Source organism: Brassica napus, chromosome C5 (assembly GCF_020379485.1).
Source record: "Brassica napus cultivar Da-Ae chromosome C5, Da-Ae, whole genome shotgun sequence".
Classification (NCBI taxonomy): domain Eukaryota; kingdom Viridiplantae; phylum Streptophyta; class Magnoliopsida; order Brassicales; family Brassicaceae; genus Brassica; species Brassica napus.
The window spans coordinates 34,123,310-34,267,488 of NC_063448.1; the positions used below are offsets into that span (position 1 = coordinate 34,123,310).

The 144,179-nt window shown below is 37.5% G+C and overlaps 7 protein-coding genes and 1 long non-coding RNA gene across 16 annotated transcripts; 6 read left to right on the plus strand and 2 right to left on the minus strand.

Moving 5' to 3' along the window:
* The first annotated feature begins 14,552 nt into the window (after nt 1-14,552).
* LOC106451833 (alkaline/neutral invertase CINV1-like) lies at nt 14,553-17,206 on the plus strand. The gene is made up of 6 exons (XM_048758679.1): nt 14,553-14,722; nt 14,981-15,350; nt 15,431-15,862; nt 15,945-16,135; nt 16,210-16,577; nt 16,703-17,206. Exons 2-6 carry the CDS (start codon nt 15,009-15,011, stop codon nt 16,999-17,001), a joined length of 1,632 nt encoding a protein of 543 aa, XP_048614636.1. The 5' UTR covers nt 14,553-14,722; nt 14,981-15,008; the 3' UTR covers nt 17,002-17,206.
* Nucleotides 17,207-17,371: 165 nt separating this feature from the next.
* LOC125587696 (zinc finger MYM-type protein 1-like) lies at nt 17,372-23,923 on the plus strand. Its single transcript, XM_048758680.1, has one exon. The coding sequence runs from the start codon at nt 20,721-20,723 to the stop codon at nt 21,810-21,812; it is 1,092 nt and encodes a 363-aa protein (XP_048614637.1). The 5' UTR covers nt 17,372-20,720; the 3' UTR covers nt 21,813-23,923.
* Nucleotides 23,924-36,370: 12,447 nt separating this feature from the next.
* LOC106423789 (DEAD-box ATP-dependent RNA helicase FANCM) lies at nt 36,371-43,215 on the plus strand. Its single transcript, XM_013864549.3, has 23 exons — nt 36,371-36,599; nt 36,675-36,933; nt 37,012-37,155; nt 37,217-37,299; nt 37,375-37,489; nt 37,571-37,662; nt 37,752-37,806; nt 37,878-37,999; nt 38,090-38,203; nt 38,282-38,475; nt 38,540-38,670; nt 38,758-38,818; nt 38,904-38,974; nt 39,044-39,093; nt 39,181-39,346; nt 39,430-39,557; nt 39,672-40,004; nt 40,086-40,152; nt 40,588-41,145; nt 41,513-41,932; nt 42,129-42,186; nt 42,310-42,456; nt 42,546-43,215. Exons 1-23 carry the CDS (start codon nt 36,555-36,557, stop codon nt 43,108-43,110), a joined length of 3,978 nt encoding a protein of 1,325 aa, XP_013720003.1. The 5' UTR covers nt 36,371-36,554; the 3' UTR covers nt 43,111-43,215.
* A 9,256-nt stretch (nt 43,216-52,471) lies between these two features.
* LOC106423837 (probable sucrose-phosphate synthase 2) lies at nt 52,472-54,125 on the minus strand. Its single transcript, XM_013864594.3, has 3 exons — nt 52,961-54,125; nt 52,812-52,875; nt 52,472-52,731 (listed from the first exon to the last, which is right to left on the minus strand). The coding sequence occupies exons 1-3, from the start codon at nt 53,053-53,055 to the stop codon at nt 52,660-52,662; spliced, it is 231 nt and encodes a 76-aa protein (XP_013720048.1). The 5' UTR covers nt 53,056-54,125; the 3' UTR covers nt 52,472-52,659.
* Nucleotides 54,126-54,894: 769 nt separating this feature from the next.
* Nucleotides 54,895-55,923, plus strand: LOC106423836. Its single transcript, XR_001284731.3, has 2 exons — nt 54,895-55,426; nt 55,587-55,923. It is a non-coding gene; the product is annotated as an uncharacterized LOC106423836 (long non-coding RNA).
* A 24,161-nt stretch (nt 55,924-80,084) lies between these two features.
* On the plus strand, nt 80,085-83,718 carry LOC106404957. 2 transcript variants are annotated; one of them, XM_022703860.2, is made up of 5 exons: nt 80,085-81,681; nt 81,794-82,231; nt 82,331-82,591; nt 82,704-83,116; nt 83,264-83,718. In XM_022703860.2, exons 2-4 carry the CDS (start codon nt 82,000-82,002, stop codon nt 83,075-83,077), a joined length of 867 nt encoding a protein of 288 aa, XP_022559581.1. In that variant the 5' UTR covers nt 80,085-81,681; nt 81,794-81,999; the 3' UTR covers nt 83,078-83,116; nt 83,264-83,718. The 2 variants fall into 2 exon arrangements, with proteins under 2 accessions (XP_022559581.1, XP_013701043.1); XM_013845589.3 differs by having other exon boundaries at nt 80,085-81,677.
* Nucleotides 83,719-84,341: 623 nt separating this feature from the next.
* On the minus strand, nt 84,342-88,525 carry LOC106402760. 8 transcript variants are annotated; one of them, XM_048758683.1, is made up of 7 exons: nt 87,274-88,525; nt 86,607-87,143; nt 86,007-86,118; nt 85,622-85,920; nt 85,438-85,519; nt 85,099-85,190; nt 84,342-84,990 (listed from the first exon to the last, which is right to left on the minus strand). In XM_048758683.1, the coding sequence occupies exons 4-7, from the start codon at nt 85,849-85,851 to the stop codon at nt 84,576-84,578; spliced, it is 819 nt and encodes a 272-aa protein (XP_048614640.1). In that variant the 5' UTR covers nt 85,852-85,920; nt 86,007-86,118; nt 86,607-87,143; nt 87,274-88,525; the 3' UTR covers nt 84,342-84,575. The 8 variants fall into 8 exon arrangements, 5 of the variants coding, with proteins under 5 accessions (XP_048614640.1, XP_013698998.1, XP_048614641.1 ...); XR_007323992.1 differs by having other exon boundaries at nt 84,769-84,990; nt 85,593-85,920; XM_013843544.3 differs by having other exon boundaries at nt 84,342-85,190.
* A 241-nt stretch (nt 88,526-88,766) lies between these two features.
* On the plus strand, nt 88,767-101,871 carry LOC106405702 (probable LRR receptor-like serine/threonine-protein kinase At1g29720). Its single transcript, XM_048758685.1, is given in 26 exon segments — nt 88,767-88,932; nt 89,040-89,217; nt 89,288-89,359; nt 96,311-96,382; nt 96,458-96,529; nt 96,617-96,688; nt 96,766-96,837; nt 97,069-97,140; nt 97,225-97,296; nt 97,385-97,450; nt 97,529-97,600; nt 98,275-98,337; nt 98,453-98,521; nt 98,625-98,675; nt 98,778-98,819; nt 98,921-98,964; nt 99,080-99,450; nt 99,544-99,742; nt 99,879-99,899; nt 99,989-100,123; nt 100,213-100,331; nt 100,406-100,621; nt 100,749-100,975; nt 101,060-101,210; nt 101,324-101,543; nt 101,546-101,871. Coding segments are annotated over 26 exon segments (3,009 nt in total). The 5' UTR covers nt 88,767-88,847; the 3' UTR covers nt 101,722-101,871.
* Nucleotides 101,872-144,179: the final 42,308 nt, after the last annotated feature.

Sequence of the window (144,179 nt, forward strand, 5' to 3'; positions counted from 1 at the left end):
TTTCTGCCAAATTGTATGTCCCCATCAAAAAAGTAAATATAATTAATCAGAATCGTGAAGCTTGCTACTTGAGAATTGATAATATATTTAACATCTATTGTAAATTTAAATGTTCACGAAATTGAATACTGTTTTGGAAAGAGAAATTCTATTTTAGATACTGAATTACATGAGAAGAGTGCAAAAAGTTATATCCAAAATATTTTTATTACTTCTCGAAAACACTATCCATCTCTCTCTATATGTATATTATCTTCTTTTTTGCATCATCAACTGGTAGGGCTAGATAAAATATCCGTTAATTTTGATTCGATTTGTTATTTGTTTTGATTTGAACCGATAAATCTGGATATCCGTAACTCTACGAAGCAAAGCAAATACTAATATGCAATATCCGTAAAAACGATACAAATCACAAATACTAATATTTTGAGGAACGGATATCCGATCCGCTATATGCATATATATACATATATTTAAATAGCTATATATCTAAGTTATACAAATATTATATTTTATATAAGTTTATAGTATTTTTTATTCATTAAATTTGTTATAGTAGTTATTTAGATTTTAAAAAGTAAATAACTTTTGTTTTCGTTATAAAATATTATTATTTTATCTTATTTTTAGATTTTAATCATTTTTATATTTATTTATTTTTACGGAACAAATAAGATATCCGGTCAAAAATCTAAAAAGTTTCGGAAATCTGGTGTCCGACTGGTGTCCTACGGATCAAATCAAACTGATTCGATAATTGATTATTCGGATGAAACGGATATCCGATTCTTGCCCACCCTTAGGGCTGGGCATTTTATCCGATATCTGAATCCAAATCCGAACCCATTCCAAAAAATCAGAACCTGAATCTGAACCGAAGTAGCAAAATATCCAAAAATGGTTTTTTTATTGAACAATTTTGGATATCCGAACCTGATCGGATATATCTGAAACCCAAAGTAATATCCGAATTCATCTGAACATGTGTATACTTTAACCCAAACTATCTACATCTTTCATCCAATATGTAATGACTGGTTTCTCTTAACTGATTTTGGTTTAATTGATATTATATAAAATCAATACCAATTCACTATTTTCCTAACCTAAACGTGTGTGCGCGCGCACATATATATATATATATATATATATATATATATATATATATATATGTGTGTATCTCCTTCTTAAACCTGAGAGAACAAGGCACCATCTATATATATATATATATATATATGTGTGTGTGTATCTCCTTCTTAAACCTGAGAGAATAAGGCACCATCTGCATCTCCCATCTCTCATCTTCTCTCCCTACAAGATTTTTTTTCCTAAAATATTGTTCTTCTCACGATGTATGTAAGGTTTTTCGGAGACATTGGTTGTTGCCGTCATCAACGATAACCACCATAAACGTCACTGTAACAACCAGAGCACCTCAAACCATCTTGTCGTTCTTCATACGGAAGGGTAGTTTCCATCCATGGAGCTTCCCTTGTTACTCTTCATCGTGTTACGTAACGAAAGCAAGAAAATAAACAGTTTGTTTTTGCAAGAATTATGTAGTTTTGAATTATTTTTTATCAGTAGTTCAAAAAAAAAAATTATCAAATGCTTTGTTTTTTTTCTGGTTGTATCCGAAATATTCGAATCCGAACTTAAAATACTCGAATCTGACCCGAAGTGTAGAAATACGTGAACGGATTTTATACTTCTATACCAAAATACCCGAATATCTTAAATACCCGACCCAAACCCGAACGGGTATCTCAACGTTCACCCCTACCCACCCCTACCAACTGGTCACTAATCTATTTTCTCGACTGCAAAGAAATCCAATTTATGCAATTATATCAAATATTTAATTATGGACTTAGAAGGAAAATGTTTTCTAAAGCTAGATATAATTTCCTTTTAATGGTTCCATCCGGTTTTCTCTTTGCTCCGAGTTATTCCCTTGACTATGCTATAAGTTGATGATATTTTGACAATGGGGAAAAGGAACATGTCGAACATATGCTTTCGTTTGTAACGTTATGGGGTATAAAGGAACATGTCGAACATCGACTTGTATTGCATTTTTGGTAGCTTTTCACCTTAACATGCTATATTTCCATACCCTATCCACCTTATGAATTTATATGAGTTTTCAACAAGATAACCATTTATATGAACATCATTCATATTCTACGGATGCGCAATCAGACTTCTGATTTTTTAACTAAGACTGCTAGATATTTCCATACGGAGTTACATTTTATTGGTTGTTTTGTTCTGGTTTGGTTACCCACTTCAAGTATTAGTAATAGAATGACCTTTTGACGTTAAAAGAAAAGAAAAAACCAATCTAATAATAGAATAGTCTTTAAAAAACAAGCAATTGTACCATCTAATTACATGCACAGAGTAAATAAAATTTACAAATGTTGCTGACTTTTTACAAATGTTGCGGACTTCCAATTTTTTCCAGTAATTTGTTACTTTCACTACTTTTTATTACTGAATATTAAAAAAAATGTAACTCGACAAATTCTCTGCTAATAAATTTTTAGTTTTGGTTTATCAAAAGATAGTTAAATAAAAAGATAGAAATGGTTAATTATCACCAACAGAGATGACAAACCATAACATGAAGGACATATCATCACATAATTACACATTTAGATATAATTAATATATTTTTAAAATTACATGGATTATATGAATTACAAAAAGACCTCCGAATATATGTTATGTTGATAATATCATCAACATAATATTTATAATTAAAAAGTATTTCTAAATGAAATTTGACAACTTTTGATGATGTTTTGACATGTTTTTATATGTTAATGGTTGTTTAACATTTCACTTGAATGTTTGCTCTATGTACTATTTTTTAGTTGTGTTTTATGATCCTTTTTTCATGGATTTATCTGATTATGGTTTCTCTTTCTAAAGCTCCACAAATTTTACATTTCCAATTGATTTATGGTGTACAAATAGGATTTTTAAAAACTTATTACTCTAGATTCAACCAACTAACAATTCCCTTTGTTAAATATGAACCACGACTAATTTTAGAACGAAATCTAAACACAGACGGTCATGTTTAATGTCTGTTTTGTATACCTCATAAAGTAGATATATGGTCAAGAGTTGGCGACTTAAGCTGGAAAAATAGGTAGTGTTTTGAACACTTAAAACATGTGTCAATTTTTTTTATCTATACTATTAAAACAGAAACACTAAAAAATCTACTTACAAAAAAATCATAGTTGGACCATTACATTATATAACTTCCTATTATTTCTCATAAAATTAACTTAGTCAATAATATATACCCTAATATATTATATTATTTCAATATTTATAATATAAGATATCTAAAAGATATTTAATGGTTTTTATTTAAATATAAAGATATATTTCTTTCTGATATTTACTTTTAATAAAATTTGTAATTAATGTTAAATATTATTATAAATGAATATTAATTAGAATCTTCGGAGGATTCGTTTCTTTTTGGGGACTGTTATAGGAGGAACTCAAGAGGAATCATCAGAAACTTTGAGATACAGACTGGTAATTCCTAATTTTAGTGGACTTCCATGTCCTAGATATCAAGCTTCACTGGAATTCTTCTCTACTACTTGGGAGAGCTTTCATGGCTACTATAGGAGCAGTTTGTAAGATGCAGAAAAACCAGTTGGGCCTGACACTCATAGACCTGAATGTCTACTATGATCCAGTGAGAATTGTCAAGTCACAAACGTCTTACATAGAGATCGGAGATGATCCAGGATTCATAGAAGTATGTTACTCCGATTCTGGAGCTGAACGCGAATCAGATGGTGAGATATTGATCGACACTCAACCTGAGCCGTCTATCGACCGTCGTTTTGAATCCACGATCGACATAGCCTTAGAGGCACCGGTCGACAGTGATCCTGCGAATGAGATAGATGATTTTTTAGAAGGATCGATCGACAATTGGAAGAATGATTACTACCAACCGAGCTTTGCGATTCACATTGCTATCCCTTCAAGGAGGAAGATTTGTGTCATACAGCCAGATGAGTATGGAGTACACAGAGATGAATAAGGCAATTCACAAGCACTTGATGAAAGAATCATCAATGTTTCTAAGAAGGATATAAAAGCAATATTAGAGATGGCTGATAAATCAGGAGGGAAGTATCTGCGTGTACCACAGTATGAGGAATGTTTTTAGCTACCTGGTGATTATGTCTCACAACCCTAATAGCCTGCTCATTCATACAGAAAAGACAACATAGAAGAACTCCTCAATGACATCGTGGCATCGATAGATAAGGTGTTTGATGAGTTTTATAGACAAATAGATGATGTATATTTCCCTCTTGTCAACCTTGTTGCAGCATTGGAAGGACAGATGGAGGCATTGAAGTTGAAAGTAAATTCTTCTCATAAGACTATTCAGAGGCAGCAAGATCACAGAACCCGAGGTGAAGAAGCAATCAAAAGCTTTGTTGTTACCTGGCTTGAGATGAACAAAGAATGTGTAGACACTTTTTTTCCAAAAAGTAGTCACCTACCTCCATACTAGCCAAACGACCTCCAAATAGCAAGCTAAATGACTATAAAAATGCTTAATGGGAGGTAACCCATTGGTAAGTTTTATTTAAGTTTTAAATGTCAATTTTACTTAATTTTGGTCATTGCCTTGTTTCAGAAAAAAAAAGATCTGAGGAAACGATTTCTCTAAGAATCGGCCGATGAGACCAGTCGATATTGATCGACAGTACACCACCGCCAATGATCGATTGCCACTGAATTTTTTTGATCGACACTGACATCCGCGAGCAAGTATATCATTTTCCTTGTTAAATTGAGTATTTTTTATTTATGTTCTAACCAAACTTTGACTGAATAAACAATGGGATAGTGTTGTTTAAGTATGAAAGAGGTTTACTGATATTAAGTTTATTTTGAGTCTTATTAAATAAATGTTTTCACGTATGTTTTATTAAGTCAAGAAGGGGATTATGATCATATACAATTTAATTTCTACTCTAACTACTCTCTAGCACCATCTAAATTTATTGACTGCGGGATGTATTAGATGGAAACACCACAGTGTATCATGTATTACTCACATCCACACTTACTGAGAATGTGTGGAAAAACCGAAGCTGACATCCAACCTTAATCTACTCTACACAATTCTTTTGGGGCTTGGTACACATTGGACATGAGTCCTCCTGCGAGTCTGGAAGGTATTAGACTCAGTTTCCATGGTTTTCCTTCCATCTCTCTTTGGCATCCATATTTACAAAAGATTGAAATGATTTCTTGCGGTTTAGTGGGGTAGGACTGTTTCCTGCGACCCCATTATTCTACTATGATAGAATGATCACACATTGATTGGAAATGAGGAGTAGATACATTATCGATGATCCCACAATTCGCCTACAACTTTTCCCAGTAATACTATATATACTATCTAAAACTAAAAAAAAAATTGGATTCAGAGAAGAGAGAAAAGAGAGGGAAAACAAGAAAGGTTACGTGTAGATCCATATAATTGCTTGAGTTGATTCCATGTGTCCCTTGATCGATGCTCCCAATATGTAACATACACATTTACTTTATGCAGAAATAAGGTCAATAGAGGGGTATGTCAGGCTCTATCAGTGGAGTTGTGTGATGTATGGTAATGATGACTGATATACCATGAATTTTATCCATTTTTAGCCATGGTATATGAGTGTTTTAGAGTATATTATATGGGGCTGGAGTATGTTTTAGAGTGTTTTTAGGTTCAAGTACGTTTTGAAGAACTTTGGTGATTTTGGAGCTTTTTGAGGTGCAGAACTGCACAGACGCGTCAAACGTTTAGCTATGGATGGAGACCTTTCCACGGTGCGATTGATTCCATATTTTGACACAAGATATATATTTGAGTTAGCTTTCCAATTCCACCAGGGTGAGGTCAATCAGCATCATGTATAAGAAGTTATGTTTGTTTTACTGAAGGGTGGTACGTCTACCTCGCGAGAGGAAGTTGTCGAGGAAATGAAGGAATGTCGATCGACGACACAGCCTTGGTATCGATCGACGGTAATCCCAGAAGATTGGCCGAGCCTATTTCATAATCAACTAAAGCCCAGAAGTCTCCAATTATTGCCATACCCCTGGACGACCTAAAACCATATTTATGTGTTTTCTAAGCCAATGTTGACGGCTAAGCTTTCTTTACTTAGTTTTGTCCATAGGTTTAGGGTTGGAGAGAAGAGAGGAACTTCTTCAGAGTCCTCTTGGAACTCCTGTGGTTTTATTATTGATTTCTATTCATCTATGGTTTTATGTGACAACTATAATGCTTGAATAGATCCACCTGTTAGATTTAGGGTTTATTATGGTTATGAGGGATTAGCCTTAACTATAGAATTGCTAAGGTTATAGATATCCTTCAAGGAATTGATTGCAATGCATGTGTTCCAGAGTAGCTAACTAGAACCTTGATTTAAGTATTGTGGACAACTACGGCGGTGGGTTCTGCACCATAATAGATTCCCTTGAGCTAGAATTGCTAGAAACAAGCGACATATGATTTAGTTAAGACTAGTGAACCTATCGATCAACTCGTTAAGGTCTGTCTAAGGAAACATCGATCGACGTTCGATCCATATCAACAAGCGGAAGCTGAGATATTGGACTTAGTCAATACATAAGACTCGCATGCAGAAGATGGATATCTTTACAGTAGAATTCGAGTTCTAGGATTGATAACCTTAGCATCTATATCACCATAATCATGATTACCTGAAAACCTAAGTCTAGAAACCATCTCTTCATATATATTAGCTTAACTTAATCGCGACTTGCTCGAGTCTATTGTGTGTCCACGCTCCCTGTGAATTTGTTCCTTAAGTACTACAACTGAACCTCTTATTTAAGAGAGTAAAAGTCACTCCTTAGTGTAATTTGAGTGATATCAGTGACTAAACTAGAGTGTAGTACACTGAATCATCCTAGGTTAGTAATGTTTCACTTCCACTTATCATATTTGCAAAAGTGAGAGTGGTGATTTTAAATATGGGAGTCTTTGCAATTTTCAAAAACCTCTTTCATTAGGACTACTCTTGTTTTGCTTGAGGGCAAACAAAATGATAAGTTTGGGGGAATTGATATAAAAGTGTTTTAGAACCTATTTATTATGTTTTGGAATCTTTTAGAGTATTTACAGGTTCATGAGTATTTTGGAACAATGTTGTCATTTTGGAGCATTTTGGAGCATTTTAGAGATAAAGTTAGAAAAAACTCGTAGCTATCCATCGAATCAATCTAGAGTCGACATTCAGTGTCAAACGTTGATTAACTAACACCATGTGTTGTCGATCGACAAGGAAGCGAACAAGGCCCAACTTGGTCCCCAGCTGACTTATAGCCCAAGTTCCATAGCAATTACAGAAATACCCCTGGCCAACTTTAACGTACTCTGCCATTGTCATGGGCAACACACGCTTTTCATACTTTCATATTTTCACAGCAAACATATTTAGGGTTTTTAGTAGCTTGGAGAGAAGATCCAAGACTCCTTCAAAGCTTTGTATTGGAACTCCAGTTTTTCAACTATATTCTATTTATGCATCTTATTCAGACTACTGCTATGATTTGCTTTGTTATGTCTGAGTAATTTCACTTGTTAGATTTAAGGTTTAAGTAAGTTTATGAAGGATTAGCCCAAACAATAGAACTGCTAAGGTGATAGACATCCTTCAAGGAATTGCTTGTAATGCTTGTGTTCTAGAGTAGCTAACTAGAACCCCGATTTTAAGATCGTGGACAACTACGAAGGTAGGTTTTGTATCAGAATAAATTCCCTTGAGTTAGGATTGCTAAAAACAAGCGACCGCTGATTTAGTTAAGACTAGTGAACCTATCGATCAACTCGCTAAAGCTTGCCTAAGGAAACATCTATCGACGCTAATCTCATAGCATCGATCGATGTTCGATCCGTATCAACAAGAAGAAGCTGAGATATTGGACTTAGTCAATATGATTGATTGACATGTAGAAGCTGGAATACTTTCTCATCATAATTTAAGTTCTAAGATTGACAAACCAAGCATTTTATATCATTATAATTTTGATTACTTGAAACCCTAGATCTAATTGCTTTCTCATAACTGGTTACAACCCTAATCAATCAATCAACTGAACAACTACCTTGTTCACCTCTGCAATTTATTGATTTACTATGTTTGCCTAGCTTAATCATAAATTGATTTGGATCTATTGTGTGCCCTAGTTCCTTGTATATTCGATCCCTAAGTACTACGACAGAATCTCTTATTTGAGAGAGTAAAAGTCACTCCTTGCAGTTATTAAGTGATATCAGCTTTCCAACGAGAATTTTGGCTATCCTCCATGTTCAATTCTCACTTCCCAAACTCTCTCCCAAAATTTTTCTTTTGCCATGATTTCTCTCTAAGAATCATTTTTGAGTTGTGAGAGAAATGAGAACCAAGATCCCTATTATATGATTCATGGACATGCTCACTCCAGGCACTCAATGTGAGTTTCCTATTTGTCTTGATCAAAGATTATCATCAGTGGTCTAATTCATTCTCTACAATATTTTTTACTTGATTCTCACAGAACCAACTTTTCTTTCGTATAATCATGTAAGGATAGTTAGTCAAACTTTCTTACTTGAAATCTGCATTGTCTGGTAGACAAACTTTCCTTTATTGGCTTTGTGATTCCGTTCTTTCTTTGCATAGATCTCAATTGTTTCATGGTCGTTTTATCATCATTGAGCCTAATCCAGAATTGTTTCAAGTGCTCACTGAACATCTGCCCACTTAGTCAAAATCTAGATTATTCATCCCAACCCTCACACACACTTGGAAAAATAAGCTCCATGCAAAATGAAAATTCTCATGATCTATCTTAATGAATCGTCATTCTTTGTCGCTGCTTTCTTCTTCTTCGTACTGGAGCCAGAGAACTAACAAGGTAATTTTCTCAGATGTGTTCTTGGTGTTTATCAGAAAAGGTTCACATCAAGATTTGGAGGAACTAACAAGGTAATTTTCTCAGATGTGTTCTTGGTGTTTATCAGAAAAGGTTCACATCAAGATTTGGAGATTACTAGAGAAAGAAAAATTTGCATCATGAAGTATTTTCCAAATCAAGATGAAAGGAGAGAGGTTAACATTGAATATTCTAATTTTTCTTTAAGCTTGGAAGATTTTGGTAGTGTTGATGCCATCCATGATAGATTTATCTTAGAACCTTTAAGATGGTGGGCAGTTCATGGATCTTCAGCTCCAAAGCTTCAAGCCTTAGCATTTAGTTGCTTAGACAGCCTTTTTCATCCTCATGTTGTGAAAGGAACTGGAGCACTTACAAGTTCATCCATTCTGCAACAAGAAACAAGATTATGCAACAAAGAGCTGAAGATTTGGTATTTGTGCATACTAATCTTCGTCTCCTATCTAGAAGGAGTTAGGCTTACAAAGAAGGTCCTAACAAGATGTGGGATGTTGGATGTGACCAATTTGATTATTTGGATGATCTTAATATTGGAAGACTTGTGTTTGAAGATCCTTCACTTTGATGAACCAGAGCTAGAGTTGTGTTTGATGGAGAAGATGAAAATGAGTGAAACAATTGATCTTTGACATTGAATGTTTTTATTTTCAGTTGAGTTGTTTAATATTGAAGACTTCGTTGGATTTGTATGTTTTAGACATTTTTTTTTAATTTTCAGATTTATTTTATATGTGAGTTTTTATTTATATATATATATATATATATATATATATAATTATATACGCTTCCAATCGGATGCGCTTCCTATTTTTTTTAAAAAAACTCGTTTCTACGCGCCCATACGATTCCGCTTCCACGTTTCCGCTTCCGTTTCTGTTTCCATGTAACGTAGGTTCGTACTACAATCTATACGAGCAAATTAACATGTTCGACTAATATATGATTCTGGTTATATTCACAATCACGATATTTTGTGTATGTTGCCGTGATGAGCAATATTTTGTGTATGTTGCCGTGATGAGATATAATTTTGTATTTCATCAAAGTTTCATTTGTAACAAATATTATAATTTGCTTCCTCAGTATAAAATCTTCTCACTGAGTAACATTAAAAATAATAATAAATTGAACTATAAAAATTTGTAAAATCTGTACGTGAACATATAAATCTTTTGGGCATGTGAATTTAAAGATGTAGGTGGTTCCAGTTTCAAAATTATTAGTTGACGATTGGTGAGACTTGAGATTACTTGGTTTATCGGTTCGACTTCTGGTAATCATTTTAAATATATAGTAATAGAAAAAAAAATATTGTTATTTAATATAAGTTTAAAACCTATATTAAAATACGTAAATTAATCTCATGTCTCACCAATTTAACAAATGTAATTATTATAAATGCACACAAATAATAATGAGAAATAGAATAATCATGGCCATAGAATCTTTGCGTTGGTACATATCGGTTCATTTCGAGTTTGAGTCCTTCAGATCCTATACATTTGAACTTAATTAGGTATTTGAAATTCTTTTGTTTTGGTTTAGGTTGGTCCTTTTTTATAGGTGTATATCCATAATTCAAATACATATAAAATACCTGTAATTTTGAATACATAATAGGTCCGGATCAGTTCGAATATTTAAGACTCGAAAAATATTTAAAATACCCAAAAAACTGAAAAATACTCGAAAACTCGAAAATTCCTGACACAAAAACATACCCGAAAACACAAACGAATACCCAAAAATATTTCATATCATTCACTTTGTAATATAATAACGTACAACAATCACAAAATATTATTTCCTATCAAAATTTATATATAATACAAAATAACCCGCGCTTTTGAAGCGCGGGTCAAAATCTAGTAAATTATATTAAAGTTGTTGAAAGTACCTTTTGTTTCTGGATATTTTTTCTCCAGTTTAGTTTTGTAAGTTGTGTGTATTAAGTAATAATTTTTATTATGCTTATTATGTTTGTTATATGTTTTTATTTTATTTTTAAACTTGTTGGTCTTAGCGGACCTTTAAAACAAATACATGAAGACTTGTAGAAATAACTATAAAATGATTGATAGTTCTGAGTATTTGGGCTTTAATGAGTTTTAAACGAATTTATATATTTATCATAAGAAGACAATAGCATTGGCATATTGACATTAGGCATGTAAGCTATTTTTATAAGACAAGAGGAGTAAGCAGATGGAGATGTTTTTGCCGCCTTTGTGTCTGTCGAGATTTTCTCTTGTGTTTTCTGTTGTGGTTGTGTTTGTTTATCTTTTATTTGATGGGTAATATGTAAGCAAAAATCATTGTTAGTTGTATTTATCAGAGTTCATAACTTGTCTGCTTTTTGTTCAGGTAATTTCACTAATCTTGGTTGTCGTCTTCGTCTTCTTCGTTGCGAAAGTAAGTTTGTAAATTGTTAAATAGCTGGTCGTGTAGTTTGTATTTGTTTAGCTGACTCGATGTATGTGTCGTTGCGAAAGTAAGTTTGTAAATTGTTAAATAGTTGGCTGTGTAGTTTGTATTTGTTTAGCTGACTCGATTTATGTGTCGTTGAGTTTTAGTTGAGGTGATTGGTTTTGTATATTTGTTTGGAAGTTTATTTCTAATATTAGACCAAAAAAGAGAGGTGATCATTAATGATTTGTCTTTTTTGGAATTCTAGTTTTTGGTGTTTTGATTGTTTGGGTTATTGTGGTTTCTTTTAAGCTGAAAAATAAAGGTTTGCGTAAAATTAGTTTGATAAGTAAGGGAGATAAGTAGACGACCACATGTTTCATCTCTTCACCCAACGAGATATCCATAATCAAACAAATACAGGTTCAAATAAAGTATATTTTTGATTATTGATGTTAGCACAATATAGATAATAATATAAATGGAATTGTGTGTTGGTTGTTTCTTACGGATCAATGAGGAGACGGATAACGACTCGAGTTGTTTCTTTGCTAAGGTCAGAGCCTTGGACATACGGATTTTTCCAACCACATCTGTAAGTTTAAATATCAGTTATGATAACAAAACATATTATAAACCCATATGCAATATGATAATATACATGGGAGTTCTATGTTTGTGTTCGCAATCACTTGGAAATTGTCAAACAGTCTAATAATGATTGGAGATTGATCTGAGGAGCACCCGTGATGACTTCATCAATAATAGTTGGTGATATGAAACAAATGAGGAATTGATGATCGATTATCTTGTACATGCTTGAGCACCTAGCAACATCAAAACGATCGACTTTCACAATGGAACCGGCTTTCAAAGATGGCATGTAATGATTAGCACGTCCCATGAATCACATAATCTGCAAATAATATTATTTAACAAAGAATCATGAAATCAATTAAAAAAATTATACTAAATAAATGTGATAAATAGAAGATTAACGTGATGAACCTTATTTAAAAATGAAACTCATAATACACTTATAGACCCGACCCACAGAGAAAACCGAAGAAGCAAAGGTTTCCGACCTTCATAAATATATATTAGTTTCGGCCGTCAATCTACAAAGTATCCTTTAGTTTAGTGGTATAAATGTTGGTGTTTATAGCTCAATAACCCGGATTTGAGCCACAGGCTTGACACTTTTTCACACTTTTTAAAAATGAGACCCACCAAAATGCTGACGGGCTCAGGAATGAGGCAATTGCCTCATTACATTATAGATTTATTATTATTGTTATTAGTAAAATTCCGTTAGATAATCATTTTTTTTTATTTTCACAAAAATATACTCTCATGGAAAAAAATGATCAATTTTTTTATATTAAAAAGTAAATATGCATTTATACCATTAGGATTAACTAATCTAAAACTTAGGGTTTAAAGTTAAAGAGTTGGGTTTTGCAGATGAATAAATTTTTTTTTTTTAAATATTAAAATTTTCAAAATAAAAAGACTATTTTGGTCATTTTATTTTTGAGAGTTATTTTTGTGACAAAAACTTAAAAATGACTATTTGAGAGAATTGCCATTATTATTATTATCATTATTATTATTATTATTATTATTATTATTATTATTATTATTATTATTATTATTATTATGCTTATTCACTAATGACATAATCATAATCAAATAGCCTTTTTCTTTAAAACATATTTTGAATTCTCTGCAATTTCCTCCATAGGTATCATCCCATATATTTTTTTTGACAGCAAAAAAACATTTACAGACTCATATTGACTCTGTAAACCAATTGTAACTCTGCATCCATGTGAACGACGAAAGACAGTTTTTTTCACCCGTATTAGTCATAAGTAATTGTAATTTTGCCCTTTTATTGCTGTTTCTTCATCAAATATGTTGATTTAATCTCTAATATTCTATTTCAATCACTAAAAATCTAGAAAATGAATTACTTTTATGAAAATGATTTATTAACTGAGAGTCCGAATGACAACATAAAAAACAAATGTGCAACAATTGTGATGTGATTATATATGTGTGTGTAAAAAAAATTGTTATTATTAACTGCAGTGCGATACTATGCGATTAGAAATATTCAAAGCCGGAATACAGTGAAAGTGTTACTCACTGTAGAGTAGGCCTGGGCGTTCGGAGGTCTCGTCGATTTCGGTTCAGTTGATTGGGATTTTTGGATTTTTGGTAACGTTCACAAGTCTCGTTTGGATTTTACTAATTATCGGATCGGGTTCGGCTATGTTCCTTCCGGGTTCAGTTCGGATCGGATTGTAACCAATATTTGAAACCGTCCAAATTATTTTTTTAAAACCTCCAAAATTAACAAAAAAAAAATCAAAATTTAGAAATTATTCACAAATCTAATTAAAATTAGTTAAATTATCTAAATTAACTAAAAATATTCAAAACAATAGATAAAACAAACTACAAAAATATTTTGAATACTCTAAAATATCTTAATCACATTACATATTTAACTAATTTTAGGTATTATCGGATCTTAGTTTGGATTTTGGTTAGGTTTCAGTTATAACCAAACTCCAAAATACTAAGCTCATAAGTCATGTTCGAATATTTTTCTATAACAGTTCGGATCTAATTTTGGTTTTTCCAGTTCGTGTTGAGATAGGTACTTTGGGTTGGGGTAAAAACTTCCAGGCTCCGCAGAGCGTTCTGTTTCCGTGGAATCACTCACAACGGCTGCGTTTTAGAAGGTGGGTCTGACCTATAGTGTCGAGCATATGGACATTGGAAGTTGGAAGACATCGAATAACCCTAAAAAGTTGGAAAGACAAAAATATTTAGAGGCTGTCAATTTCTCTATATAATAAAAACCTAATAGTATTTTAATGCCTAGTAAATGTACCGTCCACCTAACTTTGTTTGGTGGTGTATCAGTCACAAAAAAAAAAAGACGGGAACCGATAAACCAAGTATTGCATTAGAAAAAAGAAATGCCAAATCAGACAAAGCAAGTCAGAACGCCGTCGTTTAGTCCACGTAGAGTAGATTTGTCCTACTATTGACCGATTATAACCGGTAAACATAAATTCGTTGAAAAAACTCCGTTTAAAGTCCGTCTCGGTCCGTTTGTCCGCACTATAAATAAGAAGCTTCTTCGCCCAATCCTCTCTTTTCTTCCTCTTCCCTCTCCCTATAAATCTCCCCTTTGTCTCCTCCTCCTCTTCTCACATTTCAGCTCCGAGGAATTTTTCCTTTTATCATCTCCGTTCTCCCATCTTCTTCGCCGGAGGTTCGATTTACTTTCTCTCTTAGGAACAAACACACTCTGCTTGTATCCCAGTTTGATTCTTAGATCTGGTTTATATCACTCATCAAAGTTGACTCTGTCGGATCTTGATCTGTTTTTGTTTCATTTGATGGAGCAATGAGAGTTCAATTTCAAAATGATTTGACAAGTGGATAAGCTAATCTCGCGCGATCCAACAGTAGTTACATTAGGTTCGAGTCAACTGATGTTCTGTGTAATAATCTTGTTTTATGATTTCAGATCTTGGTCTAGCCAGACTGTAAGCGAGATGGAATCACTTGGACTAAGAGCTGTAGGTTCGCACTGTTCTCTATCGGAGATGGACGATCTTGATCTGAATCGAGCATTAGACCGACCGAGGTTGAAGATCGAACGGAAGAGATCTTTCGACGAGAGGTCAATGAGTGAACTATCTAGGCACGATTCTCCAAGAGGCAGGTCGGTTCTGGACACGCCTCTCTCTTCTGCTAGAAACTCCTTTGAGCCTCATCCTATGATGGCTGAGGCTTGGGAGGCTCTACGGAGGTCTATGGTCTTCTTCCGTGGCCTTCCTGTTGGTACTCTCGCTGCCGTCGATAATACTACCGACGAGGTCTTAAACTACGACCAGGTACCAAACAAATATTATCTATCAGTGGGTTGGCTCGTAGCTCTATATATTAATTTGAATGCTGTCTTCTGTTCCTGTAGGTGTTTGTGCGTGATTTTGTACCCAGTGCGCTGGCGTTTCTGATGAATGGTGAATCGGACATAGTGAAACACTTTTTGCTCAAGACCCTTCAGCTTCAAGATTCCGAGAAGCGTGTTGACCGTTTCAAGCTTGGAAAAGGTGTGATGCCTGCGAGCTTCAAGGTGAGTCACGATCCCATCCGAGAGACGGACCACCTCGTTGCAGATTTTGGTGAAACCGCCATTGGACGAGTGGCCCCTGTAGATTCAGGCTTCTGGTGGATCATCCTTCTCCGTGCTTACACCAAGTCTACCGGAGATTTGACTCTCTCGGAGACACCAGAGTGTCAAAAGGGAATGAAACTCATCCTCTCTTTGTGCTTGGCTGAAGGGTTCGATACCTTCCCCACGCTGCTTTGTGCTGATGGATGTTCCATGATTGATCGTAGAATGGTAAGTTATTAAGGTCATCCTCTTGGCTGTAAACTAGTTATTGTTTCTTGAATTGATTGGTTGTTTGCTCTTGAATGTGAAGGGTGTTTATGGGTATCCAATTGAGATCCAAGCGTTGTTCTATATGGCTCTGAGATGTGCCTTGTCAATGCTAAAGCCTGATGGAGATGGCAGAGAGTGCATTGAGAAGATCACTAAGCGACTTCACGCCTTGAGCTTCCATATGCGTAACTACTTCTGGCTTGATTACCAGCAGCTCAATGACATTTACAGGTATTAATTAATTATACTGTTTTTGGGTGAGATGATAATTCTAAACTTGAAACTGATACATCTTTTATCTGAAGGTACAAGACTGAGGAATACTCACACACGGCGGTGAACAAGTTCAATGTGATGCCAGACTCAATACCAGATTGGGTTTTTGACTTCATGCCTCTCCGGGGAGGCTACTTTGTGGGTAATGTAGGACCTGCCCATATGGACTTCCGGTGGTTTGCACTCGGCAATTGCGTCTCCATAATGTCTTCGTTGGCCACTCCTGATCAGTCCATGGCCATTATGGACCTTCTTGAGCACAGGTGGGATGAGCTTGTAGGCGAGATGCCCCTCAAGATTTGTTATCCTTGCCTCGAGGGCCACGAGTGGCGCATCGTCACTGGCTGTGACCCCAAGAACACACGGTGGAGTTACCACAACGGTGGTTCTTGGCCAGGTCTGTTTTCTTCCCCTTAAGCCTGATTTCATAACTGAGATAGATTGAATTGTGTCAACCACGTATCAAAGAATTGATTTGATTCTGACCATGCCGTTTTCTGTTGTTTCTGCTCCAATGTACAGTTCTGTTGTGGCAGCTAACTGCAGCGTGCATTAAGACAGGAAGACCGCAGATCGCGAGACGTGCGGTTGACCTGATAGAATCGCGTCTTCACAGAGACTGTTGGCCAGAGTATTACGACGGTAAGCTTGGACGGTACGTGGGGAAACAGGCTAGGAAATATCAGACATGGTCGATAGCAGGTTACTTAGTGGCTAAAATGTTGCTGGAAGATCCTTCACACATCGGTATGATCTCTCTCGAAGAAGACAAACTTATGAAGCCAGTTATCAAGCGATCTGCGTCTTGGCCGCAACTTTGAAAAACCGATCTCGTTTCTGGTCTGCTCAGTACTTGTCACGTTATAATTTTTCTTGTTTTTGTTTTGTTTTGCTTGGCTGTTTGTATGATAATGATGATATTCAAAACTTCTCCGGAAGATGGGGTCACAGACTTTATTGATTGCTTCTTTCTTGCCTTGCAAGTAAGAAGAAAAGAAATGGAAAAAGCTCGTTTGCCGTTTTTTATTTCAACATTACACCTTTTTCTTTGTTGCCGTTTCAATCGATAGTTTGTCTTCTTTTTTTTCTAATAAATGTTAAATTTTATTCGTCCAAAAAAAACTGTTTTACATTTGAGATAGAATGTTTAAAGAAAAGATTAATCTTCTATATCATATTATCTTGTGCCAAACCAAATTCTAACTTTCCTCCAATTTTGTGATCTCCTTGTCGTCTTATAATTTGAGAGTCAAACGAACATTTTGACATCTCGGTTGATATCCGACCAGTCTGTCCACTGCAGCTTTATCTAGCAATTTAGAGAGGACATTCATACAAATGACAAACAGAGAAAGTGATAACGTGCAACCTTGTCTCCAACCTTGTCTCAGCCCTCTTCTACTGTTGAAGTAACCAACTAATTTTCCATTTACTTGGACTTATAATGATGCTGTAGATACACATAGATGAATCCAGTGTATATACTTTGCAGGAAATCCCAAAGCTTCCAATGTTGTTAATAGAAATGACCATTGTACTGAATCGAAGACCTTGGAGATATCAATCTTCACGGCACATCTAGGAGAAATCTCTGTCTTGTGGTAATCTTTTACAAGTTCAGTTGCTAAAAGAAGGTTCTCCATCAACAACCTATCTTTTACAAATGTGGATTGATTTAAAGAGTTAAACTTTGGCATAATACCCTTCAGACAATTTGCTACCAACTTTTGATATCACCTTATACAGGACATTGCAACACGAGATTGGTCTATAATATTTCATCTCCGTAGCTCTTTCCTTTTTTGGTATCAAGGCAAGAATAGCTGAGTTGATACCTTTTGGAAGGAAGCCTTTCAGAAAGAAAGATTGTATCGCCTTAACAACATCATTTCCTACTATCGACCTAGCAAACTTGAAATGTTTTGTAGTGTATCCATCTCGACCAGGTGATTTGTTGGATGGCATATTAAATACTACTGCTCTTATCTCCTCTTCTGAAACCCCACTTATCAACATCCTTTGATCTTCCTCAGTGAATCTAAACTGGAGTAGATTCTGAAGAATCTCAACTGCTGGTGTTTCATACTCATGTGATATATAGGCAGGGGCGGACCCACGTTGAAGTTGGTGGGATCAGCTGACACCACAAAAAAAATTCCTTATTAATAGCATGAATAAAATAAATTGAACCCACAAACTTTTGATTCTCTGAACCCACAAAACAATGTTTGGACCCACAGGCGAAAGCCCAACATATTTGGCGATGGATCTAACAATTAGAAAAATAAATTTTAAAAAATTTTGTTTCCTAAACCCTTTTAACATATTTAACCTATTTTTTTCTCTGTTTCTAGAATAGATTTTTTATTGTCTTTTCAACTTCCTTCTCTTCTCTTCTCCAAATCCATAGTGCATTCTATGTAAACTCAGATTTTACAATTAAGCTTTTATATTATTGTCTTTTACTAACGTTAATCAATTACTAGGTGATAACCCGCGCTCTGCGTGGGGTGAGTAGATTTAAAAATATTATCTTTCAATTTGTAGACATAATAAAGGTTAAAGTCATAGTAAGAAAAATATATGTAAGAAAGTACGGGTTATAGCTAAGAATTTTAGTATGTCAATATAAATTTATATGTGATCGACTTTAAAATTAAATTGTATATTTGTTTGCATAAAGGTAAATTATAAATATAAGATTAAATGAAACATAAGCAATAGTTTAATAAAATATAAAAGGAACAATGTATCAGAAAACAAAAGAAAATAAAAAAAATAGAGACAAAATAACTGCTGTCAATAATGTCTTTAGAAGTCTTCATTTGCAATCCTATTATGAGCAATAAAAAAAGATCATCTTGCGAAATTAAACATATTATTTAAAAAAATCTTCCCTTAGTTTTTTGTGTTTGCTAGAAATATAATGCTAAAGGAGTTTAGAGAAGGAGGAAATGGTGAGGAGATGTAAACGAACATGTCTACTATTTATATATGAACGGAGCCTAGGTCTTTCCTCACCACGCCAAAGTTAATGAGGAAGCCGATATTTCAGTCTTGAAATTAATACTGTATATACTACTTGCCTTGTTGTACAAAATTGTGAAATGTTTGGATGTCAAATAGATAACAAAATGAAGTTCTAGTCACGCAAATTTAATTTCACAAATATTCTCCGGTCGATTAAGGTAAGTGTAAATCAAAGATGGACAATTTGAAATTCGTAATAACTTTGAAATGGTATAATTTGATTCAAATAACATCTATGGTACTTAAGTTAAATCCGTGATATAGAAATTTTTTTTTTTAATTCAATTTTTTTCCTTGAATACGCTAACATTCTAAACTTTTTTTGTATAATATATTCGATCCCGTGATCAATTCAATTTGAAATAACCTTTAAAATTTGAAGCATTAATTTTTGGGAATAATCCATTAATTGTGTTGCTTTGAATATAAAAGATCATAAAACGATTTGGCATATTATACTTTGACTAAATTAAATCTAAGAAATGGTCATGGTACTTTCATATGGTCATGGCATATTACCTCTTCGTACCATGACTAATTAGCATTACAATTGAAGTGATAATTATGGAACCAGAACAATTATGGTTAACATGCAATGAAGGAGATTTGAAGCTCATATTAGATTTTCAAAACATTATGATAAACATGGTTAACTTGTTGCAGGATGAGATATGAACTGCAATCATGGTTATGATATTTTCTTACAAATGGGCGTATCAAGCTTAAAGAACCAATTCGAAGTGCAAAGAACTTAATATAAAGAAGTTTAATAGATTAAAGAACCAATCGTTTACTTAAGCTTAAAGAATTATCACCACACATATACTTGGATATATTGTCAAGGTTCTTCACCGAGGAACATAATTATAACAATAAAGACTCTCTTTGAATGGTAATAAAATGTTTCCTTATTTAAAGATCCGATTTTTTTAAAGATCCAAATGTAATGTTGTGAAGATAATTTTGCTCGAAAATCTTATAATATAATGTAATGACCAGTGACATTTGTTTGTAATTAGTCTAGTTGAGGAAGGGCTTTTAAAAAAATGAGGTGAGAGAGCTTGTGGTGATGACACCTAGGAAACGACACACATGTAATAAACACATGAAGCCAATGTTATTTTTTATCAATGCTCCTCAAATAATAAAAAAGGGATATATGTATGTTACAACAATTTAGTTTTACGTAGTTGTTAATTTTTTAACAAACTCAATTGAACTTTTTTTTGTTCTTAGTCTACAGATGAGAAATTGTCGCTTTTGTTTTGTTTCTATGTATATTATATCTTTTAATAATATATTTTATAGTTTTTCAGCAGAATCAATGGAAAAGTTTGTGAATTTAAAAAAGAAAAGAGCCATCCTCGTCTTGTGATTTAGATGATTTACCATGGGATCCTGCTGATCGGAAAAAATATCTGAATACCCTTCAAATCAAAGAGATGGGGTAATTCGTAGATATTTGATTAGAGGTCCTTGCCAACCTCATGGTCATATCTTTAAACAGAAAATGATATCAGGTGCAATGAGACGATTTAATCATGCTTGGTTTGATCAGTATAAGAACTGGTTAGAGTATAGTATTAAGAAAGACGCTGCGTATTGCCTATGTTGTTACTTGTTTAGAGATAGTAATGGAAAAGGTGGAAAAACTGATGCATTGAGTAACAAAGGTTTTTCAAGCTGGAATAAGTTTAGTAGGCTTGCAGAGCATGTGGGACAAGCTAATAGCTTTCATAATAATGCAGTTATGAAATGTGAAAACTTGATGAGACAAGGTCAGTCTATTAAGCATGCTTTGCATAAGCAGGATGATATTACCAAGAATGAGTGTCGAATTCGGTTAAATGCTTCAATTGATGTTTCTAGATATTTGTTGCGACAAGGTCTTCCTTTTCGTGGTCATGATGAGTCAGAAACATCTGCTAATAAAAGAAATTTTATGGAGCTTCGGAAATACACTGCTGAGCAAAATGAAGCTGTGAGTAAGGTTGTCTTACAAAATGCTCCAGGAAATAATCAGATGGTGTCTTCGAAGATTCAAAAATATATTGTGCATTGCTTTGCAGAAGAGGTAATCAAATCTATTTTTGAAGAAATTGATCATGACGTTTTTTGTTTGCTGGTTGATGAATCTGCTGACGTTTCCGATAAAGAACAAATGGCAGTAGTATTTTGGTTTGTTGATAAAAGTGGAAATGTCAAAGAAAGATTCATTAGCATTATACATGTGGCTGAGACATCTTCAGCATATCTGAAATCTGCTATTGATTCGTTGTTTGCTAAGCTTGGGTTGAGCATAAAAATGTTGAGAGGACAAGGTTACGATAGCGCAAGTAATATGAAATGTGAATACAAGGGACTAAGGTCACCGATTTTACGGGAAAACACCTCAGCTTATTGTGTCCATTGTTTTGCTCATCAACTTCAATTGGTTGTTGTGGCTGTTGCAAAAAAACATTTTGAGGTTGGAGGATTCTTTGATATGATTTCTCTATTGTTGAATGTGGTTGGAGCTTCATGTAAGAGAAAGTATAAGATTAAAGAAGATCATAGAAAAATGATTGAGGAAGATATTCTTGATGGTAAAATCAACACATGAAAAGGGTTGAATCAAGAGGTTGCTATTCAGAGACCAGGGCAGACACGTTGGGGTTCTCACTACAGAACTTTGTTGCGTTTGATTGAGTTATTTTCTCCCATCATCAATGTGCTTAAACATATTCAGAATGAGAGCTTGGAAGACTCGAAAAGGCGACAAGCATATGGTCTTCTTGTATACTTCCAGGATTTTGATTTTGTGTTTTATCTGCAAATGATGGTTCACCTTTTAGGACTTACAGATAGCTTATCCAAAGCTTTGCAACAAAGGGATCAAGATATTTTGAATGCTATGTCACTGGTGAAGTTAACAAAGAGATAACTCCAAGATTTCAGAGATAATGGGTGGCATTCTTTGATGGATAAGGTCCTTTCTTTTTGTGAGAAGTATGAAATTGAGAAGGTTCATATGGAAGATGAATTTATTCACCCAAAGAGACCAAGGAAAAAAACAGGAATACAAAACATGCATCACTACAAGGTCAATTGTTTATATGCTGTTTTGGATTTGCAACTTCAAGAATTTAATGATCGATTTACTGAGGTAAACACCGAGTTGCTTACATGTGTTGCTTCTTTATCTCCTATTGGTTCATTTTCTGAGTTTGACCAATCAAAGTTGATGAAATTAGCCAAATTATATCCATTGCTTTCGATCCCGTAATACCTTGCTTTCCCATTTTTGATGTATCCCAAAGATCCTGATCGTCCACCATTGACTCCGGGAGATTCCGATCTGCCATCGGAACCCTGGAGCCAGCTCTGGTACAGAGCCTCAGTGCATATGTCGTACGAAACCCCAAATCGGCTCAGAATCATCAAAATCGCATGCTTACCAAAACGGTGCAAATGTCATAGTGTAGCTTTTATGCTATTTACGTTTGCATGAGAGATATCTATGAGACTATTTCTTAATGTTTCAAGGGTTTAGAGATTTGAATTGGTTTTTCATTATGCAATATTAGTAAGAGCTCTGACCCCTAATTTTAAGCCTTCACTGTGTCTTTTTTTTTGTTGCTTAAATGTGACTACAAATCTAGGCTTTACTGATACGTTTCATGTTTGATAATGTTATGTGTTCAGTTTTAATTGATGTTATGGTTAGACAACATTTTTACTAGCAACTCAAATGTTTCACACCAAAACCATTAGAATGTTTGAGGATCTTGAGGATATTGATTATATATTGTCTCTGATTAAAAAAAGTATTGAAACGGGAGTGAACCTGATGAGGATTGAGATGGATATGTTTGAACTTGAAATTGGCTATTTGTCATGACTCATGATGTTTATGAAGATGATGATCTGATAGTCAGAGCTTGAGAACAGAATAATACAAGAAGATGAGATGGGTTATTAAAACTGTAATTAAGTGCTTTATAAAGATATTGCATTTTAAGTAGGTTGTGCTAGACTACTTTTTGAGAAACAATTCTCAATAAAATCTAATATATCTATAAGTAGCCTTGTCTTTGGTTCAGTTTTCCCACTCTACCAAAATATGGGATAATTTGGTCTCTTTCCAAGGCGAATCCATGATCAAAGTATTAGCGAGCTTCTACCAAATCCTAAGAACATCTTGAACAGTTTTTGAACCGAGTTTGGTCAGGACTCATACGATAAGACCAAAATCGTCGGTGGGATAGTTCGAACACATTTTCTATTGATCGGAAAGTGTTCGGTTTACAAATGAGGAAATAAACTGAAAAGTAAGCTGGTGTTCGGAGAGCTGGCCGGAAAAGTACAAGTCAACAAGAATATAATGTGTAAACCCTAGTTTCTAGTTGCCAAGTATGTGTGTGAATGTTCGGATCCCCCTTCTCCGTCAGTTTCCTCCTCTCTTTATAGATTAGTCTTTCCTTCATGTATCTTAGGTCATCTTTAACCTAATAGGCTCTGGTCCTTCTCGGGCCGAGCAACTGGACCGACAAATCGAGCTTTAAGCCGAGCTGGTTCGCCTATCTTGTGGAGCCAAGCAAAGTATTTTCAAGCCGAGCCCACACCTTTGGTCGAGAGTCGGTAAACCGAAGTGATGTATCTATTCAGCTTAGCGGGTCGGATCTTCTATTTTATCGAACTTGTAAAGGGATAAAATTCATCTCCTACAATAAGCTTCATGATTGCTATTAACAAGTTTTAATTGAGAAACTAGAGATTGCCCTGTGCACCCGCGCGGGTATTGGTTCTTACATTTTTATACATTGATATTTTTTTTTCATAATTAGTGTTATACATTTTAGATGTATCGTAATATATCTAATTGTATTCAAAAGACTTGTACCGAATCAGATAATATGGTTATTTTTAGTACAAATATTTAAACCCGTTTCAGGTAATATTGTAATAGGCTCTGGTCCTTCTCGGGCCGAGCAACTGGACCGAAAAATCGAGATTTAAGCCGAGATTGTTTGCCTATCTTGTGGAGCCAAGCAAAGTATTTTCAAGTCGAGCCCACACCTTTGGTCGGGAGTCGGTAAGCCGAAGTGATGTTTCTATTCGGCTTAGCGGGCCGGATCTTCTATTTTATCAAACTTGTAGAGGGATAAAATTCATCTCCTACAATAAGCTTCATGATTGCTATTAACAAGTTTTAATTGAGAAACTAGAGATTGCCCCATGCACCCGCACATGTATTGGTTCTTACATTTTTATACATTGATATTTTTTTTCATAATTAGTGTTATACATTTTAGATGTGTCATAATATAACTAACTGTATTCAAAAGACTTGGACCGAATCAGGTAATATGGTTATTTTTGGTACAAATATTCGAACCCGTTTCAGGTAATATTCAGGTAATATGGTAATAGGCTCTGGTCCTTCTCGGGCCGAGCAACTGGACCGACAAATCAAGCTTTAAGCCGAGCTGGTTCGCCTATCTTGTGGAGCCAAGCAAATTATTTTCAAACCGAGCCCACACCTTTGGTCGGGAGTCGGTAAGCCAAAGTTATGTTTCTATTCAGCTTAGCGGGCCGGATCTTCTATTTTATCGAACTTGTAGAGGAATAAAATTCATCTCCTACAATAAGCTTCATGATTGCTATTAACAAATTTTAATTGAGAAACTAGAGATTGCCCCGTACACCCGCGCATGTTTTGGGTCTTACATTTTTATACATTGATATTTTTTTTTCATAATTAGTGTTATACATTTTAGATTTGTCATAATATAAATAATTGTATTCAAAAGACTTGGACCAAATCAGGTAATATAGTTATTTTTGGTACAAATATTCGAACCCGTTTCAAATAAATTTGTTATTTGAAAATTTTAAGTTCTATACATCAGGACCGAACTCATCCAGACCCAGAAAGACCTAACTCAAAACCCACATTATAATATTCAAGCGGGGCCTTCTTTCCAAACAAAAAAAAACGATACCCGAAAAAAACAACAGATACCTACATGGATAGCCAATGTTTACGCCTAAATGATTTTATAAACTAATAAAAAGAATCTTTCTATTGTTTGGCAAAATTAAGTGAAATAGAAAGAGTTTTTTATTTAGTAAAATAATTATATGGAGTGAAAAATTAAGTGACAATAAATGTAATACATTTTTATTATTTTGATTTAAGTTATTATTTTATTCACAAAACATGTCTTTGAATTATGTTTTTGGCTACATAATTTTCCATCGATTGAAACAAAAAAAATAGTAAAAAAACAAAACCGAATGTTTAACCATATGCAAAACCCATTTACTTTACATTTTTGATTTTATAATTGGAACATAGTTTATGTTGATTAACTAATAAATAAAAAAATTGTCTTATTATTATTATGGTAATATAATTAATGATGTGATGTATTGTTACAGTAACAATTATTGAAATTGTTTAACTGAATGAAATATGAAAAAATAATTAATATAATTATATTAATAAAATTACTAAAATGACACTATACTTCTTTTTTATACTGTTATTCATGTTTCGAAACAATTTTCATTTATACTGATATCTATGTTTTCAAACAATTCTAATGTGTACTTCAATTTTAATAATATAGATATATATAGACGTGGAAAATGAAATGAATTCTTGATGAACCTGGCAACGCCAATTAATAATTTATGGGACTTAGTTTCTTAAAAAACGTTGCTGAACAGACTATACGATGATGCCTTCAAGAAACCAGATAACCTTCATATACCTCGATGATTCAATTTCTTATACAGTATCGGTTCTAACTAATCGAAAATTGAGAAAGCTGGTTTAAGATGTATTGACCATTGTAACAGAGAAGAAGACAAAGATCAAAAACAAATCCTCTTGGTGCTTAGAGCCTTCGAGGTTACACAAGTGCTAGATATCTATCTATATTATTAAAATTGAAATATTTTTTAAAAATAATTTTACTTTACCTTAATATTTACTAATATATGCCATTGAATTACTAACTATTAATTAATTAATTAATAATTTTTTAGACTCTTCTTTATCCAAACTTACTATACTTAAATATTATCACTAACCAAACTTACCAAAATTAGAATTATACTTTAGCCGATTATTTTCTAACTAACTTTAACAGTAAATTAAACAAATTTGTTTAAAATATGACTACAAAATTTATATTTTACATATTCATATACAATATTATTTCATTTAACATACAAAATATAAGTATTTTTTGTTAAAACAAGTAAAGTTGTTTTTCAAATATATGTTAAATAATTTGATGATTAATATAATTCACACACACACACACACATATATATATATATATATATATATATATATATATATATATATGTATGAATTATAAGAATACAACAAATAAATTTTAATTTAATATTTTCCTAAAAAGAACATAGAAATAGAATTTATTTGGCATATAAAAAACTTAGGGACATATCTGTCTATCTTCTATATTATTAAATTAAAGTATCTTTCAAAATAACTTTGATTTCACCTTAATATTTACCAACTTGTACCACTGAATTAATAACTGTTAATTAATTAATTGTTTTGTTAGTTTTTTCTCTATCCAAACTTACCAAACTTAATTAATTAACCAAAATGATTTATTTTATTATATTATTCTCTAACCAAACTTACAAAAATTTAAATTAAAGTATAGAAATATATAAATAAATACTTATATATATATATATATATATATACTTAAAAATAAAAATATGTAGTTTCAAAATTAATTTTTCGATTTTCAAAAATAAATTTTGAAAAATAAATTCTAAAAAAATTCAAAAAAAATTATAAGAAGTTCGAATTTGAAATACTATAATTCGAAAACATAAAAAAATATTTTTTATTATTATTTATTATTTATTATATTTATATATAGAACAATGATATAAATGTCTTTTGCCTCTTAATGGAAAATATGTTTTTGAAAATGTCTTTTTAGTGGTGGTAAACATGAATAATTATACCAAGAAAATGGTAAACATGAAAATTCTCCTTGTAATTTATATTTTTGTGTAATATTTGATTAATTAATGCTGTTATAATATTTTATATATGTTCTAATTACTTATAATTTTTTTATGAATTTAAATTAATTATACACAAATATAAAGACCATAGTGTAAAATATAGATAATTTTAAAGTTAAGTTTGAAATGTTGCTTTTTGGAAAAGAACACCTAAAAACTTCAAATATAAAGTTTTGCAAACTTTAAAATAAAAGTTCTTTTTTTCTGGAGATGCTCTTATTATCTACTATTTAGTCTTTTTCCTCTTTTGTATTGACGTAGTTATGAAGTATGTGTTTTCATTCGTCTATATATCATGAACTTATTTCTCTTTTAATAAAATGAAAAATTAAAAGCAATTAAGATTATGAGAAACCTTCAAGGTTTGAAAAATCGTCTTCACTTTTTTGTAAGTATATACCCAAAAATGTGAAGGATGCAATCAAAACCTCAACATGAATAGCAAGTGAAGGAAAAATGAATTCTTTTTTTTATGTCAATTTTTCTTGTCAGGCGGAGGGATGGATTCTTATCTTGGAATCCCAATGGATATCAGTGGCTCTAAACAAAAATTATTTGCTTTCGTAAAAGAAAGGCTACAAAATCAGGTTAGTGGTTGGACAGGATGATGGTTATCAAGGAGAGGAAAATATGTTCTGATAAATCTATCTTACTGGTTGTACCTACGTATGTAATGTCGACCCTGCTACTACCCGTAAAGACTTGTGAGAATTTAGTTAGTTCCATTGCGCAGTTCTTGTGGAGCTTAAACCCACTTAAAAGAGGTATACATTGGCAAAATGGGAAAAGCTATACAGATCGAGAGAAGAAGGAGGGATTGTATTCAAGATGATCCATGAGTTCAATCTTGCCCTACTAAAAAACAGCTGGGGAGACTAGTGCAGTTACCAAATTCCTTATTAGCAAGGATTTTGAGGAAAAAATATTTGAGATGTAGTTCACCTTTTTGACTAAACAAGATTGACAATCCATCATATGAATGGACAAGTATAATAGCAATGAAACCATTAATATCATTGGGGATCAAACAAAAGATACACTTAGGAAATGAGATCAGAATTTGGGAAGACCTTTGGATACCAATGATACCGGCATGACCAGGCCTATTGCACATGTGGTTCATCCAATGATGCCAGTAAGTGAGTTCTTAATAGGGTGCCCAAAAAGGTAGAATTCTGGCTACTAGAAAACTACGTCAGTCCATAAGATATCCCGCTGATTCAATCTTTGGGAATAAGTCAAGGAAATCATCGGGATGAGTATTAATGGAGTTATATAAATAACGTTTAGTACTGTAAAATCTGGCTACTGGGTAGCAACAAACTTTCTCAACAAAGAAACGTTGGAGCCACTTCCAGAACCTAGTATCGCAAAACTACAAGCCTTTGCTTCTCCACCAAAAATTCATCATTTTATATGGCAAATAATCTAAATACAACTATATGTGACAAATAACTTAACACATCATCATATGTGACGCAACAATCATTGTCCAAGATGTGGAGCAGAGAATGAAACTATTAACCGCACTATCTTTGAATGTCCGGCAAATTTAAAAACATGGTCTCTAGCAGCAACTCATCTCCACTATTGGTGTTCCCCAATACAAAACTGTGGATTATCTATTCTGGATAATCTATTCTGGCCAAAGAATGTATTGAAGATCCTGAGCTGGATAAAGACTAATACCCTTAGATAATATGCTATATTTGGAAAGCATGAATTATAAGTTATCCAGAGGGATACACATGGACCCATTGGAAACTGTCAGACACGCTGAATCAAAATGTCATGCTTAGTTTGAAGCTAATAGTAAATATGAAGAAATACCAGTGGTGCAACAATCTCCTGAATATGTCTCAACAACAGAGAGATGTATGATAGATGGATCATGGACACATGACACACTCTTTAATGGTTATGGATGGACATGGAAAAATTCTAAAGAAGTAATTCAACTTTTGGAAGAAAAATCAATGCAGAAGAATCTCACACCTACATTCGGAACTTGAAGCTTTCTCATGGGCAATGGAGTGCATGCTGTAGCTATCGATGTGTCAGGCTTTTGGCACCAATTGTAAGGATTTAATCTCGATGATTCAAGATCCACAAGCATGGCTGAACTTTTCCACTGAACTGAAGGAGTTGTCAAGACTGAAGAATAGATTTTCTGATTCCTCGATTGTTTTTATTCCTTGTTCTGGAAATGTATCATTTGATTCATTAACTAAGATAGCAAAAAAAATTTCATATGGATCTATATTACATTGGTTGTTTTGGTCTTTAGACAATTTCAAAATCTTTATAAATAAAATAGAATTGTCTCTCTCTACAGGCTGCCACATCATCAGGAAGCATGGGGCATTTTTGGACACATGTCGTCTCACTAAACCAAATGTAAATTCTGTGTAATCGGTTATCTCATTCCCCTTTTTGAACTGAGCTTTTATTACAGTTTTGTATTAAGCCCAATCCTTTGAAAAAAATCATCAGAACCCACATAACATTAGGTTTCTTGTTCCTCTTACTATTGCGACCTCCCACACGAAATTTTCAAAAACTTTAATCGCCGTTCCATCTCTGTATTTTGTCCTAGCACCGACAGCATTGACCTCACCACGAAACCTGATCTGGAAGATGAAGGAGCCTCGCGCAACGAAGAGTTCATTGAGGAAAACAATGCTGAATTTGTGGAGCAGGCGATGGTTGAGAAGATGAGAGTCTGCGTTTTGTCCAGAGGATCGTGGGTTAAGGATGACGACGAGTATCCTTTGTATCAGCCTGGATCGTGTCATTAGATTGACGAAGCTTCTGATTTCCAGAGGAACATAATGCGCGATTCAGACGATCTCAATTGGAGATGGAAGCCTGATGGTTGCGACCTTCCATGGTATGTTGCTTCTCCAGTTTTATCTCCTCCATTGTCAATCATTTGATCAGCATTTCACTTTCTACGTCGTATAGCTGTGTTATTGTGTTGGCTGTGATCATTAGTTATATCCATTGGAGACTTTGGAGTAATCAAAATAAAAGCATTGTTCTTCAGGCTGTTGAAGGGGTTCCAAAATAAAAGCAATGTGGATGCTTGACGTCACTACTCCTTCAATGGAGTCACAAATGAGTGTAGACTTTGCTCAACTATTCACCAACTCTTCTCTTTATCGGTATGTCAAAGATAAACATTACTGTTAGTATTAGACCAGAGTGTTACTTACAAACATTGATGTCTGCTTCAGGAGAAACCATGATTTCATCAAAAAGCTCAGTATTCCACCACCGGAATTGAAATATCTCTACTTCCGAACTAAGTACTCGCAGCCATTTTTTACTCAAACCAAAGCTTGCTTCTTGAAACAGTATTGGTCTAACTGGAGACATCCTCAGTACAATGCCATCCGGTTTCTCATGAAAATATTAGCGTCATGTTGGGTTTGGTTTTCTGCCAAACATGAATGGATGTAAGCTTGCTTCTATATTCATTTTATTAAATTGTCATCTTATCTAACAGTGATTGATTCATCCCAAAACCACAACAGATAGGAGAAAGACATGAATAATTTCTTTGGAGCCATGTACGCTGCGATACTGTTTCTCGGTGCCACAAACGCTGCAACAGTTGAACTGCTATCGCCATTGAGCGTACTTTTTTCTACCGTGAAAAAGTTGCTGGAATGTACTTAGCCATCCCTTATGCAATCTCTCAGGTTAACCATTCTGAATAATCTTCTTATTTCATATTTTAAAGACTTAAACAATGGTTAGACCATAATAAGAACATGTCCTTGAAATGACGCAGGTGGCCGTGGAAATCATGAACAACATGGTACAACGGGAGTTTACGTGCTGATCCTTTACTCAATGATTGGATACGACTGGACTGTGGCTAAGTTCTTATGGTTCTACTACTCAATGCTAACAAGCTTCATATTTCACGCTATACGGTATGATGATTGTGGCCTTGACACCAAACTATCAGATCGATGGGATCTGCATGTCCTTCTTCCTTAGTCTCTGGAATCACTTCTCCGGTTTACTCAGACCAAGACCGGTGACATTCTTAATCAACTTACATAATCAATAATTTAAAAGAGTGTATCTAAACTAACTTATAAGTTTAGGTACGTCGCAAATAAAGATATGGTGGAGATGGTACTACTGGGCATACACCAGTGTCTAGGACGTTAGTGCAGATCGCTGGTGTTGGAGACATGTGCCTTAAAACTTTGCTGAAATATGGGTTCGGGTTCGAACATGACTTCTTACCAGTTGTAGCTGATGTCCACATAGGATATATACTACTGCTCTTTGTCTTTGGCTATGTCTTTGCTTATGGTATCAAGTTCCTCAACTTTCAAAAGAACGTGAAGGAGAAATAGTACCTTTGTAGCATAGTGTTTGGAAGTTGTTGGATTCCTGTAATTTTTCTTTTGTTATATATATTGTTTTTATTTGGTTAGAAACAACAATAATAACAGTTTATGTTATCAAATTATACTTTTGATATAAAATAGAGTTCTCTTTAAAAAATACATATATGTATGATTGGTATCTATATGTAAAGTTATACATTCTCAGACGACATGAGCACGACACATCAAATTAGGTAACATCTTTATTCATCTATTTATTAATTTTTCTTCTTATTTTTTTACACCAAATATTTTAAAACACGTTAAATACAGTATATCTTAATTATACATAAATTATAAAAATAAAAAAATATAAGAAAAGAGGGAAATCTATTTACGATTTTGATTTTTTAAGTTTCATCATTCTCAAGCAACTTAAAATGAAATGACTGAATCTAATTGAAGTATTCCCATTTTTGATAACTAAATTCAAATTTATAGAAATTAAAAATTTGATAGTAGAGCAGAAAAAATAATAATAATCAAAACAAAAAAATTAATATATAAAAGAAAAAGAAAAATAAAACAATTTGAATTTGGTGAAATACATAATAATAAATAGAATTTTTTACTACCTTTTGTTTTCGGCCTTATCTTTATAATTTCTTAATATAAGCTTTATACTTTATAATTTCAGACCAAACTTCAGCAGAGTTCTGAATATTAGAACAATGTTCAAGTGATTTAAGATTATAGGCTTACGTAAAAAAAATGTTCAAGTTTAAATCCCTTTTTCTGTTTCAGTTCTCAAAATTCCATAACCAACTTAATCTATCTTGCTTTGTCTACTCGTCATCTCCATTAATTTATTTCATATCATTATACATCTTTAGTTTGTGTTTTGTTTGTCAATCTTCACTTTGTATATGCTCAGTTATATTATTTTAATGACTGGTTATTCCATATTCTTATGTATATAATCGTAAACAATAAAGTTTCATCATATATATAACTTGAATTATTAGTATTCATTTATCAGTCACTATGATTTATTTCTCTATAATTTTTAATACTTTTGACTGATCACTAGTTTGGTTTGAGAAATAGCCGCTTTAAACCGATCATCAATTCAAACAAAAATCATGTTCACCAAACTTATGTTTTCTTAATTCTGCAAAGATTTGATCATAACCATCTTCTTAACTATTTTCTGCGCAACAATATATCTTAAAATTTGATTTTCTTTTGTTTAGACCAAGATCGCATAAATATAGTTAAATCAATGAATCTATTTTATCACTAAACAAAAAAGAATCGATTTTTATATTGGTTTGTAATATGATAGTTCAATTATTTTAAAGCTAATAAAAATAAAAATCAGTTGTAAATTAATTTTTTTTTTCCATAAAAACATGAATGAACAAGATAAAATACTATTTTGCTCATATCTAAAGTTTAATTAACTTTCTTAAATACAATTCCCAGTTAACAAAATGCAAAAATATGAGTATAAATAATTTTTGTTCGTTCATCATGAATAAATAAACATCTCATTTTCATTTATCTACCATTATATATTTGTATAACCAATATCACTGTATATTTAAATACAAAATCAAACATAAAAATATAATTTAAAATTATATAAAATAGGCCAACCCCTAGTTGACTGATAAAATAATTGTTTAATGAAAAGAGAAAAATAAAATGCATGATTTGGTGTTAAAAAAAAAAAAAAAATGAGTGAGTTACCTTATAAGTAACTTTTGTCACTTTCTTTACATCATAAGACACATTGTGCCTGAAGAGCACTTTCTCTTTTTCCTAGGCGATTTATGGACTCTTTTGCCCTCCCAAGCAGAATAAACTAGTTGGACTTGTGGTTGTGATAATAAAGTAAATTAACTAGGACCTGAGTTAATGCTTGTGTCAGTGGATGATATTTTTCTTTTAAAACTTTTTTTGGTTATTTATTTTATTACTGTTTATACCACTTAATGTTTTTAATTGATTTTATTTTCAATTGTAAGATAAATAAAATAAATAGAATTATTATAGTAATCTATTTATAAGATTTTCTATCTTTTAACATCCATTTCATATATATTTATTAACATTTACATAAAACAAATATGTGGACATGGACATAGTAAATGAATATGTGGACATGGACATGGATTAAATTTGTGGACATGGATGGAATCTGTTGATAAAAATTTGTAGACGAAAACATTTTCATTACTTAAGAGAAAGAACAAAGGTCTTGAGGCAACGACTCAAACCAAACTAAAGGACAAAATATGAAAGACAAACACCACTAGGTGTCAGCATCAACTCTCGAGCTTTATGACCTCTTAGACTCTCCTCAAGGATCCTGTCATGTAGCCAACAAAAACTTTCAGAAGTTATACGATTGGTAACATTGTTGGTAGGTGACACTGTCTGCAATTTCTTTGCCATACCACACATACATGATACCACAAACGAGACACAAAACACACAAACACAGTAAAATACAGTGACATAGAAACACAAAGACGGTGACATATACAAAGACGAAACAATAACCGAACATCAAATTAGACAAAACAAAAACAAAGAAATCATCCACGCGTGTTTCAATACCAAACACTACAATACAATGATATCAACCAAAAGATAGTTCATATTTTCATGGAGAAAATGCACACAACACATCAAACAAACTAAACTCAAACCCGTTTTCCTCAAATTTTCAGAACATCAATTTCTCAGAACACAAAATCACGAGTGAAGAAAACAAAAAAGAATCTTACCTCGATTTCGAGAAACAGAGACAATCAACGAACTCAGTCCACCTTTTGTTTGTCTCGAACTCTCAAATCCTTCTTGATTTCCTCCCCACTTCTCAACTTCCTTCATGATTTCATCTCAAACTTTTCGTTTATGGTTTGTGTTATTGAACGGAATTTCCAAAAACAAAACAAAACAAAACAAATCAATTTGGAGTGTATTTGAGGAGAGAACTTCGATAATTACGCGCCGTATATCAAATTAATGTTTACCTTTGCTGTGGAGATTGGTTTCATCAGTAGGAACTAAGCTGAATCCAATCAAGACACATCACAATAGAGAGATTCGTCCAAGGGAGAACCACAGAACCAGACTGTCGTACATATATATTTCGGTGGAGGATTCTCGAGAGTTCCCAAGTCGTGTAGATGAGATTACACAATCAAACTCGTGGCGGACCTCTGGTTTCACGGTGTTCTATGGAGAAATTGAAGATGAAGAAGAAGAAAGTTCACGGAATTAGGGTTAGTAAACGAAGGGACCGTCAAATTGAGGAAAGTAAATCTGAATCTGAAAAAGTAAAGTTGGAAAGAGAATACAGGTTGGTTTTTGAAAACTCAAAAATCATAAACTGATTAATCGATTTTTTTTTAAAGAAGGGAAAGTGACAGCTTAGTTAAGAAGGGTTGTGGTTAAGAGAAAGCGTAGTTAGTTAGATTGAGGACATATAGAACATTGCACAAAGAGAAAGTGTGCCTCCAGCAACAAGTGACTTATTGTGTAATTTGAAAGATAAAAAGTGTCTTAAATAGTAAAAAAATAAAAGAAAATTTGGTTTTGGAACACCAAAAAAAAAGAAAGAAAAAAGAGTTGATTACACTAAGAGACACTTTTTGACTTTCTATTACATCTAAAGGCAATTCTTACATGTGACACACTTTGTTGTGGGCCAGCAATAGATTGTGGACAATTTTGCCCTTAATGAAAAGGACAGTTGTGGATGAGTGATTTGTGGACGAGTGATGTGTGGTTGTGTGATTTGTGGACGGGTGATGTGTGGATGAGTGATGAATAATGTGTGGATATGTGATGTTAATGTGTTTATAGTAGATAACGTGGACAAACTCTCTGTTTTGATTCCATAAAACTATACAACAATACGTTGACATGAACTTATATTACTAAAATTATACCATAAAACGTGGACACAGATTCTGTTATCTCCAATACAAACACTTAGCTTCTTCAGCTCAATTGATAAATTATCTGCAGTTAAACTTCAATCAAGATGAGAAAGAGATGATATTGTGAGTATGAGCGGAGAGAAAAATCAAAGAAGCGTTTACCTTTTGTCGGAGAGTAATAGATCTTGAATGTCAGAGATTTCTGATCTAAGGAATTTGCGTTTTGTCATGATGTGGATGAATGTAATTTTGATTGGAGTTGAATTTAGATCCTGAGATGATAAATGAAATCGAATGAATATTGTCCACGTCCACAACTAGTTTTTAATTATATTAAGATGTTCATGTCCACAACTAATTTATAATTATGTTATTTAAGCTTTCGTGTCCATGTCCACATTTTGTTTACACATTAATATATATATATATATATATATAATATATGAAAATAGATCTTAAAAGATAGACAATTTTATAAATAGTTTATTATGAAAATTATTTTTGTTTAATATATTTTAGAACTTGAGATAAAAGTAAATAACTGCATAAAGTAGAATAAGAAAAATAATAAAATGAAATAAGAAGATGAGAGATAATCTTTTTAGTTTATGGTCATAAGAGTCTTTTTGATAAGTGATAAGTGTCTTGTTGTTGTGTAATTTGAATGTGCGAAAGTGTGATGTAAAAAAATTAGTAAAAAATTACCACAAATATCTTCGGATTTTGACTATTGTAAATCTCATTTACGTATTTGAATTTTGAGAGAATTTGGATTAACATTACACAGCAAATCTTCCTTTTGCTCCTTCCCTTGTCCAAAATTGGTTTTGCCCGCCAATGTGGCTTCGGCGAGGGTTTCTTCCACAAAACCCCCACTCAACCTAAAATCTGATTTGGCGAGAAACGCTGTCTACTTATCTCACGCGAAAAGAAAGGCGTAGATCCTCCCTAAACTAAAACAGAGCATCAAGTGAAATGGGACCCGAGTTTCCGATCGAACTCGTTGAAGAAGAAGATGGAGTGAGTTACCACCGAGTCTCTTTCTGGCTGGGTCAATTCAGATTTCCTTATTTAAAATTATTTTTGTTTTTGCAGTTCGATTGGGAAGCAGCAGTCAGAGAAATCGACTTGGCTTGCCTCAAATCCTTAAACCCTTCTTCTTCTTCTTCGACCCATTTCACCAACGACAATGGCACTAAACCTGCTAAAAGACAATCTACTCTCGATCGATTCATCGATCGATCTACTCCGGATCCTCCTGTTGTTTCCGACCCGAGTTTCGAGTGTGGTACTAACGACAACACTCCCAGCGTCGGGATTGATCCTGAGACAGCTAAAACTTGGATTTATCCAGGTTTGTAGACTTTATCATGATTCTCTCTTTTATAAAACTGACATTAACTTTTTTTTTTTTTTTTTTTTTTAATTTCAGTAAACGTTCCTCTAAGAGATTATCAGTTTGCTATAACCAAGACTGCTTTGTTTTCAAACACATTAGTTGCTTTACCAACAGGCCTTGGTAAAACGCTCATAGCTGCAGTTGTAATGTATAATTACTTCAGATGGTTTCCACAAGGTAGAACAAACCCACTTTTGTCTCCATGATTAGAATCTGCGCTTATCCTTTGTTTTGCCAGGTAAAATTGTCTTTGCCGCACCTTCTAGGCCTCTTGTGATGCAGCAGATTGAGGCCTGCCATAATATCGTGGGGATACCACAAGTATGTCATTTGATTCTCTTCCACAAACAGTGATTTTTGATTGAGCATCTGTTCTGGGTTTTAAACTGACTGCAGGAATGGACGATTGACTTGACGGGTCAGACTTGCCCTTCCAAAAGAGCTTCCTTGTGGAAAACCAAAAGGGTTTTCTTCGTCACTCCACAAGTTCTTGAGAAGGATATACAGTCAGGTGATGCTCTGATTCAAAACATCCCCTGCTGAAACCTCGTAATGTGGTTCATATACTTATAACAAAAACCGTCCCTTTCAGGAACGTGTGTTACCAACTGCTTGGTTTGCTTGGTGATCGACGAGGCACATCGAGCTTTAGGGAATTATTCTTATTGTGTTGTAGTTCGTGAGGTTTGTTTGCCTACGCTTTTATCTTGTACCATCTCTATGTGTTGATCAAGATAAAGGGACCAAATTAATTCCCTGTTTTAAACTTTTAGTTGATGGCAGTACCAGTGCAGTTGAGAATATTGGCTCTTACTGCAACTCCTGGATGTAAGTGATTGATTTTTTTGGTTATTATATGAATCTCCTCACTCATTAACTTGTTGGATGCCATTTTTCAGCAAAGACACAGGCCATACAGGGTATCCTTGATAATTTGCAGATATCAACACTTGAATATCGAAACGAGAGTGACCATGATGTCTGCCCTTATGTCCACGACAGAAAAGTAGAACTAATCGAGGTTCAAGCTCGTTTCCGGTTTTTCTTTTTCTTTCCAAAATGTGTTCCAAATTCATTTTTAATAATTGTAGCCGTCTTTGTGGCAGAGCAGGTTCCCTTGGGTAAAGATGCAGATGAGGTATCTAAACGCCTATTAGATGTTATACGTCCATATGCAGTCAGGCTTAAAAATTTCGGGGTCATTCTAAGCAGGGATTATCAAACTGTAAGTGCCTCGACTGAATCCTTATATCTCTCTTTTCACCACTAGCGTCAATGCTCATGTCATCTAAGGTTTTGACAGTTGAGTCCACACGAATTACTTATGGCAAGGGATAAGTTTCGTGAAGCACCTGTACCAGGCATTCCCCATATAAGTCACGGAGATGTAGAATCTTGCTTTGCAGCTCTTATCACGCTTTATCACATTCGCAAGCTTCTTTCTAGTCATGGAATAAGGCCAGCGTATGAGATGCTTGAAGAAAAACTCCAGGAAGGGTATGCTTTTACTTTCAATAAACTAAGAAGTTGCCTCTAAGACTAAGACTATCACTCTCCGCAGGCCATTTGCTAGGTTGATGAGTAAGAATGCAGATATTAGGATGACGAAGCTTTTGATGCAGCAAAGGTTGTCGAACGGAGCACCAAGCCCGAAATTGTCCAAGATGTTGGAGATTCTAGTTGATCACTACAGTATGTTTTCTTTTTAGATCTTGATCAGGGCGTGTTGATAGTTCTCAGCTAATTGAATATTCATATGATTTTATTCTATGGTTGCAGAAATAAAAGATCCGAGGACATCACGGGTCATTATTTTCTCGAATTTCAGAGGAAGCGTAAGGTCTGTATAATCGTTGTTTTTGTTCCCTTGTTTTACTATCTATCACGTTTCTTCTCTTGCATTTACGTAACTTCATTCATTTCAGAGACATAATGGACGCATTAAGTAATATTGGAGATGTTGTCAAAGCAACTGAGTTTATTGGTCAAAGTTCAGGTTTGTTACTTTCATCTTCAGTTACTCAGAAGTATCATTTATAATTTTCACAGTGAATGTTTATTGCAGGTAAGACACTGAAGGGACAGTCGCAAAAAGTTCAGCAGGCTGTTCTGGAGGTATTCATGTTCCCCTTGATCTGATTTATTGAAAAAGTTTCAACCTTGATTTGTTTTTAAACCATCCCTTGCGTGATATACATACAGAAATTTAGATCTGGTGGGTTTAATGTTATTGTTGCAACATCTATCGGCGAAGAAGGCTTGGATATCATGGAAGTCGACTTAGTTATATGTTTTGATGCTAATGTATCCCCTCTGAGGATGATCCAACGCATGGGAAGAACTGGAAGGAAAAATAATGGCCGAGTTGATATCCTTAAGCTTGACCCTTTCATTACATATATTTCCAGTGCCACTTTTATCGGATTATGTCATTCCTTGACAAGCCTTTACTAGTTCTTGCTTGTGAAGGATCTGAAAAGAATAGCTATATGCGAAAGAAAGCAAATGGCCAAGCCATTAAAAAACACATGCGGAATGGAGGAATGAATAGTTTTAATTTTCATCCTAGTCCAAGGATGGTAAGAGCTGTTAAAAACTCTTTCTTTCTTCATCAAATTTGTTTTCCTTACTTTTTTTTTTTTTTTTTGCTTCAGTGTTCAACTTTCATATACTCTTGTCATGTGTTATTATAGATTCCCCATGTTTATAAGCCAGAAGTTCAGCATGTTAAGTTTTCGATCGAGCAATTCATTCCACGTGGAAAGAAGCTACAAGATGAGCCTGCCGCTGAGACTCCAGCTTTCAAGAAAAAGCTTACACCGGAAGAGATGGATATGCTCGCCAAGTATTTCAAACCCAACGAGGAAAAGTGGAGAGTTTCCTTGATTGCTTTCCCTCACTTCCAAACATTGCCATCCAAAGTGCACAAAGTAATGCATTCACGCCAAACAAGCATATTAATTGATGCTATGCAGCATCTGCAAGAGACAACTTTGACAGAGCAAAGTAAAAGCTTCTTCATTAAGGTGTGGATCGTAATATTGGTATATAAAATTGGTCTTTCCTTGCTTTCATTTTTACTTACGTGGAATCACTTGCTCTGATAGTATGGAGCTCCTTTGGCTGAAAGAGATGAGCTTGACGCAGGTCTGAGGGTTGGTGATGATCCGAAAGGTAAATTTAGTCTCATTCAATCTTATTCTAACAGTCGCATGGATATGATTTACCCTTAGCTAGTAGGAGGTCTATAGACGCCATGGTCGAAAGAGCCTATTTAGGGATGTACTCTCTGCTCTGTTTAGGTCCATGTCACTTCTCACAAACCCAAATAAATTGTCACTAAATTATAGGATGTAGATGTTTATAGACTCTAATAGGTTATTATGGTCTTTGTTTATGTGGGACTAATAACAGCACTCTTACGCGTGAAGCTGCAGGATGAATCGTAAAAAGTTCCAAACTTATATCCTGAAATCAATCTTTAGATGTTTTTCTATCGTACGTAATGCTAGAGTTCACTGCATCGAAGAACTACAAATTGCTACTGTCATGTATCTTCTGCATCTCATACATCTGAAAGGCAGGCCGTTCAATTGTATTAATGTGCAGATTTACCCTCTTTCGATGATTTGGATGTCAACACATCACAGAGAAAGGCAAAACAAGTTGTAGAATCTCCCACAAGCACATTAGAGACTACAGAGAAGGAATTCGAAGCATCTTCACCAACACACTGTTATCTTTTCAATTCGGAATGTGCGTCCGTTAATACTCTGGGGAAGGTCTTTATATTGCCGGTTCCTCTTTCATTATCTTCTAATGTACCAGGGTCAGACTATGTGGGAAGAGAAAAAGAACTTTCTTCCCCGAATAAATCCCACATTGACGTTGTTCCGATGGATAGTTCCTCAAAACATCGGCAAGATAGTATTCCATGCAAGTTAAAGCAAGGATTCTTGCCAGATTGTGCCAACGAGACTTTGGAGTCCCAAAGCCTTTTGAAATGGCACTCCACCGATGTAGGTAAAGGAGATATAGAGAATTGTTCTGGAGAAATTATGATATCATCGGATGAAGAAGACGACTGTGAGGATTTGGAGCTTAGTCCAAGGCTCACTAACTTCATCAAGAGTGGCGTTGTTCCAGATTCACCTGTCTATGACCAAGGTTAGTGTTATATCCTGAACATTTACTATCGGTTAGAATGGGAAATATAACTAGATAGTTTTAAATGACTAGCATATCTGCTTGAATGTATTTTTGCATCTGCCATTGATTCAAACAGACGGAATGCATCAATCACAGTGTTTGGGGTTGCGGTTGCAACTTGCAACTGACTGCAACCACATAGCTTTGGTATTAGATAAGTTGTACATATACATTCTTCAATGAGAACATCTGGAATTTGAGCCCGTAATAGAAATAAAACTCAGAAACATGTTTACTTCGACACATCTATATAACTTTTCTATTCCATTTGTGCAAACAAAGACTTGGAACTTATTATATTCTGATAACATCTTTAACGCTGCAGGAGTTGCATACGAAGCAAACAGAGAAGAAGACCTTGATCTTCCACCCACGAGTTTAAGTAATGAATTGGAAGAAGAGCCATCGACACCTGAGAAAAAGGTTCACATTGCTTCCACGGCCAATGAATTCAGAACTCCTCAGAAGGAAGAAGATTTAGCCAACGAAACAGAAAGCTTCGCTGTTTCTCCAATGCCTGAGGAGTGGAGAACTCCCTTGGCGAATATCACGAACGCAAGCAGCAGCGCTAGCAAAGATTGGCGCGTGAGTTCGGGAGAAAAGTCAGAAACTCTTCGACAGCCTCGCAAGTTGAAGAGACTTCGTAGACTTGGAGATTGCTCGAGTGCTGTGAAGGAGAATAATCCTGGTACTGCAAAGACAGACCATATCAGATCTCGTTCTCGCAGTGAAAAGAACATAAGAGGTAATATGATTCTGTATTTCCTTGTTCAAATAACTTGACATCACCAGAATCTACTTTCATTAATGTGGAAGATTTAAGTCGAATTTTACACTTTGTGCATTAGCGACAGTAATTTTTTTTTTATTCAACGTAAAATGAAACACTTGTTACATTGACCTGTTTGAGTAATTGGCTAATTAGTTGCTCTGTGTTCAAGGCAAGAAGAAGATACGCGCAGATAATAATGCTAGAATCTTCATTGATGCGGAAGCTGAGTAAGTTATCATCTAATCCAAAAACAACCATCTGATTATCTTTCTTACTTTCACAGATCAATTTGTAGTTTTCCTTGATACAGAGTTTGACATTTACTTGCTTAAACCTGTCTTATTGATTAGGGTGTCTTCGGAATCAGAAATGTCGGTTGATGAGAACGTAGATTTGACCAGCGATTCATTTGAAGATAGCTTCATAGATGACGGTACAATGCCTACAGCAAATACTCAAGCCGAGTGTGCTAAAGTTGACATGATGGCCGTTTACAGGTATATATCGAATCAAAACAAGTCTTTCTTCTACTATGAGTAAAATGGTCTATGAGTTTACTAAGAATCATAAGCTATGGTTTCCACAGACGTTCTCTACTCAGCCAATCACCATTACCGGGAAGATTTCGTGATGTAGTTGCATCAAGTCCGAGTCCTTATTCTTCTGGTCTCTTGAAGACAATAAATGAGAGCAGAAGCGACTCAGATAAATCATTGTCCTCTCTTAGAACCCCACAAACAACGAACAACGAGTCAAACAAGGATGCAATGGCCACAGGAGACTTTTCGGTAGCACAAATCTCAACAGACAGCCGGAAAAGGAAATTCAGCTTATGCAACTCAGCGAATGTCCCAGTGATTAACTTGGAAAACAAGTTTGAAGCTCATGCACAAGCCACCGAGAAGGAAAGCCATGCAGGTCCGAGAAGCAATGCAGGTGCATCACAGTACAAAGATGAGGATGAAGATGATGATGCATTCTACGCGACACTAGACTTTGATGCCATGGAAGCGCATGCGACATTGCTATTGTCGAAACAAAGGTCAGAAACGAAAACAAAAGAAGATGCATCGGTGAAACCTCATCTGGGCAATCAGAGGAATGATGGTTTGCCGAATGATGGGCCATCTTTTGATCTTGGTTTGTGGTGATTATTCTCCTATTAAATTGAAGTGTATATAGGTTGACATTTGGATGTATGTTTTGTGTATTTAGTTTGTGTCATATTTATCTTAATGAGAACAATCCATTAATTATTAAGCCCATGCCTAAATCTCAAAATGCCCCTCTAGATGAAATGAAATCCACTATACCCATAAAATATGTATATCATTGTTCTAATTTTTTTTTTTTTTTTAAATTTCATTTCGTTAAAATGAGGCTATTATGTTACAGTTGTATCAAATTTAATAAAGCCCACCAAAGATATCTCTTTTAGCAGTGTTTTTAAAACCGGACCGGAAGCTGAACCATAATTATTTTGGGTCACGGTTCAATATGGTTCGACCGGGTCAAACATGGTTTAATAATATGGTTTAATATTTTTTTAGTATGTAAATATAAAAGGTAATATTAGTAAACATGATGCATAGTTAAAATATAAATCAATTTTGAACATAAAATATTATAAATATAAATTAGTTTCGTGTTTATATGGATGGTTTATAGATTTTTGATAGTTTTAGTGGTTTTTATTGGTTTAATAACTTTGAAATATAATCCGGCTATGTGGCCGGTTCATGGTCGAACCAATTACTAGACCAACCCGGCTATATAACCGGTTCATGGTCGAACCCGGTCCAACCATCGGGTCGGTCCGGTTTTAAAAACACTGCTTTTAGCTTAGCAGATTTAGCGTCTTGTTAAATTTCTAGATTCATTAGTGGCGATAGTTCTTCAGAGAAAATACTATCACCTGAGTTCGTTTTTGCAAATTGGCGCAGTGGATAATCCATCTTATGTATGGACGAGTATTATAGCGATAAGGAAACTATTATTTTTGGGTATTAGAAATAAAGTACACTCAGGATATGAAATTAATGTTTGGTAGGATCCATGGATTCTCTCAACGCCAACAATGCCAACTCGCCTTAGGGCCCCAGTAGTACATCCAAAGATGACCGTCAGTAGTCTTATTAATTTTGAATCAAAGGAGTGGGACACTCGACTGCTGGAACAGTATGTAGACCAAGAGGACATACCGATGATTTCAGAGTCTGGCAATAAGCCCTACATCGACGTGATACCTTTTGCTGGAGCTGTACCAAAAATGGTCAATATACATTCAAGTCTGGATATTGGGTAACTACAAATATACTGACAGATGACGAGGAAAAATAAGTTCTAGAGCGCAGTATAACCAAACTCCAAGCCTTTGCTTGGAAAATGAATGCACCACAAAAGATTTGTCATTTTATATGGCAATTAACCTCAGGGCAGGTATCGGTCACAAGGAATCTGGTACGTCGCAATATGCGATGTGATAACTACTGCCCAAGATGTGGAGAGCCAGAAGAAACTGTTACTCATGCGATCTTGCCCACCGGCCTTACAAGCATGGGCATTATCATCAACACCGTCAAGCTCTCAAAATTTCCCGATCTCGATTATCTAAGCCAACATGGACTATCTATTTTGGAGGACGAATAGTATTATGGAGCCAGAAGATGATAGAGATACTTATCCTTGGATAATCAGGTATATTTGGAAGACTAGGAATGATAGACAATTTAGAGGTATAGACATGGACCCATTGAAACTAGTCAGATATGCAGTGAGTGAGTGTCAGGCTTGGTACAATGCAAATGATACTATACAGGTTCCTCCACAAGCATAAATTGTTGAAAAAACACAAGCCTTAAGCTTGAGTAATATTTGCATGTTGGATGATTCATGGACCTCCACAGATCAATACAGTGGAATTGGATGGATTTGGAAGGATAGCTTGGGAAAGATTCAATTAATGGGGACACAGAACCTAAGTAGGCATGAGACAGCACTACACTCGGAACTGGAAGCGCTAAGATGGGCAATGGAGAGCATGCTAAAACATTAGACCTGTCAGGGATTTGAGACAGATTGCAAGGACCTGATTGCAATGATAACAGACCCACAAGCTTGGCCAAACTTCTCAACTGAGCTGGAGGTCATTCAAATTCTCCAGATGTGTTTTTCCGACTTCAAGACCAGCTACTTCCCAAGGGCGCAAAGTGAAATTGATGATTCGCTAGCTAGGAATGCCCGTTCTTTTCATAGATCTCTTTGTTTTATTGGTTGTTCTATTCCGGTCTGCTTACCCAGACCATCTCAAGTTTGAGTAATAAAATAGCCGTTTGTTGCCAAAAAATAAATAAAAATAAAAATAAAAAAAACAAAAAAAACTAAACAACATAGAGAAGCCCATTTTAAAGCGGCTTTGATCTTATCAACTTATACACATGTAAGAACCAAGAAGCCCAATGAAACACGTGTTGACACTTTGTTGAAACACTCCTCTTTATGAGGAGCTACAACTCTACTGGTTCTTCCAACTGATTCCCAAGCCCAATCGATCGACTCAAAGAACTAATCCGATTAGATACTCTGCTCATAAGCCTTTCAGCTAATACTCTTTAAAGGGTAAAGATTGATTCTTCCTGAAACTAGTTGATGAAAACCTCCTGAGGAGTCTGCACTCTAAGTTGGTAAAAGGGATAAGCCTTGCTGCTATGAAACCTTAAAGCTTCAAAGACAAGGGATGTGGAGTGAATGGTCGCATGAAGGATGCAAAAGACCTTCGATATTCCAACTCAATGCCCTAGGATATGACGCACCTAAACGACAATGAGGATGATTCCTTGGATATGACGCACCAGGACGAATCGGTTTGATCCCTTGGATATGACGCACCAAGACGGATCGAAAAGATCAATGGATATTACACACCATTGAAAGAAAACTGAGAATCACTCTCAAGGTTCCAAAAATAATCACTCAAAGCTTATTTTATTCCATTAGAGATTACAACTTATTTATAGGAAACTAAATTTCTTGAAAAAGTTAGATAATTAATACATCGGAAATCACAAAACAGTGCATGGAGGAGAGAGAAGGTTCTTGGAAGAATCAATCCTTGCATGCAGGACAGAGAAGCTTTCCATGCTATTTAGTTTATGTTTTTCATCACTTTTCTTGGACAGCAAAGAAACCACTTGATTTTGATTTTTCTTGGGCTTGTAACTCCATAAAATGGGCTGGACATGTTAGCTAACATCATGGGTTGATTTCTAAATATTTTTCATGTCCAGAACTTATAAATCAGCCCAAGATCACATCATACTCCTCCTCTTCAAAAAGATTTGTCATCAAATCTTGCTCTCTGGAGAAAGAAAACTTGAACACACACTTCCAAAAGATCCAGCAGATTTGTAGAACATAAATGTATAAAACTCTTTTTTTGTAGAAGATGGATAGATGAGAATGATGGATATAGAAGTGAATACCAAACTCAAAGTGTTGCTTTGATACCAAATTACCAAAACCTCCTGAGGAGTCGGCACTCTAAGTTGGTAAAGGGGATAAGCCTTGCTGCTATGAAACCGTAAAGCTTCAAAGGCAAGAGATGTGGAGTGAATGGTCACACGAAGGATGCAGAAGGCCTTCAATATTCTAACTCAATGCCCTAGGATATGACGCACTAAGACGGATCAAAAAGATCAATGGATATTACAGACCATTGAAAGAAAATGGAGAATCACTCTAAAGATTCCAAAAATAATCACTCAAAAGCTTATTTTATTCCATTAGAGATTACAACTTATTTAGAGGAAATTAAACTTGTTGAGAAAGCTAGATAATTAATACATAGGAAATCACAAAACAGTGCATGGAGGAGAGAGAAGGTTCTTGGAAGAAGCAATCCTTGCATGCAGGAGATAGAAGCTTTCCATGCAATTTAGTTTCTGATTTTCGTCACTTTTCTTGGACAGCAAAGAAACCACTTGATTTTGATTTTTCATGGGTTTGTAACTCCATAAAATGGGCTGGACATGTTACCTAACATCATGGGTTGAATTCTAAATATTTTCCTTGTCCATAACTTCATAAATCAGCCCAAGATCACGTCATACTCCTCCTCTTCAAAAACATTTGTCCTCAAATTTTGCTCTATGGAGAAAGAAAACCTGAACACACACTTCCAAAAGATCCAACAGATTTGTAGAACATAAATGTATAAAACTCTTTTTTTTGTAGAAGATGGATAAATGAGAATGATTGATATAGAAGTGAATACCAAACTCAGAGTGTTGCTCTAATACCAAATGATGAAAACTTCCCGAGGAGTCGCACTCTAAGTTGGTAAAAGGGATAAGCCTTGCTGATATGAATCCGTAAAGCTTCAAAGACAAGGGATGCGGTGTGAATAATCGCACGAAAGATGCAGAAGGCCTTCAATATTCCAACTCAATGCCCTAGGATATGACGCACCTATACGACAATGAGGATGATTCCCTGGATATGACGCACCAAGACGGATCGAAAAGATCAATGGATATTACACACTATTGAAAGAAAAATGAGAATCACTCCCAAAGTTCCAAAAATAATCACTCAAAAGCTTATTTTATTCCATTAGAGATTACAACTTATTTATAGGAAACTTAACTTGTTGAGAAAGCAAGATAATTAATACATAGGAAATCACAAAACAGTGCATGGAGGAGAGAGAAGGTTCTTGGAAGAAGCAATCCTTGCATGCAGGAGACAGTACCTTTCCATGCAATTTAGTTTCTGATTTTCGTCACTTTTCTTGGACAGCAAAGAAACCACTTGATTTTGATTTTTCTTGGGCTTGTAACTCCATAAAATGGGTTGGACATGTTACCTAACATCATGGGTTGATTTCTAAATATTTTCCATGTCCTGAACTTTATAAATCAGCCCAAGATCAGATCATACTTCTCATCTTCAAAAAGATTTGTCATCAAATCTTGCTCTCTGGAGAAAGAAAAATTGAACACACACTTCCAAAAGATCCAGCAGATTTGTAGAACATAAATGTATAAAACTCTTTTTTTTTTGTAGAAGATGGATAGATGAGAATGATGGATATAGAAGTGAATACCAAACTCAAAGTGTTGCTTTGATACCAAATTACCAAAACCTCCTGAGGAGTCGGCACTCTAAGTTGGTAAAGGGGATAAGCCTTGCTGCTATGAAACCGTAAAGCTTCAAAGGCAAGGGATGTGAAGTGAATGGTCGCACGAAGGATGCAAAAGGCCTTCAATATTTCAACTCAATGTCCTAGGATATGACGCACCAAGACGGATCAAAAATATCAATGGATATTACACACCATTGAAAGAAAAGGGAGAATCACTCTAAAGGTTCCAAAAATAATCACTCAAAAGCTTATTTTATTCCATTAGAGATTACAAATTATTTATAGGAAACTAAACTTGTTGAGAAAGCTAGATAATTAATACATACGAAATCACAAAATAGTGCATGGAGGAGAGAGAAGGTTCTTGGAAGAAGCAATCCTTGCATGCAGGAGATAGAAGCCTTCCATACAATTTAGTTTCTGACTTTTGTCACTTTTCTTGGACAGCAAAGAAACCACTTGATTTTGATTTTTCTTGGGCTTGTAACTCCATAAAATGGGCTGGACATGTTACCTAACATCATGGGTTGATTTCTAAATATTTTCCTTGTCCATAACTTCATAAATCAGCCCAAGATCACATCATACTCTTCCTCTTCAAAAATATTTGTCCTCAAATCTTGCTCTATGGAGAAAGAAAACTTGAACACACACTTCCAAAAGATCCAGCAGATTTGTAGAACATAAATGTATAAAATTATTTTTTTTTGTAGAAGATTGATAGATGAGAATGATGGATATATAAGTCAATACCAACCTCAGAGTGTGCTCTGATACCAAATGATGAAAACCTCCCGAGGAGTCGGCACTCTAAGTTGGTAAAGGGGATAAGCCTTGTTGATATGAAACCGTAAAGCTTCAAAGACAAGGGATGTGGAGTGAATAGTCGCACGAAGGATGCAAAAGGCCTTCAATATTCCAACTCAATGCCCTAGGATATGACGCACCTATACGACAATGAGGATGATTCCCTGGATATGACGCACCAAGACGGATCGAAAAGATCAATGGATATTACACACTATTGAAAGAAAAATGAGAATCACTCCCACTGTTCCAAAAATAATCACTCAAAAGCTTATTTTATTCCATTAGAGATTACAACTTATTTATAGGAAACTTAACTTGTTGAGAAAGCTAGATAATTAATACATAGGAAATCACAAAACAGTGCATGGAGGGGGAGAGAAGGTTCTTGGAAGAAGCAATCCTTGCATGCAGGAGAGAGTACATTTCCATGCAATTTAGTTTCTGATTTTCGTCACTTTTCTTGGACAGCAAAGAAACCACTTGATTTTGATTTTTCTTGGGCTTGTAACTCCATAAATCGGCTGGCCATGTTACCAAACATCATGGGTTGATTTCTAAATATTTTCCATGTCCTGAACTTTATAAATCAACCCAAGATCACATCATACTCCTCATCTTCAAAAAGATTTGTCCTCAAATCTTGCTCCGTGGAGAAAGAAAATTTCAACGCACACTTCCAAAAGATCCAGCAGATTTGTAGAACATAAATGTATAAAACTCTTTTTTTTTTTGTAGAAGATGGATAGATGAGAATGATGGATATAGAAGTCAATACCAAACTCAGAGTGTTTCTTTGATACCAAATGATCAAAACCTCCCGAGGAGTCGGCACTCTAAGTTGGTAAAGGGGATAAGCCTTGCTGCTATGAAACCGTAAAGCTTCAAAGACAAGGGATGTGGAGTGATTGGCCGCACGAAGGATGCAGAAGGCCTTCAATATTCCAACTCAATGCCCTAGGATATGACGCATCTAGACGATAATGAGGATGATTCCCTGGATATCACGCACCAAGACGGATCGAAAAGATCAATGGATATCACACCATTGAAAGAAAAGTGAGAATCACTTTCAAAGTTCCAAAAATAATCACTCAAAAGCTTATTTTGTTCCAGTAGAGATTACAACTTATTTATAGGAAACTAAACTTGTTGAGAAAGCTATATAATTAATACATAGGAAATCAAAACATTGCATGGAGAAAAGAGAAGGTTCTTGGAAGAAGCAATCATTGCATGCAGGAGGAGAAGTTTTCCATGCAATTTAGTTTCTGATTTTCGTCACTTTTCTTGGACAGAAAAGAAACCACTTGATTTTGATTTTTCTTGGGCTTGTAATTCCATAAAATGGGCTGGACATGTTAGCTAACATCATGGGTTGATTTCGAAATATTTTTCATGTCCATAACTTCATAAATCAGCCCAAGATCACATCATACTCCTTCTCTTCAAAAAGATTTGTCCTCAAATCTTGCTCTCTCAAGAAATAAAACTTGAACACACACTTCAAAAAGATCCAGCAGATTTGTAGAACATAAATAATAAAACTCTTTTTTTTGTTGACGATGGATAGATGAGAATGGTGGATAATAGAAGTGAATACCAAACTCAGAGTGTTGCTCTGATACCAAATGATGAAAAACTCCCGAGGAGTCGACACTCTAAGTTGGTAAAGGGGATAATCCTTGCTGCTATGAAACCGTAAAGCTTCAAAGACAAGGGATGTGGAGTGAATGGTCGCACGAAGGATGCGGAAGGCCTTCGATATTCCAACTAAATGCCATAGGATATGACGCACCTAGACGACAATGAGGATGATTCCCTGGATATGACGCACCAGGATTAATCGGTTTGATCCCTTGGATATGACGCACCAAGACAGATCGAACATATCAATGGATATTACACATCATTGAAAGAAAACCGAGAATCACCCTCAAGGTTCCAAAACTAATCACTCAAATCTTAGTTTATTTCATTAGAGATTACACCTTATTTATAAGAAACTAAACTTGTTGAGAAAGCTAGATAATTAATACATAGGAAATCACAAAACAATGCATGGAGGAGAGAGAAGGTTCTTGGAAGAAGCAATCCTTGCATGCAAGAGAAAGAAGCTTTCCATGCAATTTAGTTTTTGATTTTCGTCACTTTTCTTGGACAGCAAAGAAACCACTTGATTTTGATTCTTCTTGGGCTTGTAACTCCAGGGATGGACATGTTACCTAACATCATGGGTTTATTTCTAAATATTTTTCATGTCCAGAACTTCATAAATCAGCCCAAGATCACATCATACTTCTCCTCTTCAAAAAGATTTGTCCTCAAATCTTGCTCTCTGAAAAAGAAAACTTGAACACACACTTCCAAAAGATCCAGCAAATTTGTAGAACATAAATAATAAAACTCTTTTTTTTTTGTAGAAGATGGATAGATGAGAATGGTGGATAATAGAAGTGAATACCAAACTCAGAGTGTTGCTCTGATACCAAATGATGAAAGCCTCCCGAGGAGTCGACACTCTAAGCTGGTAAAGGAGATAAGCCTTGCTGCTATGAAACAGTAAATCTTCAAAGACAAGAGATGTGGTGTGAATGGTCGCACGAAGGATGCAGAAGGCCTTCGATATTCCAACTCAATGCCTTAGGATATGACGCACCTAGACGACAATGAGGATGATTCTCTGGATATGACGCACCAAGACGAATTGGTTTGAACCCTTGGATATGACGCACCAAGACGAATTGGTTTGAATCCTCTCTTATTACCAATCAAAATACCACATAGATTAATAATAAAATATATTATTTAAAAAAAAAACTAAAATAATCCAAAAAAATAATGACGTTCATTTTAATGACGCTAACGCCACTAAATAAACCCTAAATCTTAAATCTAAACCCTAAATTCTAAACCCAAACTCTAAACCCTAAACCCAAACCTTATATCTTAAACTCAAATCCTAAACCCTAAACCCAAACCGTAAACTCTAAACCCAAACCCTACACCTTAAACTCAAACCCTAGATCCTAAACCCAAACCTAGACTCTAAACCCAAATCTTAAACCTTAAAGAAACAACATCAACATTAACCCAAACCTTTAGGATATAGGATTTGGGTTCAAGGTTTACGATTTGAGTTTAGGGTGTAAGGATTAAGTTTGGATATATGGTTTGAGTTTAGAGTCTATGATTTGGGTTTGGGTTTAGGGTTTACGGTTTCGGTTTAGAGTTTAGGATTTGGGTTTAGGATATAGGATTTGGGTTTAGGGTTTACGGTTTGGGTTTAGGGTTTAAGATTTGGGTTTAGGGCATAGATTTAAAGTTTAGGATTTAGTTAGTGGTATTAGTATCATTAAAATTGGCGTTATTATTTTTTTTCGATTATTTCAGATTTTTTTAAATAGAATTAATCTATTTTATTATTAATCTTGGTGGCATTTTAATCTAGGGTGAACCTAAGTCTTGTTCAATATATAACTGATATTTCTCTGTTGCAAGCTTTTCCCCATCTTTGCCTCTTCTTGCTGAAAAACAGTGTGTGTCGGTTTCTCATTGACTCATTGCTGAAGAAGGCTTTCGTATAAAGTAGAATCACATTATATATCTTGTTCCAAGCTAAGATAAAATTCCATTTAAGCTCCACTATTATCTCCATGCTCCTGCTCTATGCTGTCTGTGTCCAAAGGATTTAGCATTTCATTCGTTTCAGAGTCGCTGCTATCTCATTCTTGTGCGGATATCTTTCTGGTCAACACAAATCGACACGATAGACTCTAGGCATTGAGCCCAATGTCCGTGCAAATTCCACAACATACTGCACCTAAGAAACCATTTGAAACAGTGTGAATTGAGCAACCAAAACTGGAATGAAAAAGTGCTAGCAGGAAAAAGAGTACGTACGTGTCCACCAATATCAGAATCCGGACCAAACTCCATGTTTTCACCACGTATCAAACCATGAAGACTACAAGAAAATTTCAGAACAACTACAACTTAAAACTCACACGTACAGAACACCCTTACCTTCCATTAAGAGTAGCATCATATACCTTATCAAGACGATGTAAAGATTTATTCGAGACAAATCTATTCTCAAAGACGTCAACATAGCTGTTCCGAGACATTCTTCCCTTGGTGTTTCCATCACTATAAAGTATTCTTACTTTCTAAAAGGAACATGGTGAAAAAGTTTAGTTATCTCAACAGAAAAACACTCAACTGAATATCCCATAATCAATAACAAGGCTACATTTTTTGCCAAAAAAAAAATGACGACTACATTGAGTCTGTGAGAGGATGGAAGCAGGCTGACGACTAGGCTCGTAGAGGTGGAAGAGGGATTGAGGATTAGCGAGGTAAAGAAGAAAAGCTGAAATCCTCAGATACGAGCTCGTCGGTGGCAATAGAAGGGATAAAGAGTGGTGGCTCAGTGGGGAGGAAAGAGCAAGAGGTGGGGTTGATGTGGATAAGAGAGTGGTGGTCCAATGAGGAAGAGAGAGAAGAGGATGTGATGTGGGAAAGAGAGCGGTGGCTGGGTGAGAAGTATAGCAAAACGAGAACACAAAGCAAGTCTCAAATCTTATGTATTTATACATATATTCAGAATGTATTAATTAATATATTTTCAAATTTCTTTAAATAACATCTACGGACATATTATTCTACAAGAATTATTTCTAACTAAAAATGAGTTTCAAGTCTTCTAAAATCTTTATACAAAGTTTTTTTTTACTACATACTGTTTACAATTGAATAACAACTGATTTGATATAGTTTTTACGAATTGTTGATTGAATAACAGGAATTGCAAATGTGTTTTAATGATTTTTCACAAATCTCATATTGAATATACTTTTAACGTCGCTTTGTAAATAATAACCGGCTTACAAAACATACAGTTTCGCAATATATTAATGCATACATCACTCATGATAATGTGTTAATCAACTTAAATCATCTGGAAAACTACAATTTTTTTTGTCTAATGTTTGGTAATACTAATTAAAATAAAAAAACATTCAAAGTATAATTATTTGCAATTTTGGTACGACTACTATTCCTGGATGACTGTGTGTAAATTTGGCAGCACACATGCGAATAAAAACGTGCACCTGTATGCCAAAATTCATTTTTACTTAGATTAATACAATTATACCCTTATATTAATCTAATTTTAACTCTTTTTTTTTTGACAACATCCAAATTTAACTTAATTAAAATATATAATCTTATATATTAAAACAGAAGTTACAACCTTGATTCATGTGATTTTTTTTAAAATGGACCTAATGGACTTATTCTTAGAAAGTCATGTTACATTTAATCTCTAATCTTATCATTTAAATGTTGGGCCTAACAGAAATTTTTATTAGGTTATCAATAATTGAATTTAAACAATATATGATTCATTGGATTTATAGATAGTATAAATTAAACAGATAAAATTTAATGTTGTAATATTATACCTCTATATATTAATTATTTAAATATTTGTCGATGTTAACTTTTAAAATTATAAAAAAAAAAATTTAAATAACAAAAATCATATTATATAACAATGATTAATCTTTACTACCTAAAACCAATGAAAACAAATTTTAATCTATATAGTTTATTTTAAAAATTAAACAAAAACTAAATGTTTAATTATTTACTCGATAATATAAATTTATGAAGCGAATTGTTTAATTTTTTAAAAACTTTCTAAATTTGTGAAATGTTACAATATTTTTGAATATGACAATAAAAAAATATTTTACTAATCTTTATATATATAGTTACGATTTTAATAATGAAAAAATAATCCGAAAATATATTATATAGAAGAAGATACAAATACTTGTGAAAGTTTGAAACAATTTATTCAATGAAAAAAATATACCGTAAACTTATTATGTTTTAAAAATCGATAGACACATATATATTATAATATATACCAATTTATAATTGAAAATAAAATGTTTATATAAAAATAAATAAAAACAAAAATCCGCGCGGTTGCACGGATCGAGATCTAGTATTTGTTAATTGTTTTGTTAATACAATTTTATAAATAAAAAGAAAAGGTAAAATACAAAAAAAAAACATACGTTAACCTACTTTTCACTCTCTTCTCTTGTTTACTCCGCCGAAAGCTTCCTCTTCTCTTCAATGGTGATTTCTTCTTCTTCACACGGTTAAAATATGTCATCGCTGTTCTCTATTTCTTCTTTCCTGTTTTTTTTTCTATGTTTTCTCTTCCTAGTATTTGTTCTTCGTCGTTTTGTTGCACTTCCATGGCAGTCCACCTTCGTTTTCTTCGGCTAAATCATACTCCAAACCTTCAATTGCATCAAATTCATCTACCTCTCGATCAATATATGTTTTTTTTTTCTCATTCACTTAGAGCCCTATATTTAGATTGGTTTGATTTTCATCTCTTTTAATGGACTGTTCACATTTTTTATGAGCTTATGAATACTGATATTCACTGGATTATACGCTCAAACCAACCTTTAACTGATGATCATTGCTGGGTATGTGTGTCAACCTCCATGTTTCTTAAACGTAGAACATTAGTATCTTCTGTTTCTAGTTTACAAGTTAGTGAGTACATTGTTATACTTTGTTACAAAGCTCCAGAGTTGCTCCTTAATTGCTCAGAGTAAACAGCATCAATTGATATCTGGTCCGTAGGTTGTATTCTCGGTGAAACAATGACAAGAGAGCTTTTGTTTCCGGTTAAGAACTCTCTTTCTCTTACTGTGATTCTCAAGGATTCAAGCTTGGGGTTCTTAAGGAGTGACAACACAAGGAGATAAGGAGATACGTTAGACAGCTTCCACAGTACCCTGAGACAAAGTCAAGTTCAATCCTCAAGACTAACAGCAAGAATAAACTCATCACAATGCTCGTTTTGTCTTGCTCTGTTTTCGTTATAGAATCTCTGATAAGTTATGATTATGTCTGTAATATGAAAGAACACAATGAGAAATTGAAAAAAAGGAACAGCCTTTAAGCTGTGTGCGCAAAACCAGTCGTCTTTTTATTTTCTTCTTTTTAGAGCTGCACACTGATTTTAATTTTCTAGACTTTTAAGTAAGATGAATATTCAAATTATAGATTGATTAGAAACCTTGGACCTTTTTGTACTGAAAAAAACAAGTAAATAATCTGATGTCTAATCAAACAAATCAATGAAAAGAAAGAGAGATAGACTGTGTGTTTAGATGATTCAATGAAAAAAAACTGAGAGAGAGAAGGAGACTGTGATTGATTGCAAGTTTTGCAGCCAATAAACCAAATAGAAACGAATTGATTCTTAATGATGATGATGGGGTCTAAATGTGCCTAACCAAGATAGCTGAAGTGTTTGCTAGAAGAGGATTCAATGAAAAAAAAAACAGAGAGAGAGAAGGAGACACAGTCTTGCAAAACAAACTTGTCAACTTATTTATCATTCGATAAGAGCTAGATACCTAAGGTCTTTCCGTCCTGATGGTTAAATGCCTTGGGCAATTGTCATGGGTAATGGGTTCGAGAGAGGTTTCTATATTTACTCAAATTTTAATTAATTAGATACAGTAAATATTATGCGATTTCCATATTTTCGTAATTTTTAAAACTAAAACACTGAAAAATCAGAATATGTCGAACACTGAATAATGGGTGGAAAATCTATTCTTCCAGACGCATGGTATTAGGTAATAATTAGAACTGTTTATGAAATATAAACAAAATAAGTTAGAACATAGAGCTAGGTCTGAGACTTATTATCCGAGATCCGCTCCAAAAATAGGATATCCGGGGTGCTCGGATCCGAATCAGAATAATAAAATCTTGGATCCGGTTCTGTATTTTTTAAACACATTAACTTTTTAAATTTCATTAATATTTATATTTTATATAATAATAGTTATACATAAATCAATTTTATAATATAATATTTTAGTTTTTACAATATTATAGACATATATATATATTTATAAATCTTATATAAATATTTAATTTATGTATTATTTTTAAAACTTTAGTATTTAAAAAAAAAATATTTTTGCGGATCCGGATCCGGATATCCACGGATAATAGAATATAGAGATGAATATCCGAAATCCTGATATCCGGAAACCACGAATCCGGATCCGGATATTAAATCCACGGATCTGACAGATCCGGATCCGGATACCCTAAATTTTCCGGATATACGGATCCGTCCCAGGCCTACATAGAGTTCTAACTTCCCGGATATACAGATTCGTCCCAGGCTTAAATTTAGGTACCTATAGAAAACATATTCTAACTTCGGGTATATCAACGATTTTTGCTCAGAATATAAGCAAACGAATTATATTAAGAGTAGAATATATAAGAAACTCTTATTACACTATTTATTTTTAACAAAAAGAAACAAATAGTCATACTTGTATTTTTAAAGTTGAATTTACTATTTAGTTCCATAACAAAAGGGTAAAATATATTCAAAATACCATAAAAGATCAAAAGTCCCGTTAGAACAAACAAAAGTTCAAAGTTTCTCTTTTATTTTTCCAATTCTCCTTTTTTATAATAGACGTATTTATTTATGGACATTTTGCAACTATAACTCAAAACAAAAAGTCAAATGCAAAAGTAATTTATGACTTTTGGAATTTCATTTATCATTTTCACCCCAGAAATACGTGTTATTCACGAAAATGCTTTTTTTTTTGTTTTTGAATATGCTTGTTTTCCTCAATCATCTTCTTCTTCCTCTATTATCTACAACATTGCTATTGTCATCAATACACCAACCACTATAAACAAATATTATAAAGCTCTAAATGCACCTAAATCCAACATTTACATTTTATTTCTTACACACACAAACCATTTCCCTTTCACTTCCTCTCTTATTAGTCTCAAAATCTCGACTTTTATTTCAAAATTTACCAGCTTATTAGAGTTACTCAAGTTCATGATTCTTGATCAAGAATCAGTGAGTAACTTTCATTAAGAAGTTATGTGTGCTTGGAGAACCTAAACATGAACCTCACCGGATCTAATAATGATTTTTGAATTTTTTCAGATCTGTTTCTCGAAAAAGACTCTATCGTGAAAATTTCTAGAGAAGTTTTCTGGTCAATGCATATGTTAGTTTTTCAATTGACTTTTTTGCGTGTTTTATAGAAGACTTCTCTAAAAGTCTTCTAACTTTTCTTTGTTAATAAAAAACCGAGAAAACTTCTCGAGAAGTCTTTTCGGATAAACATGTTAGTTTTGCAACTTACCGAAGTTTGTAAGAAATTTAACCTTTTTATAGAAGAATTTTCGAGAAGTCTTATAACAGAAGTCTTCACTAGAAGTCTTTTTTACTGTTACATGAAATCTTTTCACTGTCGGCAGAAGTCCGTGTCGTTAGTTTTTCAATTGACAATTTTTTTTTTGGTCAATGGATACTTCCTTTTCTACTAAAATAAGCCCCTACGGGTGAACAGACATAGATTAAAAATTCTTAAAGCTTACAATAGCTGACTTTGCAAGAGAATCAGCTTGAATATTAGAAGTGCGAGGACTAAAATTAAACGATAGGGGAGAGAAGAAAGTTGCAAAGCTCTTGATGTCATGAAGAATGTCTGCGATTTCAAACAGCTCCAGCTCTGATCGCAGAGCAGATATGAGGACTGAGGAGTCCGAGAATATTTGGAGGATTTCCAGGTTAAGGGCTTTCGCCTTTGCTAGAGCCATCTTCACCGCTAAAGCTTCTGCTACCAAGGCAGAACCGATGTAGTCTCTGCTCGCATTCCATTGGGTGATGATGATATCTCCAACGCCTTTAATAACCCAGCCCATTCCTCCAATTTTTTATGCTGCCTCCCATGCGCCATTGGTCCAACATGCAGGGGAGCTCAGTCGGGGTGTTAGGGGGAGGGTGTCTTTTTTGGCTTCGCGGGCTGGCGTGTCTCCACATTGGCTGCTTCCCAGTCTTTTGCCTCCTTCATGGCCTTTGATAGGGTATCTTCCACTGAGTAAGCTTTGCCTTCAAAAATTAACTTGTTCCTTGCCAGCCACAGATTCCATAGGATCCAAGGTGCAAAAGGAGCTCCTACTAGGCCTGACGGGGGAAGGTTGGTAGCCTTTAGCGCTATGGCATGTCTGCTCATGAAACTACCCGTCGAGAGACCTGCGAAAGATAAAGGAGAGATAGGAGCCAGTTGCCAAATTCTCCTCGCAAAGTCACAGTCAAAAAAGATATGGAGGATTGATTCCTCATCTCCACATCGTTTGCAGTTGAGCTCTGAGCGAACGCCTCTAGTAGCAAGAAGAGATCCTACTGGGAGTGCATCTTTTGCAGCTCGCCATAGGAAGAACCGGATCTTAGGTGGTATATGGACCTCCCAAATCAGCTTCATCCAATTTGTTGCCGAGTCTCCAGTGTGGGGTACTTTCTTCCTCATCAACCGGTACCCTGACTTGGTGGAGTAGATTCCATTCTTCTCCCCCAGCCAAACTCGCTTGTCTGGTGGTTGAAGTGAGCTTGGGATGATCTGTCTGATGGTTTCTTCATAGAGAGGTAATTCTTGACGTATTTTAGTCAAGTCCCAGCTGTTTGTTGAGTGATCTAGGAGGTCAGCAACCTTTAGATGTTGAGTGCTGAGCGTAAGGGGGCCAATTGGAGTTGATACCTCTGTGCTAGACAGCCATGGGTCAGACCAGACAGCGATGTCCTGTCCGTTACCCACAACATAACCAAGACCCAGTTTCAGAGCCTCTTCCCCGCCATGATTCCATACTATCCATGAGATGAGTTGTTCTTGTTTGTGCTCTCCATAAAGGAGCATTCGGGGAAGTATTTCCCCTTGAGAACTTGAGCTAGCAGTGAGGTTGGGTTATTCAAGATTCTCCAGCCAAGCTTTGCTAAAAGGTGTCATTCTAAGTTTCTATATCTTTAAAGCCTAGTCTTCCCAGCAATTGACAATTAATAGTAAAAAAAAATTAATATTAATTAGAAGACTTCCAGAGATGTCTTCTATCATAAGACTTCTCTAAATGTCTTTTCGATTCTTATTCAGTGTTTCTGGTCAAACATTTGGTTACGAAAAAGAACTTCTATAGAAGTATTTTGTCATAAGACTTCTACATATCTGAAAAAGTCAAATATGATTAATTGCAAAAGTAACCTATGCAGACTTCTTGCTAGACTGAGAAGACTTAATGTGACTGTTAGAAAACTTCTTCTAAGAAAAAGTCATATATTTGCAAAACTAACATGTTTATCATAGAAGACTTCTAGTGCTTCTCTGGTATTTTTAAGAAAATTCAAATACAAAAGTAAGCAAATATTTTCAAAGGAAAACTTTTTAAGAAGTCTCCTGTAGAGTAGACTTCTTTAGAAGCATTCTTAGTAAATTTACAATTGCCAAATGACCTAAATCGAAGAATTCTTAAAAAGTCTTCTTTGGAAGACTTCTACGTCAGTGTTTATTAAACTTTCATTTTCTCCAAATTTAAAATAATTTTATAAGATTTTCTTGTTAATTCATAAACACTGATGTAGTTTATTAATGTTTATAAATGAAATTCATAACTTAATTGGTGATAATTATGAGGTTACTAATATTCATGTTTATTAATGTTTCTAGTTAATGAGAGAAGTTTTTTACGTTAGTTTTTGTAAAACTTGTATTTTTAAAAGTGTTAAGTAACTTCAATATATGTGTTTTAACTTTCAAAAGTGTTAAGTAACTTCAGGAATATCAAGTTATGTGGTTTAATTTATCTTCTTAGATCATAATATATACTTTTAACTTTCATGAGATTTAAAATTTCAACTTTCACTTGAAATTTAAATTTTTTGGTTAAATTTTATTTTCCCGCTTATTTTGATTTCCCGTTTAATTTGTGAGAAATCTTCCGAAAAATCTTCAGGAGAAGTCTTCCGAGAAGTCTTATGAGAGAAGACTTCTGGAGAAGACCTCCAAAAAGTATTATGAGAGAAAACTTACTGTGTTCTCTGATTATGTTTTTAAAGAATTTTCTTAAAAAATCTTCTATGATTGATAATGTTGAAGGAAGATTTCCGAGAAGTCTAATGTGATTGATATTGCTAAAAGGTTTTTTGGTATGTTGTATCAATAACTTCAATAATGTCAAATACTGTTAGCTAAATAATATTGTAGACATAAATATATTTACCAAATTCCTTTCATTAACATCTCTTCAAGTTTACAAAAGAATCCACAACTAAAAGAGTACACATACAAATCACAAAATATATCATAAACAAAATTATTACACATGGAGCAAGTGATCATTCCTCAACATAGATAAGCTTGAACTCCACTTAATATCATCCTTTTGTGCCACTTTGGACAAGCAATCATGTATGTGAAATCTTCCAGGAAGTCTTCCTGAATTAGGAAAACTTCAGAAGACTACAGAAGACTTCCTAGTCTTCCGGAGTCTGACTCAGATCTGAAAAACCTGCATATCTAAAAACGTTTAAATTGCTTCTAAATAGAGAAAAACTTCAAAAATAAGATTTTATGCTTGAATAATAAATAAAACATTCACATTAGATTGAATCTATAACTTTCTAGAATCTAACGTATAAAAAGCAAAAAAATACATATCCAAAATTTATAAATCTATCTTTAAAGGAGTGGAAAATGAGAATCATGTAATGAAAAGTCTGCAAAAACAAGATAAATTAGTGAGAAAGACATGAGACACAAAAATGAGAAATTGATATAAAGTTTGGTCTTTTCAAGTACAAAGAGATTAGAGAGAGGTTGAAGAGTTTTAGAGTGAAAAACATTACATTTTTGTTGCAGTCATTTGAGAGGAAGAGAGAGAATATGCAAATTTTCTTAATATAAAGAGAAAAAAATCAATTAGGTTGAATATTTTCGGTTCAGAACACTTATTTGGAAAAAGAAAGTCTTTAAACCCTAAATTTAATATTTTTATGAGAAGACTTCCAAAAAAATCTTCTAATCCGTTACATGTTAGAAGATTTCCCAAAAACTCTTCTAAATCATAACATCAAATAACTAACTAGATAGCAACAAACACTTCCTTAAATATATATAAAGTACTAAAACACTCCACTCATATATGTTGAAAACAATTCAATTTTAATAAATCCAAATTTACATCATATAGAAATGTTTATAATTACATGATTTCAGTTTTCCCACATAAATATATTGTTTATAAAATTTATAAATTATTTTTAAGATCTTATGCATAAGAAGACTTCCATTGGAAGACTCATTAGAAAGTCTTCTCACAAAAAAACTACACAAACCAAAGAAGACTTCACGAGGTTATATTCGTAAAAGTACATACAAACTTTTTTTGTTTGGTCATCAGGAGCTACTTGTAATTTTACAAGTATTTTGGGTTACTCTTGCATTTGATTGAATTTATGGTAAAATTTTATATTTAACATCAAATTGTAGGTCATATTTGGAAATTTCTCTTTCATTAATCTTTTTGGATTTGATATTTATCCTTTATATACCATTTGAGAAGCATTTTAATATTTTTAATATGATAATGTGTTATCACTAGAATGATTTTTAGAATCATTATAAGAATATGTTTATTATTACTAGAATAATTTTACTGCATATCATTCTTTATTTGGTCAAAAATCTTAACATATACTATATTTCTCATTAAACTAAATATATAATCAATTAGTTATCTACCAAAAAATCTTGCTCATTATTTCCTTAAATAAAATTATAGAACTATCTAATGTGATATATATATGACGATTAATGATATTAAATAATAAAATATTTCATAACAAGTTTTGTATGTTATATTATTTTTTCTTTAATTTGATATTCTTAAAACTAGATAAAAATTTACATTAATTATATATTTTTTTTTTGTATATGTTATATTTTGAATTCTTAAAAACAACATTAAATTACTAAAATTGCTAAAAATTATATATCAAAACATTTGTGATCAATCGTTTAAAAGTTATGCTATAAAAATACAAATGATCATAAATCCATATGAAGTTTCATTTAATAGATATCCAAAATAAAAAATAAAAATAAATCTATTTTTATATTGTTTAAATTAAATTATATGCCTATATTTATAAATATTTTAATTTAAAAATTTTGAATTATATATTATAGTTGAAATGATAAAAGTCAAACATTTATACAATCTTAACTTGATCAAATCATTAAAATATATTTACGCATTTTTATTATTTAAAATATTTATATATATATATATATATATATGTATATTTATTATACTTTATAAATAGCTGTCATCACACGGTTTATTACATAGTTACATTTGTTTACGGTTTCCTTTTCTACTGAGTTTTGAATTGCTCTAAATTTTGACTTTGAATTTAATCAATTAGATTTAACAATGTTATTCAATCCAAGTTTATATGAAGGGTCAATTAGCTTAATATACATATTTCGTATTGAAATTTGTAAACCATGCATTTTATTAAAAAAATTGAGAACCAGGAGATGGGCTTGAGTTAAATGACTCGAATAACCTCCCCTCTCTCTTTGAAACATATAGCGTTATCCAGTAGCCGGTAATTTTTGTCATCTTCTCACACCCAGCTACTCTAGTCACTGAAAGTGACAGGAAGGAAAAAACGAAACGCAAAATTATTGGTAATTTACGTTCTTCTTCGTCAACACCAATTTCTAACCGTTCGATTTAGAGAGAGTTATGTAACATGTTTTTCGTATTTCAGAACATCACTGTTGTTTTGGGCTATTGCTGAAACAGGACTATATTGTCGAGGCCTGCTAATCACTCGATTGGGTATAATACTTCCAATGGGTCTATTTACTGTTGTCGACATATGCTAGGGTTTTGCGGTGTATTCCTAATTTGTTTATAAATAGCAAGTTTCCACATCAATCTACCTATACTACTTTCTTCTTCACCGTTTCTACCATTGTTCCTCCATTGGGGTAGTAGATAACACATTAGATTCAATTTTCAAGTTCCATAGCTGTTTGTATACTCCAATATATACAACCTGTGGTAAGAAACATGAAAGTGAATTAATGTGTTTTCACACTATCCCAATATACACTGGTAATATAAACAAGTTGTGGGAAAAGTTCATCCTTCGATTATTTCTACCATTGTCGCTTGGCTGGGATAGCAGGACACTCATAACAACCAATATTCATGTCTCAATCGCTCTTTATAATTTATCAAATACCAATTGAGTGAAGAAACATGAACGGATTAGTAATGAGTGTTGCCGCTATCCCATTTGAGAGACAATGATACATGCACGTTCTCGGGGGAATGATTATCACCACTTAACTATGGTTAAGTATGTCGAAAAACTTTCATAACCAGTCTTTCTAATAGCTGTAATTTGTGTGTAAGAGTAAATGAGAACTGAGCCAAAATCAAAAGGCAAGAGCTCTGTAGCCAGGGAACTAAGAAAGCTGAGATCAGATTGCAAGAACAAGAAGAGAAGAAGATACCGGTAACGTATGTGTGGCTGGTAGAAGACGACCTAAATTTTTGACTAATATAATATGACATAACTGCTTAAAAGCGGGACATTAGACGATGCAGCCGGATGAGAATGAACTTATATAAATACAGAAATTATAGACAGTCAGTTGAACTAACCAAGACTCCCAATGACGAATAAACCACTCGGGAACAAGTACTATAAACTGGCATAACAGAAATCCTTGTATTGAAATTTGTATTGATCATAGTCACTAATTATGTCTGAACTTGACGAAAACTGAAACAGATAAGAAGGTAATCAGAGGCAAAGACATATTACATACAACTTGATGTGGAGGACAAATTAAACCCATAATTTACTCTACACCGCCCGTACTTTAAAACGAAGTTATGATAAACGTGATTATTCGAACTGCGGGAAGATATTTTGTTGGTTTCTGTGGTTATTACTGATTTGCAACTATTTACCCCTGCAATAATGTTCAGCATTTTATATTAGTTTTATATATGGTGTTTCTTGGTACACGTCAATAGGGTTGTAGACATAAACGTGTACAATAGCCGGATGTTGACATTGCACGTCTCTATAAATAACACTCCAGCTTGATCTCCCCCACACCAAAAATCACATTCTCACATACTCTCGAAGAAATCTAGCATTGTCATTCCCCAACTGCAGATTCAACTACTGTCAGTAGGATTTTGGCCATCTTGTTTTAGGTATGATAATGTTATGCTTTCACACTTTGCCCAATATATATTCAGCAGTTCCACAATTTAATCAAATTATAAGTACAAACATTAAATTATTACACAGATGGGTCAGCTGGTGCGTATCCGCAGTGGCGAATGGATGAAGAAGGATGACGTTGGGTGGAGATTCCATGAAGATCTTTTTGAAGTGGAACACTACATAATTACCAGAAACAACGAGGATGTTCACGCACTGATGGCATTAGTTCGTGAAGAACTTTTATTATCTCCAACAACCCCTATTGTTTTAACATATCAATTACCGGAGACTCTTCAAGACGCAACTGCCAGCCATCACCACCTAATACCATTCTCACGACTGAATATGTAGAAATACTGTTAAGAATACAAGAGTGGCGGAATGAAGTTAAAATCTATGTCACTTCTGGTGCCTTGCGAGTCGCCAGATTTCAATTTCTATGCAGGACACCTTTTACAATTGGTGAGACCACTTATCTTGCTGATGGGATAACTGAAGAACAACACCTTGCCTTCATAAACAGTTAGTTATTTAATTTAACATATATATTCAAACATAACAGGAAGAATACAGTAAATTTATGTTTTCAATGTCACGTTATATTTTTCGTAGCCGAAGTCGGAGACGATGAGATCAAATGCAACGGAAGGGTGTTGAAAGAAATATTCAGCGAGGAGAAACTACTTCTTATTTACCGATACTCATTGGATATCGAAAAAGCACAAACCAGCATTGATCTTAATATAAGCCCAACTTTACCGATAGGCAAAAACAACATTGCTATACCGGACACACAAAATAACAGCATAGAAGTGTCAATAAGTGATGAAGAAATCCGTAAGAACAATGAGACATTTAACACTATCAATACATAGTTCTCTTTACAATCTAAATACACTTCTGTCTTTGACTAAATTAACAAATTATATCTGGATTAAATGTATGTTCTTATGTACCACCTATATTACCAATAAAACGTCACATTTGTCTACGTAGAACGTGGGTCACAGTCTTCACAGTCAAAAAGGTTGGAAGTTTCTAGACAAATCCGAGGAGGAAGTATTGCCGAGGAGATGAGTGAAGATTCGACATTCTTCAAATCTGCATGGGGAGAAATGGAGGTAGGATTCCATTTCTGGGACACTGTTGGTGTCGACGCCGGTGATGACATAATTAACATCACGTCTGACTATAACATGGAAGATCGGATACACAACACTGATGTTCTCGACATTGATGGGTCTTCTACGGGCTCAACAATTGGAGTTGGAATTAATTACAATTTCCCTCGTTCATGCATTTACAATCACAGTGGCCAACATAAAGATCGACACATATATTTTGTAAGCGGTAGGGAATTTAGAAACTAAATGGATTTGGAAATTTGGTGCATATTTTATTAAATAGATAGGCTATTAGTACTTTCTTTCCTCCATTCATTGTTATTACAATATTAGAGTCATATAGATACTAACGTTACCGTCTTGATTCTATACAGGCCAATCGCACGAAAATGAAATAATACCAGATTTGATGGAGAGCAGAACAGGACTTACTTCTCCAACTAATCATCGTACATTTCATCCAAATGCTAATCTTGATTCGGAAATCCGCACTGACCAATCCCATAGCAACGAACCCTCGGTCATAGAAGTCACTGACTCTTCCTCGGAAGCTCGTGACAGCAACGGTGGGTGAAGCATGTCTAAGTAGATAATAATTAATTCTCCTGTTTTAATATCCCGTTTTAAAACGGTACGGTTCATGTAATGACACTGCAATATCACGGTTATATAAATCCTTTACATTAATTACCCAAGCAAACCATTTTCAAGGATCGAAGAATATTTTTGTCAACAAAACAGATCCTTAATTCAAAAATTTCTCATCGTATTTTCAAACTATACTTGTGCAGGTGTGGCACCGCACAACCCTGATGTCGTGTATGTCGGTATGGTATTCAACAGCAGGGAAGAATTCAAACAGTATATGGCAATATATGCCATACGAAAAAAATTCCGGTTTCGAAACAGCCGATCAGCACCTGGCTGCATGGTACTGCGGTGTTTTAGCAAAAACTGCAATTGGCGAGTTTATGCAGTGATATTGAAAAACACAAACTTGTATGAAGTCAGAAAAATTGAACTGCATCATTTATGTTCGGTCGACGATCGCTCAGGATACCAATCTCAAGCCACACATGCAGTGATTGGCGGATTGATGAAAGCAAAGTTTGCAGGCCGAGGGGGAGGACTGCGCCCTAATGAAATTATTCAAGCCATGCAAGGGGATCACGACGTTCATATTTCTTACTGGAAAGCTTGGAGATCAAGGGAAGTGGCTTTAGAGTATGCAAAGGGGTCTTGTGGGGCTTCATACAACTTGTTGCCAGCATACTTAGAGAAACTTGTCGGTGCAAATCCAGGTACACTCGCTGAGGTTCAAACTGAATACACAGATGGTGTAGGACACAAGTTCAAATACATGTTTCTTGCCTTAGCTGCATGCATTGAAGGTTTTAAATTTATGCGGAAGGTTGTTATTGTAGACGGCACACATTTGCGCGGAAAGTATGCAGGTTGTTTGTTGACTGCATCAGCACAAGATGAGAATTATCAAGTGTTTCCACTAGCCGTTGCAGTGGTTGATAGTGAAAATGATAAAGCATGGGAGTGGTTTTTCATGAAACTCACGAAGTTCATACCCAACAATGACGACATAGTATTTGTGTCAGACAGGCATCCTTCTATATACTATGCAATTGCGAAGGTAAGAATTTAAAATATTCTTTTATAGGGATTTTATGCTTCCCCTTAATAAACCATACTTAGATATTTTTACGAGGGAAATTACATATAGTGTAGCAGATACTATTTTTAAAAACTAGACTAATATTCAGTTTACTTACTTAGAATGCATCTAGGAACTTATGTAAGGTCAATAAAACCTGGAAAACATAGTTGGCAACAAAAAATGGAACGTATTAGGAGACAATGTAAGAGCTACGAATTTCAACCCATGTACTGTATGCTTAATAAAATGTTACTATGTACATAAACCGATCATGTTTCCTGATAATAATTAATAATTAAATGATAATCTAAATTCCTAGTTTTACGCATTCAAATCATTATTAAACAAGTGGTTGTATTTCAAAATAAAATCGGATGTGATAGTAAAACCCAAAAATTAGCAGCGGATTCTTTTTGGGTGGTTTAACCAATGTATGTAACGTTAGGGTTTTATAGATGCATATTAAAATATTCGCTAGTTTTTCATTAGCGTAACAAGCATTGGGGATTCGTAAGGTACCCGGATTTTTTTATTGAGGGGTATCATTTATGTATTTGGTTTGTTTTTTGTATATCCGGATATGTATACAAACTAATTTTTTTTTTTTTAAATGGAACCAGATAACATAAGGAAAACCGAAACAGAAGCCAAATGAACCTAAATAGATATGAACTTTATTTTTAAATTATTTTAAATTACATGCTAATTACAATCATTGAAGTAACATCAATTATTAAATGTTTAGGTTTATCCACGAGGGAGGCATTGCGCATGCATTTTACATCTGAAAAGGAACATAAGAACCTCGTTCAAGGACAAACACTTGGGTTACCTAGTTGGGAAAGCAGCACGTGCTTATAGACTCTCAGACTTCTACGCTACATTCAAAGAAATAAAACGAGTCAACGATTCTTGTGCCGAATACCTGGTAGGAATTGGTTTCGAGCACTGGGTGAGATCTCATTTTAAGGGGGAGAGGTTCAACATTATGACCAGTAATGTAGCAGAAACATGGAATGCGGTGTTACGCGAAGCTAGGGAATACCCTATACTTTCACTAATTGACTACATCAGGGCAAAACTTATGAACTGGTTCACAGTACGAAGACAGCTTCAAGACAGCGCAGAAAATACACTCACACCAAGAGTCCAAGAGATAGTAACCGGCAACTTTGAAAACAGCGGGATGTTTACTGTGACGGGCATTTCAATTGGCGAGTACGAAGTGAAAGACAAAGATGGCCATTCATATAATGTAAACCTCACCAGCAAAACATGCAGTTGCTATGAATTTCAATCACTCAAGATACCTTGCACACACGCAATTGCAGCCGCCACAAAGGAAAGTTCGAGTAGATTCGTTGGTTGGTGACTGGTATACCATAAAGACATATAGGACTGCATACGCAGGCTGCATTGCTCCAGCTGTGGAACATGAAAGTATAGAGTTACTTTCAAGTGATGACTCAGGGAGCCAAATTGAAGTCAATCCACCATCAACTCGAAGACCACCGGGGAGACCCAAAAAATCCCGCATTTTATCCAGAGGAGAATTTCAGGTAACCATTCCATATCTAATTGACACATATAAGAATATGCTAATAAAAATGAGTTATTTTATACAGCTAAGAGGCACTAGGAAACGCACCATGTGTAGCAGATGCAAGTGTTACGGCCATAACCGAGCAACTTGCAAAATGCCAATCTAGATTCTAACACTACAAGAAAACGTGCCCATAACAACGAACATTTACGACGAAAATATTTCGTCGTAAATTTACATGGTGTTTACAACGAAATTACGCGGAATCTAACTTTCGTCGTAAACGCCATGTAAATTTACGACGAATAGATTTCGTCGTAAACTCCATGTAAGTTTACGACGAATGTACGTGGAATGAGAAATACGTCGTAATCATTACATCGACATTACAACGAAGCATGTTACCGTTATATTTAGGTGAAAACGTGTCTTCAATGTGCTTTAACTTACCTAATTTCGTCGTAAAGTCGTTGTAAATAGTATGTTAAAACCATGTAAAATCCATGTAAAATATTCCTTGTAAAATCGTTGTTATATTTCAACTACCCAACTCGAAATTTTCTCTATATATATGTCATTTCCCACAACTCTCTTCCTCACAACACACAAACGGGAGAAAAAAAATCCGAAAAAAAAATCAGAAAAAAAAAGATTTCAAAAAAAAATCTAAGAAAAAAATGGCCGGTGGCGGTAGTATTTACGAGTTACGGAGTTGGATGTATTTGCACAAAGATTCCGACGGGAGGGTGACGAACGCATTTCTGAGCGGGCTAGAGACATTCATGCACCAGGCGGGCTGTACACCGATCACACAAGAAAGCGGTAAGATGTTCTGCCCCTGTCGGAAATGCAAGAATTCAAAATTTGCACGTAGTGAAACTGTATGGAAGCATTTAGTAAACAGAGGATTTACACCACAGTACTACATTTGGTATCAACATGGAGAGGGTTATGGGGGAAATGAAGCTAGTAGTAGTAATAATAATTTTGAGGATGGTCATCATAGTGAAGAACCGAATCATTTGCATAATGAATATAATTATCATCAAGATCATGAGCAGATGGTAGATCATGATAGGGTTCAAGATATGATTAGTGATGCATTTTTAGAAACAACTACAACAATAGCTGATGGAACTGGAAATGTAGAAGAACCTAATTTGGATGCAAAAAGGTTTTATGAAATGCTAGATGCTGCAAATCAATATCTACACTGGTTGTAGAGAAGGTCTCTCTAAATTGTCTCTAGCAGCTAGGATGATGAATATTAAAACGGATCATAATTTACCTGAGAATTGCATGGATGCATGGGCGGAGTTGTTTAAAGAGTATTTGCCAGAAGACAACGTGTCTGCTGAATCTTATTATGAGATTCAGAAATTGGTTTATAGTCTTGGGTTGCCTTCGGAGATGATTGATGTTTGCATCGACAACTGCATGATCTACTGGAAAGAAGATGACAAGTTAGAAGAGTGTCGATTCTGCAAAAAACCACGATTCAAACCGCAAGGCCGTGGGAGGAATAGGGTACCGTACCAAAGGATGTGGTACCTACCAATTACAGACAGATTGAAAAGATTATATCAATCTGAGAGGACTGCTGCGTCGATGAGGTGGCATGCGGAACATGTCCAGAGAGATGGTGAGGTTGCACATCCATCAGACGCAAGAGCGTGGAAACATTTCAACAAGGTACACGCAGATTTTGCTACAAATATTCGGAATGTCTATCTTGGGTTATGCACCGATGGATTTAGTCCATTTGGAATGTCTGGTAGACAATATTCTTTGTGGCCAGTCATTCTTACGCCGTACAATTTACCGCCGGATATGTGCATGGAACAAGAATTTCTATTTTTGACCATATTAATCCCTGGGCCGAAGCATCCAAAACGGTCTCTTGATGTTTTTCTTCAACCGTTGATAGAAGAGCTAAAGCAATTGTGGTCAGAAGGGGTGAGGACGTACGATTGTTCCTTGAAAAACAATTTTACGATGCGAGCAGTTCTGCTGTGGACGATAAGTGATTTCCCTGCTTATGGGATGTTGTCTGGCTGGACAACACATGGAAGATTATCTTGTCCATATTGTCTTGGATCGACGGATGCTTTTCAACTGAAGAATGGTAGGAAGAGTTGTTGGTTTGACTGTCATCGTCGCTTTCTTCCACTTGCCCATCCGTACAGAAGAAATAAGACATTGTTTCGGCACAAAAAAATTGTCAGAGACGGTCCTCCTCCATATCTCACCGGCCAGCAGATCGAAGCAGACATTGATTATTACGGAGCTCAGGAAACAGTTAAAGTTGGAGGAAATTGGCATGTTCCTGGAAATATGCCTGATGGGTATGGTGTGTCTCACAATTGGCATAAGAAGAGTATATTTTGGGAGCTACCCTATTGGAAGGATCTTCTCTTACGCCACAATCTGGATGTCATGCATATTGAGAAGAACTTTTTTGAGAACATCATGAATACATTACTTAACGTCCCTGGGAAGACAAAAGATAACAAAAAGTCAAGGATGGACTTACCTGATATTTGCTCAAGAAGTGAGTTACATATCAAGAGCAATGGAAACGTTCCTGTTCCCATCTTCCGGTTGTCATCAGAAGCCAAAACAACCTTGTTTGACTGGGTTGCATCAGAAGTTAAGTTTCCTGATGGTTATGTTTCAAATCTGTCAAGATGTGTTGAACGAGGTCAAAAGTTCTCCGGAATGAAGAGTCATGATTGTCATGTGTTTATGCAACGACTACTTCCATTTGCTTTTGCCGAGCTCCTTCCAGCAAATGTCCATGAAGCACTTGCAGGTAATTATAAAACGTTAATATATATACATATGTTATGAAATGTTATTAATTTGATTACTTTTGCAATATACAGCCATCGGCGCTTTTTTCAGAGATCTCAGCACACGTACGTTCAAGGAAGAAGTCATCGAACAACTTCATCATAACATTCCGATCATATTGTGCAACCTGGAGAAGATATTTCCTCCTTCATTTTTTGACGTCATGGAGCATCTAGTTGTCCACCTACCGTATGAAGCATTGCTTCGTGGACCTGTTCACAACGGATGGATGTATCCGTATGAGCGACAGATGAAACATTTGAAGGGGAAAGCAAGAAATCTTGCAAAGGTGGAAGGTTCAATAGTTGCGGGAAGTTTGACAGCCGAAACATCTAACTTCACATCATACTACTTTGCTCCAACTGTTCGTACGAGGAAAAGAGTTCCTAGAAGATATGATGATGGTGGAGTACCGACATCATATCCAATTGATGGTGTTCCTGACATTTTCTGCGAAATTGCACGGTTTGGTGGTAAAACGAAAGAAGTATGGTGGTCATGTGAAGAGGATAAACATAGTGCCCACACTTATATTCTGCTCAACTGCGAGGATGCAGTGACCCGTTACTTTGAAAGGTAAATATTTTTGTGAATGTTAATTATATGAATTGCAGTTAATTATGTATGACTTGATTATTTGTTTAATTTGCAGCATGTTTGTATCTCAAGTTGAAGAAGCAATACCAGGAATATCTGCAACTGATGTGGACACACGTAAAGATAAGCACTTTGTCAAGTGGTTAAAATCACAGGTACGTAATATATCTCATACATTGATTAATTAAGTAAGTGTTGTGATACTTCAATATTAATTAAGAATAACTGCTTTTTGCAGGTTGATTATGACGATCCTTATTATCCCGTATGGTTTCACGAATTGGTTCAAGGTCCAGTTGCAAAGGTCACCACATCACCTATGTATTTCACACGAGGATTTACCTTTCACACATACGAGTATGGGAGACATCGGGCAACGAGTAACTACGGAATATGCGTGAAAGGTGAAACGGACTTTTACGGGATCTTGCAGGAGATTATTGAAGTGGAATTTCCGGGTTTATTGAAGCTAAAATGCGTCCTCTTCAAATGTGAATGGTTCGATCCTGTTGTGAATCGAGGGATTCGGTATAACAAATTTGGTGTTGTGGATGTCAATTTTGGGAGAAGATACAAAAAATTTGAGCCTTTCATTTTAGCTTCACAAGCCGAGCAAGTAAGCTTCCTTCCTTATCCTCGGCTTCGAACTTCCGGGATAAACTGGTTAGCTGCTATCAAAATTACACCTCGTGGACGCATTGTCGCTGGAGAAGAACCGCCCTTGCAAGAAGAAGACGCTATCAATGAAGTTGAGGTACCAGAACAACCAACTGATGAAATCCTTTTGATCGACCCGCAAAACTTTCAATATGAAGATATTCCCGAAGATGCGACAGATGAAGCACGTGAAGACGAGTTCGAGAGAAGCGACGATGATGATTGTAATGATAGTGATGAGAACGAAAACGATTTAGAGTGATGTAATATTGATGAGAACGAAAACGATTTAGAGTGATGTAATATATGTCTCTGATGTTGTATTTCTCTATTGTAACGTATGTTTAAAGAAATATTGTTTTTTTACCATCCTAATGTATGTGTAACAAATGTTGTTTTATATAATATGTATTTGTGTTAATTTTAAAAAAAATTATTTGGAGTTTTAGGGTTTTAGAGTTTAAGTTGGAGAAAGAGCACAAAGTAGTAGAGAAGATATATGATGTTAGATGATATGTGACTTTGGGGTTTAGAGATTTCATTCTCGGTGTTTAGGGTTAAGCGTTGTAAAATCGTCGTAAATGGTTATCTATTCCACGTAATTTCGTCGTAAATGGAAAAACGCGGGTCTGGTAACTTCGTCGTAAACGTGGGCCTTGTAAATTCGTCGTAAACCGATGTTTCGACGTAATTTCGTCGTAAATCGAAAAACGCGGGCCTGGTAACTTCGTCGTAAATGAAAAAACGCGGGTCTGGTAACTTCGCCGTAATGTTACGTCGCGTTTACGACGAAACATTTTCTATATATTGGGACGCCGAGACGAGGCTGCTTCGTCCATTCCTCCCAAACTCCTCTCCTCTCCCTCTAAGGTACATCGTCTTCCGATGCAGTTCCAGACTCTCAGACTTCTCAGAGAGTTTTTTCGAGTCCTCCTCTTCCACCGCAGATGCCTCCACCTCCTCCTCCAGCGGCTGCACCTGAGCCTGTCCCAGAAGGTGCAGTTCATCCGGATTTGCAGGTGCCTTCATATGCTCCCTTCGCGAGATATACGGTGGAGGATTTGCTTGCCCAGCCTTGACGGGAGGGTTTGGATGTTCTAGACCCCGATAGACCCCGATGAACTTATTGGTAAGCGATTAATTTTTATTACTTTAAAATTTAATTAATTTTTATTTTGTAACGGTTAAATTGTTTTTTTCCAGGTTTGGGGCTAACAACCGTGTTAGCCGGAGCGTTTCGGCGACGATTAAGGGTTACTACGACGGGGCATACCCGAACTGGAGAAAGACACCAAATCACGTTAAGATCACGTGGTTTAAATGTTTTGCGGTAAGATTTTTAAATTTAATTAAATTTTCACTTTTAAATATATATATATATATATATATATATATATATATATTAATATTTATTATTAATTGTAATTTTTTCAAAATTTTTATGTTTCAGCAAAGTGGCATTGGTCTTTGGGAATCACCGAGAGGGTGAAGGCGGAATTCGTTGCAAAGGCAAAGATACGCCTCTGCAACACAGTCTCTGATTGGAAGGACAAGTGGGAGATCTACGGGTATGAGGGAAAGCCCACTGAGCTCACGACGGATGTGTGGGATGGCCTCATCGCCTATTGGGAGCACCCCTCTTCGATCAAAAAGGTCAATTCGTGCTCGGATTCTCGAAGGACGAAGGATAAAGATGGTCATTTGCCCATGCTTCACAGAACCGGACAAAAACCTCATGCAGGAGTCCGTCTAGAAGCTGTAAGTTTTGTTTTAAATATATATTTTAAAATATTCAATTAATATAATTTATAATATTTAATTTTTTTTTTTTTGTAGTTCGAGAAGACGGGAGTCTTACCTTCTCTGTCTGACCTATTCAAGATGACTCACGCCACATCCGACGGAGTTTTTGTGGATCCTGCATCTGAGAAACTCTTCCGAACAGTGGCTGGTGAGATTGAAGAACGGGAGACGCAACTAACCCAGGAGTCTCCCGATGGATTACCAGTCACATTGTCCACCGAAGAGGTCGACAGAATCTTCGAAGAGGTAACTTAAAATTTTTGTTTACATTATTTTAAATATTTTAACATAATTAACTATATTAATATATGTTTTGATTTTATAGGTGGCTCCTAAAAAGAAGGGACGGATAGTCGGTATAGGCTCTGTTAACGAAGTTGCAAGGGCAACTTCGTCATACACTTCGAGACGGGATGAAGAGACTGCTCAGATGAAGGCTCAAATGGATAGCCAGCAGGTTCGTTTAGACTCTCTTGAGGATTTGCTAGACGTGATGGCCGTGGGAAACCCGGTTATGCAGAGAATGTTGAGTGAGAGATGAGCCGCTCTTGGAATGCCACCACGAGATCCCCAAGAGTCCGATCCAACCCGTCAACAGCCGAGCAACCCCACCAACTACTTCGACAATATGTAGTTTTTTTTTATTTTTCTGTTTGTATTATGAATTTAAATATTATTGTATGACTTTTTAAAATATGTTTTCCAATTTCATATTTCGTTTTAAAATTTAAATTATTTTAAATTCTGAATATTAAATATAAATTAAAATCTATTATATACTAATTAATAATAATATAATAAGAAACGATGTAAACTCCTCGTAAACATTACATGGAGTTTACATCGAATGTTTACGAGTGATTAACATCGAAATATTTACGACGGTTTTACATCGAAATGTTTACGAGTGATTTACAACGAAAGTATTTACGTGTGCTTTACATCGAAATAATTACGTGGGCTATACGACGAAGACTTACGTGGCGTTTACGACGAATCCTTTCCCTACGCTTTACGAGGAATATATTTCGTCGTGTCGTTTACGACGAAACCTCCGTTACGACGGACGTTTAACAACGAAACGTCTTTCGACGTTAATTCGTCGTAACACCCCATTTACGACGAATTTACAACGAATACTGCCTTAGTAAAAAATATGTTTTCTTGTAGTGTAAGAATTGTGAACTAATGGGCAGAGACAGCCTCGGATGATGAAGGTGTATGCAAGTTGGGAACGTGTGAGATAGCGATAGTCATGGTATAAATAACTATGTATAAATAACTACATGACATGGGATGTGGACGGAGTAGCTTAATACCCGAGGATGTTTAAAAATAATAAAGTCTCTGCCGTAGATATGATGCATGTATATATATTTTTTTTTTTTTTGTAACTAAATGTATGTATGTATGCATGTATATATTTTTGGAATGAGTAAAACACACTAAATGATCCAGTGAACCGAACTTCTTATATTTTCTACTAAGGTATTAACCAAAGTAAACAACAACTGATCAACCCAGTAAAAAAAAACGTAAAAGTAAGTGAAAATAGATTTACCCAATCGGACCTTAAATATTGACAGTAATTTTTTTAAAAAAATGAGATACGACAATCGAATTCGAGTTCTATTAAACACAAACTCTATAGGTTAAAGACGCTTAGATATCTTATAGTCAATGAATTTAACACTGAAACGGGCTTAACGAATGTTGTAGATGTGAAGATGTTGCGAACATAATAGCCGGATTAATATATACTAGCATCTGAAAAAATTATAGATTGATGTGAAACACATAATTTAACCAAATACAAGCAACGGGTACAACAATAGAAATTCAGTAAACAATGAGCCCCGGTGACGTAACAAATATTAAATTTTAAAAGACGTTTTATATGGCAAACCTTAACCCAAGTAAAAAATGGAGCAAACTATACGGATACGAAAACAAATATCCGGCTAGTACTTTCTTTATACCTGCAAAATTCGTTCAACCTTGATAATTCCATAGCAAATCTAAACCAAAAACTCTAAACCATACACACTAAACCCTAACCCCTAAACCAGAAGACATAAATCCTAAACCCTAAACCATAAACCCTAAATCTTAAAATCTAAACCCTAATCCAGAAGCCGTAATTCCACAGCAAAAATTACCCCTACACCGTAAACCCAAAACCATAAACCCTAAACACTAAATCATAAACCCTAAACCCTAGCTGGCAATAAATCCTAAACCCTAAACTCCCATAGCTTAAACCCCCGAAAACATAAACACTAAACCCTAAACCCTCATCCAAAAGAGGGACAACCTAAACCCTAATCCCTACACCCTACCGCATTTGTGAGTAAACCTAAACCCAATTAAAAAAAACACATCATTGTCTGACACACGAATTAAAGGAACATAGTAACGTTAAAAATTTATATAGCCACCCCTTACTGAAAAGGCTACCCCAAGAAGTATTTATCCCAACTTAAACCGGTGGACATGCAGCGCATACAAAGAATATCTCGCCAACAGTGAGTAGCATAAGGATACGAAAACACGCATAAGTATACAAAGATAAATATCCGGGTAGTACTCTCTTAATACCTGCAAATTCGTTGTACTTTTACAATTCCATAGCAAATCTAAACCCAAAAGTCTAAACCCTAAACCCTAAACTCTAAATTATAAACCCTAAACACTAACCCCTTAACCCTAGCCCCCTAAACCCTTTTACTAATAAGATTTTATAACATAAAGTCCGTGGTGAAATTATATATTGTAAGGGAAGACAAAATGGTGTAGTAAGTAGATACCCAAAATAAGGGTCACTAAACTTGGAAACAAGGAGGGTTATGTGAATCTAATTGAGACATATTAGCCGGATTTGTATATCAATAAATCGAAAACAATTTAATCGACGAAACACACTAACCGGATTTGCTTAGGCAAACAAATAGTTCTCATACATAAAATAGTTTAACCCAATCGTATCTTATATATTGACTGTAATTTTTTTTTCAAAACGAGATACGACAATCGAATTCGGGTTCTATTAAACACAAATACTATGGGTTAACGAGGCTTAGATATCTTATAGCCAATGAAACGCTGAAACGGGCTTAACGAATGATGTAGATGTGAAGATGTTGCGAACATAATAGCCGGATTAATATATCCAAACATCTGACAGAATTATAGATTGATGTGAAACACATAATTTAACAAAAAACAAGCAACAGAAACAACAATAGGCATTCAGTGAACAATGAACCCCGGTGACGTAACAAACGGGAAAATTTAAAAGACGTTTTATATGGCAAACCTTAACCCAAGTAAAAAACTGCAGTAAACCAAAAGGATACGAAATTAAATATCCGACTAGTACTCTCTTTATACCTGCAAAATTCGTTCTACCTTGATGATTCCATAGCAAATCTAAACCAAAAACTCTAAACCATAAACCCTATACTCTACATACAAAATCCTAAACTCTGAACTTTAAACACTAAACCTTAACCCCTAAACCCTAACCCCTAAACCCCAAACCAGCAGCCATAAATCCTAAACCATAAACCTTAAACCCTAAACCCCAATCCAAAAGCCGTAATTTCATAGCAATAATTACCCCTAAACCGTAAATCCAAAACCATAAACCGTAAACACTAAATCATAAACCCTAAACCCTAGCTCGCAGTAAATCCTAAACCATAAATTCTCATAGCATAAACCCCCGAAAACATAAACACTAAACCCTAAACTTTAAACCCTAAACCCTCATCCAAAAGAGGTACAACCTAAACCCTAATCCCTACACCCTACCGCATTTATGAGTAATCCGAAACCCAATAAAAATAAAAATAAACAGCATTGTCCGACACACGAATTAGAGCAACATAGTAACGTTAAAAATTTATATATCCACCCCCTTACTGAAAAGGCTACCCCAAGGAGTATCTATCCCGACTTAAACCGGTGGACATGCAGCGCATACAAAGAATATCTCCCTACAGTGAGTAGCATAAGGATATGAAGACAAGCATAAGGATACAAAGATAAATATCCGGGTAGTACTCTTTATATACCTGCAAAATTCGTTGTACCTTGATGATTCCATAGCAAATCTAAACACAAATGGCTAAACCCTAAACCCTAAACCCTAAACTCTAAAGCCTAAACTCTAAATTCTAAATTCTAAACCCTAAACCCTAACCCCTAAACCCTTTTACTAATAAGATTTTATAACATAAAGTCCGTGGTTAAATTTTATATGGTAAGGGAAGACATTATGGCGTAGGAAATAGATATCCAAAATAAGAGTTACTAAACTTGGAAACAAGGAGGGTTATGTGAATCTAATTGGGACATATTAGCCGGATTAGTATATCAATAACTCGAAAACAAGTTAACGACGAAACACACTAACCGGATGTGCTTACGGAAACAAATCGGTTCCATACATTAAAACCTGATTTTTTACCGCAAACCATGGTTTTTCAGACATAATAACCGGATTTGTTGTCAAATATTCAATCACACTAACCGGATTTGCTTATGCAAACAAATAGTTTTTTTTACATAACAACCGGTTTTGTCTCGAACCTACAATATCAAATGTAGCTTATAAATAGTAAATGTGTAAAATCAACAGTAAAACTAAAAGCCATTCCCTAACAAGATGTTATAAAATCTTATCAACAATATACTCAACCCAAATGAAGGTGTTGTTTAGATATTATATCGTTTAAGAAGTCTAAATGTCTAGTAAATATAAACAAATAACCGGATTTGCTTATGCAAACAAATAGTTTTTTTTACATAACAACCGGATTTTGTAACGCGAACTAATATTTTTCAGACATAATAACTGTATTTGTTGTCAAATATGCACTGTGACATGTACCGCAAAATCATGATATTGGGAAAGATAAATAAAACAACAACACATTCACAAGTAAGATTTTATAACCTGCTAAACATATGAAAGTGCCGTCAATTCGTTGAACACAGGCTACATAATAACCGGTTTTATCTTGAACCTACAATATCAAATGCAGCTTATAAATAGTAAATGTGTAAAATCAACAGTAAAACTAAAAGCCATTCCCTAATAAGATTTTATAAAATCTTATCGACAATATACTCAACCCAAATGAAGGTGTTGATCAGATATTATATCGTTTTAGAAGACTAAATGTCTAGTAAATATAAACCCAAAAAATGAGTAAGGAAAACCTCATCCAGGGCCTCCTAAAGCCAAATACAATAGTTTTAAAAAATTTAGAAACGTATTCCCGAAGCATTAAAAAAAACTAAAGTTTTAAGTAAAAAGTGGAAATTGCTTAAAAAATATATCAATAAATCTTACTGAATTAGAAAATGAGTTGAACCAATTAATTTAATATAAGATATAACACACAACTTTACAACAACACACATTCAGTTAATAATGAACCCCATTCCCGTAGAGACCAGTTAATTTTTATAACATTTTGTAGAATGCAACTAAACCAAATATAAAAGATTTAGTAAACCAGAAAATGGATGCCTCCCCTAAACCGTAAAGAGGTTCAATACAACCTAAATCAGAATCCCGACAACCCAATTGATTTTATTTTCATGGTTAACTGTGTTTGTAACAAGGAAATAGAAGTGAAATAACTAGAAATGAAAGCAGAAAAAATGAATTTCCTATATAACCTTATGTTTACGGTCAAGTAAAGGCGATTATTTCCGGAATATATAATGGTGTAGTAAATAATGAACTAAAATGTCTAATACTGTAGTGCACTTAACAAGACTTCATGACGTCAAACGTCCTGGAAAATCGATGTAAACTTGAGATGGAATGCAATTTTGCTCGAATCACTACAAAACCAACCAGAAGGGTAACCAATATTTAAACCGGTAGCACTATTGAAGATATTTCCAAGATTAACTTACAGCATAAGAGTCAAATGAACCGCAACCCCAGAAATAATCATCTAATAAAAGAATTTTATAACTAAATAAAATGAAGAGGGCATGTGTTGTCTTTTCACCAGACACGTCATCATCATAACCTACGTATAGGTATGCTGCTGCGCATTTAATGGCTGGATATGGAAACGATTCTCTGGTTTGAGGTACATAATAGATATTGACCGGATGCAAGTTGAAGAATTTTGGCTATATAAAGACACATCTTCCTTTCATAAACATGCAACAATCTCTTCGACACTATAACCTGCAAAAGACTGAAAAAATCGGAACAAAGCTTCAGTTATCTGGGAGTGTTGCAGAGGTTAGAGTTAAAAAGGCAAGCAAAATTTCATCCCTTCGCATCTTTCCTATACCTAAAGTAGGTACCGTAATTACTGCAAAAAATTTTAAACTTTTTCTTCCTTAATTCATAAACCCTATAAACATTCTACTAGATACCCTAATACTGTTTCTCCTTTTTGCAAAACATAACAGATGGTTCGCCTCGTTCGTGTAGTCAAGAGTCAGTGGTCTAAATCCCAACAAGGGGTTTGGAGGTTTGTTCAAGATCAATCGGTATTTCGCGAAGATATTGTCCTTGGCGACACTTCAACAATTGACGAGCTTAACAGGCTTGTGAGAGGGGTGTTTAACCTACCCCCGCGACACCGCTGTTAATCACTTTCCAACTCCCACAGTGGATGCTTGAACCAGACGGTGAAACATGCCCGCCTCACAACATTGTTGCCAATCCTGATATTGACATGCTAATGAGTGTTCATGAATGGAATACCGAACCGCAAATTTGTGTCATTTTCGGGGCCGAAGACGTTGCTAGGTACCAATTCCTTTGTAGAGCTCCGTTTAAAATTGGCAATCGAACTTTCCTTGGAGAGGGGATCACCGAAGAACAGCACATCTCTGCTGTAAACGGTACTATCATACACCCAAATAATGTTCTTTTACTATCACTTACAACATCTAATCATATATAAATATATTCACATATACTTACAAAAACATTGACAGCAGATATGGCGCATGGACAAGAACTAGTATGTAGCGATGAAGTGCTAAAGGAGATTTTCAGTGAAGCGGAGATGGTTAGTCTGTATCGATTTTCGTTCGAAATAGAGAGAGCCAGAAACCGTCTCGACCTTAATGTTGGCGCAGATGATATTACTGGAGATCACGTTGTTCCTCAGCATATTCAACCACCTATAACAGAGCCAAGACTGGTCACTGCAAATCAGGCAGAGCGAGTGGGACAGTTATCTCACACTTACGAAGCTGGTAATTAGACTTTCACCGAAGCACATACGGTTATATTTTACAGTAGAATCATTTAATTTTAACATCTGTAGACCACGGACTGAAACCTATAGATAATCCCACAAATGTGTAGATATGTATGGATTTCCCAGTGGAGCATGGACAATCAACAATCATCCTGCAGCAGGTCACGGTGGCGGGAGAGGCAGCTTTATCCCACATGAGCAGACCCATTACAATACTACGCCTCTGCCTCCTCAAGTGACAAGGACTACTTATTGGGATAATTTAATGTCGTCAAGGTACGCATTGGAGCTACAGCGAATATATATGGGGTTCCTGGATCTGAACACACAGGCAACCCACACACAGCTCTTAATATTGGGAGCCCCAACACTCCAATCGGCCCTCCAATTCAGTTCCTCAGCGACGAATCATCTGCAGCTTCTTCGGTTGGGGCTACCACGAGGGAAGAATTGGGTGGACAAAAGAGCCTATTTTCTGTAGCAAGTGGAGAAATAAGTAAGGGAACAGCATGTGTGCAAGGTACAAAATGCAAATTAGTCAATAGTTCCAAGCTTTTTAATGTTTACCATAACCTTCTAAGATGATGCAATAACGAAGCTGACTTCATAAGGTTTATCGGTAAAAAAAAATATTAACTCAATTTATGATTTCATGTAACATCATTAGGTGAGAGTTCTGCGATGGGTGCTCAAGTTGGAAGCAAGCCAACTGATGCAGAGTTGGTTCATCCTCAAAACAATGAGGTGGGCAGTACATCGGCTCAGCTAACCCCGCTAAGAGCAAATGAAATAGCTGCTGACGTTGCACCTGCTAAAGTTGAGGAGCATACCGATGAGACGGAGAGACGTCCTTGAAAAAGGGGGAGGGGGTTTTATGCTGGTTTTTTGGCTTGTAGAAGTCGTCAGGGCAGAAGATGGTTTTTGTTGCTCTACTATCTGCACTTATGGTTTACGGTTGCAGGTCTACTAAATCTTATGTTTGTCATAATGTAGCTACGCTGTAAAATAGTGGTGACGTTTCCTAATGCTTCTATGTTAAGTTGGTTTTATGTGTAATATGACGTATGATGTGATGATGTAATGCAATGTAAAATATTTGGTAACAATACATCTATCCCAAAAGACGAATCGAAGAACACAAACGGTTAGAAACATTGGAACTGAATCACCTAAAGCGTTTAATAGAATAAATAGTGAGCTTAAAATAACCGCAGTAAATAATTTATAACCGGCTAAAAGTTCACTCATATAGTCAGATAATCACAAAAGAGTAACAGAAAACACTCCATATATAGCACCAACCATTAAGATAAGTTATTTTCAGAAACCCACCCAAAAACGTGGTTTATATGTTAGGACAGCATCACAAACGAAAGGCGCCTCAGAACACTAAACAAATTAAAGGTTCCATAGCTGTTTGTATCAACTTACAAAAACTTACATAAACATAGATTCAATTTGCAGGTTCCCTAGCTGTTTGTATCGACCACTGGTAATAGTAGCATCAACTTACATAAAGGTAGAGTTGGCACCGAAGCAACAGGATGCAGCAACCCCATAGAAAGAGAAATGAAATTTAAAACTAGACCTTTCATGTAAGTTTAATTTAATACTTTTTGTGCTAAGTTTAATTTCAACCATATCAGTTTTTATCACTATCACAAACGAAAACTAGCCCTTCCTTGTAATTTTATTTTCATACTTGTTTGCGAAGAAATACTAAATTCGAGGTTGACTTGCAGATGAAATCGGAAAATGACCATTCAAGAAGAATGACATACTTAATGTTTGCGAACCGAGAAAACACTGCATTGCAACATAATGGTTATGGACTATGTTATATGAGGTTCCCATGCAAGGAAAAAACTAACAATGTTTGGCCGATGAAAAATAAAACGCAAGAACATAAAGCAAACCAGAAATGGGCAAAAACGTTTAGGGACGCTGAACTAAAAAACCATGCCATTGCAAGAATTTGACTAAAGCTTCTCGTGGAACTCGTAGATCATTACTGCTGCCCGCTGTGCCTCGTCTGTAATAACTTCTGGAGTGATACACCTACATATTTCTACTCCAAACAAAGCATGTGCCTGAATAAGCAATGCAGCTGTCAGCGCAGCGTCGGTTGAGTTGTTATTTTGGGCCAGACCTTTGACTCTTTCTTGACCCAGCGGACTATTTCCAGGCACCTCTAGAAGACCAGAAAACTTCAACAGATATGGAAACATGTCGGAGATAGGAAGAAGCTCCCGTGTCAACTCAGAATCACCACAGACCGATGGATTGCAATCCAAAACATATATCTTCGCGTCAGTAGAATCCACACACAAACCAATCCAATGCTTCTTCGCAACATGTAGCGGCATGTAGAAGCGTGTAGACGCATTCCCAGAACTGCAACACTTAACCGCACAGTCAACCAAACCTTTAGGGAACACATATGAATCTTTCGCCTTTGATTTTTTTAACCTCTCGTAATTCTTACACAGCATCGAGACAAACCTACTATCGAGGAACTCAGGTTTTGTGGCGCCACTACAACCCACATGGTTGTAGCATATTGATCTCACCAGCCTCATAAGAATATCAAAAACCTACAATATTCAGAGTTGAAATACTTCCGTAGCTAAGAAAATAGTTGGGCAGTTGCAAGTATTTGTCCAAAATTCACAGGAACGTTATATCTCACAAACCACAGTACATAATTACATAAACCAGATGTTAGCAACTACTGTAAATGGAAAACAAATTATGAGCACCCGCAAAGCTATCTAGAACTGTCACTAATTTTCCTATATTCAAACATCAACCTTAACCAACTTCATACACCCAGTAACATACCTTTGCCGGCAAAGGTCGAATCCTTTCAGCAATATCAGTAATGTCCTTCGCAGTGACGGACAGGCCAGCAACATTTATCACACTAATAATAAGATGAACCAGATATCAGAACAAATTGTAAACCGACACCGATAATAAAAATAAAAGATATTTACACGACATTGGCAGCATGCAACAGTATTACTATGATTTCTTCAGTATGATGGCTAGTTTAGCAAACTTCTCCCGAATAACCGGCAGCTCGTAATAGTTGGAACCAAGCATTTTGCTTTCACGTGCACGGTTGAGAATAGCGGTCGGGCACTGATAATCACTTATCAATGGAGGAGGCACAAGTCTTAGCCTCTTGCTTGTGCGACGAGGCATCGGCTCAGCAACTGTCTCAGCTTTATCTCCATCTCCATTGTCACCCATCTCATCATCTACCACAGGAACAGGAGAAGGTTGATCTTGAGTCAAGCCCAGAGAAAAAGACGGACTACCCTACAAAATATAGATGACAAAAATTCCATTTAATTAACAGATGTTATCAAAGAAGGAATTAAAATAATAGATTGTAACGAAGCTACCCCTGGTTCATTCTGCTCATTAGTCTTGCTATTCGCCGAAAATGCAGATACACCATTGTTTCCAGCATCCAGACGTGGAGAAGGAGCCAAATCCCGTCTCACGTTATGAGATCTACCTTCGGAGAGCGGCCAAAAAATTAACTTCAATTCGATATGAATGGGAATGGTAGAATATATATACATAAAATTGTTAAATGAATATGCAGTCAAACACGAAAATGGGTACACTACAATACATATTCAGAAACACAGAAATCTATGGAAAATCTGAAATAAAAGCCAATCATAAACATAATTACCCAGGTAAATGCGCAAAATTAATGCCAACAGACCAAACAATTGCAAAATAGTTACATAACAACTGTCCCGGTGAAGAGAAGCTGCGTAAAGTGAATTACCTACATATCTACTCTTAACATTTGAATAATTTCAACTACTTAATCTACAATAACTAAACCATAGTACTTACATCGTCTACCATTTCAATAAGTACACGAGACTTACAGTCACACGATCCGCAGACCCTGGCGGGGTGGAGTAATGGCTAATATTTTCCAACACATTTAATATAGTTGCATCATTAGCATCGAGACCACCTACCGGGGGATTTGCAGGCGTCAGTCCCTTGCTTGTGGTCACAGGGGGCGGAGTGGTGGGTTCCGTTGCAACACAAAGTTTTCTATTCGCAATCCGAACCGATTTCAAGATCTCCTCTTTAAAAGCCTTCAGCATTACCTCCACCGTTAAAACAACACTGGCTTGGTAGGAAAGTGCTGAGGAAGAAACCTCTCGCACAGATGCAAGAGCCGATGCCACATTACCATCTACCCTCTCTTACTCTGGTTTCAACAACGCACTAACAACGGCTATAATTCTTGAATCATCAGCAAGGGAAGAGGATTTACCCTTCACGATAGTGCGCTTCTTTCTCCCCTGAACTTTTGGTTTCTCACGCATCCTCTGAACATCTAATGTCGTAGCTCCTCCTCTGAACATCTCCTTTCTAAACACATGATTCTGAGAAATGAGTTTCAGCAGATTTTCCACTTTACGATCATAAACTTCATCCGCCCATTGAAAAACGGACTCATCAATGGGGCGTGCCGGATCCTCTGGAATAATACTCCTCACAACAACCTGAGGGGAAACAAATTCAAGAAGCCAACAAGTTCGTAAACATGACTTACCAAGTATATTTACTGCTGAACAACCTAATTGAAATAATTGTAAAGAGAGTGAATTAAACTTAAATAAGGCAGATACGTACATCACACTTTTTGTCTACTTCACGAGCATGCCCAGGACTCAACGTCTACTTCTTCAGCTTATGTTTCATACCATCAATCTCTTCATCACCGCTGTCGGAGTCAGAGGATGAACATGCTTCTTGAACGACCTCCGTCAATAAAGGAACAGCTTCAACAATCACAAGCTGAAGAGCTAGAGCGAAACCTTTAAGGGCTATGGTATTTTGAGAGAGTGAAATATCATCTCTTTTCTTTATACTACTCATAAGCATGTCTAATGCCAAACGACCCCAGGGAAAAGCGAAAAACTCTTCCATATCTCCCAATTGCTCTGCATGTTCTTTGAGCATCTTCATCTTCAAATTTGTCGAAAGCAAAACCGAGGAGACAATTGCGAGACAAGCAACTTTGATCCAGATATCTTTATCAGTAACAGTATTTTTTCGCAGCATCTTCAGAGCTCTTGATACGCTCAAATCTTCGACATAACCAAAAAGATCGACCCAATAGAGTTTCTCTTTAACTGTTCGCTTCTTCTTCATCTTCGGTTTAGGAGGTATTTCGCCACAAGGAAGACCAGTCACAATAGTAAATTCTCGAAAGGAAAATCGGATCGGTTTCCCAGCAAACCGAAACCAAGCCTCGTGGATTTTTTCAACTTTTAACTGCCTAGAAAGCATAAATCTCGCGAATCTCCTAGAAAAAGCTGGTTTCTCCGCAATTTCAACAATCTTACCGAAAGGACTTGAGCGTAAATATTGGATCTCATCTTCGTGAAGGGCGTTGAGGATGCTATTGATGGACCAAGATGACTGATACGTTAACACTCTGACTCCCACTGGTTCTTCGCCGTCGGCGAACATCATATTCAGCAACTCCATCTCCAAACCTTCTGATCCGTTGCCAGGAAGTTCTCCACTCCGTGAACCCATTAGATCGATTTACAGATAACTTCGCTCTTTGTTAGCAAAATGAAGAGACGGTGGAGAATGTGATAGATCAACAACGATAAATAATAAAAGAAACTTTCTGGTTCTTTGCAGAACATTGAAAGCACTAAAAGCTAACATTTCACGTCTTCTCACCATAAATGCCTTTGCGTGTTTAAAACAAAGAAATGCTTGTGTCAGAACCTAAGCGTGACCGGCTACGGAGGGCAAATTTGATATTAAAAAAAAATACATAGTACCATATCCATATGCCTAATAAAAAGCGTTTTCGTAGACACCAACTGCAATTTCCATTAAAGGAGTATCTACCATATATTTCAATGCTCCCTACTTCGTTTTGAACCTCTGATTTGGGTTTTTAGTGGTCCCAATTTTATATGCCAATACAAACACATAAAAAGATAAAATATCTATAATTTATGAACCTCTCTGTTCACCACTATAGACCTTGTGACCAGAATTATTAATTATTTTTGACAATATTTTCTTGATATAGGTCGTCCCGACGACCCAAAATTCCCTAAAATAAAAATATAAAGTATTTTCCATATATTATAATGTTGTATTGACTCACTTGTTGACGAGACCATTTGTGAATCAAACACACACAAACAAAAAAATCAATATACATAATTTATATCGACATGTCGGTCGTCTTTTCAAGTTTTCTTTTGTTCTTCACCATTATCACAAAGTCGGCCGATTCATCAGCTCTTCACAAAGATGAATATAATACCAGAATCACCATTTTCTTAAAAAAATTTAGAAAAATCACAGGTAATTTGCAGATATTGTGGGTATAAGTATTAATTTTATTTTGGTCAAGTATTATGCAGTAAAAGCGCTTGGAGAGATAGCTAATACACTTGGTATCAAGACACTGAACCTACGGAACGGAGATCCTTGCCATTTAGGAATCCTTAAGTTTGATGATGCTCAGAATCCGGAGAGCACGAACAGCATTATTTGTGACTGTACCTTCAACGACAGCACGACATGCCATATTACAGAATTGTGAGTTTCTTTTTCTAATGTATTTTTTTGTTTTCTTTTTCATCGAACCAAAGTATCTTGTGGTTATCAGGAAACTCAAGACCCTCAGTCTTCCTGGAAAACTTCCACCTGAGTTAGTCAAACTTCAGTATCTGCAATCTATGTGAGTTCTACGGCGAATCAAATATATAAACAATCGATTAAAAGGAATCTAGATTTCAATGGTGACCTTATTCTAGAAAAATAATATTCTGATGAATCATTTTTTCTCAAATAATACATCAATTATATTAAATAGATTGTCAAACTATTGACATATATGTTCTCATTCATTCTTCTTCTTTCCTCGGATATAATGGAATTTATGGAGATATATTTTACTATCTAATTTTATTTTATTTTTTGAAAAAAAAATTAAACCCGGATCTATTAAAGACACAAACCTAACCTCCGGGTGGAGGTACAACCCACGAATAGATTCTTTCCTGGACATTCAAATGAGCCGAAAACAATAGCCCATATCCGTGTAGCCAGCGGAGTTCGAACCAGGGTTCGCCGTATTGGGTTTATTTCCCTCAAGCGCCACTACACTACCATCTCCAATTTACTATCTAATTTTGATGAAGAACAAATTGACCCAAATTTATATAGTACATTACAGTTTTCATTTTCCGTCATCAAAATATCACCAGTACCAAGAATATTTTCATCATTAAAATAATAAATGTCAAAAATATATTTGAAATACTTAAATACATTCATCGGTTAAAATTTGAGTAATTCAAATTCAGTGTAAAATTATTCATGACAAAAATATGGATTCTCCTAACATATTGTAAGAAACGAATAAGTTAATAATTAATCAATAAACGAAAAACTAAGTTAAAAATGCTATGGGTTTAAATTGTTTCATTACTTTATTAAATGTATTATATAAGTGATATTTTAGAAAGACATTTTTTTTTTGTGATACATACTGAACATTTTTTTTTATAATATGGTATATCTCAAAAAGTTTCCATAAATGTTATAATTGCCGTAGAAAATGTTGATTCTTCTTTTAAATTTTTTTAATGTTGTACAATTAGAGTTTGATTATGATTGTTTATAATTTTAATTTTATTTAGATTGTAATTTGAGTTTGAGATTACTAAACAAAACCGTTAAACTCCAATTACTAATTCTATTATGAAAAATTCTATATATTTTTAGACTGGCTCTAAAGGATTAGCATAAGAAACTAACTATGACATAACCATATAGTTTATATAGAAAATTTAGAAACATTTGCACAAACTCATTTTCCAAAGATGTCTGTTCGAAAACTAAAATCGAGAGAAATAAAAAATAGTAAAAATAAGGTGAATTACATAGAACGAAGGTGAACAATATATTCTTATTCTTTAGCGAGAGACGGTTGTATTTCTTCGTCATCGATCGGCTTCACCATTTTCATCTAATCCAATGCAAAATGCATAGATGGAAACCCATACAAAGAGGGTTACTCATTGCTCATAGTGGTGTGTTGAACTCCATGTGAATGGGTGGATGGACTTGGTTCCTTCCTAGAGATCCAAAGACCATGATTCCCGATTCCTGCTCTATAACAAAACCTCCATCCAAAGTAGACTGATCGTTTGTCCAAGATACATCCATTTGACACCTTGTTCTGTGTTACATATTCTTCTCTTCCCGGTTGGTTGATTGGTAATTCCCTCGCGTCTCTTGTCTTTAAAACTGTTAGTGCAACATTCCAAACCTAGCTCTCTTGAATAACCCTCTGTAATGTCTAAAGGCGAGATGTCTGTTGATGAAAAGCTTATCATTTTTGGCTTTCCGCAAGTATGACAAAATCCTTGAGAATTTTGATAATATTTTTGCCGGTACGCCTTCTGCTGATTTTGTAAGTAGGAGGAAGTCAAAATTTCCACGGACGGAACCACTCAGGAATTGTTCTGGAACTGATGGAATATCCCATAATTCCCACGTCTGGAGTACACATGCATTAGAATAAGAAATGGTTTATGGATTTCTCATCACCTCCAAATCTGGGGTAAAGTGCGTTTATAATCTGATACAGCCTACGAATAGGCTTTCTCCCATCACTCAAGCACAAAGTTCTATTGGTTAAAATAACAAGACCTCATATTCAGTACCACCATCATGTGTATTTTATTGTCGAAATCACATTGAAATTGACCATTTCTTAGGTTCAGTCCATGCACCCGACCTTCAACATTCCATATGCGAGCTCTCAGGAGCAGATAATCAAAGCTTTAATGCTTCTTCCACCAAGGTGGACAACCCTTCCAATAAAGGTGAGTTTGAATCACTCGGCCATAGCAATCATATCAAACTTCAGGATCCAAATGATGCCATCATGAAGATCAAGCCGCCTTCTCGCTTGGTTGGAGCTTCCTCCTTGACTCATCATTCTGGTGTATTTACTCATCATGTAAAACAAACATAGAATGACCACATACACACGAATCTACCATGACAATTAAAAACGAAAAAATGAAGTGAGATTAGACTTTAGATCTTTCTAAAACTCTACTGATGCCTATCAGAACCAGAAACAGAGATATATGAAGTAGATCTACAACCAGTTCCAGAACAGACAAGTAAACCTAGAAAGAAACATCTTAACCGGGAACAGGTGGAACTACTCACCAGGGAGTATCACTCAACATAGCATTTGTTAGAGAGAAGAAAAAAATTTCAGGCGGTGGAAAGTAAGGAGAAGGGGGTTTCGAGTGCTTCGGTTGCGGGTTCTGAAGTAGCTTTGATGGCTCTTGTGGAGATTAAGAATGATGGGACTCTTGTTTCTGGTGGATGGGATCAATCGGATCTCCAAATTCAGGCGATGAGGGGAGGAGATTTTGGTAAGGAAGTTCAGGAGGTTATTGGAGGGGATGATGCTGGTTGTCTAAGGGAAAATAGGGGAGGGTTAGGAGTGGAGGGGGGGGGGGGGGTGGCGCTCAGCGGAAAAGGAATCATACTCAGCAATAGTAACTGATGCTTTGTCGGAAGAGATTCAACCGGAGTTTGAGATTAAAGATGGTGTTGCTGATGTCTCTATTCCGGAGGAGCTGTTGGTGGATGTTGATCCTCTATGGAAATTTTTGGTGGTGGGTATTATATGAATGATGCGCCTAACATAGGCTCCATTCATTCCACAGTAAACATGATTTGGGCTTCACCGGAGAAGGCTTCAAAGATTGATATTCAGTTTATTGGCAAGAAGACTGTGTTATTCAGAGTGGAGGATGCTCATGTTCGCAGCAGAATCATTAGAAGGAAGTTTTGGCATATCTCGGAAGTTCCCCAGATGTTGAATGAGTGGACTCCAGAGACAGCCAAAGCCCCACCGGATCTCTCAGCAATGCCACTATGAGTTGATTTACTTAAACTCAAAGAAGGGTCTTAGTTTTCTATCCAGGACGGCGGGCAAATTCATGAAGTTGCATCTCAGCGGAAAAGGAATCATACTCAGCAATAGTAACTGATGCTTTGTCGGAAGAGATTCAACCGGAGTTTGAGATTAGAGATGGTGTTGCTGATGTCTCTATTCCGGAGGAGCTGTTGGTGGATGTTGATCCTCTATGGAAATTTTTGGTGGTGGGTATTATATGAATGATGCGCCTAACATAGGCTCCATTCATTCCACAGTAAACATGATTTGGGCTTCACCGGAGAAGGCTTCAAAGATTGATATTCAGTTTATTGGCAAGAAGACTGTGTTATTCAGAGTGGAGGATGCTCATGTTCGCAGCAGAATCATTAGAAGGAAGTTTTGGCATATCTCGGAAGTTCCCATGATGTTGAATGAGTGGACTCCAGAGACAGCCAAAGCCCCACCGGATCTCTCAGCAATGCCACTATGAGTTGATTTACTTAAACTCAAAGAAGGGTCTTAGTTTTCTATCCAGGACGGCGGGCAAATTCATGAAGTTGCATCTCACTACTGAATATTGTGTTCGCCTTAATGTTGCAAGAGTCCTGGTTGAGGTTAATCTGGAGAAGCCACTGCCAAAGAAGATCTACTTTAAGGGCAAAGAAGGTCAGGATGTCACTGTTTGGGATGAGCTTCCCATTTCTCCCTCTTAGTTGTGGTGTTTGCTCTAAATGGGGTCATAATGAGAAGGATTGTCAGCTGGAAATACCAGTGGAGATTCTGAAGAAGCCACATGAGAAAGAACAGTAGGAGGTTACATGCGATAGAAATCAGGAAGTCGGTACACTATCTGGCAAAGAGGTTGTTGCACAACTACTTAATGAACTAGAAAAGTTTCCAGTAACCTCTGTACTACAAGAAAGCGTTGTGAAGAATTTTGGGAAGGATTTGAGGTTGTTTCTAAACAATCTTAGCTCTGGTACGGAACCAGAGAAGTGGGTTACTATGGGAGGGCAGAGTCACAATAGCTCTTAGGGAACAAAACTTGTTGGAAAAGGTTGTCTCTCCAAATAGCTTTCACCTCCTTCAAGGTATACGTGAGGAAGGGGAAATTGTGGAGGATGAAGAAGTTATGGAGGACAAGATATATCAAGCTCCGCTGAATGAAGAGGAACAAATTCATGAACGGGAAGATATAGCTGGAAATAAAGAATGAAACTTAATTCGGTACAGAAAAGAAAAGGAAGAGGTCGGTCGATGATTGCGAATACTAGAGGATTGGTGAATGCAGTGATTAACAACCAAAGCAAAAAGCTTTCCTCTCGTAGGAACAGATGGCGTCAATCTTTTCATGGTATATGCGTGGATTCAATCAACCGCGAAAACACAATGCAATAAAATATTGGGTTAAGGAGGAAAAATTAAATTTAGGTTTTTTGGTGGAAACAAGAGTTCATGATAAAATTTTCAAAAAGGTCTTTACTTATACTTTCTCGGGCTAGAATTTGCACAATTACAGCCATCATTGACTGGGAAGGATTTGAGTTTGCTTGTTTGAAGCTGTTGAAGTTGTGCCAGTTATGGTTAGTGCACATATGATAACTTGTTGGGTGTGTTTTAAAGATACATATGATATATATCTCTCTTTCTTTATTTATGGTTCAAACTGTATGATGGAACATAGAGAGTTATGGAGGGAGATGGATCTTCCTTGAAGTTCTTGGAGATGTTGCTTGTTCAGATAGGTTCTGGCGCCCTGAAAATTCCAAGGAATTACTGGGTGGTTTCAGGGACACCAGTGAAGTTGAGAGAGACAAAGAATTCTTTCTTATAATAGAAGAGAACACCTCATTTCGAAGGAAAGTAATCAAAGAAGAAGTAAGGCGTTTACCCGAGTTGGGCTTCTTCTTTGGTGAGGCATGACTTCTATGATTCATAAGCTTCTTAGATGCTTTGTGCCTTTGAGGTCAATGCATCTTGGAGTTATTTTATTCAGGTAGCCTTTTGGAATGTGTCTTTCAGACTGTTTCTTATCAGCTGGCTTTGTTTTGTCGAGCTTTGTGCTGCTACTATAGGTGGCACAGCTACATACTGAACTGGATCAATCAAGTGTTTTTTTTTTTCAGTAATTGCTGGAGATATCTGAAAAATTGCTTTAATCTGTCATGCATCATAATCATGAGTATCTCCAAGCAAATCATCTTTATTAATCATCGCATGATTCATTTGTATAAGCTAAGTCTCCACAGCCATTTTATCAACCTTGCTATCGCAACCTGTCAGTGGTTCCTCTAGGTCTAGCTCTGGCACAATATAATTTCTACATTCTAATTCGCTTTATCATCTTGACTAGAGGAGATTTCAACATACCTTGGATCAAAGTGTTTCTTGGATCGTGATGAGGAATAGATTTAATCTCGAATAACCATGCTGGTGTCACAGGCAGAGGAGACTCATGCGCGTGAGGTAAGTGTGTCCGGGATAACTGCTTTTCCTTTGAGATGTATGAGACTATCTTCCCAGATTCACGGAGCAGATCTGCCAGCAGTAGCAATTTCTCCTGTTTCCAGGCGTTTAGAACTGTCTAAATTTTTTTTTTAGCAAATCAAAGATTGTCTTGTCCATTCCTCCTTTTTCAGAAGGGAGAGGGAAGAGGGAGAGGACCATTAAAAGAAGGGGGGGGGGGGTTGCATTTTGATCGTAAGATTGGGTGTGTCCAGGACGCTAGACACGATCATCTGACTTGAAAGCTCTTGAAAAGTCGGTTCTTCCTCTGTTTGTGGATATTCTAATATCCTCTCTTGATCACAGGCCTGCATGATCATATTCCAATTCTCTATGCATTAATACAAAAATCAAACACAACACTAAAATTTGATAAGCCAATCATATATCATTTGGAACAAAAACGGAATTCTGAAATTCTTCAATGTCTCAATGAAAAATCTTCCATTAACGACAAGCCAAATAATATAAGAAAGAGCATGATTAATGGGAGGTTCTTAGGATGATGTTCTTAACGGAATATAAGAATCCGTCTCTTAACTTTTAACTTAAAAAGCTAAGAACCGGCTTTTAAATAAGATTATTTAAGATATTTAAGAACCGGTTCTTAACTTTTTAGAGACGGGTTCATATATTCCCTAAGAACCCCATCCTAAGAACCCCTCATTAATCATGTTCTAATAACCTTATACCGAAACCTTTTGACCACCGAATCTCATTTATACTTTTTTTTTTTGAATGAATGTTAAATTCTTATTCAAAAACAGTCTTTTACATCAAGTGTGTCCCTTTACAATGACTACTAGAGAACACAAGTCTAAAAGATAATCTCATTTGTACTTTTTATCAGATCATCTGGTAAACAAAGGAGTTACCTTTCTCTCCATTGATTTTTTCCCTGATTTGTATCCCCTTGATCCATGACCGAGAACAGATCTGAAAAAACAAGATCTACCATTCGAATCAAAAATTTAGATCAAGGATTATAAGCCCTAACTACCAATGTTGTTGGGAGAGCATCTTTTTTTATTTAAGTAATTTAACTTTAAACTTTTTTCTGATTATAATCAAATTCAAACTCGTCCAGGTTTCCACGGTCTGGTCTACTCTTTAAGAGATTCATAGATTATAATTTGAAATAGTCCTTAAAAAAATCAACAAAATCTTTAGCAACGACTAAAGTTTCATGCGAGTTTTTGCTATTATTGGCAGAGATTTTTGCAGAAATTACCTTTCAGGAACAATCCCAATGGAGTGGGCTTCTTTGCCATACTTTACTTCCATGTCAGCTCTCTCTCTCTCTCTCTCTCTCTCTCTCTCTCTCTCATGATTTGCTAGTAACTTTGAGTTTTCTGGCAGGTCGCTTTGCGCGAATCATTTGACTGGGCCTTTACCAGCTGGTTTACAAAACTTTAAGAGTCTGACGTTCCTGTAGGTCTCAAATTGTTTCCCACACCTCTATCTTGTTTGGATTTACCCTCTGTCTTATTAGTCTGATACTACACTAATGTGATACAGAGGAATTGAAGCCAACCAGTTCTCTGGTCCAATTCCTGATGAGCTTGGTAGTATGACCAACCTAACAAAACTGTAAGACAATCTCTGGCTTTGCAGACATCCAATCAGTTTCCAACACTGTGATGTTTTTTGAAACTGTGTTTTTGCAGGCATCTTGCATCCAATCAATTTAATGGAAGCTTGCCAATCACTCTCGCTAGACTGGTGAACCTTAAGGATTTGTAAGTTGTTCCTTACTTTTGGTTCGTAACTAAAGATGCTCAACTTTAATTAGTAAATTCGCTTAGGAGGAAGGAGTTGTGTTTATTGGCACCTATATTGAACTTTTTCTTGTTGTTCGTTCTTACGATGGATTGTTTGGTTGTGAACTTACTTTCCATTTAGAAATTCTCACTTCAGTTTATGAAAAGTTTTAGGAAGCTCTAAACTAGTTGTTTGTTTTCATTACTCAGTAGGGTAAGTGATAATAACTTCAGTGGTACCATCCCTGCATATATTGGCAACTGGTTTGGGGTTCAAAGGCTGTAAGCTCGTTCCTTCATTGCTTATTTTAGTTTCTCTTATAGTTTGTATTTATGCACAATCTAACTTGTGTTTATGATCAGCAGACATATACATGCAAGTGGACTGAAAGGGCCTATTCCTGAAGCAGTTGCCCGGTTAAAAAATCTTAATGAACTGTAATGAACCACTTTCAATAGATTAGCAAAAAAAAGACAACTGAAACAAGACTGATGTTTTGTTTTATGCGAATATATTCATATGCAGGAGAATTAGTGATACGACTGGGATAAACGTTTTTCCAATTCTATCCAGCGGAGCCATCCAAACCCTGTACATATCTTCCACTTTTCTTATTGGTGCTTTAATTTTATTAATGTCAAACTAATTAGGTCTCTGTCCCTTTTCCAGGACTTTGAGGAATGTGGGTTTGTCTGGTCCAATTCCATCTTACATCTGGAGTATGCCAAACCTAAAGAATCTGTAAGTTATTTTTGATGACATGTGAAAAGACTTTGTGTAAGATAGTAATTTGTCTAAACTTAGCTTTGTATAATACCTTTCCACATTTCTCTGCTAATGAGTTTGCATAAGACTGGATTCACGTACTAAAATGACATTTCTACAGTTACATATTGATGTAGATAAGTATTTAGAATATTTCTAAATATCTTATTATTTGTTTTATTAATTATTTAGATAATTATCTTTATTGTTTTAGGATTTTCGGTTTTATTATATATTAGCCGTTTAGGCTTAAGTTTGTATTCAGTTTATGATTTGATTAATAAAAGTTAAGAGATTTCTCTTTAATCCTTGTTTTCGGCTAGATCATTGGTGATCTCAACGAATTTAAGAAGACAATCTTTGGTATTCTTAGACTAAATAAGATCCTTGTGTTATTCTAGTTTTCCGGGTATTCTCAGAATCAACGGATCTTTAGTTCAATCATATAAAGCTTCCGCTACATCACATATGCACATCTATGTGAACTTATAGACTCATGGGTAATCATATTAAGAAAGCATCGTAGAGAGAAAAAGACTTATAGACTATGCGTATGAGACTAATATGCAAGTATGAGAGTATACTGGATATATACAATTACGCGCTTACTAAATAATAATAGTAATATTATTACATGTTGTTTGCTGAAGTGATCTATCTTTTAACAAGTTGACTGGTGGAGTTCAAGAACTAGAAAAAGCACCCGCAAATACGTAAGTGCTACAATTTGAGATCTAGAGTTTTAAAGCATTGAACACCTTTTAATGTTGTTAATACCACAAAATCACGCTCGAGTAATATATATATTGTTTCAACATTTTCTTTCAGCTATTTGACTGGAAACATGCTTTCGGGAAACGTTGGATCTGCTCTGTCAATCTACGAAGAAGCCAATATGTACAATTCAAAACTTCAATTGTTTGTATAGCTCGAAAAAGCTTTACATCATCATGCCAGCTAATCATTTTCTTGGTTTTTAATATTTGGTAAATCCTTAAAGTGATATCTCTTACAACAATTTCTCATGGTCTTCTACCTGCAAGGACAAAAGGTCTGAACATGATATATTGGTATATAAGATATATCTTCTATCGACTTGTTTATCACCTACCAATGTTAATTAAATGTTTAATTCCACTTTCTGTTGAATCAGTAACATTAACACATTCCGGAGCTCATATTTGAAGAACAATTTGTAAGTACATTCTTCTACTTTATCCTGCAACAATCCAGAAACAAGAATAGATATCTTGTGCTGATCAGATGCCTGATTACTATCATCTTCTTTTCCTAAAGAATTGGACTTCTTCCGTGCGCTGGTCCAATGAACTGCAAGAGATGTAAGTACCTATTGAGCCCGTATATGCTTATGATTTTTATAATATTCGTATCATATAAAACAAATCAGACGTGTCTAGTTTTTTTGTTGACGGTTATAGTCGTTATTAGTTGTAGATCAGCGCTCACTACATATAAATTGCGGTGGAGAAAGTACAACGGTTACAAACACTTCGGGTAAAATCATTTATGAAGTTGATAACAGTGAAACAAAATCCGTGACAAATCAACACTTTCAAAACAGGGGAATCAGTAACACAGGTCTGTTGTCGAATGACATATACACCATTTCCACTAGTTTAACTCTACCTGGAGGCTCCCCTGATTTTTATAAGACTGCACGTCGATCTGCTATTTCTCTGGTTTACTATGCATTTTGTTTGGAAAATGGAGCCTACAATGTGAAACTCCATTTTATGGAGATTCAGTTTACAGACGAAAAACTATACAGTCGTCTAGGCAGACGCATATTTGACGTCTATATTCAGGTAAAGCGTCAAGTTTACTGAATATTTGTTTTCATTAATCGATTATGTCAGATTGGAAGTTCATTTCCATTAGTCTCTTTCCTCGTATGCTAGGGAGAATTGTTTTTAAGGGATTTTAACATAAAAGAGGAGGCTAATGGAACTCTAAAACCTGTTGTGAAAGAAGTGAACTTGAACGTGACCGACCATGTGTTAGAGATTCAGTTATATTGGGCAGGGAAAGGGACAACTCTCATTACCGAAAGAGGAAATTATGGTCCCTTTATATCTGCAATCTCTTTGTGTCACAGTAGTAAGTAACACACACTGCTTGAAACTCCAAATTATTTAACTGTCAAACGTGTTGTTTTACTCTGAAGTGGCCATAACTTCAGTTTTTCATTGGTTCCTGCCATCTAACGATAATCTTCATCTTTTAAAAATTTCAGGCCGGGAGCCACAATGTGGAGGTCCAAAGACAGAAAAATACTTTGTTTATACTTTTGTGGCTTGTTTTATGATGTAAATGTATATATACTTACATTTCTTTCATTTGCAGCGGAGATAACAAAGCACCACACTAAGAATACACTAATTTTTGGGGTAACGGGTGCCGTTGTAGCAATTACTATCTTGGCTTTTGGGTTATATGCTTTGAAAAGATGTAGAGGAGACAAGAACACGACAGAAAGAGGTAACAGAGTTCAAAGCGTATGTGAATCCATACATCATATACCCTCATAGCATTGTTAATGATTTTCTCTTGGGAACCTGATCAAGTAGATCTGAAAACCCAAGGTTTGCAAACTGTTTGCTTTACGTGGAGACAATTACAAACTGCAACAAACAATTTTGATCAAGCCAACAAACTTGGAGAAGGAGGTTTTGGAACCGTATTCAAAGTAAGCTAAAAACAGATATCTGAGTAAATAGGGCTGTTGTTGTTTTGGTTTATGATATCAGAAACTCAATGCAGGGAGAGCTGTCGGATGGAATTATCATAGCAGTCAAACAGCTTTCTTCTAATTCATGCCAAGGAAACCGTGAATTTGTGAATGAGATAGGAATGATCTCAGGGTTGAACCATCCAAACCTTGTCAAGCTTTATGGATGTTGTGTCGAGAAGAATCAATTGCTACTCGTGTATGAATACATGGAAAACAATTCTCTTGCGCTTGCGTTGTATGGTAAATAACAGTCATTCATCTTTTCTTTAATTTTAAGTCTATTTGAGTTCTAGTGATGTCATTTCTAGTAGAAATATGTTAACACATGTAATGTAATATCATTTTTTGGTTTACAATTTAATTGTACGAAATAACTCTCAGACATTGGACTGGGAAACAAGACAAAAGATATGTGTTGGAATCGCAAGAGGGCTCGAATTCCTTCATGAAGGATCAATGATCAGAATGGTTCACCGTGACATAAAAACCACAAATGTCCTTCTAGACGCAGACCTAAATGCAAAGATATCTGACTTTGGATTGGCTAGGCTCGATGAAGAAGAACACAGTCACATTAGCACCAAAATTGCAGGAACCATGTAATTATAAAACATAAAGCAAAAAAAAAAAACCATACCATAGCCAAAGATATGTTTCATCCTGGGGTTGTTTTAATGCCGCAGTGGATATATGGCTCCGGAATATGCACTATGGGGTCAATTAACAGAGAAAGCAGACGTTTACAGTTTCGGGGTTGTGGCAATGGAAATTGTTAGTGGGAAGAGTAATGTTAAACCGCAGGGAAAAGATGATCATGTCTCGCTTATCAATTGGGTAATCATTGAGCTTTTCTATCTCTTTAATCCATTATATTCACATTTTTATAGTTGAATATGTGTACTTGTGTTTCTACGAGTTTACTAACCCCTTCCTACATCAAATCTCAGGCGCTGGCTCTACACCAGACATGAGACGCAATGGAGGTTGTAGATCCAGTGCTCCAAGGTGATTTCAACAGTAAAGAAGCAGTAAGGATGATCAAAGTTGCTCTTGTCTGCACAAACTCATCACCTGCCTTAAGACCAACCATGTTAGAGGCCGTGCAAATGCTCGAGGGAGAGATGGAAATAACACCGGTAATGTCAGATCACAGTTTATATGAACACAACTTAGTATCTCAAAGATGAGGGTCACTACTACAATTGGTAGCTCGAGCACGTCAGGTGTGACAAATCAAACAGCAACCACAATGAAATCTGATGCTTCTGGTTGTGATCTCTATCCACTATACCCTGAATCCATGATCCTGAACTCCACATCAGATCTTTCTTCATCATCACTATAATGTCAAAAGCTATGCACATTGCCTTATCTCGTAAGAGAGAAAAAAGCTTGTGAAGTTTTCTTATTTATCATATCATTAAAGCTGTCTACAGCTTTACTATACTAGCTCAATTTAAATCGATCCAAAACCATTGGTATTTTTATGACTATATGTCGAACTCTTATTACTATATGGTTCTCTGAGCCATTGTAAAAATAATTACAAATATTTTTAGAAATAAAAAAAGAAAATAATAATAATTGCAAATATATATATTTTTTTAGAGAAGGATATTATCAATATATTTTTTTAAAAAATCAGGGGTTTGAATAATAAAAACAAAAAAATAGTAATATTTATCATTTATATTTACTACTCGGTGTAAATATGTAACTTTGAATCATTTCATAAGGTTTTTATTGTCTTGGTCTTCACTCTGTGATTATACTTCTTGTTCTTTATTTAGTTTGTATAAAGAGAATTTCATAAACATACTTATGCTTTTGAAGAGCAAGGGGTGCTTTTGATTTATCTAATATTCGTTCAAACATGTTTACATTGTTTGCAGTTGTTTGAGGAACTTTTTCTTGATTTTCTACCTATAACATAGCTGATGTTAGTACTGAATATACTAATTAATTTATTTAGAGAACATATAATAGAATTTACTAGATTTGATTCACAGTTCTCATATTACTCTCTCAAATAAAATGTTTAGTTGTAGTACTTAGGGATCGAATCCACAAGGAGCTAAGACACACAATATATCCTAATCAATAGTGATTAAGTTAGGTAAATTATGAAAACTGTAAATAAGCAAAGCGAACAAAGTAGTTGTTCAGTTGATTGGTTTGAGGTTTGTAAATAACTAAAAGAAAACGCTAGACCTAGGGTTTCAAGTAATCATGATTATAGAGGTATATAATACTCAGGTTGTCAATCTTAAAACTTGACTTCTTATGAGAAAATATTCCAGCTTTCACTGTTGAATCAATCCTATTGACTAAGTTCAATATCTCAACTGTTGCTTGTTGATATATATGGATCGAGCGTCGATCGATGCTATGGTAAAAGCGTCGATCAATGTTCTCTTAGGCAAGATTTAGCGAGTTGATCGATAGGTTCACTAGTATTGTCTAGATTAGCTGTCGCTTGTTTCTAGCAATCCTAGCTTAAGAGAATTTATTCTGGTGCAGAACCTACCGTTGTAGTTGTCCACTATCTAGTTAGCCACTCTAGAACACATGCTTTAATAACAATTCCTTGAAGGATATTTATCACCTTAGCAATTCTATATTTTGGGCTAATCCCTCGTAACCTTATTGAACCATAAATCTAACAAGTGAATTACTCAGACATAGCAAATGAAATCATAGCAACAATATGAATAAACTGCATAAAATAAAATAGAGTAGAAAAGCTGGAGTTCCAATACAAAACTCTGAAGGAGTCTTGGATCTTCTCTCCAAACTATTAAAAATCCTAAATTATGTTTGCTGTGGAAAAGTAAGAAAGTATAAAAGCGTGTGTTGCCTAAAATAATGGCAGAGCACATAAATATTAGGTTAAAGTCGGCCAGGGGTATTTCTGTAAATGTGTGTGACTTGGGTTTTAAGTCGGGTGGAAACCAAGTCGGGTGGAAACCAAGCCGGGTCTTACGCGCTTCACTGTCGATTGATGTTAAACTCTAAATGTCGACCTCCGGACTGGTTTGGTGGTCAGCTACGGGCTTCTTCTCATTTTATTTCCAAAATGCACCAAAATCACCACTTTCCTCCAAAATACTCATTAACCTGTAAATATGCTAAAACGACTCCAAAACAGAATAATTATATTCTAAAACATTAATATACCATGGCTAAAAATAGGTAAAATCCATGGTATATCAACTCCCCCAGACTTACTCTTTTGCTTGTCCTCAACCAAAACATAGAGTAGTCTTTATGAAACAGGTTTGAAAACAGCAGAGACTCACACAATTTAAGAACACACTATCATCACCTCTACAATGTTGCAAGCCACATCAAATCAATTCCAACCTTAGAGGTACTTTATATACCATATCCTTGCTTAGCAACCAAATCCATCTAACCAGCAACTTAGCTAATATTGTCCGACTAACCCTTTTACTGACCTCATTTATTACATATATAAAAAATGTAGGCTTTACCATGGGAGTAAAATGTTGGCTAAATATCAGTAAACGTCTCCCCAGACATAAATAACACTGCCCCCAGTGTTTATCTAGTCGAAGTTTGGTGAGAACATAAATCATAAGGACACAATTTAACAAGGAAGAACGGCATACCTGCTCGCTGATGTTTGTGTCGATCGACACAATTAAGTGTCTGTCGATCGTTGCTGGTGTAGTGCCGTCGATCGAGGTCGACTAGGTCTAATCGGTCGATATGCTGAGCAATCGTCTCTTCGGATCCTTTTTTTTCTTGACCTGCAATAAATTGAATACGAAAAATCAGTAATAAATTCAAAATAAAACTAAGTAAGACTTACCAATGGGTTGCCTCCTATTAAGCTCTTTGTTATAGTCATTTAGCTTGACTTTTTAGAGGTTGTTTGGCTAGTATGGAGGTAGGTGACTACTTGTTGGAAAACAAGTGTCTACATCTTCTTTGCTCATCTGAAACCATGTACAAACGAAGCTTCTTATGGCTTCATCTCCTCTGGTCCACTGGTTTTTCATTATCTCCTTAGAAACCTCATTTGCATGCATCATTTTCTGGAGATTTCCAATACAGCGCTGCTGCATTCAAAGTCTGGCATATGTTATTTCTGAGATATTCCTCAATCTCTGGGAAATATCCTCCTTCATCAAGTCTTGAGAAAAAATTATCTCATCAAGCTTGTCTTCTAATAACTTCTCTGTTACCAGCCTTTCTCTGAAAGATCCATGCTTAGTATCGATCGATGGTCTAGTACGGTCGTCGATCGATGGAGATTTTTCTGATCGGATCGTAGTTTGTATCTGAATCATGTCTATCTCCTCCTTTATCTCATCCATGCGTATAGTCAACTTGCTAATACTGTTGTTGATTGGGTAGTAGACATCATCGAGCCTCCTGTAGTAGTCATCCAGTGACATCTCCTGGGCTCTGTAGATCTCATGTACCATGTCATCAATCTCTGCTCTGGCATGGTTTTGGTGAATTTCTCTGCATATTTTGGAAGACATATATGAGTGTGTCCATCCATTATAGCTATTTCCATAATTTCTCTGATGTATTACCTTGACACATGAATGATTCTACCATCTACAGTTTGTGCATCTCCATCCTTGTATATGGCCTATTCATCTCTTCTTTCCCAATGGAATCTTCTTCTGCCAATGTGATCATAAGCTCTGTTTCCATACTCGTGAAGGCCGTCGATCGATGCTAGACCTATCCTATCGATCGATGCTTAATCCTTTGATCCACTAGCCATTGCAAGAATTTCTGTGACATCTTTAGAGACATGTATAACTCGTCCATCCATAGCTCGTGCTTGTCCTTCTAGATCTCTGAAAATACCAAACTCATATGGTTTGAGATAACCAAAATCTGCATCATCTTCTGCTCTTGCATCTGACTCTGTCTCGTGATGAGTATCAATCGATGGCTTGTAGTTACCGCTCGATCGATGTCTCTTCCCTAGTCTCATGGGAAGTCTTGAGAACTCTTTCTTCTTCCATGGCAAGGCCACAATACTCAATGATCTCTTCTTCTCTGTAGTCCTCATAGTACTCATCAGGCTCCATTCATGGATCTTTCTTTTTGAAGGTATAGCAGTGTGAATTGCGAAGCTAGGTTGGTAGTAATCATTCTCCTAACTGTTGATAGATCCTTCTGGAAGTCATCTATCTCATTCGCAGAGTCAATGTCGATCGGTGCGTCCAAAGCTTTGTCGATCGTTGCATCGGACCTATCGTCGAGCGACGGTTCAGGTTGAGTGTCAACCGATGCTTCATTGTTCGATTCCACTTCACGTCCAAGGACGGAGTAACAAACTGCAATGAATCCTGGATCATCTCCAATCTCCATATAGGACGTATGTGGCTTGACAACTGTCACTAGATCATAATAGACATTAGGGTCTATGAGTGTTAGGCACAACCTGTTGGTCTGCATGTCGTAAACTGCTCCTACAGTTGCCTGAAGGCTCTCCTAAGTAATAGAGAAGAATTCCTGTCGAGCTTAATATCCAGGTAATGGAAGTCTACTGAAACTAGGGCATTACCAATCTGCACCTCAAGGTTTCTGATAATTCCTCATGAGTTCCTCTGAGACAGTCCACAAAAGTGAATGAATCCTTTGAAGGCTCTATCTTTAGACCTAGATGGTCTGCCATCACCTTTGGTAGAATGCTGACTGAAGAACATGTGTCGCAGAGCGCACTAGGGTAATCAATGCCTCCTATCAAGCACAATACTACAAATTTTCCAGAATCACTCTTTTTCTTCAGTGTAATCCTCTGCCTCATCTTCTCCCTGACCTGATGGAACATTCTCTCAATGTCTTGTTCAGTTTCCTTAGTCTCTCTGAAGAACATCCACAACCTGTGGGTAAAGTAAGCTTCCTCAAATGGCTTATCCATTGGGATCCTTAGAATCCTTTTTGTAAAGCTATCCATCTCCTTATCATTAGCTCCTCTCTCAAGGTCCTTCTTTCAATAGCTTGATCAACTTGCATAGGCTCTGATGCATCTTCAGATTTCTGACTGATGTTGTCTGCTGATTCCTCTAGAGGTTGAGATGGGTTTCTGAGTGAATTTAGTCTGGCCACGTGGATTTTGGGTAGTTGCACTCGGTAGGTGAGAGGTGGTCGTCGAACGATGCTGGAGAATCTTGTCGATCGTCGGTTGTATCTCTTTGTCGATCAGTGACTGGTTCATGGTGCCGAATAATGTTTTTCATGGTTACACGATAGGGTCTGGGTGGATGAGGGTGTCTAGCTGCGAACTCCTCGTGGGTCATGATCCTTATTGTCTCGCACGATGCAACTGACTCCGTAGGCAACGTTGATCGATGTTGGACATTATGTATCGGTCAGTGTTCGTCTGATTCCATCGGTCGATGTTCCTCTCTCGGCATCAGTCAACACCAGTGTGAAATGTCGAAACTTATAGAGCTCTCAACTTCGAAATCTCCCTCCTTAAGCTTTTCGTCCTTTACCACTTGCCAAAAATCATCATTTATGATAGCATTCACGTGGTGCTTCAGTGCTTCTTCTCCTTTACCCTTAACATCGTCTCCTGTAGAGATGTCAATCGAAGGCTTGGACCGCGGGACAGACCCGTTTAAACCTGTGGCGGGGCGGGATTGGGCCTAGGATTTTTTATCCTGCAATGTTGCGGGCCTCGCGGGAAAGGGACTGTGCGGGATGGCCTTTTAGCGGGATGGCCCAAACGAAACCGCGGTTAACCCTAAAGTCCCGAAACTTCTTCTCTTCTCATTTCATCTGCCACCTTTAGAACAAAGGAGAGAGAGAGAGAGAGAGAGAGAGAGAGAGAGAGAGAGAGAGAGAGAGAGAGAGAGAGAGACGAGTCGCCACCGACTGAAATGGAGCTCCGGCGACGGCGATAAGCTCCGGTACTCCTATCTCGGGTTCTAAACTTCACAGATCAAACATGCATGTCTGGAGATAAGTTCTTTCCTCAAACTCTCGGCGAACTCCCTTTCCACCGTAGACCAAGATCCATCTTCGGCGATGGTTTCTTCAGCGACGGTGACTGCATGCATGTCACAGGTAAAGAAAGATCTATGTAGTTACTGTATTGTTTTTGTTTTTTGGAGTCTAACAGTTATACTCGTTTTCAGGTGGGTAACGTGGGTTTTCTGCTTCGATCCACCACCGGAAGTTATATTCTTCTTTGATCCACCGCCGGAGCTTCTATTTTTCTGAGATCCACCGCCGGAGCTCTTCCTTTGCTGCATGCATGGTCGTCTTCTTCACTTCGTGAGCAGCTCACCGACAAATGCGACTTCCGAGGGTATGATTTGCTTCCCTTCTTACTGATTGTACATGCATTTTTAAAATATTATGTCGATCATATTTATGTTGTTTGAGCTTGTCATTTGTTGTTGGTAACTGATATGTATAATGTTCTGTCTATGAAGTGTGAACTTATATTAATTGTCTTAACGTGATTATTAGGTTGATGCTAAGTTATACATGCATTTATAATTTCAATAGACAAAATTGAGTTCAAGAACTTATATGAAATGTAATGGACTCAAAGAACAATATATATAGTGATTTTGAAGAATTTGAAGAGTAGATGCTTCATGTTTATTAATTATGTGAACTTGGTTATGTAGGGGAGCAGCCTGCAGCATCAGTAAGTGTTCTGGAGCGTTAGGAAGTGTTCTGGAGCGGTCTGCAGTGTCAAGCATGATCGGATACACTACATTGACGTATGTCCCGCGGGACAGCCCGCGAAGGAGTGTGCATTTGGCGGTACGGGCTTGGGACGACCTTTTGGAGACCGCAGCCTGCGCGGGCCTGACCCGCCGTGACCCGCAAGGAGATGAGCCCACTGCGGTACGGGACAGGACGGGACGGATCAACCCGTTTGACATCTCTAGTCTCCTGTATGAACCACATGTGTCTCCAACTTCTTCACATGTGGATTCAAAGTTTCAAACTTTGTGTTCAAGTCGGTGTAGACATCTTCTATCTTCCCATTCAAATTCACCATTAGTTTCTGATGGGTGTCAAGAACCTGATCAAGCATTGCTTCTATCTTGTTCTCTCGAGGTCGTTGGTTATGGTAGGAGGAACTTCCATAAGTTATGTTGTTGCTGTTGTAGTAGTTGTTGTTGTAGGGTTTCTGGTACTGTGAACTCTGGTTGAAGTTACTCTTCTGTCCATTGCCATAAAGGTTTATGTATCCACCCTGATTTCCAAACCTCTGATTCTGAAAACCGGTACGACAGATGAAATTCACATCTTCCTCGAAATATCTGTCACTACCGACATCTACAGCCTCTACATCCTTTGCAAAGCTAACATGTTTCTTGAGAAGCTTGTGAACACTATCCAGCTTAGCCTTAACATCGTCCATCTGCTCCTTTTCTAGGGTGGTGGCCTATTTTCTCCTCTCAAAATCAGTGTTCTTGGTGTTATTTCTAGATACCAAGTTCTCAATAAGTCTCACATCCTCTTCTGAATGTCTAGTGTTAAAGTTTCCTTCACTAGCAGTGTCTAGAGCCATCTGATATTCCAGCGCGATGCCTCTGAAGAAAGTGCTAAGCAGCTGCACTTCATTGATTCCATGGTGTGGACAATCTCTCTGATAGGACTTGAATCTGATCCAGGAGCTTCTAAATGATTCTGTAGGCTCATGTGTGAATGTAACAATCTTGCTCCTTAAGTCCTCAGCGCGTGACTCATCAAAGAAATTACGCCGAAATGCGTTCTTGATGTCAGCCCAGGATGTAAAAGATCCTGGTGGTAACTGCTTAAGCCAGTTTGAAGCATCTCCAGCAAGTGATTACTTGAAGAGCTTGCAAAGGAGATAGTCCTCAGGGACTCCATTGGCTTTAACGGCAGACACTCGATCCTCGAACCGCTCCAGATGGTCCATAGAATGCTCATGTGATAGACCACATTATGGTGTCTGTCCCACGAGTGTAAAGTACTGGAGCTTCAGCTCGAAATCGTTCCTCTGGATAGCTGGAGGGCGAATAGCAGATCTGTTGGCGTAGTATAGATCTGGACGGTTGTGTCAGCCAACGTTCTGGGTCGAGCAGCCTTGTCTATAGCTTGAGCAAAAGCTGCATCAGGATCAGTGATTGTTGTCCCCTGATCATTTATCCTCTGACCTGCTGCATTATGCAGATGATCATCCTGGTCATGCAGGTTTCAAAACACATCCTGAATAAGAACTAGAGTCGAACCATATCTCGCAGTTGAGTATCGATCGGTGTTCGTTGTGAAGTGTCGACCGATGTCAGGTGAGAAGTGTCGTTCGACAGATTAGTAGTATCGGTCGATGTTTGCTGAGAAGTGTCGGTTGACAAACTGAGGTTGTTGTCGATTGATACAGTGCGTCTCTCTTTGCGGATTGAACGTTCTAAGCGTGCATGATCTGAGAAGAATAGCAGTTGTTTTTTGTTGCTACTGGTACTGTTTGGCATGCACCTGAAAGACCAAAAATTGTTTTAGGAGATTTCTTGAACAGTATAAAAACCTAAACTAAATCTAACTAAATAAGATCTAATGGCGATCAAAGCTCCTCGACAACGGCGCCAAATATGATATGACTAAAATTACTGTAATGAGTGATTTTTACTCTCTCAAATTAAAGGTTGTAGTACTTAGGGATCGAATCCCCGGGAAGCTAGAGCACACAATAGATCCTAATCAGTAGTGATTAAGCTAGGTAAATTATGCAAACAGTAAATAAACAAAGTAAACAAGGTAGTTGTTCAGTTGATTGGTTTGAGATTTGTAAGCAATTAAAGGAAAATGCTAGATCTAGGGTTTCAGACAATCATGATTATAGAGGTATAGAATACTTAGGTTGTCAATCCTAGAACTTGACTTCTTATGAGAAAGTATTCCAGCTTTCGCTATTGAATCAATCCTATTGACTATGTCCAATATCTCAGATGTCACTTGTTGATATGGATCGAGCGTCGATCGATGCTATGGTAAGAGCGTCAATCGATGTTCTTTTAGGCAAAATTTAGCGAGTTGATCGATAGGTTCAGTAGTATTGTCTAGATCAGCTGTCGCTTGTTTCTAGCACTCTTAGCTCAAGGGAATCTATTCTGGTCCAGAACCTACCGTCGTAGTTGTCCACTATCCTAAGTTCAAGGTTCTAGCTAGCTACCCTAGAACACAAGCATTAATAACAATTCCTTGAAGGATATTTATCACCTTCGAAATTCTATATTTTGGGCTAATTCCTCATAACCTTATTGAACCCTAAATCTAACAAGTTAATTACTCAGACATAGCAAAGTAAATCATAGCAAGAAGATGAATAAACTGCATAAAATAGAATATAGTAGAAAAACTGAAGTTCCAATACAAAGCTCTGAAGGAATCTTCTCTCCAAACTACTAAAAACCCTAAATTATGTTTCTGTGGAAAATTAAGAAAGTATGAAAGCGTGTGTTGCCAAAAACAATGGCATAGCACATAAATATTATGGTACAGTCTGTAACACCCTCGAACCGTCCTAGACATATGGTCGATCAACCGGCAAACAATCAAACAAGAACATGACCGATCGACCGTCCAACATGCAGGGTTAGAGATGAATGAGCCAACCGGCCAACCGGCCAGCCAACAATCAAACAAGAACATGACTGACCGTTCAACCCAACACCATGGTCCGGAAGCGCTATGTGACGGGTTAGGGACGATCCGGTCAGAGTCATAAAAGTTACTCCACGACCTAGACCAGTTCATCCACTAACTCGTTTTGCTGCGTCAAGGCACAAGGTTTTGCAACCCGTACCTAGAGTTAGCGTTTTCTGTTAGATCGAGGCCTAAGGCTTTTCAACCCATATTACGACCTAACGTTGTGTTAGACCGGACTAGTCAAATATCAGAGTACTCATAAAGCGCATATAAAACAATTACTTTTATTGATTTAGGAAATATTCATACATTGAATAATTCAAGACTGAGTCCGGCCTAATGCCAAATCGAGTCAACATAACACAATTCACAATACCGTTTACAAAAGACATGAAAATCTACACCGGCGTTCCTAACGTCCAGCTCCAAGCTATCCGATCATCCTTACCTAAAGCGACCTGCAAAAAGGACAACGAAGTTGGATGAGTAACCTAATGTCACTCAGTGAGCTGGCGGCCTCTACCCGCAACCTAGACTCTATAACCCAGACAACCCAAAATAACAATCAATCTAGCCCTAGCATGCAATAAAAGCTAAGGCTAAGCAAACCGTTACTAAGTTTGACTTGGCCTCCTTCCATGATCTAGCTTCAAGTAACGGGAACATGCATTAAAAGAAGTCAACAACCAATCCCTAGTTAACCATATATACGCTTGAGTTCAGTACTCATGTAGTGTTAGATACTTAGACTATACAAGCATCATTAGCCGGTCGACCAACAATCAGACAAGAACATGATCGGCCAACCAATGATACCGCATAGATTTAATATCCACCACCCTTCACAAGCAATCACTCAAACACATACATGCCAATGTTAGGCCTACACTAACCAAATACACACCAAGCCTAATCCGCTACCTAGACCAGACTTAGGACTTAATGTCAGAACCTGCAAACAAATCAATCAACAACCACAACCACAACAATAATAAGATACCAACTACAAACGACTCGATCTAACTCGTAACACCGTATATCGGTGCTACACTAACTCGAGGGCTTCATAACCCTCTACGACACACTAACCCAACAAAACACTCTAACTCGGCACTCTAACCTGGGCCCTGGTGACTTCGTGTTCCTCCTCTCTATCGGCAATATCCTATCTTCCTACCCCAAAGGCCAGAAGAAGGAACTTTCAACCGACCGCGACCCACAGCCCTTCGGGTCACCGCGCGACAGCCCACAGTCCTTCGGGTCACTTCCCCACTACACCGTCGTGTAATCACTCAGCCATAGGCCATAACCCCGTCTATCTGAGTCTTCCCGATCCAGCGAATAAGGGGTTTCCTTGAACCCGCTGAATACAAGGGCGAGGAAACACTAGTCCACCCCAAAACATGCCTAGCATGGGCGGGTTTCGCACCTGCTGTCGGTAAAACAGCAGACACACAATCCTTAGGAAAGACCTAAGGGACAAGATTCCAATCCAAAACTAATCAATACTTAGGAGTCTACGACACTAACCACTTGTACTAGTAGTCCGGCCTATATGGCATATGACCCGTAGTACCAACATCACAACTAGGAGATCAGCCTATATGGTCAAAGATCCCCTAACACAACGACATTAGCACTAAACAACTCAACCAGTTAGTCAATCCCTTACCGATAGATGACTAACCTCAATCAACAAAAGTAATTAAACGAGCAAGCATTTAATTAAATCTACTCAATCAATCTACTCAATCAAACCGTTACCCAGATAGTTCGGCCTCCTGCTACGACACTATCTTTAAAGATAACGGGAACCTGCACTCAACCATATCAACATGCAAGAATATAAATCATGATGCATCCTAGTCCTAGTCAGGTTATTATCTCAGTCTTAATTCCATTTCATCTCAGCTAGCCCGTTCTAAACTAAGTCTCGTTTAATAAATAACCCCAAGGACTCTATCATGCAACAGCGTGAGCATTCTACTCTATATGCGACTCGATCTTCCCTAAGTTATAAGTGGAACTCAAAAAAACCAACTCACAAAACCACCCTAAATTCCAAGTGGAATTCAATCAAGCCAACTCACACTGTTCTAGGCGAGAAGCAGCTGGTTGATCGGAGAGGACTTGGCCAAAACCCAAGGGACGACTTGACTGAACTGGACTGGACTGATCTCGACTTGAACAGAACCTCGGCTTCATCATGAAGAAATTGACAGGCCTCGACAGACTGATCTGGACTTGGACAGAACCTCTTTTAGCTTCTGGACAGTTTTTCGGACTTCCCGGCGGAGTATCAAGCAAAACTTCAACTGATCTGAACCCGTGTAACTGAACTAACTCTGGACAGCACCTCAACTTGATAATAGAAGAACATGACTGCCTTGGACGGATTGATTTGGACAGAGCTTCCCCGTCACAATCGCATAGAATCGTCGATTGGACGGTACTGGCCTTCTCGGTGAAGTACCGGTCTTCAGAATCGACCATACTCTATATCGACCACTTTCTTCTCTCTCTCTCTCTCTACCCACGTTTTGGAGTGGCTTCCCATATGAAATGATCTTCAACTGAACAAAACCTCACCTAGGCGCCGACTCGAAATCAGTAGAGAACCGGCCAACAATCAAACAAGAACATGATCTGCCAGTATATGATACTGCATAGATTTAATATGGACCACCCTTCACAAGCAATCACTCAAACACAGACATGCCAACGTCATGCCTACACTAACCAAATACACCCCAAGCCTAATCCGGTACCGAAACAAGACTTAGGACTTAATGTTAGAACCTGCAAAAAAATCAATCAACAACCACAACCACATCAATAATAAGATACTAACTACCAACGACTCAATCTAACTCGTAACACCGTATATTGGTGCTACACTAACTTGAGGGTTCCATAACCCTCTACGACACACTAACACAACACAACACTCTAACTCGGCAGTCTAACCTGGGCCCTGGTGACTTCGTGTTCTTCCTCTCTATCGGCAATATCCTATCTTCCTACAACAAAGGCCAGAAGAAGGAACTTTCAACTGACCGCGGCCCAAAGTCCTTTGGGTCACCGCGCGACAGCCCACAGTCCTTCGGGTCACTGCCACATTACACCGTCGTGTAATTACTCAGCCATAGGCCATGACCCCGTCTATCTGAGTCTTCCCGATCCAGCTAATAAGGGGTTTCCTTGAACCCGCTGAATACGAGGGCGAGGAAACACTAGTCCACCCTAAAACATGCCTAGCATGGGCGGGTTTTGCACCTGCTGTCGGCATAACACCAGACACACAATCCTTAGGAAAGACCTAAAGGACAAGACTCCAATCCAAAACTAAACAATACTTAGGAAAGGCCTATATGGCATAGGACCCGTAGTACCAACATAACAACTAGGAGATCGGCCTATATGGCCAAAGATCCCCTAAACAACAACCTTATCACTAAACAACTAAACCAGTTAGTCAATCCCTTACCAAGAGATGACTAACCTCAATCAACAAGATTAATTAAACGAGCAAGTATTTAATTAAATCTACTCAATCAATCTACTCAATCAAACCGTTACCCAGATTGTTCGGCCTCCTTCTACGACACTATCTTTAAAGATAACGGGAACCTGCACTCAACCATATCAACATGCAAGAATATAAATCATGATGCATCCTAGTCCTAGTCAGGTTATTATCTCAGTCTTAATTCCATTTCATCTTAGCTTGCCCGTGCTAAACTGAGTCTCGTTTAATAAATAACCCCAAGGGCTCCATTTGATAATTGAAGAACATGGCTGGCTTGGACGGATTGATTTGGACAGAGCTTCCCTGTCACAATCGTATAGAATCATCGATTGGACGGAACTGGCCTTCTCGGTGAAGTATCGGTCTTCAGAATCGACCATACTCTACATCGACCACTTCCTTCTCTCTCTCTCTCTCTCTCTCTCTCTCTAGACCCACGTTTTGGAGTGGCTTCCCATCTGAACTGATCTTCAACTGAACAGAACCTCCCCTAGGTGCCGACTCGAAATCTGTAGAGAACTGACCTCGAAAACTCTCTAAAATCTCGAAATAGCTCAGAATCACTTGCTTTCTTTTTGTACTTTTCTCTCACGGTTTTAACTTGGTTTGGACAGGTCTGGATGTAAAGAAATGATCTGGGGTCGTGGGGGTATATATAGGATACACCAGCCAATCAGCTTCAGGTTGGTGGCAGCCTGTGCGTCGCTTCGCATGGCTCCAGAGGCATGCGCGGCGGCACCTCGTGCTCCACATGTCATTCAGCAGCCTGCAGCATCAGGAAATGTTCTGGAGCGTTAGGAAGTGTTCTGGAGCGGCCTGCAGTGTCAAGCATGATCGGATACACTACATTGACGTATGTCCCGCGGGACAGCCCGCGAAGGAGTGTGCATTTGGCGGTACGGGCTTGGGACTACCTTTTGGAGACCGCAGCCTGCGCGGGCCTGACCCGCCGTGACCCGCAAGGAGATGAGCCCGCTGCGGTACGGGACAAGACGGGACGGATCAACCCGTTTGACATCTCTAGTCTCCTGTCTGAACCACATGTGTCTCCAACTTCTTCACATGTGGATTCAAAGTTTCAAACTTTGTGTTCAAGTCGGTGTAGACATCATCTATCTTCCCATTGAAATTCACCATTAGTTTCTAATGGGTGTCAAGAACCTGATCAAGCATTGCTTCTATCTTGTTCTCTCGAGGTCGTTGGTTATGGTAGGAAGAACTTCCATAAGTTATGTTGTTGCTGTTGTAGTAGTTGTTGTTGTAGGGTTTATGGTACTGTGAACTCTGGTTGAAGTTACTCTTCTGTCCATTGCCATAAAGGTTTCTTTATCCACCCTGATTTCCAAACCTCTGATTCTGAAAACCGGTACGACAGATGAAATTCACATCTTCCTCGAAATATTTGTCACTACCGACATCTATAGCCTCTACATCCTCTGCAAAGCTAACCTGTTTCTTGAGAAGCTTGTGAACACTATCCAGCTTAGCCTTAACATCGTCCATTTGCTCCTTTTCTAGGGTGGTGGCCTATTTTCTCCTCTCAAAATCAGTGTTCTTGGTGCTATTTCTAGATACCAAGTTCTCAATAAGTCTCACATCCTCTTCTGAATGTCTAGTGTTAAAGTTTTCTTCACTAGCAGTGTCTACAGCCATCTGATGTGCCAGCGCGATGCCTCTGAAGAAAGTGCTAAGCAACTGCACTTCATTGAATCCATGGTGTGGACAATCTCTCTGATATGACTTGAATCTGATCCAAGAGCTTCTAAATGATTCTGTAGGCTCATGTGTGAATGTAACAATCTTGCTCCTTAAGTCCTCAGCGCGTGACTCATCAAAGAAATTAAGCCGAAATGCGTTCTTGATGTCAGCCCAGGATGTAAAAGATCCTGGTGGTAATTGCTTAAGCCAGTTTGAAGCATCTCCAGCAAGTGATTACTTGAAGAGCTTGCAAAGGAGATAGTCCTCAGGGACTCCATTGGCTTTAATGGCAGACACTCGATCCTCGAACCGCGCCAGATGGTCCATAGAATGCTCATGTGATAGACCACATTATGGTGTCTGTCCCACGAGTGTAAAGTACTGGAGCTTCAGCTCGAAATCGTTCCTCTGGATAGCTGGAGGGCGAATAGCAGATCTGTTGGCGTAGTATAGATCTGGACGGTTGTGTCAGCCAAAGTTCTGGGTCGAGCAGACTTGTCTACAGCTTGAGCAAAAGCTGCATCAGGATCAGGGATTGTTGTCCCCTGATCATTTATCCTCTGACCTGCTGCATTACGCAGATGATCATCCTGGTCATGCAGATTTCAAAACACATCCTGAATAAGAACTAGAGTCGCAACCTTATCTCGCAGTTGAGTATCGATCGGTGTTCGTTGTGAAGTGTCGACCGATGTCAGGTGAGAAGTGTCGGTCGACGGATTAGTAGTATCGGTCGATGTTTGCTGAGAAGTGTCGGTTGACAAACTGAGGTTGTTGTCGATTGATACAGTGCGTCTCTCTTTGCGGATTGAACGTTCTAAACATGCATGATCTGAAAAGAATAGCAGTTGTTTTTTGTTGCTACTGGTACTGTTTGGCATGCACCTGAAAGACCAAAAATTGTTTTAGGAGATTTCTTGAACAGTATAAAAACCTAAACTAAATCTAACTAAATAAGATCTAATGGCGATCAAAGCTCCTCGACAACGGCGCCAAATATGATATCACTAAAATTACTGTAATGAGTGACTTTTACTCTCTCAAATAAAAGGTTGTAGTACATAGGGATCGAATCCCCGGGAAGCTAGAGCACAAAATAGATCCTAATCAGTAGTGATTAAGCTAAGTAAATTATGCAAACAGTAAATAAACAAAGTAAACAAGGTAGTTGTTCAGTTGATTGGTTTGAGATTTGTAAGCAATTAAAGGAAAATGCTAGATCTAGGGTTTCAGATAATCATGATTATAGAGGTATAGAATACTTAGGTTGTCAATCCTAGAAATTGACTTCTTATGAGAAAGTATTCCAGCTTTCGGTGTTGAATCAATCCTATTGACTATGTCCAATATCTCAGTTGTCACTTGTTGATATGGATCGAGCGTCGATCGATGCTATGGTAAGAGCGTCAATCGATGTTCTTTTAGGCAAAATTTAGCGAGTTGATCGATAGGTTCAGTAGTATTGTCTAGATCAGCTGTCGCTTGTTTCTAGCAATCCTACCTCAAGGGAATCTATTCTGGTGCAGAATCTACCGTCGTAATTGTCCACTATCCTAAGTTCAAGGTTCTAGTTAGCTACCCTAGAACACAAGCATTAATAACAATTCCGTGAAGGATATTTATCACCTTAGAAATTATATATTTTGGGCTAATTCCTCATAACCTTATTGAACCCTAAATCTAACAAGTTAATTACTCAGACATAGCAAAGTAAATCATAGCAACAAGATGAATAAACTGCATAAAATAGAATATAGTAGAAAAACTGAAGTTCCAATACAAAGCTCTGAAGGAATCTTCTCTCCAAACTACTAAAAACCCTAAATTATGTTTCTGTGGCAAATTAAGAAAGTATGAAAGCGTGTGTTGCCAAGAACAATGACATAGCACATAAATATTACGGTACAGTCTGTAACACCCTCGAACCATCCTAGACATATGGTCGATCAACCGGCCAACAATCAAACAAGAACATGACCGATCGACCGTCCAACACGCAGGGTTAGAGATGAATGAGCCAACCGGCCAACCGGCCAGCCAACAATCAAACAAGAACATGACCGACCGTCCAACCCAACACCATGGTCCGGAAGCGCTTTTCAACCCATATTACGACCTAACGTTGTGTTAGACCGGACTAGTCAAATATCAGAGTACTCATAAAGCGCATATAAAACAATTACTTTTATTGATTTAGGAAATATTCATACATTGAATAATTCAAGACTGAGTCCGGCCTAATGCCAAATCGAGTCAACATAACACAATTCACAATACCGTTTACAAAAGACATGAAAATCTACACCGGCGTTCCTAACGTCCAGCTCCAAGCTATCCGATCATCCTTACCTAAAGCGACCTGCAAAAAGGACAACGAAGTTGGATGAGTAACCTAATGTCACTCAGTGAGCTGGCGGCCTCTACCCGCAACCTAGACTCTAACCCAGACAACCCAAAATAACAATCAATCTAGCCCTAGCATGCAATAAAAGCTAAGGCTAAGCAAACCGTTACTAAGTTTGACTTGGCCTCCTTCCATGATCTAGCTTCAAGTAACGGGAACATGCATTAAAAGAAGTCAACAACCAATCCCTAGTTAACCATATATACGCTTGAGTTCAGTACTCATGTAGTGTTTGATACTTAGACTATACAAGAATCATTAGCCGGTCGACCAACAATCAGACAAGAACATGATCGGCCAACCAATGATACCGCATAGATTTAATATCCACCACCCTTCACAAGCAATCACTCAAACACATACAGGCCAATGTTAGGCCTACACTAACCAAATACACACCAAGCCTAATCCGCTACCTAGACCAGACTTAGGACTTAATGTCAGAACCTGCAAACAAATCAATCAACAACCACAACAACAACAATAATAAGATACTAACTACAAACGACTCGATCTAACTCGTAACACCGTATATCGGTGCTACACTAACTCGAGGGTTTCATAACCCTCTACGACACACTAACCCAACAAAACACTCTAACTCGGCACTCTAACCTGGGCCCTGGTGACTTCGTGTTCCTCCTCTCTATCGGCAATATCCTATCTTCCTACCCCAAAGGCCAGAAGAAGGAACTTTCAACCGACCGCGACCCACAGCCCTTCGGGTCACCGCGCGACAGCCCACAGTCCTTCGGGTCACTTCCACATTACACCGTCGTGTAATCACTCAGCCATAGGCCATAACCCCATCTATCTGAGTCTTCCCGATCCAGCGAATAAGGGGTTTCCTTGAACCCGCTGAATACGAGGGCGAGGAAACACTAGTCCACCCCAAAACATGCCTAGCATGGGCGGGTTTCGCACCTGCTGTCGGTAAAACAGCAGACACACAATCCTTAGGAAAGACCTAAGGGACAAGATTCCAATCCAAAGCTAATCAATACTTAGGAGTCTACGACACTAACCACTTGTACTAGTAGTCCGGCCTATATGGCATATGACCCGTAGTACCAACATCACAACTAGGAGATCAGCCTATATGGCCAAAGATCCCCTAACACAACGACATTATCACTAAACAACTCAACCAGTTAGTCAATCCCTTACCGAGAGATGACTAACCTCAATCAACAAGAGTAATTAAACGAGCAAACATTTAATTAAATCTACTCAATCAATCTACTCAATCAAACCGTTACCCAGTTAGTTCGGCCTCCTGCTACGACACTATCTTTAAAGATAACGGGAACCTGCACTCAACCATATCAACATGCAAGAATATAAATCATGATGCATCCTAGTCCTAGTCAGGTTATTATCTCAGTCTTAATTCCATTTCATCTCAGCTAGCCCGTTCTAAACTAAGTCTCGTTTAATAAATAACCCCAAGGACTCTATCATGCAACAGCGTGAGCATTCTACTCTATATGCGACTCGATCTTCCCTAAGTTATAAGTGGAACTCAAACAAACCAACTCACAAAACCACCCTAAATTCCAAGTGGAATTCAATCAAGCCAACTCACACTGTTCTAGGCGAGAAGCAGCTGGTTGATCGGAGAGGACTTGGCCAAAACCCAAGGGACGAATTGACTGAACTGGACTGGACTGATCTCGACTTGAACAGAACCTCGGCTTCATCATGAAGAAATTGACAGGCCTCGACAGACTGATCTGGACTCGGACAGAACCTCTTTTAGCTTCTGGACAGTTTTTCGGACTTCCCGGCGGAGTATCAAGCAGAACTTCAACTGATCTGAACCCGTGTAACTGAACTAACTCTGGACAGCACCTCAACTTGATAATAGAAGAACATGACTGCCTTGGACGGATTGATTTGGACAGAGCTTCCCTGTCACAATCGCATAGAATCGTCGATTGGACGGTACTGGCCTTCTCGGTGAAGTACCGGTCTTCAGAATCGACCATACTCTATATCGACCACTTTCTTCTCTCTCTCTCTCTCTACCCACGTTGTGGAGTGGCTTCCCATATGAACTGATCTTCAACTGAACAAAACCTCACCTAGGCGCCGACTCGAAATCAGTAGAGAACCGGCCAACAATCAAACAAGAACATGATCTGCCAGTATATGATACTGCATAGATTTAATATGCACCACCCTTCACAAGCAATCACTCAAACACAGACATGCCAACGTCATGCCTACACTAACCAAATACACCCCAAGCCTAATCCGGTACCTAAACAAGACTTAGGACTTAATGTTAGAACCTGCAAAAAAATCAATCAACAACCACAACCACATCAATAATAAGATACTAACTACCAACGACTCAATCTAACTCGTAACACCGTATATTGGTGCTACACTAACTCGAGGGTTCCATAACCCTCTACGACACACTAACACAACACAACACTCTAACTCGGCAGTCTAACCTGGGCCCTGGTGACAAAAGACATGAAAATCTACACCGGCGTTCCTAACGCCATCTCCTAGCTATCCGATCATCCTTACCTAAAGCGACCTGCAAAATGGACAACGAAGTTGGATGAGTAACCTAATGTCACTCAGTGAGCTGGCGGCCTCTACCCGCAACCTAGACTCTAACCCAGACAACCCAAAATAACAATCAATCTAGCCCTAGCATGCAATAAAAGCTAAGGCTAAGCAAACCGTTACTAAGTTTGACTTGGCCTCCTTCCATGATCTAGCTTCAAGTAACGGGAACATGCATTAAAAGAAGTCAACAACCAATCCCTAGTTAACCATATATACGCTTGAGTTCAGTACTCATGTAGTGTTAGATACTTAGACTATACAAGCATCATTAGCCGGTCGACCAACAATCAGACAAGAACATGATCGGCCAACCAATGATACCGCATAGATTTAATATCCACCACCCTTCACAAGCAATCACTCAAACACAAACATGCCAACGTCAGGCCTACACTAACCAAATACACACCAAGCCTAATCCGCTACCTAGACCAGACTTAGGACTTAATGTCAGAACCTGCAAACAAATCAATCAACAACCACAACCACAACAATAATAAGATTCTAACTACCAACGACTCGATCTAACTCGTAACACCGTATATCGGTGCTACACTAACTCGAGGGTTTCATAACCCTCTACGACACACTAACCCAACAAAACACTCTAACTCGGCACTCTAACTTGGGCCCTGGTGACTTCGTGTTCCTCCTCTCTATCGGCAATATCCTATCTTCCTACCCCAAAGGCCAGAAGAAGGAACTTTCAACCGACCGCGACCCACAGCCCTTCGGGTCACCGCGCGAAAGCCCACAGTCCTTCGGGTCACTGCCACATTACACCGTCGTGTAATCACTCAGCCATAGGCCATAACCCCGTCTATCTGAGTCTTCCCGATCCAGCGAATAAGGGGTTTCCTTGAACCCGCTGAATACGAGGGCAAGGAAACACTAGTCCACCCCAAAACATCCCTAGCATGGGCGGGTTTCGCACCTGCTGTCGGCAAAACAACAGACACACAATCCTTAGAAAAGACCTAAGGGACAAGATTCTATTCCAAATCTAAACAATACTTAGGAGCCTACGACACTAACCACTTGTACTAGTAGTCCGGCCTATATGGCATATGATCCGTAGTACCAACATCATAACTAGGAGATCAGCCTATATGGCCAAAGATCCCCTAACACAACGACATTATCACTAAACAACTCAACCAGTTAGTCAATCCCTTACCGAGAGATGACTAACCTCAATCAACAAGAGTTATTAAACGAGCAAGCATTTAATTAAATCTACTCAATCAAACCGTTACCCAGATAGTTCGGCCTCCTGCTACGACACTATCTTTAAAGATAACGGAACCTGCACTCAACCATATCAACATGCAAGAATATAAATCATGATGCATCCTAGTCCTAGTCAGGTTATTATTTCAGTCTTAATTCCATTTCATCTCAGCTAGCCAGTGCTAAACTAAGTCTCGTTTAATAAATAACCCCAAGGACTCTATCATGCAACAGCGTGAGCATTCTACTCTATATGCGACTCGATCTTCCCTAAGTTACAAGTGGAACTTAAACAAACCACCTCACAAAACCACCCTAAATTCCAAGTGGAATTCAATCAAGCCAACTCACCTTGTTCTAGGTGAGAAACAGCTAGTTGATCAGAGAGGACTTGGCCAAAACCCAAGGGACGACTTGACTGGACTGGACAGGACTGATCTCGACTTGAACAGAACCTCGGCTTCATCATGAAGAAACTACAGCAAGTAGTTTCTTTTCTGTTGTTGCATAATTCCTTTGTGCCTCATTGTTGGGGTCAAAATCGGTCACGACGGAATCAATGTCTGAAAGTCCCCGGAAAATATTTCTCGCAATAAAAATTTCGTATAATTTTTATTGAAAAGGTTATACGACGAGTTCTTGATATATTTTATCGACAACAAGAAGCAAACATTATTGGGGTCAAAAACGGTTATCTTGAAATAAACATCCAAAAATTGCGTTTATGTACGAATATTTCTCGACACACACTCGACAAAATTTCCTGAGCAAAAGACTCGAGAGAAATGGATCACGGAACCAAACACGCAGTCCAACTCGTTTGTTTGGACCTTTAGAGGTGCTGAACAGCACAGACGCGTCAGATATTTAGCTATGGATGAAGACTTTCCTATGGTTTGATTAAGCCATCTTTGGGCACAAGATATAGATTTGAGTTAGCATTCCAATGCCACCGGTCTGAGGTCAATCAGCATCTTGTAGCATAAGTTATGACCATTTTATTGAAGGGTGGACAGAGCACACCGTTCAGCTCGGCGGATGGCCGAGCTGGATGGCGGATGGCCGAGCTGGATCGAACACGCGACCAGCTCGTCCATCCCCCGAGCTGGACCAGTCAAGTTCAGCGGATGGCGCCGAGCTGGATCGACAACATGACCAGCTCGGCTATCCGCCGAGCTGAGGCAGTCCAGCTCGGCGGATGGCCAGGTTGGATCGAACACGCGACCAGCTCGGCCATCCGCCGAGCTGGATCGAACACACGACCAGCTCGGCCATCCGCCGAGCTGGACCGAACACGCGACCAGCTCGGCCATCCGCCGAGCTTGACCAGTCCAGTTTGGCGGATGATCGAGCTTGACCGAACACGCGACCAGCTCGGCCATCCGCCGATCTGGACTAGTCCAATTCGGCGGATGGCCGAGTTGGAATGATCATGCTGTTTTTGTCCCATCCTCGTAGCTCCCCCCCTTCGGGATTAGAACGAAAATGCTCTTGTTTCATCTCGATCGGAGTCACCGTTGGAACTTTACGATTTAAAAACCGCAAGAACTCGTTCTCTCGACTAACATTCGGATTGATCGTATAAAACAGCAATGGTTAGCTGAACACCTCGAATTATCTACGATATACGAGGAATTTGAATGTTCTTCGGAATCGACGTCGTTTCGAAAGCGCTCTTTTTATAAAATCGTAAAAACGCCTAAGTCGGAAAACGGCCCGAAAAGGCCCAGAACACGGCTAAGACCCCATTAATGATTTTATACCAAATCAAGCCCAATCGTAATGACGGTTTATCTTTTGTTATGCAAGAGAAGATAAATGTCAAGTTCGGAGGATAAATGTGAAGTTTCCAAAGATGAACACGAAGATCGAAGGAAAATGGAATATTTCGGCGAAAAGATAAACTCGACCAAGGGCAGAAAGGGAAAGAGCAAACCGCCTCTAGGAGGAGTATATAGGGACGTCGAGGTTGAAGAGGCAAGGGGACAATTCTTTTTACTCTGAGAACTCTCTGTACTTGGAAACTTTTAGGCATTATTCTTGACAATGTATGTTTCTATGACTGGCTCTCGATTACTAGACGAACTCGCCCAGGCAGTTCGATCTCTTGTTCTACTCTTTCAATCTAACTACGTTCGGCTTGATCCTCGAAAGGGGTACGTAGGCAGCCTTTCATAAGGTTCAATCCAAAATCAATCGAAACCTTTTTCGTATCTTTTTTGTCTTTTGTTATCGAGCTGCGACTCAACCAGGTTTAAGGTTTTAGGTTGCTAGAACTAGGTAATTCGCTGACAGCTCTTACGGCCGAAGATTTTATAATCTCTTGTAGTGATCGCAACGCTCTTACGCGGATTTGAAATAAGATCTACCTTTTTCTATGAGTTCGTTTTGTTATCTTTTCGTATTTTCCGCATTTGTTTGGTTACTTGTCGTTGGCTCTCGCAGAGAATCCGGGACCTTAGGAAAAGTTAGGGTTTCTTTACTTTCCTCCGATTACGGAAATCGACGGTGTGAATTTCGGTTCCCACACTTATCGAGAGTTCGACTGGCATAGTAGACAACATGTATCTTTCTGTCTTTTTTTGGCCTAGAACTGCTCCTACAGCGAAATCGCTCGCATCACACATAATTTCAAAGGAAGATTCTAGTCGGGTGCTTGTACGACGGGGGCATTTACTAAAGCTGACTTGATCCCCTCAAAAGCTTTTAAACATTCAGAGGTGAAGTCGAATTTTACTTCTTGACATAGGAGAGTTGTTAGGGGTCTAGCTATTTTGCTAAAGTCCTTTATGAATCTCCTGTAGAAACCAGCATGCCCAAGAAAACTCCTCACGTCTTTCACGTTGGTTGGTCTTGGCAGACCGGTCATAACTTCGATTTTAGCTCGATCCACTTTAATACCGGCTGCTGAAACCTTGTGCCCTAGAACAATTCCATCATTGACCATAAAGTGACATTTCTCCAAATTCAGGACAAGATTCTTCTCCTCACATCTGGCTAAATACTTTGCACAAGTTGTTAAGGCATGATGTAAAATCCGATCCATACACCGAGAAATCATCCATAAAGACCTCCATGAAATCCTCGATCATATCTGTGAAGATAAACATCATACATCTCTGGAAAGTAGCATGAGCATTACAAAGCCCAAAGGGCATCCTGCGGTATGCGAACGTACCATATGGACAAGTGAATGTGGTCTTTTCTTGGTCGTCCGGATGGATAGGAATCTGGAAGAACCCCGAATACCCATCTAGAAAACAGTAGTACTTGTGGTGTGCAAGCCTTTCTAACATCTGATCTATGAATGGTAGAGGGAAATGATCTTTTCTTGTAGCAGCATTGAGGTTCCTGTAGTCTATGCACATCCTGTGACCAGTAACAGTTCTCGTAGGAATCAACTCGTCTTTATCATTCTTTACCACTGTCACTCCTCCTTTCTTAAGAACCACGTGTACTGGACTGACCCAGTTGCTGTCCGAAATTAGATAGATAACTCCTGCATCTAGCAGTTTCAGTATCTCTTTCTGAACCACCTCTTTTAGATTTGTGTTCAGTCTTCTATGATGCTCAATATATGATGTCGACTCGTCTTCCAAGTGTATCCTATGCATGCATAAATCGGGAAAAATACCGGGAATGTCATCGAGAGAATACCCAAGAGCTTTGTGATACTTGCGCAGCTTATTTAGCAACAAAGTTAGTTCTCCGCTAGTTAGGTTTGCATTGACTATAACAGGAAATGAGTTATCGTAGAGGAAAGCATATTTGAGTCCAGCTGGAAGTTGTTTTAATTCAACGTTCGATACTTTTTTCGAACCCCAGCTGTCCGATGCATGAGAATGGTGGTCGCTGTCTCTGAAACATCTGTTAACAATGGATAGAATTTTGATTTCTTCGTTTACGTAGACTTTCATGATCTCTTCTGTGGCATCCATAAATCTGGCATACTCTTCAGCTCGGTCATTTATACCAAAAATGTCGCTTTCAAGAGCTGCGAGAGTTTTTGCTAAAGGATTGCTGGAATATATATCTATGAAAGATTGGTCAACTTCCTCGGATAAGTCATCAACAAGTAAAGTTCGGCCATCGATCAAAGGTTTCTTGACCAGATTTTCCATGTCAGAATTCATTGATAAATCTCCGATGTTCAGACATATACGCCCTTTCCTAACATCAATGATTGCACTGGCTGTGGCCAAGAATGGTCTTCCCAAAATAAGGGGGTCCTTAGGTTCATGCCCATACTTCAGCACTACAAAATCTGTAGGTATATGAAATTCATTTATCCTTATGGGTACGTCTTCTAGAATACCTTCTGGAATCCTAACAGATCTATCAGCTAATACGAGAGTAATATTTGTGGGCTTGAATTGAGTTAACCCGAGGGCTACTGCAACGGAATAATTTATTAAGTTCACACTAGAGCCTAGATCACATAGAGATCTCTGGAACCGCTCATTGTTGATGTCGCAATCCGAAACAAAACTACCAGGGTCTGGTTGTTTAATTGGGATTCTTTCCTGAATCATAGCGCTTACTTGCTCAAAAACCATCATCACACTCTCTTCCGATGGGTGGAAACCTCTGGTCACCATATCTTTCACGTACTACTTGATTGGGGGAGAAATCTGAACAGCGTCACTGAGTGGCATCTCGACGGTGATTTTTTTAAATGCTTTCTTGCAAATCGCTTTATCCAATTCTCGCTTAGTCTGCCACTTGTTGGGAGGAAATGGGGGGGGGGGGGGGGGGGGGGGGTAAAGTCCTATACACTCTCTCTACTACTGGTTCGGCAGGAGTCGAGTACCGATCGACATTTTTCCAATTTGTCGATCGATTTCCACATTTTCTTCCGACTCCTCTTCTTCTTCATCGAGGTTAATCGTTGCCTTCTCAGCTTTTTCAGTGTTGGACTGTTCTTTCTCTCGAGAAGGTTTTGATCCTGGATCAGGATCATCAAGAAGTATTGGTCGTGATTGATATACCATGGATTTCACCCATTTTTAGTCATGGTATAAGTGTTTAAAGATATATTTATTATGTTTTAGAGTCTTTTCAAAGCAATTACAGGTTCAGCTACTTGATAGAAAGAAATGATGCTTTTGGGACCCTTTGGAGTACTTTTACGCGTAGAGAGTCGATCGACGCTTGAAGAGGAATATCGATCGACCAGAGCAAATTAAAATCGATCGACAGCCGTTGAGCGCCATCGATCGATATTGGATCACTTGAGGATTAATACGAAATTAGAAGACTTCATTTCCATAAAGTTTATTAATTGCAACCTAAGCCCTTAGCCGCCTATGAGGCTATATGTACTAGGGTTTTGTATCATTTTAGAGGCAGACTTGCCTAAAGACCTAGTTTGGGGAGAAGAAGCATTTTGGCTACCATTAGGAGAGCTTAGGAATGGAGAGATAGATCTGAGACTGCATAACAGAGAAGATCTTGAACTCCTTTATTTCTATTACTTTTATTTTCTAATTTATTTTCTGTGTTCAATATTTCATTTGAGTTTTATTCAAACCATCATGACTTTGTCTCTCATGAATATGTCTGAGTAAACCCAATTGTTAGATTTAGGTTTTTCATAAAGGTTGAAAGTATGTGCTGCTAATAAGACTGTTAAAAAGGTGTTTTGATTGTTCTTTCATGCTTGTTAAGCTTAGTGCTAAAATTAGGATTGATCACCCACATTTTAGGTCTTAGGATTAATTGAGATAACCAACTGTTACCCTCAATACCTGAAATAGCCGGCATGATCTAACTGACTAGATAACAACGAGAGTTGGTCTCGAAAGTTAGAGAACAGCTTCAAACCCTCTCGCAAGGCTTGCTAGAAGAACCGTCGATCGACGCGACTATCGTTGTGTCGATCGATTGTTTGAAAGGTGTATCGAACGATGTGTATCACGTCACATCGATCGACTCTTTCTCGAGGTCAAAAGACGACAGTTGAGATCCGAGATCTAGTAAAGAAAACCTATCTGGTTTTACCATTGTTTGAGTTCAAAAACCGTCAAATCCTTTAGTCTAAACTAAGTTGCATGTTTCATACCTGAGAATTTGCCTAAGTCTAGCTGTTTTCCCATCCTTAAAACAACTTCAACTTAAACAGCCGAACAATTGCCTTGTTCGACTCATCATTAACTGCTTTTAAACAAACAAACCTCTTAGTCTATATTTATTTCTAATCCCTTAGATCTGTTGAGTAATCCTAGAGTCCTTGTGAATTCGATCCCTAAGTACTGCATCTGAACCTCTAATTTGAGAGAGTAATTCACTCGTTAGGGTAATTTGAGTGATATCAAATTTGGCGCCGTTGCCGGGGACTCTTTCTTATTACCATTAGATTTAATTTAGAATTTAGTATAGACTTGTTACGAAAAACTTGCAAAGTTTTCTTTCTTTCCCTGTCTGCGCAGACACTAAGAATGGAGAACATAGAACTCGGCCGAGCATCGATCGACGAAGATGTAATGTTATCGAGCGACGTGGAGACCAAAGAATCGACTGATATGGAGCTCCCGACATCGATCGACACCGCCCAGCCGGAAGCAGGTAAGTCTTCTCTTACCGAGCTTATTGATAAGGAAGTAGTCCAAACTGAACCAATAGGTCAATTGAGAAATGAGACTAGCCAAACTAAACAGGGGACTGAAATCCCTGTTGAGATAAATCCCACCTTGATAAAAGGTGAAGAGATAAGATTGCTTTTGCAAGACTACCTAGTCCCTGGTAGAACCTATTCCAATTGGTCCGCTATTAAAATACCAGAAGACGATACCAAGAAATCTAAGTTCAACGCAGATTACTACTGTATGGTTCGTCGAAGCCCATTATGTGGATCTCTCTCTGAGCACCCGCAAGATCACATCGAAGGTTTGGAAGAATTAATCCCAGATGAATATAATCGTTGCAAACTATTCTCATTTTCCCTAGATGGAAAAGCTCTCAGATGGCTAAACTGTTTAGCAACAGGATCCCTTACTTGTTGGGAAGAGAATAGAAACGCCTTCCTTAAGAAATTTTTCGACGATGATCGCTATTGGGAAGTAAGGAGACAAATCTTTACATTCCGCCAAGATCCACGTGAATCGTTTAAAAACGCCTGGGGAAGATTCAGGAGCTATGAACTTGAATGTCCCCATTCAGAACCAAACTCCTTAACATCTTTTATGGAGGTGTTAACTTGAGCTACAAAACTACACTCGACACGGAGAGTGAAGGAAATTTCGTCACTAGGAGCCCCAAAGATGCTAGACGCCTTATCGAAAATGTAGCAACGGGAAAATCCTATGAAAAGATGGATGAAGAAATAGGAAATTCGATAAATTCATAAGATAATTCAGATTTGGTAGAGATTAAGAATTCCCTCAATTCGCTTCACTCTTTTCTTCAAAATCAACACCGATCTGATAAAGCCCAGATCGAAAACGATGCCTTGTCTGATATGAAAAATCAATTAGAAGAAGAGACAAGCTATTCAGACCCGTATCCCGTATTTAACATTGATAGTTTCACCCAAGCTTATGACATTGCTGTGAAATCACGCACTGGAAAGGAAAAGTTTTATATCAGACAAGCACTTCTTGGCAACCGTAAAACAAAGTCAGATTTTTACGGGAAAAATAAATATGGTTTACGGAAATTTAATGGAGAAGGCAGATTGTTTGAGTTAGCTTATCCGAAAATTAGAAAGTCAAGTAGCTGAAAATGCGACTGCCGTTAAAAGAGAAACAGGACGTCTTCCCGGGAGAACTGATTTAAACCCGAGACGTCAAGTCAGTGCCGTAATGTTGCGTAGCGGAAAACGTCTCGCGACAAACACGAAGAACAACACCGAAATTGGTAGTTCTGCCAATGCTGATGAAACAGGCGAGAGCAATTCTCAACCTATACTTCTTGATGACCCTGGCCCAAAACCTTCTCGCGAAAACAAGAAGTCTACCGCTGAAAAAAATAAGGAAAAGACTATAGACTTAGAAGTGGAAGACGATTCGGATATTGAGGCCGAAATCGATCGACAGTATGGTAACCACGTCGATCGACCGGTGAAACCTGTCGTCGATCAACTTTCAGATAACCCTATCGATCGACATTCCACTCAACCCGAACCAGCGATTGAAAGAGTCTAAAGAACCCTACCCCTTTATCCTCCTAAAACGCAGACTAAGAAATCATTAGAATATGCGATCTGTGTGGGAACCGAAATTCACACCCTCGAGTTTTGTTAATCGGAGGAAAGCCAAGTTAACCTAGCCTTCCCTGAAGGTCCCAGTTATCTGCTGGGCCACGCACAACACAATCAATATGAAAGATTCGAAAGTAATAAATCGTAAAAGAGCGAAAAGAGAACAAAGAAGTCTTATTTCCGAATTCGCGTTTGAGCGTGAACAACAGGTAAGATCCTAGGCCACGAGAGCTGTCGGTATGTTTGCAAGTCTAGCCACCTAAGTTCTAACCTTGTCGAGTCGCAGCTCGATAGTAAAAACGGAAAAATGCCTAAATTGCTCTAAGTATTAAGTTTGCTCTTAGAATGCTCTTTTTTTCTCTTCGTCCTAGGTCCTCCTTATATACTCCTCCTTAGGTCGGTTTACCTCTTCTCGGGCCGGATTTGTCGCGAAACGGACTTTTCCATATTTCCTTCTTCTTTGTGATTATCTTCGGAAATTTGACATTTATCTCTTCCCGCGGATGCGATAAACCGTCATACCAGTTTTTGGGTTCAAGTCTTTTGGGACCAAAGATGGGCCGTTGTCCTCAATTCGGACCCTCTTTGGGCCGTATCGAGACTTAAGCATTTTTACGATTTTACTCGCGAAGTAGCCGTTGGTATAGGCATGGTTCTTCCAACGGAACCCTGTTTCTTCGCATAGCCGAGGCAGTTGGTGTTAAGTTAATCGTAACCTGCTCTACTACGAAGAATAGGAAACTGTTCGAGAGACATAACCTTCCCAACTTCCCGAATACTTTCGACGATGTTTTTTAGACGGAACATTGCTGTCGTATCCACGAACCCGAAGACTGAGTTACGGAAACTTCGGACGAAGATGCATGGTTATGGGATGGGACCGGGTTCGGAATGGTCCATGGAGAATTGGCCGCGCTCGCTGGGCGAGCCGATCTGTGGCACGATCGAGCTCGCCGGCGAGCTGACCGGCAACACGGTCGTGCTCGCCGGGCGAGCTGGCCCGAGTCACGGCTGAGCTCGCCGGCGATTCGACCGGCAACACGGCCGTGCTCGCGGGCGAGCTGGCTCGTGTCGCAGCCGAGCTCGCCGGTGAGTCGACCGGCAACACGGCCGTGCTTGTTTGATCCAAAAATGGTGTTTATGCTGAAATGTTTGTTGAATCAATATAATAAAAGAATCTAAAAATAAAAGATTAGATACTTGAGGTTTATAAGAAATCTTGAAGAATCAAATGAGAAATTAACATCAAAAAGAATTTATAGATCAAAGACTGTATTACAAGAGTGATCGAGTAAATCTAAATCTATAAATTCTTTGTAAGAAGTGTTTAATGTGTAAAATGGGAGAAGAGATCCCTTTTGCTCAAGAGAGATATCTCTTTATTTATACAAAGATATGCCTAGGGCTTCCTAGTAATATGGGCATAGTTCAATGTCTAATGGGCATAGTTCAATGTCTAATGGGCCTTGAGGAGGATGTAAATCCATCCCCAACAGTAAGTTCCCCCAAGTTCGTTGAGAGAGATGGAATAGATCTCTGCGAAGTTTACGAATAGGGTTTATTAGACGCTGAACTAGACATACTTATACCTATGACGGTTTAGGCGAGTTTATTTCGAACTTGTGCTTAGTATAAAGTGAGTTTGCTTTAAACTTGTGCTTAGCGAAAGACGAGTTTACTTGACTCATGCTAAGACAGAGGCGAGTTTACTGAGAACTCGTGCCTAGTAGAAGGAGAGCTTCTGTAAACTCATGCCTAGCCAAAGATGAGTTTTTGTAAACTCGTGTCTAACAATAAGCGAGTCGATCGCAAACTCGTGCCTAATAAAAAGAAAGTTCAATTTAAACTTGTGCCTAAAATACATATTTACCGAACTATTGCTGACCCGAAGTCTCGTGTTGAGATCGTGTGTGCCAAGCAAGTTGTTGGCTTGTGTGTTCGTCAGGATATGATCATGTTGAGAAATGCGCCGGCCTGTGCTGTTTCCGACAAGCTCGTAGCTGAGAGCCTTCTTTCGAAGCACGAGGACATATGGTGGTTGCAACAGCTTGTTGGCTCTGTTTTTCTCTTTGGCTCTTTGTAGGGTTGAGATAGGCTCATGTCTCATGTCATTATTCTTCTTGCCGAGGATTTTATGCCGGCTACGACGAGCTTGTTCTTGTCAATCCGCAGCTTGTCATGAGTACGGGATTTCCAGCAATGGCCGATGGACTATCCTTTGTCCCCAAGCGAAGTTGTTACAAGCTTCAAGAAAATTAAGACTTGTTAGCAACCACATGTCGTAAGCTTTGATATAGTCAAGTAAAGTGACTTAGAACATAAGTCAATATGTTGCAATAGTCAATGTTGTCTCCGTAAATATTCTGTTCATGCTGTTAGAGAATAAATTATTAGACAAAGTTTTTCTGGAAACTTATCGTATTGTTGTTTCGTCATGAAGTGGGTGGTGCTAAAGAAGAAGTTCTATGTTGTCGTTTGTAGCAGAAGATGAGCTTGTTCTTAACGAACTTTTCTTCTCTCAAGTTTGCGCCGGTTGCGGTAAGCTCGTTATCAGACTATGAGCTGAGCATAAGGAGAGGCCGAGCTGGTTATGGCCCATCGTACGTTCCTCTTTTTTCTTCTCTCTTTTCGGAGTTTGAATCAGAGCTTGAAGCCAGGAACAAGCTTCTAGCGGTGGTGCTCTCGAAGACGTAGCCAGTGCCGAGTAAAGCACGTGCATGTTGTCCGTCGTTAAACCGCATGAGCTCAAGGATTCTGTCGTAACGAGAGAGTAGCCATTGACGGGGTGAGACGAGATGATCCCTGAAGAAGCACGACCTTGTTGGAGAGCTTGGCGTCGGCATGATCATGACCAATTGATGCTTCTCCTCGTCATGGAGGAACTCTCCTCCTATCCTATCGCTCGTGCCAAGCAAGTGATGACTGTCCCGAGTACTGGACGTAGATCGAAGCCATCTCGGAATCCTCCATCAAAGCCTCTTCCATTACTGGGCACGAGCTTCCTTGTCGGCAACGTCTCACCATTTCCATCTCGTTTCTGTTCTTGTGAAGATTGCGCCGGTTGCGGCATGCTCGCAAGTAACAAAGCCTTGCTGTCCCCGAGCTTATCTTGGTGTGAACTGTGCTTCACTTAACTCCCAAAACATGTAGAACTCGGTAGTGAGATGGAAATGGTGAGATCATGTCTTGAGCTCGTTGCAATCTTAACTCGCGACAGTTGATGGGTCTCGTCTCCATCTGAGTGATGATCAGAAGCTGAGCTCTTTACTTCCGAGTGTACTCAATCACGAGTTAAGACACGTCTTGGGACAGACATCAAGCATGGACCATCTGAATTCAACTCGAGCAAGCTTTTGAAAGACAGGTCGTTGGTGGAGGTTTCATCGTGACAAAGAACAAAGCTTAACTCTTCTTTCAGCTGCCGTTGATGGAGCTCGGAGTTGACAAAAATCTGATTTTGTCTTTGCTTCTGCCGGGATCGAATCATGGTCGTCGTCATCTCTCTTCTTCTCGCTCCGAGCCATCGATCTTGGTTCGCACATCTCAGCCGTTGACTTGTCCTCTGGCGGAGAAATCCACGATAGCCCCAGCTACACGTGCCGCAGCAGATGACGATGAAGACAGCACCTTAAAGGACGAGTCTTTCGTTGATTTATTACCGGAACATGAACTCTACGGCAACGTAGTGCTGCAATAGCCTCTGATTCCGGTGAGTTCTAGTTGAGTTTGTGGTGAACTCGTTGTCGCCTTGTCGGGATAAAGCGGGAGGGAATGATGAGGATGATGTGACCAAAATAAACAGACACGATGTCGTCGTCTCTCCTGCCGTCTCCGAGCTCAAATTGCCGCTGGGAGATTCTCCCCGCCGACGGGAAAGACGCGCTGCAGTTTCGCGTCGTCTTCAGAGGACTCGGAGCTTCATCTCGCCGTTGAGGTAGTGGAAGGTCGCTTCTTTCTCTCCTTCCCTGACCTGCTGGATCGTTGTCGGCGACCGTCGAACGGGACTCAACGGGTCTCAGTTTTTGGCCGGCGACTCCTAAAATCCAAGATAAGTTTTTTTTTTTTTTTTTTTTTAAATTAAAATTCTTTCCATAGATCAAGCATGTATATTATGCTGTAGTCAACGAATTAGAATTTATTAATGAGATATGTAAACTTATCTCTTGGACCGAGTTTCATGAGCACAGATCTAGGCTTTTCCCAAGTTCAAAATGCTTTGAAGATAGTTCTCCTTGCCCCTCCTTCTAGCGCCAACTGTTTGATCCAAAAATGGTGTTTATGCTGAAATGTTTGTTGAATCAATACAATAAAAGAATCTAAAAATAAAAGATTTGATTCTTGAGGTTTAGGAGAAATCTTGAAGAATCAAATGAGAAATGAACATCAAAAAGAATTTATAGATCAAAGATTGTATTACAAGAGTGATCAAGTAAATCTAAATCTATAAATTCTTTGTAAGAAGTGTTTAATGTGTAAAATGGGAGAAGAGATCCCCTTTGCTCAAGAGAGATATATCTTTATTTATACAAAGATATGCCTAGGGCTTCCTAGTAATATGGGCCTAGTTCAATGTCTAATGGGCCTTGAGGAGGATGTAAATCCATCCCCAATAGTGCTCGCCGGGCGAGCTTGCCCGTGTCACGGCCGAGCTCGCCGGCGACTCGACCGGCAACACGGCCGTGCTAGCCGGGCAAGCTGGCTCGTGTCGCGGCCGCCGGGCGATCCGTTTCGGCTGTTCGTTTTCTCGGATTTTGAAGTTTTGACCGAGATTCGGTTTTTCTAAGGACTTTCGGACATCGATTCCGTCGTGACCGATTTTGACCCCAACAATCTGCAAGAAAGCATTGGATAGAATTACTATGAAGATGTCCCTTAGTGATGCTATGAAAATAGCACCTTCGATAAAGAAGTGTGTGAAGGATATGACGTCTCCAAATTATCCAACTGCGGAACAAAGCGTGATGATGGAGTCAGAGGAAGTAAGTGCCATGATTCGAGGAGAAACTCCAACTAAGAGGCCTGATCCTGGTAGTTTCGTCCTAGATTGCAATACAGAACACGCGTTTTCCTCGATCACTATGTGATCTTGGCTCTAGCGTGAATCTTATGCCTTACTCCGTCGCAGTAACCTTGGGATATAACGAGTTTATGCCAACTCCGATAACCTTGGTTCTAGCTGATCGGTCTATCGGGGTACCTGAAGGGATTCTCGAAGACGTTCCCGTAAAAATTAATGATTGCTTCGTGCCTACGGATTTTGTTGTGTTAAAATACAGACAAGTACCAAAAGACCCCCTCATTCTGGGTCGGCCATTCCTAGCTACAGCTGGAGCAATCATTGATGTGAAAGAAGGACAAATAAATTTGAACATCGGGACATTTCAATGACCTTTGATATGGAAAGGCTAATCAAGCAACCCTTGAAAGATGACCAAGCCTTCTATGTGGAAGAAGTTTCTGAGCTAGGTAAGGAATCTTTCATAGACATGTGCTCAGACGACCCCTTAGAAAATGCTCTTACCAACATGGAAAAGGAAATCTTCAGCATAGATAATAGGACAGACGATTACGTGCGACTGATGGATGCAAGTATCGAGGTTGCGAACATCGAAGAAGATGATGACTCAGACATTATCGTTGATCGATACCTCAGAGAGGCCGTCGATCAACAACCATCTTCATTATCTAATTGGTCTAAAGACAAAGCACCAAAGGTTGAATTAAAACCCCACCCCAGTGGTCTTAAATATGCATTTCTTTATGACCAATCCTACCCTGTTATTGTCAACACCAATCTCACTAGCGGAGAACTTGCGTTATTATTAAAAAAACTACGCAAGCACAGGAAAGCAATCGGGTATTCTCTCGATGATATTCCTGGTATTTCTCCTGATCTTTGCATGCACCGTATTCATTTGGAAGACGACGCTAAAAGGTCGATAGAACAACAAAGGAGATTAAATCCAAATCTAAAGGAAGTAGTCAAAAAGTAAATTATTAAACTCCTAGATGCTGGAGTTATCTATCCTATTTCGGATAGTAAATGGGTAAGCCCCGTACATGTTGTACCCAAAAAGGGAGGTATTACAGTAGTGAAGAACGAAAACGATGAACTCATCCCGACCCGTACCGTCACTGGACATCGGATGTGTATCGACTATAGGAAATTAAATGCCGCTACTAGGAAAGATCTCTTTCCCCTTCCCTTTATTGATCAAATGCTGGAACGTTTAGCCAATCACCAGTATTACTGTTTTCTTGATGGATATTCCGGATTTTTTCAAATTCCCATACATCCGAATGATCAAGAAAAGACAACCTTTACATGCCCCTATGGAACATTTGCGTATCGCAGAATGCCATTTGGTCTTTGTAATGCCCCCGCCACTTTCCAACGTTGCATGATGTCAATTTTTACAGACATGATCGAGGACTTTATGGAAGTTTTTATGGATGACTTTTCAGTTTTCTCGGACAAGCCGGCTTTTATAGGAGGTTTATACAAGACTTTAGCAAAATTGCTAGACCTTTAAATAACCTCTTGTGCAAGGAAGTAAAGTTCGATTTTACACCAGAATGCATGAAAGCTTTCGAAGATTTAAAAAAATCCCTTATAACTGCCCCTGTCGTTCAAGCCCCCGACTGGAATCTCCCTTTCGAGATCATGTGCGATGCGAGTGATTTTGCGATAGGAGCAGTTTTGGGCCAAAGAAAAGATAAAAAACTGCATGCCATCTACTACGCTAGTCGTACGCTTGATGAAGCGTAACGGAATTATGCAACAACAGAAAAAGAACTACTCGCCGTAGTTTATTCATTTGAAAAATTCTGTCAATATCTAATTGGAACACATGTGATAGTTCACACTTACCACGCTGCCATTAAATATTTGATGCAAAAGAAAGATGCAAAACCTCGACTCATACGCTGGATTTTACTACTCCAAGAGTTTGATATTGAAATTAAAGATAAACGAGGAGTAGATAATGGAGTCGCTGACCATCTTTCTCGGATCAGAATAGAGGATAACGTCCCTATAGACAACTTCTTCCCAACAGAGAACGTTGCACAAATAGACACATCATTCATAGGTCAAATTTCTCTCACTTCTGATGAGACATCGATCGATGCAAAAGAAAACATATCGATCGATTCCAGAAGTGATACATCGGTCGATAACGACAGTATCGCAACGCCTCGATCCCCTAGTAACCACAATCACGGCACCTCGTCTATAAAAATAAATATTGTCATAAAGGTTAATGTTGTTGGTGATAAGATAAATCTCACACCTAATGAAGAATCACAACGAGAGGTGCACGCAATTGGTAGGAACTCGAAAGATCGACCCTGGTATGCTGATATAGTAAACTATTTGGCAGCCGAAGTCGAGCCTGAAGAACTCAAGGGGTATATGAGGAAGAAATTCTTCAGAGAAGTTAGAAGATATCATTGGGATGAACCATACCTCTACAGGCATTGCTCTGATGGGATATACAGACGATGCGTATCCGAAGCTGAAATTCCGGACATTATAAACCAATGTCATGGATCTGACTATGCAGGACATTTTGCCACCTACAAAACAGTTTCGAAAATCCTTCAAGCAGGATTCTGGTGACCGACGAATTTTTGCGATGTCCATGCATTTATAACACAATGTGACAGATGCAAAAGACGAGGAAAAATCAGCAAAAGACACGAAATGGAACATAAGTTCATTCTGGAAGTCGAAGTCTTTGATTGTTGTGGGATAGATATCATGGGTCCTTTCCCATCCTCATACGGAAACAAGTATACTAGTCGTTGTAGACTACGTATCCAAATGGGTGGAAGCAGTAGCTTCCCCAACCAATGACGCATCTGTAGTTATTAAGCTTTTCAAGAGCATAATATTTCCGCGGTTTGGAGTTCCTAGAATAGTCATTAGTGACGGTGGAACCCTTCATCAATAAAGTCTTTGATGGATTGCTTAAAAAGAACGGTGTTCAGCATAGAGTAGCTACGCCCTACCACCCACAAACCAGTGGACAGGTAGAAGTCTCTAATCTGCAAATCAAAGAAATTCTAGAGAAAATTGTAGGAATTTCCAGAAAAGATTGGTCTAGGAAACTAGATAATGCACTTTGGACCTACATGACCGCCTATAAGACACCGTTGGGAACAACACCATTCCACCTCCTTTTTGGCAAATCCTGTCATTTACCAGTCGAACTGGAGCATAAAGCAACTTGGGCCATTAAACTTCTGAATTTTGATATAAACCTTCTGCTGAAAGGAGACTCATCCAGCTTAACGAGCTTGATGAAATCAGACATTTAGCCTATGAAAATTCGAAACTATATAAAGAAAGGACTAAAGCGTACCACGATAAGAAGATCTTATCCCGACATTTTGAACTGGATGATCAAGTCCTTCATAATTCTCGGCTAACGCTATTTCTTGGAAAGCTTAAATCTCGTTGGTCCGAACCATTCACAGTAACAGACGTAAAACCCTCCGGAGCCATAACTCTACAAAGTGATAAAGGGGATGAATTCACAGTGAACGGCCAACGAGTGAAACATTATTCGGCCAAACCGCCAGCAAATCAGCCCATTATTCTAAAACCCCCTGATAACTAGTTTATTCAGGAAGTCGAGCTAAAGACTTTAAAATTTAAGCGCTGAATGGGAGACAACCCATTTTCTTTTCAAAAAAAAATAAAAAATTTATTTTTATTGTATTTTTATTTTTGTTTATATCTATATTTATAATTATATTTTATTATTAGTAAAATATTAGGAGTAATAGAAATCAGGAGTCGTTTATTTGGAGAAATATCGATCGATGTAGCTGTCTTGCCATCGATCGATGTAGCTGTCTTGCCATCGATCGATGCAGACATATCGAGGGTTAACCTCATTTAACTCGACATCCGCCTCTTTCTCCTCTCATTCCCGAAACCCTAACGAAATCAAAACAACTCTTTTCTCTCTCAGTTCTTGACGGAATTCCTCCGTTTCTCGCCCTAATCCACTCGATTTCTCATTCTCTATCTGTTTAATTCATTCACTCACCCGATCTACAAGGTTTGACTTCGAAATTCTCTATTGTTAGGAATTTTGAGAGTTGAGTTTTGTGATGAACTAGAACTTATGATTAGGCGCGGATTTGGGATGGTTTTGACGTTTCTAACGATTATCTAGTGTTAGGATTGTGGATTTTATGCTGTTAAAGCCCTGAAAGTACATTTTTGGAATTGAGTGATCTTTGCAGGTTTCGCGATTCGACATCGATCGATGCGAACTTTATAGCGTCGATCGATACCCTTATTGTCGACTAATTCTTAACGACATATATCGATCGATGTCTCACATACTTCATCGATCGATATCACAATATATCGACGACACTATCTCACTTCTACTCTCTTTTCTGTTTGTTTTCAGATGAGCTCAGACGAATATGCAGATAGACGTGAGAGGAGGACGGAGAGGAGATACGACGAAGCTAGCACATCCATACAGCACCGCGACCGTTGGCCTCGTGACGATAAAACACCCATCGACACATTCGAGGAGTTCGCTGACCCGAAGAAAGCGGTCAACAGCAAGGAGTGCATCAACCGCGTGCTCAAGGACGAGTGGGACGACTACGACAGCTTGTTCTACAACGCTTGGCTTGGCGTCTCTATCGAGCCAACACGGTTCATCGACCCATACATCTTACGGAAGCTCCGGATCGAGACAGACATCAGGGAGATGATCACGCAGCTCGGACTTGGTACCATGGCCACTCGCGCATACGATCTCCACGTCGACTTGGTCAGACAGTTTATGGCCACAGTCGAGCTCACCTACAGCACCTCGAAGGCGAGGGTAGCAGGAGATGGTACACTGACCTTTTTCGCCAGGGGAATTCGATACAGGATCTCCATCCCCGAGCTCTGCCGCATCTACGGTTTCGATGAGGCTGCAGCTGTGAGCAAGATTCCACCCTTCCTAGACCTCAATGGACTCTGGAAGATAATCGGCACGGGAGTGTGGGACTCCAACTCCGCTACGCAGACAGACATCCGTCATCCCACCCTCTGGTACTTTCTACGGGCTCTTGCAAACACGCTGGTTTGCAAGATGGAACCCAACAAGGTCCGGATACAGGAGCTTACACTACTCTTCTGTGGAGTAAACGGCTTGGTGAACCTAACTCATCTCGATGAGATCGACGACGTGGTGACTCCAAACCTCGGAGCCATTTTTGCTGCGCACTTGGTGGACCTGAAGAAGAAGCCCTTCACGGGCAAAGGTAGGAAGAAGGAGACGGTTGGGAGTTTGCTGACACCGATCTTTGAGTATCTAGGCATCCGCCTAGACCCGAGCACAGCCGACCGCTCCCACCGCTTCTTTGATGAGCAACACCTGCTGAACTCAGGTTGGCTCAAGGAGGAACTTCTCTGGAGTTTTAGGATCGGGAACCAGCACCGTCTACTGCATATGCTGAACAGGATGATCACAGACTTCGATGACCAGGTCGATAGGCTCCGGTTCATGCCCGATCCCCAGCTCCTCCACGATCTTCCGGCCATCCTGCGCAGACCTCCCGGAGTGCGTCGAGCCAGAGCTACACAGGGACCACCGGAGGCACCTCTTCCTGATTTCCCGATCATACCAGACATCCCTATGCGCGATCAGGGAGACTTTCAGAGGGTAGTTGTGGATGCTCTTCGTGCCATCTGGGCTTGAGTATCTTGCACAAGCAGGAGGACCATCAGAGCTCACTCACCAGCAGCAGCAAGACCTTCTAGGCAGCGCAGGGATCCTTCGTCCGGGAGCGACGACGAGTCCACCGAGGCCACCGACTAGTCCTCCCATTTCTATCTATTTCCCTTTTGAACTTGTTTTTCTATTTTTCGAACTTGTAGGATTTATATTTTAGACATATCTATGCTTTATGTTTGAGACTGTTTACTTATTTCTTATGTTTGGAGTGTCAAACAGAGCTAACAACACTGACAGATCATATGAGTTAGATTCCAGACATGACGCAGAATTTTCTGTTCCTCGCCAGCGATCGACATGGAGAGGATGGTATCGATCGATGTGCAGGACAGAGAGTTACGACACTTTGCTCTAACATCTCAAACATCTAACTTTGCTTATCACCACCTTTGGACACTTTACACTGAGACGGTGTAATTTAAGTCTGGGGTGGTTGTACTAACACCATCTTCTTGAGTTTTGTCAAAAATATTTTCAAAAATAATCTTATTAAGTCAAGAAGGGGACTATGACCTTATGATTTTTACTTGAATGTCTAAGCACTTTTTAGCACCATTCTAGATTTACTGATTGCAGATAGTACTAAAGATGCTAAAGTGGATCAACCTGTCAACTATACACACTTGCCTAGCTTGTTTGAAAGAACCAAAGCTAACCTCCAACACTAAAACTGACACAACTGCTTGTCTTGGGGCTTGGTATACACGGGATCGGATTCTTCAAACAAGTTTGGAAGGTAAATCCTTGTGTAGATTTATCACTTTTTTCTCTCTCTATTTCGATCCTAGATTTATAGGTAGAGATATTTATTTTCTAAAAAAAAATATATATATATATACAATAGGTGACTAGTTAGGTGGAATCCGAACATGACTTGGTGGCTACAACCATTAAGGCTTGCTTCATAAGGATTCCAACAAAAATAATTCAAACGTGACTTGGTGGCGGCAATCTTCAAGGCTCGATTCATATGAATTCTTGGTTATAGGTCAAAAAGAAATGAACAGGACTTGGTGGCAACCACCATTAAGGCTTGATTCATGGAAGCATGTCCAATCTTGGTCAATGATCTTGCAATATAAGCAGACTTTGACTAAAGAGAGAAATTAGTAGAGAGAAAAGATATGAACTAACTTCTACTTGCAGATCCAGATACTTGTTTGAAAATCCTTGCATCATGTGATCGATACTCCCAAGGTAAAGCCTGTACTTTTATTTATGCTAAGAAATGAGGTTGGTAGAGGGGAATGTCAGATAAGATTTGCTAAGTTGTTGGCTAGATGAATTTGGTTGCTAATCTAGGATACTGCATAATGTGCTTTTGTGATTAGGACCTTTTAGATGTGGAATGCGATATTGTAGAGGTGATGGCTTCTATGTTTTAATCTGTGAGTCCCTGCAATTTCCAACCCTCTTTCAGAGAGACTGTCCGTTTGTTTTGCTTGAGGACAAGCAAAAGGATAAGTCTGGGGGAGTTGATATACCATGGATTCCACCCATTTTTAGTCATGGTATATAAGTGTTTTAAGATATATTTATTATGTTTTAGAGTCTTTTCAAAGCAATTACAGGTTCAGCTACTTGATAGAAGGAAATGATGCTTTTGGGACACTTTGGAGTACTTTTACGCGTAGAGAGTCGATCGACGCTTGAAGAGCAATATCGATCGACCAGAGCAAATTAAAATCGATCGACAGCCGTTGAGCGCCATCGATCGATATTGGATCACTTGAGGATTAATCACGAAATTAGAAGACTTCATTTCCATAAAGTTTATTAATTTCAACCTAAGCCCTTAGCCGCCTGTGAGGCTATATGTACTAGGGTTTTGTACCATTTTAGAGGCAGACTGGCCTAAAGGCCTAGTTTGGGGAGAAGAAGCATTTTGGCTACCATTAGGAGAGCTTAGGAATGGAGAGATAGATCTGAGATTGCATAAAAGAGAAGATCTTGAACTCCTTTATTTCTATTACTTTTATTTTCTGTGTTCAATATTTCATTTGAGTTCTATTCAAACCATCATGACTTTGTCTCTCATGAATATGTCTGAGTAAACCCAATTGTTAGATTTAGGTTTCTCATAAAGGTTGAAAGTATGTGCTGCTAATAAGACTGTTAAAAAGGTGTTTTGATTATTCTTTCATGCTTGTTAAGCTTAATGCTAAAATTAGGATTGATCACCCTCATTTTAGCTCTTATGATTAATTGAGATAACCAACTGTTACCCTCAATACCTGAAATAGCCAGCATGATCTACCTGACTAGATAACAACGAGAGTTTGTCTAGAAAGTTAGAGAACAGCTTCAAACCCTCACGCAAGGCCTGCTAGAAGAACCGTCGATCGATGCGACTATCGTTGTGTCGATCGATTGTTTGAAAGGTGTATTGAATGATGTGCATCACGTCACATCGATCGACTCTTTCTCGAGGTCAAAAGACGACAGTTGAGATCCGAGATCTAGTAAAGAAAACCTATCTGGTTTTACCATTGTTTGAGTTCAAAAACCGTCAAACCCTTTAGTCTAAACTAAGTTGCATGCTTTCATACCTGAGAATTTGCCTAAGTCTACCTGTTTTCCCATCCTTAAAACAACTTCAACTTAAACAGCCGAACAATTGTCTTGTTTGGCTCATCATTTACTGCTTTTAAACAAACAAACCTCTTAGTCTATCTTTATTTCTAATCCCTTAGATCTGTTGAGTAATCCTAGAGTCCTTGTGGATTCAATCCCTAAGTACTGCATCTGAACCTCTAATTTGAGAGAG

Excerpts from the sequence above, each read along its gene's own strand:
- LOC106451833 (XM_048758679.1), top strand. The coding sequence starts at position 15,009 with ATGGAATCACTTGGACTAAGAGCTGTAGGTTCGCACTGTTCTCTATCG. Across the intron at positions 15,863-15,944 it reads CCATGATTGATCGTAGAATG|GGTGTTTATGGGTATCCAAT; the intron begins GTAAGTTATTAA and ends TTGAATGTGAAG. Across the intron at positions 16,578-16,702 it reads CAACGGTGGTTCTTGGCCAG|TTCTGTTGTGGCAGCTAACT; the intron begins GTCTGTTTTCTT and ends TCCAATGTACAG.
- LOC106423837 (XM_013864594.3), bottom strand. The coding sequence starts at position 53,055 with ATGGAAACACCAAGGGAAGAATGTCTCGGAACAGCTATGTTGACGTCT. Across the intron at positions 52,876-52,960 it reads CTTTACATCGTCTTGATAAG|TCTTCATGGTTTGATACGTG; the intron begins GTATATGATGCT and ends ATTTTCTTGTAG. Across the intron at positions 52,732-52,811 it reads ATTCTGATATTGGTGGACAC|GTGCAGTATGTTGTGGAATT; the intron begins GTACGTACTCTT and ends ATGGTTTCTTAG.
- LOC106423789 (XM_013864549.3), top strand. The coding sequence starts at position 36,555 with ATGGGACCCGAGTTTCCGATCGAACTCGTTGAAGAAGAAGATGGA. Across the intron at positions 38,000-38,089 it reads GAAAAGTAGAACTAATCGAG|GTTCCCTTGGGTAAAGATGC; the intron begins GTTCAAGCTCGT and ends GTGGCAGAGCAG. Across the intron at positions 38,671-38,757 it reads GATTCTAGTTGATCACTACA|AAATAAAAGATCCGAGGACA; the intron begins GTATGTTTTCTT and ends CTATGGTTGCAG.
- LOC106402760 (XM_013843544.3), bottom strand. The coding sequence starts at position 85,851 with ATGGGTGACAATGGAGATGGAGATAAAGCTGAGACAGTTGCTGAGCCG. Across the intron at positions 85,520-85,621 it reads ATCATACTGAAGAAATCATA|TGTGATAAATGTTGCTGGCC; the intron begins GTAATACTGTTG and ends TCTTATTATTAG. Across the intron at positions 85,191-85,437 it reads TTCGACCTTTGCCGGCAAAG|GTTTTTGATATTCTTATGAG; the intron begins GTATGTTACTGG and ends TGAATATTGTAG.
- LOC125587696 (XM_048758680.1), top strand. The coding sequence starts at position 20,721 with ATGATATCAGGTGCAATGAGACGATTTAATCATGCTTGGTTTGATCAG.
- LOC106404957 (XM_022703860.2), top strand. The coding sequence starts at position 82,000 with ATGCTTGAACCAGACGGTGAAACATGCCCGCCTCACAACATTGTTGCC. Across the intron at positions 82,232-82,330 it reads GCACATCTCTGCTGTAAACG|ATATGGCGCATGGACAAGAA; the intron begins GTACTATCATAC and ends CATTGACAGCAG. Across the intron at positions 82,592-82,703 it reads ATCTCACACTTACGAAGCTG|ATATGTATGGATTTCCCAGT; the intron begins GTAATTAGACTT and ends ACAAATGTGTAG.